We start from the raw sequence: 144,179 nt of genomic DNA on the forward strand, positions 1-144,179 counted from the left end.
AGTGGGTCGCACACTGTCCAGACCTCTATTTAAGATGATTTACCCCTTCACTTCAGAATTAATCCATGCTCCTACACAGCAGGGTCAGCCAAGATCACATAAACACTCAAGTCTATTCTTCCTTCCTGCCAAGACTGGCCGCAGACAGGAATCAGCTTTTTAGGAAGGGCATGTTGAAACATTCCCCTCTGATCCAGGAGCACTCGAGGGCACCGACAGACATTTCCCTGTTCTCTGACAACTAGTGTGGACTGGGGTGATAGAGCTGTTCTGTGAAAACACAGAGACTACTCTGGATAACCAGTATGATAACTCTTACTAGCAACGGTGACTGCCACGTGAGAAATGGGTACACCCGAGCAAGTCAACGTAAAGTCCCAAGAGGCTGAATGGGGGTGGCGGTCCTGACCCAGTGATGGGCTTCCTGCTGGGCTGCCAGCTGTGTGCTGAGCATGGTAAAATGCACTCTGAAATGGTTAGGCAAGGCAAAGGAGAGTCTTGAATCTGACCTGTGCCTTGGTTATGCTCAGGTGCTGGGAGGCAAGATTTATCGTAGGGCGTGTATTATAGGCAGGGCCAATAAGGCTAGGCTGATGTGTTAAAGCAGTGTTGAAAAGCAAGATTTTCCTCAATAATTTCTCCTCTTAAAGCTGTCCAATAGTATTTTCTTATTTTTCACTTCTAGGCCTTGTATAGTCAAAGCCAAAGAGATCTATTAAATCTTCAGTGCAGATATCCTTATTCAAAATGCAAAAACTAAGCTGTTTACAAACACAGCACTTCCTCTGATCTAGCCAAACAATGGCATATCACAAACCACACTCCTAGCTGGAGCCCCTCATACCTCCACCCATCTAGTCTAGGATGCAATCTTTTGTAAAGTGAAGGGATTGGCCACTTCCAGCTCTGTGAGTCTCCTTCCTTTCACTCAGTATCAGCCGCATAACAGTCTTTGTTTTTTCCTCTTCCAAAGCATTTCTCCTCCTCCACCCCACCCCAAACACTCTTGTTTCTAAGCTCCCAACTTCTCAAGCACCCCTGGAGCTATTCATCTTTAATCCCTTCCCCTGTTGCCCTGGGGTCTGACCTCATTCTCCAGCACATCCAACCTCACTCTCCTAATAGATGCTCGGATTGCAGAGTTAACTGTTGAAATTTAGGGCCTGGAGCAAACATTGCAGAATCATTCTTCCCCTCTATGCATTAATTACCAAATTCATCACTCTTCAGAGAGGGCTTCCTTTCCTCTGTTGCTCTTCCTGTGGGCCCCCAGAGCACAGCTCTAGAATGACGTCTTTTCTTGCTGAATAGATGGCAATTGATCAAAGTCTAGCTGGCTGCTCTTTAGCATCCAGAGAGCACTTCAATGGCATCTCTGTATTTTTCTGCACTTGTTCCAACATGCCTTTATTTATTTTTGTCAGATTAAGCTTCCTGGTTTCCATGTGCTTATCCATTCCACATTGCCACAAACTCACTGATCCAGGGCCTATGTCTTTACTTAAGCATATTCACATTGTTGGACAACCAACACCAATGTCTCTAGAACGTTCTCATCTTCCCAAATAGAAATCCTGTACCCATGAAGCAGCAACTCCTCACTACTCCCTCACATAGTTCTCAGCAATCATCCTTTATTTGGTCCATATGAATTGGACTACTGTTATCTCTTGTAAATGGAATGAAACTGTATTTGTCCTACGGTGACTGGCTTATTTCACATTGCAGAAGATCTTAAAGTTCAGCCATGCGGTAGCATGTTTCAGCATGCTGTTCCTCTTGACGACTGAGTAACCTTCCATTGTATGTGTACCCACCTGCTGATGGATATTTGGGTTGTATCTGCCTTTGGGAACTACCGATATAGCTGTACAAATATCTCTTTGAAGATTCTGATTTCTTTTGGATTCTGCTTTCTTTTGGAACTCATACGGTAAGTGTATGTTCAATTTTTTGAAGGAATCATGCTGTTCCATAACAGCTGTCCAATTCATACTCCCACTAACAGTGTACCAGGATTCTAATTCGTTCACATCCTAGATGACATGTGCCCCCACTACATCCTTGTTCAGTTACAATAAAATGCATCACAAGTCAAAATCAGCAGGAAATGGGCCATCTATGATAAAACAGTAGATAAGTTCACAGGTCTCTTGAAGAACCAAGGTTTATTCCAGCTGGGTAAGTCAATTTTTCAAGCAAAAATTTTGAAAATGTTCATATGTATATTGGCAAATCTATTTATAAACAAAATATGCATTTATAAACACAAATTTGATATCCATATCCATGATCGTCCTTATAGGGTTGAACAAACTTCAAGTACCTAACCTGTTTCATAGGACAAATGAAGGCAGACTTTATTACAGGATCTATACTTATATGACTACATTATTGGATAATATTTAGGTTTTAAATTTTTAAAAATTATTTATTTGAAACATAGAAAACAAGATGTCCTATCTGCTAGTTCTCTCCCCAAATGCTCACATATTCAGACAGGACCAGACTGAATCTAGCCGTCTGAAAGATAATGTGAGGTGCCATTTTGCATGGCTAAGACCCAATTATTTGAGCCATCAGCTGCTGTCTCGTGAGGTGTGCATTAACAAGCAGCTGGATCAGAAGAAGAGCTGGGATTTGATCCCAAACAGTGTCTTTACTGCTGTATCAAACCATCGCCCCTAATAGATATTTAATAGTAACAGCTGCACTTGGAAACCAGGGTCCCCTGCAAGAATAACCCTTAACCAAGGAGACCATGAACAATTAGGGTGGCCAAGTTGAGTTCAGTTTCATCTTTTAGCACAAGACACTGAAGAAGCTCCTGCAAGGGATCTGTTAAATTAGGAAACAATCTTGGTTTCAGAAATCACCTGAGCAACAGAATTAATTTAAACCACATGGCTTGTTATCTGCCAGTTCCATGAATTGGGTCACTATCAGAATTCTAACCATCTCTACTTCCTCACAAACGATCAGAAATGAAATTGTTCTCAGATAATGGAGCTTGAACAGCAGCTCTCTGAGAGTTCAAGATTGATGATGCCAAAAAAGCAGGTAGGAGCTGAGGGGTTAAACAGGCTGGCTTCAGTTCCCAGTCAGAGGAAAGTGCATTTCCTCTCAAGAGCATGGTTATTTGCGCTTTTAAGTGCCACTTTTAAAAGGATATAGAATGTCCATTCTTGGAATTTTATATTCATGGAAGTGGGGGTTGTGGGCTGCAGCCTGCTGTTTGGCAAGTCCTCAGACCAGATGGGGTTCCACAAGGTGTTTAATCAGATCCTAGAGGAGCACACGACTGCCATGTTTAATTATTCCAATTTAATGGAGCATTCAGCTAGATCCGCTTGGTTTGCCATCCATGATTATGGTTGTGGGAAGAGGGGCACAGACCCAGACACCCAGGCAATAGAGCAGACTTTGCCAGGGTCTGAAATCTCCATCTGCAGATATGTATTTATAGACAGTACCGATTTGGTCCAGGCAATTTGCTGAAATGCTGTGACACTGAGCCTGCTCTTACACACTTGGATCTCTCAGGATCACTGGAGGCTGGGAAAGCCGCTGATGTTGAAACAACAGAACTTCTAGTACCAGTGCCTAGCAGCCTGGTTGATGGCAATGGCTGGCCAGGACATTGGAAATCTGACCCTTTTGTACTTTAATAACACTCATAGTTTAACAGCCAAAGGATATTTGCATGTCACGGGAGTTGTTTTTCATTTGCTTCTTTGGAAAACCAGGTTGCCTGGGAAATTTTCAGCAAGTCTGTGGTATTAGGGGTGGGAAAGGGAGATAGCAGATTTTCAGACTGTGCAGGTGCCAACATTTGAACTTCAACTTAACATTTGAAGAATTTCAGAGGGCAGGAAACTTTCTGGTATTAGAACTGGAGGAAGTTTGCCTAATAATTTGAAAAATGAATGAAAAGAAAACAAACTTACGACTCTCTGAATCTTTTATGCATAGTGTAAAATTTGGGGATAATGCTCTTTTAAAATTTTATGAAACATATAAGGAGATGATATCATGCTTAATTTTCTAATTTCCATTGATGAATCACGTGAGGAAACTTGGCCTCTGGCTTACTCTGAGGGTCAGGAATTGGAAATCAAATGTATTTTCTGGGCTTGGGCACTTCTTTTATCATTTTCCCTTTTGTAGATCATACACGTTTACATCCTACCTGCCTCTGAGCAAGTAGTGAATCAAATTCATTCAACTCTACTATTCTTTCTGTGAGTAGCATACCTGAACTGATTACACTGGAATCAGTGGAATTATTTGACAGGCAGTCAGTGACAATGAGTGTTCCGACCAGTTGGCTTACTCCCCAAATGACCAGAATGGCCAGGATTGGGCCACCACTGAATCTTGGAGGCAGCAATACAATCCAGGTCCCCCACATGGGAGATAGGGATCCAAGGACTTGAGTCACCCCTACAGCCTCCTACAGTTTGCATAGGCAGAAAGTCAGGAGCTGGAGCTGGGAATTGAACTCATATTCTTTGAGCAAGCTGGAGCTTGCTCTCAGGGAAACAGTTTCAAGTTTTAATCACATAATCCTCAGGCATATTTTATTAACCAGTAATTTAAAGGAGTGAAGTGTCTAATAATCTTTCATCACCCTTCCATACCCAAGTCTCCCAACTTGGAAATTCTTGAGAACAAACATAGGCTTTTCTGAGACTACTGGACGGCCTTCAGAGGTGGGTCCACACAGACTTCTTTGCTGACTGTTCAGCAACGTGACTGTTCTAACAGGGCTGCTCTGCCACTGAGGGTGGCTTGTCTCTGGGGACAGCAGACCTTCCTTCTAGTTGACTCACCTGGAACAGCCACAGCTTTTCCAAAACCAGGTATCTATGGATCAGTCTCAAAGTTATGCCCATTCTCCCTCTAAACCAGCGTTTCAGGTTTCTTGCATGAGGAGCAAATAATTTTCTGATTCACGTAGTCTGCTATTACAGTTATAGGTCTTTATTAATACTATTTTTCCTAGCTCTCTGTTTAATCTTTGGTCCTGTAGGTAAGAAGCTATGGGTTACGACTTCAGGAGTTTGATGAAAACTCCAAGTTAACGATGTTGTTTAATTCCGGACTGTAATGGGCTTGAAGGACAACAGATCCTGGCATTTTAGAAGATAATTGTGAGTAGCAAACGCAGGCCTGGGCTGTTATCTCTTTCAACTATAACATATTTTAATGATAAGCCTTCTCCCAGCCGCAGAGAATGGAAAGATAAAAGCCACTAATATGCTAATTAACTTTCAATTGCCACATATTAGAATGACCTTACTACATAATAGTTTTCTCTGTATGATTAGGAAAAAGCACCTGCTTAATTACCCTAAAATAAAAATGATTGTTTTTAGTGGTTATACTCCAATGTTTAGTCTGTATGTATTAATGCATTCCTGCAAGTTAATGTGTTTGGCTACGAGGCACATTTTACAATGTTCACCAGGCTGCCAACCCTCAGAACTGTATCTATGATGGGAGCACACAGATTTTTTGGGTGCAGGGATTGTGGATGGGAGACATCCATCTGAAATCACTTTGGCCATCTTTGGTGGTGTGGCACTTTGCAGATAGCCTTGAAAGGTAATTCGTCTTTTTTTTTTTTTGATGACCACAGGTATATGCATTAAGAAGCTGAGATGGCATTTTGGTCAGATTCCTTTTTCTCTAAACAATGTCCACCCTTCTATCAACACATGCATCCAGTCTTGATCGATGAGGTGGAAGGCTGTATTTTAGGTTTCGGTCAGGAACGTGACTACTGTTAAGCTTTCAATATAGTTAATGCATATCTATGGACAACTGTGTAAAGAACATGCAGTTCACCAGTTCCTTTGAAGTTGAGCTTATATCCTTGAACCAAACTTTCTCCTTCTGCCTTCAACTCACAGGCAATTCTGTGCATCCATCTCCAAGTCCACTTCTACTTGTGGCCCCATTGACTTCTCTCTGTCTCAATGCCTTAGTAACCAGCAGCAGAACAAGCATATCAGTTACTTAGATTTGTCTTCCTCTTCTATTCCTTGCTTTGTACTTAGGGTTGGTTAGTGAACCATGCTGATGGGTGACTTTGTAAGTTAAGCATGGCTCTTACCATCTTTGAAATCTGGTAAATAGAAATTAAAAAAAAAAAAAGCAACAGTGTGTGATTCTTAAAGCTTCAGATATTTACTAGAGGCCTTACAGAGAAAATGTTAGAGGAACACAGGATCCATTCTCCTTTAGAAGCTGTGAGAACCCACTGGCAACACTGACCACCCTGGGCTGCTTTGCTGCTGTAACAGCATCCATTCAACCTAGGAGAACATCCAAACTCTACCATGGCCTCCAGCTCCATAACAATGTGAGTTTTGTCAATCTTTAAACCCATCCCCTATTATTTTGTCAATACACTACGTATTCTCAGTACAATTTGGCTTTTGGTAGATTCCTTGAACACAGTCAGCCTGGAAGGGTTAGAAATCCTTGTTCCTTCCTCCTGGGCCAGCTTATCAAGCAATGATAAAAGGGAGCCTTACAGTATCTTCTTCATTGGGCTGACACATAGACAAGAAAGACACACTACAGCATCTGGGAACTATCTGGACAATTCAGTGCTTACTAATGATTCTTATTGCCAAGTACTCTTTCGATTAATTTATTTCACTTTGAGAGGTGAGGGGTGAGGAAGGGGAGAGGGAGAGGGAAATGGAGAGGAAGAAGGAGAGGGAGGGAGGGGGGAGAGAAGGGGAGAGAGAAGGGGAGAGAGAGAGAGAAAAAGAGAGAGAGAGAGAGAGAGTTAGTTAGTTAGTTAGTTAGTTAGTTCACTCCCTCAAACAGCCCCCAGCTAGGCCGGGCCAAAGTCAGAAGCCTGGAATTCAATACCGATCTTCTACATGGGTGGCAGGGACCCAACTACTTGAGTCCTCACCTGCCACCTGTAAGGGTCTACATTAAAAGCAAGCAGAATTGGGAGTGGAGACAGATTTTGAACTCAGGCTCTCCAATTTGGGATGAGGGCATCCCATCTGGTGTCTCAACCACTAGACCAAAAAGGTGTCCTTTGGATACTCTCTTAATTTCTTACTTTTCAGAATTTGCAGCCATTGTAGGTCTATCTCCCCATGTCACAGAACACATACCCTGTGAAGACTGAGGTCTTGGTGCCTATTAAGCCCTATTTAGCCACTTGCACAGTGCTTGGATATAGAGGTAGGATAAAGAAAAGGAGGGAGGACGGTCTCTACTTGACCCATGATGTCCTGATTCCCTGAAAACTACTCCCTGGATGAATGCTGGGGGAACATGCCACTCATTCATAAAGGGTGGCTGCAAGAAACAGCCTGTGAAGCCTACCGGCACAGCTGGGACAGGAACAGTAGGACATTGTTCAGTGCATGCCTCATGATCTCAGGTGAAAATTGTTTTCAGTGCAAATTCCAAGAATGGCTCTGCTTCCTTTAAATGGTTGATGTTTTTGTTCTCTGGGGAGTGAGAGCTATGCACCTTCCACAGGTTCCCTTTCCAGCTGAGTCCATGTTCTGTATCTTCCACTCTGAATGTTTTGCAAATTCCAACTATTTTATTGTGTGCATTTTCTTATAAGCAATACCAAACTCACTCTTGAATGAGAAACTAATTTAAAAAAAAAAGCACCAACAACCTTGAGTACATTACTAAACTTGAATCACAATTTCCTTGGTTGTAAATGAGAATCCCTCTTCTTATCTACTAGAGATAGAGTGGATTCAATGATATGGTTAACAAGAAAACTGTCCAGCACCCAACAGCTACTAAGAAATAACAGTAACTCCTTAGGTCAGATTGGGATTCTCTACGAAGGCAACTAAATAGTATTTACTACAGCTTAAGATCCCAAACGACCCACAATAAATTCACAGACAACTAGATTGTTCACATATTTGATCGTTTAAAAAAGAAATCTACATTCACCTGATGACACCATTACATATTTGGACTTCTTTTGAACATTTATTAAAAAAGCAAAATGTATGTTCATCTGAAATAGAACAGTTAAAAATGGTAAAGCAATACAAACAACTTGTTACTAGCAGCATCCAGTCATTAGACTCTCCCCGCCCTGCTCGCCCTGCTCGTCAGTCTGTTCCTGGCAGGCTCAGCCTTTGTGGAGCCTGCCCCGCCCCCTCCCTCCTCATAGTACAGGTACAACCCCATTTTATAAAATTAACAATTTAAGGTTAAATAAGCTTAAATAAGGGTGTTAAATACAAGACACTTCATCAAAGCTTCTGTACAAAGATAAACAAATCTGGCACTATACAAGTGATGCCGCTGCTTTCCAGCACACAGGGGCTCTCTAACAAGTCAGCAGTTTTACTCTTGTTTTTCTTTTTCTTTTCCAGCAGAGCAACTATACAAAAGTGAACTAAGAGCTGAAGTGACTACTGACAACTCGGTGAGCCATTGACAAGGCATATGTATCTTTTTCATTTAAAAAAATCAGAACACTGTTAATATTCAGGCACCGTTTTTTTTCCTGCAAATAAATAAGTCTCCAAAGTAACTGCATTTGGACTACTGTTAAACATATCAGTGCTTTTTTAAAATTTACCCCGACAAAAGCTTTTCCAACTATTTACTATGTCTCCTTTCTTATTGCTATGATAATGTTGGCTGTGGAAATAAAACTACTGTACATCCAAAAAAATAGAGCACCTTTAACATTAAAGTATATGTCTGATTATTTGTTTTCATGTTTATTTTACAATACTGAAGCTCAAACTATGGTAAATTGCTTTAACATCTCTACCAGGTCACCTGATACATAGGAAATCCAACCCACATCTCTTTCCTCCAGGGGTAAGCCCATGCCACAGCATCATTCAGTAGAGTCTGAAAGACAAAGGTCCCAACTGACACCAGGGTTTACATTCATCTTCACACTGGGAGTTACATTCAATTTTCACATTAGTGCTGCTCTCTGCTATGGCTACCAAGAAAAGAGACGAAGTCCTCTATCCTGCTGGGGTGAATGGTGCTACATTGAATGGAAGAGCAAAAACATCTACAGTTGGTTAACAGCACACTGAAGACACACGTTTGCAACTTGGAAGGGACATCAGGCACCCCCGACGGTCCCTCAAAGCGGTGTACACTGGTTAAGGTTTCTTGTCAATGGTGTTGAAAAACCACTCTGTGAATTTCCGCAGCTGAGCCGTGGCAGTCTGGGACTCCTCCTGCAGCCGCATGTTGTCTTGTCGCAGGTGCTGGACTTCAGCTTGCAGTACAGCCTTGTCCTGTTTTTCCTGGACGAGCAGAAGTAAATCAAGTCATTGGTACTGACTGGCACACTCATTCTGAAGTTGGTGCCCAAGAATCCCTTACTTTCATTTTAATGTAGAAGGGAAAAAGGGTTTGCTTTCTTCAGTGAAGTAACTTGCCTGCCCCAGATTTCTGCCAGCAACAAAGGCATAGGAGCAATCCACTCTCTATATTCTCTCTGTTCGTTCCATTTTGCTTCCAAGGGATGTCAAGATGTTGTTACACAGGAAGCTTAGTAGCCACGCTTTATTATATCCACTATCCCCAAATGGGAAGCTACAGTAAAGGGTGTAGCAAATGAACAGAGCTTAACAAGTGAACTTACTACACAATATTGGTTATCACTGTCCTTGTTAGGTTTGTTTCTAATAAAACGAGCAGCTGGCCTTTTACTTCATCTTACGCTTCTCCATTCTACAGTATTTCCATAGTTGATTCTTAAAAACTACAAAAAAATTATCAACATTTTCAGAAGAATCACACCTGGCGTCTCCCATACAAGGGAATGGAAAATATGTAACACACAAGGTTTGGTCTCCTGATACTGAAGAGGGGATGCCTTGTCCTCAAATCAGGTGGGTGGGGTGGGGATCACTATTACAGTGTGTAAGTGAGCATTTTATTTACTTTTTAGTGATATCTAACTTGGTAGCTGACTGCCACCTGACCGCTAAGCCAGGCACTGAGTGGGGTCAGATGGTGATTATGGCGTCTTCAACAGACATCCCACTCCCTTAAGATTTCCTCTTTTATCCCTATTCCTTTCCTGGCCTTTCCTGATATTACTTGCCTCGCCACTGGAACTGACAGTCTCTGCCCCAAGAAGAGGCTATTACTGACTTCCTTGTGAGGACCAATCTCATCCCATGCCACACTGCCCTCTTTATGCTCATTCTGCCTCCCAGGATCTCTCATGCCTAGCTTGATTCAGAACTTTACCTCTGCAACTGTTCACAATCAAATCTTTCATCAGCCTGTAGAACCCGGATTCTGCTATGAAGCCCATCTGCCCTTGCAATCTCATCTCTCAAATTCCCTTTATCTTCATGCTCTAATTAAGCCTGGCAGTCACAGAACACTGTCCCTGGCAGCTTGTTACAGGGCTGGGTGGAAAATCTCCTTACTTTTCTCAGTATAGGCCCCTTGCTCCTTCCTAAAATTCCACCTCCATTTGGAAAGCATACCAGTATATTATTCGCATTAGCCCTCTTCAGGGAACTCTCTACTATACCCTGACCATCCATGGCAGATTCTAGATTCACACTTCTCTTCTCCAACTCTCACTCTCTCTGCTGATGGTTTGAAGTCCAGTTAGAAGCTCTATAAAATATTGTGCCTATCAGTCTCTCCACCACTTTCTCTCAATGATTCTAAAATCCAGCACTCTCACACCCACAACCATTTACTACACCTTGTGCTTGCTAACTTTATTTCTTCCTAAAGCAATTTTAAGCTTCCACCTCCTAACTACAATTCCCTGTCTTCCAAAAATAACTTCTTTGGAGGCCAGCACTGTGACACAGTGGGTTAAGCTGTCAGCTGTGATGGTGGGCATCCATGTTGGAGAGCCAGATGGAGCTTGCCCTACTTCTGATCTAGCCTCCTGCTATCGTGCCTGGAAAGTTAGCAGAAGATAATCCAAGTCCAGCAGGGTGGCACAGCAAGCTAATCTTCTGTGGTGCTAGCATCCCATATGGGTGCTGATTTGAGTCCTGACTATTCCGCTGCTAATGGCCTGGGAAAGCAGCAGGGAGGCTCAAGATCTTGATCCTCTGTATCTACATGGGAGCCCCAAAAGAAGCTCCTGGATACCAGCTTCAGACCAGTCCAGCTCTGGCTGCTGTAACCACCCGGGGAGTATGTCAATGGATCTCTCTCCTTTCTCTGTAACTCTTTCAAGTAAAAATAAATCTTAAAAAAAAAATGGCCCAAGTAATTGAGCCTCTGACACCTGCTCTAAGCTTCAGCCTGACCCAACCCTGTATTTTTTTTTTGTGTGTGTGTGTGGGGGGTAAGCCAGCAGATAGAAGAGTTCTGTCTTGTTTCAATTCTTAGTCACATTGGCTTGCAAATAAATAAACACTTCATTTGTCCTCAGTATCTTCTCCTCTAGCAACATCTAAGCCACAACTACTATTCTTTTTCGTTTCCATCAATCTCCTTGTGTCCCACACTGACACTGCTCTTCCTCACAAAACAGCTTAGATTCTGCATCTCACAATGTATTCACATCTTATACATATCCCATGGTCTTTGTCTTTCTCTCTCCTTAGCGTGGCTTCCTGTCTAAAAAATGGTACTGATGAAATCCAATTTTCCAGCTAATTTAGATCCTTAGCTAGCGAGAAGGTGACCAGCATGCCAGTTTGCCTGGGATTTGGCTAAGTTCATCACTCAAAGCATCATGTCCTGGAAAACCTCTGACCTGTAGGCAAACTGGGATAGTCTCTCCCCCAAGAAAATCTGTTCCCTGCAAAAAACCACAACTCTGCTAACACAATCATTTTAATTTATGTATAAATTTAAATGTGCCTTTAGACTTGCTTGGCAATTCTACCAAACATATCTGGTCAACTCCTTTTATACTCCTTCTTTATATTCAAGCTTTTCATATAGATTGAGAATCTTTTACCTAACATGCTTTGACTATAAATGTTTTGGATTTTGTAGTAGCTATATATGCAAAATGAGACAGCTTAGGTACAGAACTCAAGTCTAAACATGCAATTCATTTGTTTCATATACAACTTTTATATAATGCTTGATGAAAATTTGATGCAGTATTTTCAGTGTGCTTGTGTTCTGACTGTGAATCACAAGAGATCAGGTGTGAAATTTTGCATTTGCAGTGTCATGTCAGTGTTAAGAAAGTGTTGAATTTCGCAATATTTTAGATTTTGAATTTTTTGATCAGGGATGCTCAAACTATACTCTTTACCACCACATTTTTAGCTTGAGACTGGCAAAAAAAAAAAAAAAAAGAAACAACCAAAAGAGAACTGGGTCAACTTGTTCAAACTAGGTGTGTGTGAATGTGTGCGTGCATGCATGTGTGTACACATATGTGCACCCATTACATATTCATGAACGCGAAGACATGCTCTGCTCTGTGTGCTGTTCCAACTCGCTGAGGCAGCTTCCTGCTTGGGCACTCAGGCAGGCTTCCACTCACTGGCTCTCCACCCTTATCATGATTTCCTTCTCAACTTGATCTTTTCTATTAGCGTTCACACCAACTGTAACTTCTCCCTTCTTCAAAAGTCAAACCAAACCACCATGATAAAGGCCTTCCTGCAACACCCTCCAGCTGCAGCACTGCTTTCCACTACCGTGCACAGCCAAAGGCACCCAGCAGGGCTGATGGTGTGATAGGAGCACCTGTGGGTGAAGGACCGAGATTCTTCTGAGTACTGCCCACCCAGGCTGGTGGCAAAAGCCACATTCTCAGGGTAGGGAGGATGACCCAGCAAGAGGACAGTGCTCTTAGGGCTCCTGAGCAGTAGCAAACTCTTCTTGGGTCACCTCATTTACAGTGGGTTCCAACTGGCTGACTCATGAACTGAGACAGGGTGGCCTGAAGTTCTCCTTCCTGACGCTAGTGATTGGCCATACACAAGGCTCATCCTCACCCAGTCACTTCCATTGTAGGGCAGGAAATGATTTAGACCACAGAAGTCTTCCTTTCTCATGTTTACTGGGTCTTGTCTAGGGCAGACAGTTGACTTTCCCGAGTCTTTTCATTTTTGTGACAGTTAAAAGGGGTGGCTTTGACAGAGAGAAACAGTTCTGGTTGCACTCTTGTGAGGTTACTTTACCTTCCGAAGGTCAGTTTGGAGTTGGCGAAGAATTAATTCCAGCTGATTAACTTTGCCAGTCAGTGTTGATGGAGAATGCTCCCTAGCAAATAAAGATATAATTAGAAAGACTCAAGAGAGGTAAAGTTATGATATTTCAATCAGTTGTTTCTGTTGGCAAAGTTTTCACACAGAGTTAAATATTCCCTGTGCTTAGAACCCAGAAAGGAAACAATGCTGGGTTAGATTGGGAAAGTGCCGATATTGCTGCTGCTTTGGGGGGAAATCCTCCTGGGACTGTATATATTTATTTCTTTATTTATTTTTAAATTATTGATTCATTTATTGTAAAGTCAGATTTACATAGAGGAGAGACCCAGAGAAAGATCCGTTTGCTGATTCACTCCCCAAATGGCCGCAATAGCTGGAGCCAGCAGCCAGGAGCCTCTTCCAGGTCTCCCATGTGGGTGCAGGATCCCAAGGCTTTAGGCCATCCTTGACTGCTTTCCCAGGGCACAAGCAGGGAGCTGGATGGGAAGTGGAGCAACTGGGACATGAACTGGCACCCATATAGGATCTCAGAGCATAAAAGGTGAGGACTTTAGCCTCTAGGCTACTGCGCTGGGCTGTGGTATCATACATATTTAAAAAGAGGTTCATAACCTGCACAGATATATAGGTTGCGAAGAAGACAAAAGACAATTATTTAAATGAGTTTTGCCAACTGGAATAGAGTTGGTCAGAATGAAGACCTAGGAACTAAATACAGGTTCAGTTTTTCCAGCTGGCCTTTCCCTGTCATGAAATTCATTATGTGTAGCTCTGCGCTAAGATGAATAGGTAAGTGGATGGTAACAAACTTCATAATAAAGTGTAATTAGGAAGGATAAACACATCATGAAGCTGGGGGAATGAGCTGGTGTCTTCCCGACACACTTTAGTAGAAGGTTTGGGACCTGGTTAAGGATCACTGTGGGAGAAACCACCCTTAACAGGCGATCATGCATGGCCCAAAAAAGGAACGCTGCTTATTGAGGCACTCCTGCCTTGTGCTATCACAGTAATTAGGCAGTAGATGCCTAGCCTGAGGCCTCATCTGCCCTCTCTCTGCCAGTGAGTCTGGCTACAGTGGGTGCTGGGCTTCACATGGTGGCAGTCAGTATCCGCCCACAGAGCAGAATGGTTATGCAGCCAACTTCCCAGCAGGGAGGAAGCCAAGTCAGTAACACTTAGTCCTTTCTCTGGATTCTTCAGGACTATGGGGAAGGCATGGTGGAACACTGGCTCCTGTCTGGGCTAAAGTTAGCTGAATCCTTGTTCATCACTGGCTTGGGACAGCAGGAGGAAGAAGGGTCCATAGAGGCTCACATACCCAGTTGCGTCCATGAACTCTTTGTCACTGCTTGGATCTACACACAAGGGCAGCTCCTGGTCCCTTTCTAGTTCCTGCTCATGTTGCATGTCTGTCATGGTGCAGAAGGATGCCATCCGCTGGTCTGAGGGAAGGGAGAAACACACACACGCATATACACAGAGAATTAGTGTTGGCCACAAGTCAACGTTTTCTTATGGAGATGAATTTAGTGGCTGAATGAAACAACTTCCCCATTACTGCCCTATTTTAAATAAAAAGAAAGGAAAAAAATATGAAGTCAGGCAAGCTTCTAGCAATGAGAAAGCATGAAGATTGGCTGTCCTATTGGGCTGGATGGCATTTGCACATTACAGTCACAGGGACAATTAGCAGATACTGGATTTGCTAGAGCCAATTTGCTTTCTTCTTTCCACATCCCAAGAAATGCCAAAGCTGTTGGCTGTGCATGAAGTAACAGAGTTGGATGATAACTTAGCTGGCTCACAAAACCAAGGAAATAGACCCTCTGTTGAAGTTCTCCCCAGTCCCAGAACACTGTCCAGATAGGATAGCCAGGGCACATGTCCCCCTGTGCAGCCCCAACCCTCAGAGCAGAAATCACCATGCAGACGTGCAGACACATGAAATGTAGAAAAGAGGTTACAGAATATCAACAGCCAGTGACCAGCTCCAAACAATCACCTAGATAGGACGTGTGGTGACAAAGCAGCCCAAGTTCTTCATCTGAGTCAAAACCTGAAATAAGATTTAGAATTTTCCTGTGAACAGGAATATTTGTGTACTTAAGAATTTCTGGGGCCCACATAAGGCTGAAGTAATGGGACCATGTAAAGTATAGCCTGTGTGTGTGTGTGTGTGTGTGTGTGTGTGTGTGAGAGAAACAAAGAAAGAGAAGCAGATACACAGAAGGGTGGGGGACAAAGACAGAAGAGAGAGAGAGAGAGAGAGAGAGAGAAAGCAGCCCACCTGGAGCCAACATTATGCAATGTAAAACAATGTGTGGAGATTACACATTTCATGTTTACTTCTTGGAAGTAGGGCTGTATTGTGGTACGCCACACACACAGGTCTAACCATAAGTATACACACTTCTGGTTTTCACTTCCATGACTTACCCCACGAATATAAAAAAGGTGACAGTGAGAGAGATTAGCTAAGACATCTGACTAGTAAGGTTTAGAAGAAAATTGGAGGATTAATAGTTCTAATGATCAGTATGACATACACAGGGTCATTTTTGTTCTTGACACAAGGAAGTTTGTATTCCATTGTGAACAACTAGACAGCAAAGGGATCAGCACAGCACAGTTTTCAGGATGAGTACCAGATTGAGCCAGCTCTCAGGGCTGGACACTGGCCCAGAGCACTAGTTCAGAAATGTTGAATGTTGTGTAGAAAGTCTCATTTTTCAACCTTATGAAAGGGAGAAGCAGGAATCTCCAATGATTCCTCCCCACCCCCACCACTTATTTCCTGGTATCTCTTCCCTTGGTTTCTATGCATGTGTGCAAATCTATGGTTGCCATCTAAAGAATACAGCAGGAGTGTTACTGCTGCCACAGTCTTTTTCATACAATTTGATTAATGGTAGAGAAATTGCACTTGGGTCCGTGTCAGGCTGGCTCTGTTCTTAATTTATCCCGTTCGGTTTCCCTCTGGCTGCTGGTGGAGCCTCCTAATGAGGCTACCTGCTTGTTTGGTTTATGGAGGGTCAGGCACTTCCAGTTAATTAAAAAGGATGGAGATGCTGAAGCTGCCAGGCACTCACAAAGGTAAGCCGGGGCTGTGGGCAGAGTGCCGAGAGCATACTCTGCGCTCCAACAGAGGCTGGGCCCTCCTGGAAGTCAGGCTGAGCTCACCCAGTGACTGATTGCTCAGGGAGTTCTACAGCCACGTGCTCCCTTTCCTGACACCTGTCACAGACACACAGATATCCCTCAATCATGCTTTTTGTAATCATGCTCCACACCTCAGACTTTCCACAACATGATACACATTCTATTACCATCCATTCCTGAGACAGTCATGCTATCAATTTGCTACTAAACAGTAGCGTTTTTGCATACAATAATCTTTAAGATTACCAGAATGATTTGGGCATTATCTACCTACCTCGCCACATGATCTAATATGCACAGCAGATGTGGGAAACAAGGGGAATACTGATGAGGGGTGGGAGGCTATAAGAGGCCTCAAGCAGGGAAAGATATCACATTTAAAACAAATCAATACATCATGAACTTCACTACTGAAAAAAAAGAATGACCAAGAAAATGGATAAAGCATTTGCATCATTCTTTACATATCTGTGTCTGATGGACAAATCCAAGTACCTAAATGAAAATGTCTTGCTTTACTTCCCGTATTTTTGTCTTAATTCACAAAATACATGCGTATTTGACTGCAACAGAACTTTTTCTGGCAGTCATTCAGATATTCCTTGGGGAGAAACAAGGTTCTACAGTTCAGGTGGAAAGAAGCCAAAAATAGTTGTGCCAGCAATGTGATTCTACAAAGAGGATTTCACTTGGGATCAGAAAGGCTTGGGAGGTGAAATGCAAATAGAATAGTACCTGGTCAAGCACAGACACTAAACTACCTTATCAAGTAGTGATTCTTAGCCATGGTTTCCAGTCGAAGCTTCATGCCCCCACAATGTATTTTACTGACAACAAATATCCGGTCAGCAAGTGATTGCTCAGATTGGCACTTATCAGCCCAAGCAAAACTATAAAAGGGACAGGCACCAGAGTGTCAACTTTAAGAACACAGCACAGAGCCACCCCAAAGCCTTTCTGCTCTTTTCTGTGTAGTCAGATTCCTGGGAATGTTCGATCTTGGGAGTGGCTTATATGCAAAACATTCCATCTCTTTAAATAATCTTAAAAGATGATTTCCATGTTGGTTAATTCTTTTGGGGCACTTAGCACTAAACCAGATGAAGAACAGGTAGCAGGCAGGTATGTATCCATCTACAGCTAAGATGGCAGAAACTGAAAATAACTCCACAAATCCATCTAGGCTGTCCATGGCACCCAAAGGTAAGGCCACGTCTGGCTCAGAGGCAGAGCGGTCTAATGGACCAGTGATGGCTGCCAAGGGTGAGGCGTAAGGATACCTGTGCCTGTACTAGGCATTTGCTGCGTGAGATAAATCAGTACGAGGCTAGTATAAACTAAACCTTCCTCCACAAACAACGCTGTTCCAACACATCTGTCAGAACCATGAACTCAAGACAAGCTGGGTTTGTGGCTACACGTAAGAAGTGAAAGAGATGCCTTCTGAAACTTGTGTTTATTGGCTTGTTGGAGCTGACTTCACTGATGACCAAGAAAGAAGAAACAAAAGTGACACTTTACTTTCAACTAAAAAAATACTTAAGTCCTCAGGCAGCCCACTGATGAGCAAAGATAATAGCCTTGGATCTACCTCTGGGTAAGTGAAGAAGGCAAAAAGCCTTCAAAGTGGCCTTGAAAATGGCCAAGTTCTTGGGCGCCTGAACCCATGCAGGGGGCCCATAAGCAGCTCCTGGCTTCAGGCTGGCCCAGTTGCCAGTTCCACCTGTTAGGGCCATTTGTGTAGTGAACCAGCAGATGGAGGATCTCTCTGGCTCTCCCCTTTGTGCAAATCTGCCTTCCAAGTCAAAATACGTAAACCTTCTTTTTTAAAGGTAGCTCTTAGGATACAATTACCATGTCAGACTGAAATGATTTAAATTTACTTTTGAGATCATTTAGGTTGGTTTGCTGTATTACTTTTGACTTTGACTTACACAGCATTCATTTTTCTCTAATTATATTAGTACTGGGAGTTTCTGAGTATGTAATACATTGTTTATATTTATACACACGCGGGCACAAACACACATACACACACAGAGTGGTCAAACATCAGTAAGTGTAACAATTTCAGGCTGAAAGTTCAGAACTGAAAAGCTCCAGTCAGAATAATTTATGCTTATTATGTTGAGGGATTAGCGCACATTGAAGGTATGCACATTAAAATAGCTTGTGTGGAACATTTCACAACTACAGTGATGTCTGGTATGTATGAGCCATTCACTGTTCATGTCTTACATACAGATATTCATGCACAAGCACACACACACACACACACACACACACACACACACATACACATCCACCCTTGCCCACAACTGGCTATGGGCAAGCAGTGGTCACCAAGAATGCAGGAACATGGAGACATGGAGGAAGACAGGCTTAGGAATAGGGCAAGGACACATAATTCATCTCTGATTGTGTGCTTGCATTTTACCCGTTAAGTGTGTTTACTATGAAACAGTACCTGCTAACAAACGCTTGAGAATGCACGAATTCACCTTTCTGGAGAATACAGATAGAGGAGAGCTGTTATCAATTCCAGGTCTCTTAAGGAGATTCTACTTCTCTGCTTCACTAAGAGGCAGGCTGGTTTTTTTGTTTATTTGTTTTGTTTTTTAGATTCATTCTGTTCCAATGACTAATTTCTTTTTGGTGGGCGGATGGCCCTCCAATTAGGTTTTGGATAGAGAGAAAATACTGACAGTACCCTGAACACACGTGCCACAGCCTCACGGCACACCAAAACTGGAGGGTATCAGCCCACAGGGAACTGCAGCTGCCTGACACTGCCCAGCATCACAAGGGTATTGTGTTCAGATCCCTGGCCTGGGACAAGCATAAAACTCAAAATCTGAACAGCATTTTCTGCATCAGTAAAGTTAAGTTGAAAAGAAAACACACACACACACACACACACACACACACACGCACACACACATGCGCAAGCACAAACCCTGTGTCGAATTCAAGTCTAGGAGGGCTGCGTACATGCCTTATGTAGAAAGAGAGGACATGCTAAGTCCTGCACAGGTGGCTGAATGACCGTCTCAGGGATGTTGCTCAGGACTTCTAATGAGCAGAGGGTACATCTCCTCCCACCCACCGACAAAGCAGTGCTTAACTTAAGTATGAGATGGGGCTCAGACAGCTTTTAGAAGTTGAGAATCACAGCACAGGCAGTTAGTCAGGTGTGTTGGGTTGATGATTTGGGCAGACAGTATTCAAATTAGCATCTGTCTTCCAGTCCTATGAAGAGATATCTCCATTTAAAAAAAATTAAAAATTTAGTTTGGGGGGTAGAATCTGGTTATCTATACATTTACCACATTTTGATAATGCTGAACAGTATTCCTCTATTGGAAGCTTTCTTTTTTGGGTAATTTCCTATTGGCACAGTCTCAGGTATTAGATTTCTGGTCAAAGGTGTGTGTGTGGGGGGGTTCCTTTTCTTGGCTTTAGATACCTATTGTCACACTGCCGGAGTGCAAAGATGGATCACTTTGTAATCTTTATAATGAAACCAGCTGTGAGTAGTCTTCATTTCTTCCCAGAGCTATTGCATCATTTTTCAGATTCAAAAGGTGTGAGCTGGTAGCTCATTAGTGTTTAAATTTACATGTGTACTGAAGAGCTTCCACATATTTCTTTTGGACTTCTGCTTTTGTGAACTGCTTCTATATGCATTTTGTTTATTATTGATTTGCTGGTTTTCTGCCAGTAAATCCCTTTATCTACTTCAGGTACCATGGTCTCACTTGCCACATTTATTATAAATCTTTTCCTATATAGTCCAGTTATTTCTTATTTTAATGTTCTCTTTTAGGTGCATAAAAATAATTTTATCTGGACCTTTTATATTTTGCATATTCTCATCTTACTCAATAACCAAAGCATTACCTTGCTCCTAAATTAGTTATCTTTTATTTTTTCTAAAATTGACTTTCCTAATTTCCAAATCCAGAGTACATAAATTGAGCTTTTAAATATATTCATATTTCTGAGTTTTTAATTTTTCTTCTGAGGGATTCATTTCTATTTTTGAATGCTTACATTACTGATCTATCACGCTTTTGTGGAATATTCTTTTATGTATTTTCCAAATGGTTCAATTAAATTCCTTAACATATACTTTAAATAACTGAATAGAAACTGCACTAATACACAAGTTAATTCTGAAAGGATTGTCTCTGCTACTACAAAGCTTTCTATCCATTCCACTCCTTGCTAACATTAAGATTTTTCAGTATTTGAAATGTTTCTTGGGTTTCTCACATTATAGTTATTTTTAAAAAAGATTTAGTTTTCTTGCAAAGTCAGATATACAAAGAGGAGGAGAGACAGAGAGAAAGAGCTTCTGTCCGATGAGTCACTCCCCAAGTGACCACAACCGCTGATCTGTGCCAATCCGAAGCCAGGAGCCAGGAACCTCCTCCAGGTCTCCCATGCAGGTGCAGGGTCCCAAGTTTTTGGGCCATCCTCAACTGCTTTCCCAGGCCACAAGCAGGGAGTCAGATAGGAAGTGGAGCTGCCGGGATTAGAACCGGCACCCATATGGGATCTCGGCGTGTTTAAGGTGAGGACTTTAGCCACTAGGCCACTGTGCTGGGTCCCTCTCACATTATAATTCTAACAGTGGCTTAATTTCTACCAAATATGAGTTCTATCTTGTTGCTATGTCTAAGATGCCCTTCATGCATGTCAGAGGAGACTGACAGACAGCTGCTAAAAATTCCTTCCGTACTGTGTATACCAGCCACCCCACCCATGAGGTGGCACACTCTATCTCCCTTCCTCTGGAATCTGACTGGTTTGGGGACCTGTTTTCACCAACAGGACAGGGTAGATACAATGTTCTAAGACTTCTAAGACTTAACCTGAGGAGAAGGCAGAGTTCTTGGCTTTGCTGTCTTGATTCTCTAAACCCTGCAAATTCTCACCAAATTTCCTCATAGCTGCAAATTCTGCACTGATTTTCACTACCCTACAGAGTGGCATCAAAGCTCACATTTTAACCACAACATTGATTCTATATTATCTTTTCAATAAACATTAAGGATTGTATAACCAAAGTCTAATCTGGCAGATATATGTTCATATTATTTCTGCATAACTTGTGTATTAATGTACCTGGCAGCATTGGGTGATTCAACTTTTCTTGTTATTTTTTTCTCCTTTTGTGTGAGTGGGCCAACTAAAATATGTATTCTGACTTTAGGACTGAGATGTTCTCTTATGAACAGAACCATCAACTAGATATTTAGGACTATAAGAAGCCTCACAAGCTCTTTGGGAAAAGTTTATCATTACACAGAAGATTAAAGATCAAAGCAATGAAGCAGAGGCCACAGGGAATTGTTACTGAATATTCACTGTCTTAATACCTGTGAAGTACGTACTTAACAATGAGGGTGACGAGTGACCACATGACGACAGTTAGATGGCCTGTCCAGGGCTCATAGCCCAGCCTCAGAGCTGCGTCAGTCGCTGGACTGGTGATTCAGTCCCTCACTGTGACCACTGCGGCACTTTGCTTTCTCTACCTTTCTGGAAAGATCCATTTCACAGCCATGATTTTAGTCTGAAGGATAATGTGAAGGAGGGATCGGGTGGTGGGGATCCAAGCAAAGCCACACATGACAGAGAATACAAGGAGAAGGTGACAAATATTGCTTCAGCTCTCAAAAACTGAGCACAAAACACATAAGGATGTCAGGAGTGAAAACCATGCCGAGCTGGGACAGTTCAGTGTGTGAACATTTAACAACCACCTGCTTCTCCCTACCAGCTCTTCACATTTGATAAGCCTGCTATGTGTTTGATAAGTAAATCTAACACAAATAAAACAAGCAACTTTCCCTTGAGAAACTCACCATTTAATAAGAAGAGACAGAGTGAATAAAGCAGAACTCATTGTGGCAACTACTACATAGATATTTACGCAGTGAGGAAACACAGAGGACAAAATAGCTGTTCATATACATTAGCTCCCTCTTGACTATGACTTCACTTGGTGCCACTGTAGTTTTTATATACTGGAAAATCCAAGAAACAAACGATTCATAAGTTTTAGATTGCATGCCATGCGGAGTAGTGAAATCTTGTGCCACCTTGCTGTCTGACTCTGTACAGGGTCATCCATTTGGTGTGCCCACACTGTATATGCTAGCGTCACTTAGTGGCCTCCTGGTTATTAAAACGACACAATGCTTATAGTTAAGCCACTCTTATTCTATTTAATAATAGTCCCAAAGCACATGTGTAGTAACGCTGGCAATTTCATTACAGTATGTTGTCATATTATATATTTTTTTAAAGATTTATTTATTTCATTATAAAGTCAGATATACAGAGAGCAGGAGAGACAGAGAGGAAGATCTTCCGTCTGATGATTCACTCCCCAAGTGAGCCGCAACAGGCCGGTGCGCGCCGATCCGATGCCGGGAACCTGGAACCTCCCCCGGTCTCCCACGCGGGTGCAGGGTCCCAATGCATTGGGCCGTCCTCGACTGCTTTCCCAGGCCACAAGCAGGGAGCTGGATGGGAAGTGGAGCCGCCGGGATTAGAACCGGTGCCCATATGGGATCCCGGGGCGTTCAAGGCGAGGACTTTAGCCGCTAGGCTACGCCGCCGGGCCCGTCACATTATATTTTATTAGCTATTGCTGTTAATCTGCTACTGTGTCTACATTATAAAAGTTATAAAAGTTAAACCCTGAAAAAGAAAGTTAAACCCTATCATAGGTATGTTTATATAGGAGAAAACATTCAGGATAGGGGTTGGTACCAGCTGTGGTTTCAGGTATCCACGGGAACTTTTAGAATACACTGCCTGCAGATAAGGGAGCACTGGTATGTTCCCCCAGGGGGTGGTAAGATTTAGTCAGAGCAAGGAACATGCCAGAAAAAACACTGTTACCTGCCTTCTGTTTTGCTTTCAACAGAGGTAAACATGGGTGCCACCTGTATTGCTTTCAACAGAGGCAAATACAGTGTTCTTGTGCTTCTGCTGCAGGCATGGGGAGCCCAGGAAATGACTGCACCATGCACTCAGGCCTTCATAGTCACTTCAGAACAAGGGTCTCACTACAAAGCAGATGGAACTTTCTGAAGCTTCCATTGGGAGTGAGTGGTTTATAAAGCAGGAAACGTCAAAAGTCCCAATATTGTCAAGGGAGCAGTGAGGACACATTCATGCTTCCTCTTACTTTCTTAGTATCTGAATCAATATTGACAGTGGATTTGAAGGGCACACCCTTGGGTGCTCAGGACCTCATGCTCCCACGCCATAGACAGAGTCACTGGCAAGGCCTCTCTAAGTGGTCAGACACCAGGAGCTCTCTCACCACAGCAAATCTCAACCTTCTGCAGCCTGCCTTCCATGGCACAGAATCTAATTTCAGTTCCTGAGACTGGGTGCCATTGGTAAAGGGGCAGAGCTACCCAACTGAAAAGCGGTAGAGGGGAGTAGGAGGCAGAGGCAGACTCCTCCCAGCCCGAGAGGCTGCAGAGCAGGCTGCTGGGGCTCAGGGGTGCTAGGAGAGGTGCACCAGGGGAGGAGGGCAGAACTGTCCCTACTTAAAGACCTCTGTCTGTTCTAGCTGTCTGCAACTCTAGGAGCAGCATTTGTCATGGTGAAACACATGGAATACAGCAGCATCTGGCCAACACTGACAGCAGTCATGAGCACAGGGGTCTCTGGTTTACACCGCATCACACATAAGGCCCTCACAATGCAAGCAGAGCAAGCATCTTGTGTTTCCTGTGTAGCTTTATCTGTGTGCTGGACAAAGGGTGTTCCTCAGTGTTTTCAACCCCCTAACATTCAGAGCAAAACTGATTAAAAACAACAACAAAACAAACAGCATGGCAGCTCCTTGGAGACCAGCTGGCCACCCACACTTACTAATCCATGTTTCAGAGGAGGAAGCCATGGCTCAGACAGGTAGACACAAGCATGGGTTGGTCAGGTCCCCGCAGCCCTTGCTCTGCCAACACCAGCAGCCTCACCCTCCTGAAAGGCCTCCCCTCCCAACCACCTCACTACACGTGAGCAAAACACTACAGGCATCCTTTGTAATCACCTGTCCTTTCTCTGACAGAGGACAAAGAAGAAACAATGGGGCTCTGGGATTGGCTGCCTGGTGTTCACTTTAAAAAAACGGCATTGCCTTCCTTAGGGAATGTACTTAGCTGCAGTTTAGCCTTCCCTGCTTGTTTTCACCCTTACATATGGGCAAAGCACCCCAAAACTTGAAAATGGATGGCAGGGACACAGACGTGTTCCAAGAAGTTGCTGCGAAAGTCCATAGGTTACATGACCTCTGTGAGAGGTGGCAAGGCCCAGTAGTAATCATATCTTTACCTTCAAATGCCCGCGCAGCATCCACAAGGTGGGACCAATCTAACCCCGTGGCTGTGTCCGGGAGAGGCATCAGACTGGGATCTGTGCACTTGGACTTATCTGACAAGGACCCATCGGAGAACCAGAACTCATCTAAACACAAACAACAAAACCAGAACATTAGTCATAGCACAGGCACCCATGGCCCTTGCACTGCTATGCCCCTCTCCCAGTTTCTCACATCTTAGAAACCCCTATCCCTACGCAATCAGGCACAGCATGTTTATACCCAGCTCCTTCCCTGCTCCAGTCAATCAGAGCACAGGCTTCCTCAGCCTCACCCAGTGTCAGTCCATCACAGCACATGCATGGCCAACCCCATCCCACATTCAACCCTCAGCATGGCCTAAACAAGTAAGACATCTCCTGCTCCCAATGAATCAAGGCCACACTAAGCGACAATAACCCCAGAGGCAAAGTATGGGGAAAATGGAGGATTGTCCCAAACAGTCATCCTGAGAGTGATTCAGGGCAACAAGGCCTGCGGATGGGGTGGCAGGAGTCAGACTGGGGCCTTAAGAGAGTACCAACACTACACAGCTTTCCTCCAGTACATCCTGAGGACCACCCATATGCGGAATGCCTGCTTCCCCCACACGTGACTTTCCCCATCTTTAAAGTGTTGAAAGCTTTTCACTACTGAAAAAAAAAAAAAAAGAGTGTGCAGTAATCTCTTCCCTGATGAATTCAAAGCTTATGGGAGAACAAAGCTATCTAAACTGAGTATGGCAACTTTCAGATGTCCTGAATATCATTTTTTTATAAAGATGCACTGAGGTTCATTTCATTTTTATTAAGAGACAAAAAAATAACATTATCTCACAGACTGTGCATAAAAATGATATTTGGACTGTTCTTTTGCCTTCACCTTCAGACAGTTGTATCACCCACTAGCTGTCTACAAACACGTCACCCACATGGACTCAAGGCCTGAGAGTTTTCCTTTGTACAAACAAGCCCTTTTCATTGGTTTTTCCTCTTTAAACCTTCATCGTGGTACTTTCAGTGTTTACATCATTAATAATACTAGTTGTTAAGAACTCGACATGTGTTGCAAAGGCTTCCGCTGGACTCTTTTTAATATGCCCTTTCTGAACTTGCTCAGAACCTTGCAAGCAGCTGCTTGCAAATGCATCTGACTAATTAGACCAATCAAGTTAATGACCACCTGGCTGGCTGAGCCTGCAATGGAGTTAAGTAAGGGACATAATTAACCAAATGTACCTGTAATTTTTGTTCCCTTATCCTTTTGGGGAGCTGTGAAATTCTGGCATCTGGACTAACAGAGATGCATTGATATACTTGGCCTTCAGGACACCAAGCTTTCACACGTCTGACAAACACCGCTCTCAGGACACCTCTAACAGCTGCAACTCAGCCAATCAAATCATGTAATTTTCAATGCTATAATGTTGAACTGTGGTAATATTCAACTGATTTGATCCCAGCCTGCACTTAGGATCATTCCCCTCCCCCCAAGTCCCTCACACCATCTTCCATGTACTCTTCTCTCAAATAACAACAGGCCTTATTCCCTCTGCTTTGAAGTTCTTGGTCCCTGCTAAGTGGTGAGCCAGGAGGAGCAGGGATGCAGCAATGCAGGAGTGGGAGGGAAATACTCGAGGCTCAGTGCTGTCCTCTTCCCAAAGGTCTTCCTGAAAAGGAAGGCATGGAAACAGTCTCCATCCAGAGGACGGTTGGCTGAATCTGCTCTCCAACTCCAGTTTTGAACTTCGGGTCTGGCTGATGCAGAAAGATAAGGAAGCCCAGGATCTTCAACCACTTGCATATCTTTTTTTAAAAAAAAATTTCTGAAACACTCCAGCCCTTTATTCAATATGGGCTTTATGTATGGAGTGTAAGGCAATTCTATTAATCAGGTAGCTAGTACTTGAACCACTGATTCCATGAGGCCAAGCTCCCAGGAAAAAAGGAATGTGCGTGTCCCAACTGTGTGATACAGGTAGCAGTTGGGCTGACTGGAGGTGGCTCCCAGGAGCCCTCCACTCTCCCTTCTTCACCAGCATGGAACAGTTCTCCAGGAAGTACATTCTTGCCATCATGTTTCACTAAGAAATGTCACCTCATAGGAGATAATCCTTCACTCCAACTTTGGGTACTCTTAAAGGCTACACTCAAACCTAACATCTATGCCGAGCACTCTACTTTCTTCCCTAACCCTACTGGACCACAATGTCTATACTGGCACTAGTAAGAGCCAGGTAGAGATAAATCCTAAGAGAACAAAAGAGGCAAAATACAATGAAAATGGAGGGGATGGAGGACAGTGCTGATTCCCACGTCCCTCATGCAGCACTGCTCCCAAATACTCAGTGGAGCAGTCTCTTCTGAATTTTAGACTAAAAATATTCAAGCTTTGACTATTCCTAAGCACTTCTGAAGTACCATGATATATGGCCACTTGCAATCATGCCAAGGTGTAAGTTTGAATCTTGGAACTAAAAGCTGATGCAGAGTGCATGTATGAGTGGGTCCAGCTGTCTACACAGCCAGCTTCTGGATACAGCAAGTTGCACACATGCAGACTACAGGCCAAGCAGCACTGCAGACTCTGGAACCTGACAAGACTTCAGGGTACATACATCACCACCAAAAATAAGCCCAGAGCTCCTCTCTTTCCTCCTCCAATTTTTATACAGGATCAGAAAGCAAAAGAAGTGAACAGAGTTTGTGATCAAATAAAATAGGATCCCTGTTCTTCCAACTGTGAATAACACTGTTGCCTATTCTATACCGTAGAACTGAAAAGATGACTTGTAGATAGAAATTTCTTTTTCCTAGAGTGTATTCAGCGCACAGTTTATTCATGATGTATTAATTATTCTCAAAATTTATTTAAGAGGCAGAGAGAATTCCAAAATCCAGTGGGTTATTTACCAAATGCTTGCAACAGCTGGGACTGAGCCAGGCAGAAGAGGGGAGTCAGGAGCTCTAAACCAAATCTCCCATGTGGGTGGCAGGAATCCAGTTACTGAGCTCTCACGGCTGCCTCCCAGGGTCTGCATCAGCACGAAGACTGAGTCTACAGCTACAGCTAGGTGTCAAAGCCAAGGTCTCTGATCCTGGAAATAGGCACTATAAGCAGTGTTCTATCTTTCAGGCTAAACACATGTCCTCATGATGTATTTGATAAGTGACTTTCATATGTAGGGTACAATATGGATAAAACAGGGCTCATCTCTCAGGGGCAATGCATTAAATGTAAGAAAGAAAGAAATTAAGAGTAGTAGTAGTAAGTCTTTTGCAGAAAATAATATGGGATAATGTGACTGCAAAGCATGGTGGCATGTTCGGGAAAAGCCAGAAAGTGACACTCAGGGTAGACTCAAGTGACCAGAAGGAGACTCTTGATGAAGAAGATATTTCTCTTTTATTTATTTATTTTATTGGAAAGGTAGATTTACCGAGCTAAAGAGAGAAAGATCTTCCATTCACTGATCCACTCCCCAAGTGGACACAATGGCTGGGGCCAAGCTGATCTGAAGCCAGGATCCAGGAGCCTCTTCCAGGTCTCCCACACAGGTACAGAGTCTCAAGGCTCTGGGCCATCCTCCATGCTTTCCCAGGCCACAAGTACAGAGCTGGATGTGAAGCAGACCCACCGGGACACAAACCAGTGTCCATATGTAATCCTGGCACAAGTAAGGCGAGGACTTCAGCTGCTAGGCTACTGTGCTGGGCCCAAGAGGGTATTTCTTAACCTAAATCCATCACCTTTCAGAAAGCAGAGAGCTTAGTGTCAAAGGCTACCTACATTCTTCCCTGAATAGTCAAAGGGAGAAGCACTTAAGCTTTCTTTTCTATTAGTTGGTAAGTCATATCTTGGGAAAAAATGACCATCATTTTTGCATGTTTGCATTGTTTGGGACTCCAGACCTGAAAAAATTCTTTCTAGTACTTTCAACTGCTGTGAGATATCACAACTAGTACCACTTGGATGGTATTTACTAAGCATCCACCCTATTCTTACAGTCACACCTTCTGCCTCCCAAGAGCCTAGTCAAGCAGTACATGAGTACCAGTGGTGAGGGTCTGGGAGGGGCTGGGATCTGGCAAGTGCAATGCAAACCTGACAAGACATTCATGATCAGCTGCCTGTGCTTTGTGACACACATGCAGCCTGCCCAACTGCAAGCCTGAATCCATGCTGCATTTGCTGTCACACATCTACATCAAATATAATGGGACACTCAGTGTGTACAAGACATAACTACTAACTGACTTCATCTTGCATCAGTATTATTTTCAGAGGGAGTGAGTATAGCGAAAAAGGTGGCAAGTGAGGATGTTATTGAAAAGCATTTCTCTGGTACAAAGTGGACACATGGGAGGTCTTTGAAAAGTCCATGGAAACTGCACATTAGGAAAAAGCTTTCCATGAATTTCAGAAGGTTTTTGTACCAAACTAAACTTGGGTTTTAACTCTATTTTTTATTAGTTTTTTGAAATTCCTCATCTAGTTATCCTTCATCCTCAGGAGAAGGGTATCATTTTCTGCTAAACAACCCATATTGCCTATGTGGCACATAAAACTACTTGAGGCCTCTTGGACTTGCAGATGCAGGGAGGTGGCTGACGTTCAGCCACAGCCACCGGAGTGGTCTGAGGATTGATTGTGTGGCTTCCTGTGTGTTTCCCCCTGACCTGAAATCACAGTAGCAATCTGTTATGAGTCTGAGTTTGTAACTGTGCTTGTAAATGCTAAGGATTTTCCTAACAGCATTTCCTGGTGTTTAGGTATCTGAGGTCTCTCCAGGAACCAATAGGTGTTGACTGCAGCAGAGACTGGGACATCCGAAGAAGGGGGAAAAAAAGCACTCTGCTCAACAGTCACAACTCTGCAGCCAAAGCTTAGGGATGCCCTCTTTCATGCCAACCTAGGCAAGGACTGTTTTGTTGGTTGCTGGCTGGCCCTATGTCACCCGGGACACAAAATGTCCAAGTCGATGCCTGTGGGCTGCAGTAACTTGTGTGAGTAATAAATCGTGAGGTACAACACTAGCTCTTTTGATTAATCGTCAAGCTTTTTGGCTTCAAAGATCAAGGGGCATACTTTGTCAGTGCCTAGGTCAGAACTTCTAAGATTTGGAAACACAAATGATGACTGTTTTTATTTCTGAAATTTCTCATGATCCATCCTCACAAAAAGATTCCAGAATTCTTTTGAAAATTCTGGTCTCAACAAAAACAAACCAGGAATCCTCTTTAAATTTATTTTGCATCTGCCAATGGTGGAGACTGCATAGCATAAATACAGGTGTCCCATCTGTCAGCGAGCAAAAGTTCATCAAGACTTTTTTTTTTCAGTGCTGCTAGTTACCTGGCCTGTGAACTCTGTGCTTAAATAACCACTCCCAGTTTTTCCCCCCTACTTGGGCCAATGAAGACATTTGCTGGCACAATTTGCCAGTAAGGAAAACCAAAGCAATGCAGAAACATTGCAAAAGTGCTGTCAGCTGCTGGATTAGATGCTATTTGCACACTTCCAATGGAAGACATAAAGACAGAATACACTGCAGTGACTTCACAGGAAACAAGCATGAATCATGACATGAATCATATTCTCAACAAGTTTGTTAAGTATCTTTCTCACAGGGTTGGATTAAGATCTTGGTCTCAAGAGAAGATTTTGAGACAGGTTCAAATCTGGGACTTCTCAAAGTTCAAAATCTCTGAGAGAAAAGCCTGAGACTGTAAGGGTGACATGAAGAAAAGGTGCAGAACTCAGTTTCTGGGGTGCACAGGGAAGGGACCCAGGCTGCCTGGCTTCAAATCATGAACAAGACCCACACGAACCTCCAGTGCTCCCTGGAATGTGCTGGTTTTCAATCCTAAAAGAATATGTGTGTCTTCTGAGTTTCTGCCCTTACTCCATCTATGCAATTATCTCAAATCATACAGTGCTAGATAATTCCACAGAACTAGCTCCCCTGCAAGATTTAATAATGTGAAGCCAACTTCATTTCTGCCAAACTAAGAGAATCTACAGGAAGACCTCAAAGGGTCCTGCTTTCTCTAAGGCATCAACTAGACATTAGCATTTACATTTCATTTTTGGGTTGCTCCAGTTTGAATGCTGTTAAGCTACTTTCAAAGACTGCTGCCTTCTCAGGAATGGTCTATGGAATGATCAGAAAGCATAGCAAGTGAAGAGTGACTGAAAGCTGCCAAAAATAGAAAAGCAGGGGGCCCAGGAACCAGTGTTCTCCAAACAATAAAGTACTTACAATATTAAAATTCTCTGTAGGCAAGTGGCAGGCAATTAAAATTTTTTGGGAAGAACAGAAATTAATAAAAGTTACTTTCAGTTTGCTTCTTTACATTTGGCCAATTTAGTCATCAAATACAGAGAATTTTCCCCTCAGGAGTTTTAAGGATAGAAATTAGAGGAGACACAGGGCCAAATATGAAAGGTTCACTACAGAATAACAAACAGCAAGGTTCATTAAAAAAAATAGTACATCTTGCTTATTTTCTAATTGTGCCTTTATTCTTCGGACACATTAAATATGGATGCAGTTGTTCAATACAGGCACGTGTAGATAAACTGCAGTAACTTTAAGACCAGGGCTAGGACAGGCATTGTGGTGTAGTGAGTAAAGGTGCCACCTGCACTGCTGGCATCCAACACGGGCCCCAGTTCCAGCCCGAGCTGCTCCACTTCTGATGCAGCTGCCTGCTAACAGCCTGGTGGAGCACAAAGGATCTGCACAGTGACAAAGCTACGTGCACGATCCAGTGCTGTTGGAAACTCACAAGGTATCCACAAGCAGTAATAATATTTACTGGTGTGGGTTGAGTTTACAAATGGATCTCTGGTTCAGGAAGTACACAGTCATTGTGTATGTATGTGTGTGTGTGTTGTGGGGGAGCAGAGGGAGTGTGAAAAATTGCCTAGTTTTCCGTTCAGTTTTGTTGGAGTGGGTGTTATGACAGAGCAAGTGTTGTAGACATCCCAACAGAGTGGCAGTTTTAGCCCTAGTTACTCTGTTTCAGATTCAGCTTCTTGCTAATGCACTCTGGAAAGCTGCAGCTGATGAGCCAAATGCTTGGGCATCTGCCATCCACATGTTTCTGGTTTCAGCCTTAGTCAAGCCCAGGCCATCTCAGCTTTTGTGGGGAGTAAACCAATGGATGGAAGAGCTTTCTCTGACACTCCCTTTTTCTCTTTTTCTGTTTTCAATTAGATGGGGATACATAACCATTACAAAAGTCACGGCTACTTTCAAAAATGTGAAGCTATCGTTAAAAACAAAAGACATACATCTTTCATGTGGAAGCACAGATGTAGGTAGAAAGAAAGACATGCAATGATACCCACATGACAACGCTTGCAATTACACTTTAAGGACTTGAAAAGAAATAACATTTGTAAGAAAACAGTCTCGGTTTTACATGCTTTTAAAAGGACTTCACACCTATTTCTAAAAATGGGAACCCATTTAGAGAAATGCTAGGGAATCAGAATATATGTATTTAACTTTTCAGATGGCTGTCAGGGTAGAGCATATAGCTTTCTTTAATTTACCTGAATGATCATTTCAGGCTGGGTATCATGTTAAGGAAATAGATTCATTTCCAGTCATGCTAAACATTAGAACATTATTAGAAATTTCATTTCATTTAGCTTGAAAGTTTCATGGAAATTCTCAAGTTCAAATTATTTCTGAAGACAATACTTTCTACAATGAAGTTAAACATAAACTTTGACAATGCATATATTTAGAATTAAGTCCCAATTATTTCATAACAGACTGAATGAAAAACATATTAATAGTGGCCTTACCCTAGGACTTGAAGGAATGCCACCTGGTTGCCCTGTGATCCACAAGCTGGAGGAAGCTGCGATGCGGGACAGTGCAAGTGACATGTATCTGACCACACAGTCCCCTTTTGCTGTCCATGAGCCAGCTACTCTCCCTGTTTCTAACTGGGTTAGAAACCCAAACCTTCTTCCTGTCCACTGCTCACCAGAAAAGCTGTTCTCCACATCACTTTAGCATTTTCAATAGCTAGGGAATGAGACAGAAGTCACTATTTTACTTGCAAAAACACCTGATATGGGTTTTTAAATTTCCTTCTAAATAAGCAGTGTTGCCTACATTTTTAAAGAATAATCTACTCTGGGGATTTTATATTTGAAAATGACTGAAAGTATACCCACAACCTGATACCTACTTAAGAAAGAAAGCCACCTCCCAAACCTGCCCCGGAGACACCCAATCTCAAGAGCTAAATGAAGCAAGGAGCTGTCTAACTGGCCCAGCCCCAGTGCTCGGACAGGAAGCGGCTGAGCCTCCTACTTACTTCTCAGGCTCCCCATGCTGGGTGCAGGGTGGGTCCTTGGAGGCAGTGTGCTGTGGTAGGGTGGGGTAGTGCTGAAGAGGATGTCATTGGGCAGGGCTTGGTCAAGGATGGAGCTTCGAGAACTGCCAAAGGATGAACCCCTCCGGTTACTGCATATGCTCTCGTCAGAGACAGTGCGGTACAGCGACCTCCGCGGAGACAGGTTGCCATAGAACGAAAACTAGAATTTAAAACAAGAGGTGGAGGCACATTATAAAGCTGAAGGCATAGATTTTATCTAAACCCATTTGGTTCATAGGTTACGGGGACAGATTCTTTAAGTTTTCCGTTAGCTCAGGAATTCTTAGGCAGGCATACAGGTCATCCCAGTAAGTGTGTCAGGCTTCAGCACAGTTATTGAATTGTAACATTTTCCTCCTTTGACATTCTGAGAAATATTATCACAAATTAGACATGCACAGCTTTATTAATTCTGAAATGTTAAACGGAACCTCCACAACCTTATGTCAGTGAGAGCTCCTAGAAATATGTAAGGTTGCCATTTCAGGCAATTGCTACTCAAATCCACATGTAGGGCTGGCTTGATTTTAATTTGAAATGACCACATGTCTATATTGGGCACTTTCTAAACCAATAAACTACATGTAAGATTTGACTGGATCTAAAAAATAAAACTAATTTTGAACATCGACTCTTTCCAGGCCCACAAAGAAGCCCAGTGAAAACAGCAGCAGTGTAGTCACAATCGCACTGCCCACTTAAAGGTATCACTGCAAAAATCTGTACAACTGTGCTGTACACTGAGTTATAGTAATGAATCATAACCAGATTTAACAAACTCTCAAACACTACCATGTGCCAAAACTCAAGTGGGGAAAAGAAAATTCTTTCTATCCAAGAGAAGTTGAATCAGTTCTGAATTTCCAACTACTTGCTTTGCATACTGGACCACATTCCTTTCACATAAACAATAGTACAAGTCAGAATGTTCATATCAAACAAATATAGAAATGGCTATTTACATTTGTGAATGCAGAAAGAAGGCTAAAACTGTTTCTATTGTATGTGTTCCTTCCATTCTGTCAAGTCTTTCAAGCTGATGAATGGTAACAGGAATGTGTGTGAACTACAAAGTTAAATTTATACTATGAAAAGAAGGTGACTTGTCTTAGAAGAAAAAAAGTCCTCATCAAGTTCATTTCTGCTTAAAAAAGCCATCTGCACTTTTTATTTAATAGTCTATCTTTGCACCCAAGCTTATATAGTACCAGCTACATGATTTGATACAAGTTTAAAAAAAAAAAGAGACAGAAAACCTTGTTATGACTGACTTCTTACGGGATTTTCTCTTCTCACATAACTATCAAGCTCTTCGGGGTCTTACTAGAGATATAGTAGATTAAAGAGTCTTCGAGGTAGTGTCTAATTAAAATGTTGCTCTAAGAACATGGTTAGGTTAATTGCAGCATTGTTTCACTGTAGGAAGGAGCAGCACAAAGACTTGCTGCCCCGCCTGACTGCAGTCAACACACATAGTGGTGTCTGGTTTCTGTTCTCCTTCCCATTTGAACAGGGGGAGTGCTGGATAAGAAGCGACAGATAAAGATTCCCTTTCCAACCCTTCTACCAAATTTGCAGTGTACTTCATATTTCATTTTTTGGAAACTCAGTTACTTGCAGAAAGTGGTGGTTGAACTAAGTCATCTGCATACCCCTTAGAATTCTTTACGTTGCTTTAGAAAGCATTTTAAGAGTTTGTAATAATAATTAAACAAAAGTTAACATCAATCATTTATCTAAGATCATCAAGGAACCACCAGACTGACTGACGAAGGTGTCTGTTCTACTGAGCGTGAACCTGGCATGCAGAATTGAGCCGTGGTCTCTCCCAGTAATCTCTGCATGTCTTTATGTGGCAGAGGGCAAGCTCCAATCCTACTTATGATGCACAACAAGCAGAGTCATCGCTAACACCTGTCCTTTTCCAGAAGATGATTACATTTGAGGAAGTTCAGCTTGCCACCCAGGCTGGAATTTCAGAACAAAGACAGATGGTGAGAATGTTAACTGCAACCATTCCTGATCACCAGTTACATTCAGGCACCATACTAGGCCTCTCATGTGGTCCTGTCCTTGCTCTGACTTTGCAATTCAGTTATTCTAATCTCCTTTGATCAGAAAAAGACTTTCAGGCCAAGTTGTGTACAGCTATTCTTCACAGGCGTGAGGCTTTGGGGCTAGGTCCTCCTGCTTTTTTGGCTATATCTTAAGTAGAGGTTGCCCTTGGAAATCCCTCTGAGGTACACTCTGCTTATGGACAGCATAAAAGCCAGCAATAGCCAGCCATGCACAGAGTTGCTGGTATGGTCATGAAAGATGACATTTGTGGTAGTACTGTGAAAACTCTCCAATTTCTTTCTAGGAATTCAGAGACTCACAGAAAAAACTAACCTTTCTCCTCCCCTCCTCTACCAAAGGGCTATCAGGAAGCATCAATTTCAGGAAGTCTTCTTTTGATAGAATGTGTTGAGTTTCTGAAACAGCATCTCCTACCACAGTCTGATGCTGAGTTGCTGCAGCCATGACATCCATCTCACTGTACATCCTGTTGAAACAAAGCCGAACAGAAGTAAGAAGAATGGTGACCCACTGTAAAGTCTCTGCAGTGGCAAGGATTACAATCTAGTGGCCACTACCACATAGGCACACATAGAATTTTCAAGTCAGTTTACTTTCACTGTGTTTGCTCCAAATTCCCCATGCTATCTGACATCTGTACAACGAGCTCAACTGCAAATTTAGATTTCTGAATAATTCAAACAAATGAGATCCCCAAAGCCCGGCATGAGAAAAAAATATAGCCAACTTTTCAAATAAAGCTGGGTTCTCCCTTTCCTAATCCATGTTAGAAAATGAAGTTTCAATAATTCATCAGAGATTATCACATGACTTTTTGAAGCAATGCTTATGCTTTCCAGATACACGAGAGAATCTTTCTCTTGAAGTCGGACAACCAGAGTCACCAGCTACCACCACACCCAGGCAAGCAGAGGGAAAGGCATCTGACACAGCCTGGAGCTGCAGAATAATCAATTCATGTGTGTGCTAAGCATGCTTTATTATCAGTCATTTCACAAGGCTGTTTGGATAAGTAAAGCAGCTGTCTTCCTTAATTATCAGCATATAAAAATGTATTTATGGACAACAAAAGACTGCCAAGTGGAATTACTGTTTTCTGCTCTTTTCCAAAGAGAAAACTGGGGAGCCATTTTCAAGAGGTTGACCCTGACCATGCTTTCTGAGCAACCGAATATTCCTGAAGACACAGGGAGGAACTGGCACCTGCCTTGTCAGCAGAGGCCAATGGGCTTGGCTATATGACCTGAAATTCAGCATTCCAGGAATTCATGGTCCTTGGGGGTGAGCTGCACATGGCGACCTGGATTTGTACCCTCTGAGAAGTCTCTATCTCAAAGGCAAGACTATCTTGTCGCAGCATGAAAGCTCCCCAGGAACACAGTCATGTTCAAGATTAAGAGTGATTTATTTGAATATCTCTGTGGCCTTTTTTTTTTTTTTTCCTGAGGGAGGCCAGCTTTTCCCTCAGTGCTTGAAGGGTCTTAGCACTGACAATGCAAATAAACACAATCTTGCAAAAAGTTTTAAGATCTGGTGGGTTTGTGAGATGAGGAAACTGGACAACGGGATCTACAAGTGACTCAGAAGGACCACAACAATGTCGGTTTCAGAAAGATACCAATTTTTCATCCCGAGACTTGGTGGGAGTTGGTGGGAGATCACATTCTCCAGTCCCTTTTTGCTTTGGGAGAGATACAGGCAAGAAACCCCAGGTCCCATCAATAACTGCATGGATAATTATGATGACAAAGTGCTGTTCTAAGTCCTACACATATTTGAATAAAATAACTAATCTTTTTAGCTAGTTAGCCATTAAAAAAGACCTGTTCCATAATAGTCCATATATACTGAGATCATATACTGAGATTAGCAGAACATGGACCCCTTGCAGGACCCCCAGCCAGCATGCACATGTGAACATGCTGTGGGTGTGCACACGCACACACACGTGTGTGTATGGTAAGCTAGGGTGGCCAAGTAAATGGGACATCTATCTGAAAGTGCTCAGGGTTCCGGCTGGCTCAGGAACTGCGATGAGCATTTAGGCAGGTGGGACACCATGGAGGAGACACAGTGACCAGGCAAAACTGTCCATGTGCTTTACACATTTTAAAACTTAAGACCGTATTATAAAAAAAAATGTAGTGATAGGCCTATACTTTGATTATAGACACAACTGGCAATTTTAGAGCCATGGGGGAGTCTGGGAGGGGTCTGGGTCTTGGGGTTGGGGGCGGCTTGCAGCTCCCTGAAGTGTGGCGGCTGTGGGGGGGTGCCCCTACCGGGCTGGATCCAAGGCTGGGGACTCAGGCCAAAGCCACTGCTGAAAGGCAGTGACTAAGTCCTTGCCTTTGGGCGGCCAGTGCATCAAATGGTGCCAGGCTCTGCCTGCTGGCCGCCCAGCAGCAAGCTCTGGGGTTTTTAGGATATGAAATTGCTGCTTAGGGACACCCATTAATAAGGCCAGCTTTAGTGAAGGTGACAGATGAATTCTGGGTGTTTCCTAGTAACAGGGTCATGAAACTTTTGGGCAAACGTGGGAACTGAGGCCTGATGGTTCGGAGGGGAGTATCCATAAGATTTATTTGGGCCAGACTGATTCACCAGCCAAATTAGGAATCTGAGATGGGCTGTTAGCATAGAGCATCACTGACTGCCACACACCAGTCCATACCGAAGCTATGGATGGGGGCTTGTCTGGCAGGGCTAGGTACCATTACTTGACTGGGTGGTAGAATAGCAGACTGCTCACATTTGGCAGGGTCAAGACGCTAACCAGCATGCGAGAGAACTTGGTCCGGGGTTAAACTCTGTGGGAGAAGTGTGGGCCCAACCCTGTGGAAATACAAGTCCCACAGGTTAGCTCGCAAGCTCGGGTGGCGATGGGCTAAGCTAGGAGTGACCATGGCACCTGCCATCACTTATGGGTAAAGGAACCGATGGCAATCTGGGCAGGTCAAGGCAGCACCACCGGAAGGTGCATTCTAAATTAAGATGTGTGTGGGCCGAGCTGCAACTGGAAGGGGGCGGACCTGGCAGGGTCAAGCAAACTTCAACTCACAAAAAAGAATAGAAATCAGGATGGAGACATGTCATTCCAACTCAGGCTCTTACAACTGGTCTACAGGAGGCAGGGTACTATGCCACAGCATCGAAGGGAAAGGCTGAGACAGGTGAGGGGCTAAGCCAGCTGGGTAAGAGCACCCACTGGTACGCGCACAATCTAGGGCTGGGAATAGACTAGGTTGGGGAGCTGTGAGAGTATACCCTTGCTGTGTTGGGATTCCCACAGGAGGGTGCGGTGGCTGGAGTGGGTGCTGTGTTCTGGTCTGGATATGGCTGCAATCTCCCTAAGCACAACTGTGGACTGGGGCTGGGCGCACCAAGCTGTGCTAGACACCTTCACCATCTGGGGCTCTGGAGAACCTGGGTAGATGTAGGACAGACTAGGCTGGGTCTCTGCCCCTACTGAATCATATGTGAGCAATGTCTGGGTATGGGACAAGCCTTGGCTAGGGTGAAACATCCACAACCAATAACTGGAATGGATTGAAGGCCAGCAATGAGGGCTGGCCCATGGAACCACCAGTACATGCAAGACCTGGCATAGGGAGAGGTTCTGATGGAGGAGCTTGGAAAACTCCTCTGTCAGAACACAGCCCCTACAGGTGAGCGCAAGAACCATGACATGGAGCAACCCAGACCAGGCCAGAGGAAGATACCCACCACCATACAGATGGCATAGGTGGGGGGCAGACCAGGCTGAACCCGTTCACATCAACTGCTGGCGAATCTGAGCACCAGCATCGAGTGTGGGTCAGGACAGTTCCGGTTGCAACACATACCAGTGCACATTAAGGAATGCTAAGGTGAGGTGAGCAGTACCAGATCTGGTTGCAGTGCCCAAACAGCACACGTGAGAACTGGGGGTGTGGGGTGTGGGGTGTGGGTGTAGTTTTAACATTTTAATTAATTTAAAAAAAAAGAGCCATGGGAAATTTCTCTTGGAGAGCATAGCTGATTCTCTAATTTTGTGCACCATGAGGCATGGATATTTCCCAATTCTTGGTGGCATACACATGCTGGACTTGGTCCACCATTTTTCAAGCATATCTTTCAGTGGTCCCATAGAAGAGTAGTCTGACCAAACTTCAAATAGAGTTAGTGCAATCCTATATGACTGCCCCACTGCAGAGGCCTTTGCCTTGTTGGGTGAGGCTTGTATGGTGCCACCTTTGACACAAGGACACACTGGAGGGAGCACTGGCCTCCAATACCAGGCTGAACTCTGCAGGAGGAGGGGGACAGAACAGTCCAGAACTCCAACTGTCCCCATAAACTTAGGGGCAGGACTGAATAATGGCCAGGGTCATGAGATGAGGGTCAGCAGCAGTCTCTGTGGGTGGGCAGACTGCTATCCAGACAAAGCCTCTGCTCACAGCACTCCTGGCCTTGCCTATCCTTCACCGTGTGTTACTGTCATGAAACTGGGACAAGGAAATGCACCAACCCTGGGCTCCATAGCAAACCACAAGGGTCCCTTTCACATCTGCCTGACTCTCCCAGTGAGCCTTGGCCTCAACACCATGCTTGGGGCAACATAGAAAATGCTTCTGCAAGCAGTTCTTCAAGTTTAAGAAAGGCTTGGTGTGAATTTCTGTGAAGCCATCAGAAGACTTCCATGGGATGGAAACACAAATGCATCATTCTAACATTTGCACTTATAACGAAAAGCTGTACCTAATCACCAGACAATTCCTTTCTAAGTGATTCATTTGCAATGATTGACAGGATTTTTTTAAACAAAAGAGTCTGTTCAATGTTAGTGCTAGAGTGAATTTTAATCCTGAAGTTAGTATTTTGAGAGCCACATTTAAGACGGGGGATCATTTTTAAGGAGAAATAAAGAAATATCGGTTCCCTGACTAAGCCTACAATCTCGAGAGCCTCTACGAAGAGCTGTCACAGCCCTCCTGCAGGACGTATGTGATCATATGCACCTGCCACACCCCTTAGGTGACTGGGCCACGCAGGCACACAAAGCACAAAGACCTGGTGACTTAGAATATGTGCTTCTACAAACAAACAACTAACGACAACAAAATCAGCTCCCCCTCCCCAACCCTCAATATATAAAAAGCTCTGTTGTAGGACATACATGTCTCTTTACAGATTTAGCAGCAGTTCCCACCAGTATGAAAAACTGAGGCACAGCCATTCTTTCTTCTTTCTTTTTTTTCCAAATGCAAAACCCTCCTCTCCCGCTAGCCCCCACAAACCCAACAACTAGAAGGGCAATCAGAAACCAGACTCACATTAGGTACTAATGCATTTCCTTTTACAATATCTTTTACACAGCAACCTTAAGGAGGCCCCGAACTCTGCAGGACTTCAGCCTGCCCTTGACCCTGCATAGTCACAGACTCCACACTCACAACACTAACATCACGTCACCTATTGCAGGCAGATTTTTTTTTAATACAAGAACAAAGAACTCAGATACCATTCCATTTTGTGTGCGTGTGTGTGTGTATGTAAAAACCCAGTGAATCCTTTTAAAGAACAATACAAACACCAACATAAAGAGTTTTTAAAAGGACATCTGCAGCATATTCTCTCAGAGAGAAAGTATTTCCCTTGGGGTTCAGGGAGTGGGGGGCTGGTAGTGGAGATGTTTGCTTAGTCAGGTCCCAAAGGCACAATACTGCCCAGGGAACTGCTGGCTGTCTTTCTTACCCAGGACATTCTGGCACTTCAGGCTCCTCGGGTGGCGGGCTGCCGTCTGATTTCTTCCAGCCGATGACATATTTGTTCACTGCTCCTTGCCTGTGGTAGGGCTTGGATGTGGACCCGGGGACTTGTTGTCCGCTACTGTGCGACACGATGTAGACTTTGGATGTGTCCAGAGACCCACTACTTTTGGAACAGTGAACTGAAGGACTTCCTGAATGGTGAGAACCACTGAGGAGAAAAACAGACAAATGCTGCTACACAACCAGAGTACAGCACATCTGGCACGTGGCCACATTCATACCCAGGAGGCTTTTCTTGCCGGGTGCTTCCTGGTGAGCCGAGCTGCGGACAGCACAGCTTGTCAGAGAGCCTTGTTTGACACAGCAAAGTTATTTGGGGTGGCCCCATATGTCTGTCCAGGAAGAAAACTAAATGGGCTATACACTATGCCAATGCCTCAAAAGAGAGGACATTCAAATAATAATTAAACCAAGAGAACGTGCCCCACTTCAGCTGCAGCACTAGCCTACTGTCACTGCATACTCCCCAGTTAAGAGAGGTGGGGATACCTCACAATACTGGGTGACCCAGGGACCCAGCATTAGCCACAACATGAAACTGTGGGTATGCTTCTACTGTTGGTGGCAGCAGAAAGCATATGACAGACATAACTCGGACATCATCTATCAAAGTGTGCACCTGCATGGTGTCAATTTCTCTTAAGTGTACATACCTGCCACACCTCTGTACAAGCAGAAATGGAAAACATGGAACACTGTCAACAGGAACACTGACCCAAGGTGTCCAATTTGTCAACAATGGAAGGTTATTCCATGAGTACGTAAGGAATACAACCAAATGCTCTGAACAAATAAACCAAGCATGCTGACAACTTGTGTAATCCCACAAACTCAAGGTCAAACAGGGCAGCAAAGAATAGGATGTTTTATTCCACATCCTAACTAAGTTAATCATAGGCAAAACTAAAGCTCTTCACTTTCCAGGAAGCTACAAGAAAATGAGAGGATGATGACCACAAAAGCATGTAAGTGGCTACCTCCAGGGAGGCCAGGAGGGGGCAGAGAGAGCTTCCAACCACAGCAGTGTCCCAGCATGTAAGCCCAGTGGTAATTACAGGGATTTTTTTTTTTGATGTATGATAAGTGTGACCCAGAACTGAAGCATACAAAATACTCAGCAGTTAAAGTTGTAAGGGTTTGTCAGAGGGACTCCCCAGTGGCTGTCTGAGAAATTAAACATGATCATAATCAGGAATATGAGAAGATTGAAAACAACGTTTTTATGAAAAATGAGTAAAACAGAGATTACGAATTGCTTCATAAATGTGAATATTTTCCTAGGGCCGGCAGTTTTAAGGTCAGAGTTCAGAAGTAGATGGACTGCACTTTCGGAAAACTTGACAAACAAGCGTCACTTAGAAGTGTGAGGCATTAGGGATTTCTTAACCTCAGTTTTCTCATCTGTAATTTGGGTTAATAACAGTGTCTACCCCAGAGCAGTGCTTTGGACATTATCTGAGTCAGCATTAGTAAAGCGCATGCCTGGTATAAGGTATGTTTTTTATAAACATTTTATGAAACCTGATATGTGAATCGGTTATTGACAGATACCAGTTCTTGCCCTTTAGAGGGTTTACTAGTGGGTTCCTCCACTGGAATGGGGAAATATCATCTTCTTTGTAAACCTCTAATAAGCACATACCTTTTCTAGAAAAAAAAAAGCAGAAAGTGACGTATCATAAAAGACAAAAAAATTTAAGAAGAATATTAAAATGGAGTTTTAATATAAATTCAAGAGGAAATAAGGAAACACATCGACCCATCTTTGGGCTTCTGCATGTTGGAAAAACAACGTGGTATTCAGCAAACACCTTAATGGTGTTTTGTTTCAAGTCGGTAAACACACTGAAATATCTGCAATACACTTTTCATGAAACCTTTCCATCTAAAGTTCTTATTTTTTTTAACTATCCTGCCAACTTCCAATCATTTGCACTAACGGAAATGATATGATATGGTGTCATGAATAATTAGAACAGCTAATCAGATGAATCATTTTCAGGATGATTCACACTGCAGATTTCTTTCCTGTTTTTTCTTCCAGTTTATTTTATCTATTTCTTCCAAACCTTGGTTTGGATAGATGGACAGAAATACTGCCTTGCATTCTTTTCGGAGCACTCTTGCAGGAAGCAAACACTGTTTGCTGTATTAAAAGCATGTGAGCGAGGCACTGGGGTGTTGTTCTAATGAGAGACTTCTGATCACTTCTTCATTTATATATTGCTCAAGTCTAACTTATTTTTAGAATCTTAGGCCCCCCATCAGCATGTCCAGGTGCACATGGAGGATATGGCAATACATTGGAGCCTGCACAGGACACCTGGTACCGGAACAGAGGACAGAACAAATTGATCAACTACCCCAGGCATATGTTGGCAGTGAAAGTCTGGGCAAGTGGAGGCACTAAGGTTGACTATTTTAGCTAGTGATTCTGAAGAGATTTCATCATGCTTGCAATGGTGAGACTGGCAGCAATTCAGAACTATTGTTGAACTATCAAAACCACTTGAGCAGTGCCCTGGGAGCATGCCCTGGGAGGGTGGGCACGGCTTCTCACTTTGTCTCTCCCCTTCCCCCAGATATAGGAAGGAAAAAACAGACTGTGAAAACAATGGTCTTTCCCACTTTCCTGCAGGTTTTGATCCTTTGAGCCCTAATCAATTATGTAAAGATCATGAAAAAAAAATCCTAGGACCCCTTTTGCACAGTCTTAGAATTGGTCCAGACACAACTCCTTTCTCACTCTTGGACAGCTGTAAGGAAGTGGCCACCAGTTACTGCCCTGCATTCTGACACCAGGGACTCGGAATGCTTCATCCCAATGCTACTTTTCTCTAGGTAACCCATATGATGGTTTGTCAGCTTGACTTGAAAATATGTGTCAAGCACTTTCATTAGTTTCTTCTTTCATTCAACAAATACTTAGATGTTGGCCACATGCAAGTGTGTCAAGTATACTATGTGTAGTGGACAGAAGTGGGGAAGACAGGCCATGGCCCAAGGGAAGTATAACAGGCTACGTGCCTAGGGGAGCAGGGGGAGGAGCGGAGGATAAACACAAAGATGCTCTCGCCCAGGGGTGGGTACTTTGAAGGAAGAGAAACCAGGACAAACATACAGAATGCTTGCAGGCACAGCAGAGTGACTTTGCCAAGATACTCAGCAATGTCAGCCCCAAAAGAATCTATTTCTGTTCTTCTACTATTGGCACTACTCCCTGGCACATCTCCACTCTGGCAGTGAGTCTCAGTATCAAAGTGACTACACACCCGCCTGAAATGGGACCAAAGAGGAAGGAAGGCATGGAGGGAGACTCCCAGGAGGGGCCAGCATTCCAGAGGGTGCAGAGGCTCACTGTGACTTAGGAGGTTTGGTCCCTTGTGCTCTGAAAGGGCCAAGTGCCTTTCACCACAACACATGAAAAACAAAGCAGGCACTTTATCACCTGCCTGCCTCTGCAAAGGTTAAAAGACAGACAAAGAAAATTGCACTGAATGACTGAACTCCACACTGAGCCAAAGCCTACAAAGACAAGTTGAGATACGCCTTCCAAGTCACCCTCAAATAAGATTCTCAAGCAAAAGGCAAGGAGGTGGTCAAAGAATCCACTCACATGAGTGCACTATGGCCATGCATGCGTGCACATGTTTTAAAGTGGGGGGAAGAAAGCAGAACCAATCAAAAATTTAGTCTAGTGCTTTTACGTACTTTTAAAGTAAGCTAACTCATTAAATTAGTGAATGGTGAAGGTATTCTAGAAAATCCACTCCAAGTTTCTAGCTCCATTTTGTCACAGTGATCTAAAAGTGATTTTTATGGACATTTCACTTAGTAACACAAAACTCTGTGTTATCAATTACATTTGCCTAACAGTGTATATCATGCAAACACTGTTGAACAAATCTAAAGTGAAATAACATGTGAGGCTTTTGTAGTATGGCCAATTTTGAACTGTTCCTGAAACTGAAAGACAGGATTAATTCAGGCAGCCAAATTCACCAATACTCCTTAAATATTACTTTGTTGATTTATTACTGGATTTATGGTACATCAAATTATTAAACACAATAGGTAAAAATGAATACCAAGGCCTATTTTGAAAATGATCTCCATACCCTAAGCTGCCCTGTTCCAAGACACAGAAGGAAGTATGTGGTGGAGCTTCACTATTGGTATACGCATAACCTTATCCTGGCCTTTCTCTGGGAGGATGGCTGTGTTCTCCATGGCCAGCTGCACAGCTTGGTGGGACTGGATCCCAGTCCCCAGAGTCCTGAATTTCATGGTCAATGCCACATTGCAACTACTGGGCTTAAAGCCAAGGAGGCATTAGGAGAGGGTTATGGCCTTGGAGAGGGGAGGGCCCTGTGTCTTTGGCAGACCAAGAGAAGAGCCACCTTCCTCCTGGGCAAATAAGGCAGGACATGGGCAACCTGTAGGTGGCAGAGTCATCTTCAGCCATGTGGGAAGTGCCCCAGATTTGGGGGATTGCCAGATATTCCCTGAAATGGAGAGGACACAATCTTAACCAGACTTCATTAAGAAATCAAAGTGGTCCTTTAGTTAAGCAAACCGGTTAGTGCAATTTTCTTAATTTGTAGCATACATGCTACTCTGTTTTTGCTAGTATCTAGATGAGGAAAGGATGTGGATAGGAGGGAGGGCTCAAAACTGGAGAACTAGGGGCACTAAGAGGCTGTTGCTGTGAACTCTACAACCTTCTCTGATATGACAAATATGACAAATGCTCCATCACGGCCACGTCAGAATCAATGTATTCCTCTACCTTAGCTTTGAAAGTGAAGGAAAAAACCATAAATAAGTGAATTTTTATAGATATATGTCAAATTGGAATTTGTAACTGTCCACAATAACACCTACACTCAGAATGATGCCTTTATATTTCACTACAGTTCATTCTAAAATCCTAACCGCCACATTGAGGACACTTGTTTGGCTGTAGGATCTGGGGGCAGGAAGGAATGTAGCTGTACTCTCCCGGTGGGGAAACACAAGCTCAGTGAAGTTCCTACTCACAGGATTCCGTGTGCACTTTGAAGATTATCTAATATGCTGCTCTTCTCCAAAAAATGTAAGGACAGCAGGTTGAACTAGAGACATTTAAACAACCTGGCTGCAGCAATTAATATCTCTGTCACCTTTCCATTGAATTTAGCATAAGAAAATAAATCACCAAAACACATGCATGTGTTCACCATTAGATTTTAGAAACAAGCACTTCCTCTGAACCCAGACAGCTGGCAAAACCATGGCAACTATTGTCATGTACTTCCCCAACACCAACAGGGAAAGCCCAGTTGGCACCAGCAGGTGTTGCTTGGCAAGGTGGTGGAGGCTCACCTGGAATGGGATGATATCTCGCTGAGGTCACCCATGCTGCCCTCGGCAGCACCGCTGGCAGAGATGGTGGCTGTGTAGCCATGCACGGTGTACATCTTGGCTGGATCATCCTCAGGCCCTGAGCCATCAGCTGCATCAGCCCACTGCTCAGCTCGACTGTGGATCAGGGACCTGCTGCCCGTCAGGTGCATGGGGCCAAGGATGGCAGTGGGCATGCATGGGGCTGTGTCGATGCCACTATCCGTGGAGGCCCCTTTGATGTAGGTTAACCCCAGCAGATCGGGGTCCATCAGATCCCCTGACCCAAAATGCTTGTCATCGCTGTTGCTGGAGGTGTTACTGGAGAGCGTGTTGCTGCTGGAGTGACTGGAGCAACTTTTATCTCCAATCTTGGGAAGAAAGAACAACAGAGAAGCTTCAAGCAAATCCCAGACTTTGTAACTTCTCATGTGGACCTGCAGAGGGGACAAGCCTGAACCCTCACTACCATTTCTTGTCTGCGGGCAGAAAAAAAAAACTGCTTTTCTCAATAACAGCCCAGATTTATTCAGAAGTCCCTGATTTACAACTCCTCTAATTTATCTGAAGTTTAACAGGTATCTTTAAATCTTCACCCAGTCATTTGTGCATGAAGCATAAAATGATGGCTACAGTTTTCTCCACTAAGAAAATAACTGAACATGGTTATACAAATTAAGAGGGACTGCGGAAAACTAGTAAGAGGAGGAGAGCAGCTATTTATCAAGATAGTGCTTATCAGACAAATTCAGGCAGAAGATCCTGGGGAGAGCCACCACAGCAGACCAAATGAGCTAACACACAGTGAGCACTTTGGAGCTGGATGTCCCAAGGTAAACAAAGAGCCCAAGTGAAATTTTGGCCCAAGAGCCAGAGATGAAACTCTCTCTAGACTAAACAGGTCTGCAAGACAGGCAAGAATTTGGGGTCCCAGAAAACAAAAAGCAAATAGAACTGAATAAATATCCCTGTCTATGCAATGTGCACAGACAGACACAGCCCCTCTTCAGAGCCTGGGAACACTAACAAGCCCTGAAGCATCAGCAAAGGGCTTGGGAATGTGATGAGAATCAGCCATGCCCTGGCTGATTTTCAAGTGGTTTGGCCTTTGTATGTTTCATTCCATCCTATTAGATCCTTAAGCAAATCCCCTTGATCTTTTCACTGCACACTGATACTCTGCGACCCACACTCTCCTCCTTCTCCCTCTGCTAAAACTGCCTAGAAAACTCAAGAGGTGGATTTAAATGGATGTGGCTACGTATGACTGAACACAAGATCATAGCCACAGCTAAGGGAAGAAATGTCACATGTCACTGGCAGACAATTGGGAAACTTGACTGATGACAAAAGAAGGAAAAGGAAAGGCACAACTTAATTCAGGAGCAGATTTTCTAAAGAGGCAAACGAAAAATTTGTTGGTTTTATTTGGCAACAATCAGCAAACATTTGCTGCCTCCACACTGAACTGTCAGTTGTTTGGCTGAACCGCAGGCTCCTGAGACCCACCTCTTTCTTCTGGGGAGAGCAACAAGGCAAGGTCACAAATGACCAAGGATGGCCAAGTGGGCACCAGTCTACCACCCCCTGCGTGTTGGCCAGTCATGCTGGGATTACCCTGGATCACCTGTGACTACATTACACCACTACCTGTGTGAAGTTTCCCTAGCCACACACAACACTTGTTTTATGTTTCTGTATTATGTCATTAAGTGGAGAGTGGCTGAGAGACTAAGAATGGATATTATTCAGTAACCTTAACACTGGAATCTGAGGACTGAAAGGTAGAGGATAAAATATGGTTAGTCCTGTGATCTTTCTTTGAGGTCTTTTATACTTCAGGGAGAGAAAAAGAGAATCTTTCTTCCTCTGTGAGTCTGGGAGGTAAAGCAAGTGCCCGAGAGCCCCTGGTGAGCAACAGCCAGGAGCAGTTCCTGGCTAAGGGAGTGACTGCTGACTCAACAAGGACTCACGTGAGAAAGCTTGTTTGGGGAATCCTTGCAGCTCCCATCCTTCTGCAGTGCTCGGTCTTTATAGGAACTCAGGACTTTGGAAGGTGGCCCGTGCCATTTGGTTTCTGTTGCATCAAGAGAGAATAGTTAATTTCTAGATTCCATGGTAGTAAGAGAATAAAAACAAACAAAAAGCCTTGAAAACAACAATAATAAAAACATAGGAATAGCAAGAATGGTTTGGTCAAAACAAAACAGTGCCGTGGCTCTAGAACTTCCACAAGAGTAGACAGAACAACCACTACAAAATAAATGTCCTACTTCCACAGGTACCACAGCCATAATCATGCCACCCCTCGTGTACTGGGGGCCCCAGCTGGTCACCTCAGCTCAGTGCACATAGAGTGAAGGGAAAGGAGAATGGAGCAGGGGGAGATGGGGGAGCAGAGGTGGTGGATTTCTGCCCAGGACCTCCTGTCAGTTACCTGGATGTCTGCTTCCTTCCATGGCATCCTCCCGCTCCCGGGCTCCATCACATTCCAAAGGGCTTGAGCTCTGGTGCTCGAGCAACAGAGGAGACTGGCACCTGTAAAGAACCCACTATTGGGCCTGTCCTTCCTCACCAGGGCTCCTGCCAGACGGTCCAGGTGCTCTGGCTTCTGCCAGGGCCAGGAAGGGGAACCTTCTTGTCAGAAGCTGTGTTCTGACAAAGGGAAATGCAGGATCCATGGGCCCAACGCTGCCAGAGCAGCTAGACGTCTCCTTTCAGCACAGGGTCAACAAAGGTGCTCAAAGGCCAGCCATTCACCGGTAAGGAAGGGCTGCAGATGTCGACAAGTTAAGGAACCCCCCAAGAGTGGATGATATGCCAGCAAGCTAGGAAAGGCCTTGCTGGTTTTCTCCTTGGGAACTACATGCACAGCACTGCTAATCTTTATAATACATTTTTTAAAGAAAATAAAATATGGTTAGCTCTAAGCTATATCCAAGTGGGTTTTGTTTTATAAATACCTCACATAGAAAGTAAATCATTGTATGAAAGTAAAAACAGAACACATTTATGTTACAAGGAGGTCCATTTTCATGCAGTAATGATTATAGATCCTTCTTTGCAGCAAAAGACTAAAAGCTTCTTCCATTTGTGGGGTGGAGTGGCTATGAGGAAAAATCCATCCTCTATTTTCCTCAACTTTCAGAATATAATTTAATTTTTAAAAATTAGAATAAAAAAAATTTCACTGACACCTTTAATGGATTTCATCTATTCTAAGGTAGGGAATACATTACACTCTGATTCCACACGTTTGCTTCTAAGTACAACTGAGAAGAGATCACTTGGGGAGAGGAGACACTTTCCCCTGCACTCAGGGAGATGGTGATATGACCTTGTGTTCACCGATGAGTCTCCCCACTGCCCATGCCCTCTGATCTGAACCAGCATGACCATCTCCTGACCACCACAATGGCACAGCTCCATCTCACAGGGGCATCCATACCACACTTGCTCTTGTTGTTGGGGCTTTAGGGATCAGTCAATGCAGGTCTCTATTCCCAGGAGTCCCTTATCTCCCTGATCTGGGCACCACATTCCCTCTGCAATGCATGCCATGCAGCTGAGCGGCTGACGCATCCTTTGCTGCTTCTCAACTAGTGAGCAAATGACCAGAAAGATGTGTCAACTGCTAAGCCTGCTTCTCTGATTCTCCAAGGAGTTTCCTATTTCAGTGAGTGGGAATTCCCAGTACTATGGTTTACAGAATCACTAAATCCTTCATTTTCTTGTTCAAAAAGTCTTTATAAAAATGAAAAACCAGAGTCTGAACAGTGAAGTGAGCACTGTCCACACTGAAGTGATGAGCTCTCCAACCCAAGTTGGTCAGCTCTTCAAAGCACACCTGGCATTTCTATAACCCTCCAAAGCCCCCAGGTTCTCTGGGATAGCAGCAAGGTGAAAGGGAGCTGTACCCATCATAGCCCACTTGTGGTCGCCAGGGTCCACTCCCACCAGGTCCCGGGTCACTGGATGATGACTGGTTGCTGGGAGAACTTCTGAAAAAAAAATGACTAGAATCATTAACAATGTAATGTGACAATCATTAGCAATCTGCCAAGCACTTTGACCTGGCTTATTTTGTTTCATATATAATCTGCTTTGATAATGACAAAGAAGTAGAAGCAAACCACATTACAAAGTGAAACAGATGAAAATCACGCAGAAACCAAAGTGGTCCTGAGCTACCAGGTGGCTTCTGGTTGGCAACTTGTCATGTGGCTAGAAGCCTGCACTGTGTAAAGACTCAAAGCAGTACCACTGATTACTCTACTTGTGAAACATGAAGAACAGTAATACCATCCCAGAAAATACAGAATTATAAAACACTGCTAATTCTTGTTGGAAGAAACTGAACACGAGTCATATTTTAGTTCTATATTTAAAAACCTATGCACAGAGAAGATCTAAATTTGGCAAGCCATTTATTTTCACACATCTATTGAGTGCAATCCTATTTTTCTTTCTTCAGACAGGCAGAAATGAGTAATACTTATGAAAACTCCCTCGATGAAGATGTGCTTGCCAAGATTTCCTTTAGCTCCTAGAAACCGCCTGCATTTCCCCCTACAATGTACCATAGTCTATTTAATAAGTAGATTTATCCTTCCTTACAGGATCCTGTTTGTTGTTGACTGTTCCTTCCATTAGCACTATCCAAGTGTATCTTTTTTGGCTACATGAGTTTATAAACTCATCAGACATTTGAGTAAGTGGTCTAAGGTCAAGAAGATGTAAGGTCAAAGTGAAGTGACACATTCTATTCCTATATATAGACTGGAAAGCAGAAAATGGAGAAAACAGAGAGCAACCAGGTACTTTAATCCTGTTTGCATGTACTCAGTTATACCTAGCTTGGGCCTAAGCATTCTTTTTGCCTGCAATGAATCATGTCATCCTCAGGACGTCCTGATCAGATCTACAACATCACCATCATCAAATGAAGAATTAGAGGCTTGGAGACAATAAGTGCCAGGCCCATGATATCATCTATTAAGACAGACCTGTGATTCCAGCCTGGGAAACCTAGTTCCCAGGCCATGCAGACCACAGCTTACGAGACCAGAGCCTGCCAAGTCACTCTAAGGAAACTCATGCGTCTCTTGTCTCCAACACCTACAACTTTCATGAACACCAAGATAAAATAAAAGGAGCAAGAATTCACAGCAGTAACAAAACCCTGTTTTGCACACTTAAAATGATACATGCAAATTAGGCATCCAAAAATTCTCAAGAGCCTGATGTGATGGGATTTAACATTTAAACAACTGCACTCATTCATTGAAAATTAGTTTTAACTCTGTATGAAAGGAGGAAAAAACCAAGGACGTGCTTATGATCAGGGGATCTCTTGAAAGTATGGCTCACGTTATGATGGTGGGATTTCATCATTCATGTTTCAGTCTTGTTTTATTTCTACCTGAACCTGTTCATGCTTCTCTAGAGGCCCGTGCAGAAGAGTTCCTGGGGTATGTTTCCCAAGGTGGCTTAGGGAGCCTGCTGGATATGATAAGAGGATGCCGCACAATGGGGAAAACTGTGGGCTTGATGGGCAGGACCTGCATTTATCAGCATTGTTGCTGGACTGGGAGAGGACCACGTTCCAGGCATTGCTGTGGCTAGGGCCTGTGCTGTTCACTCTGTGTGCCAATATGTTCAGATTCAGCTGATGTACAGCCAAGTAAAAGAGACTCTGCTTATGATTCAAGTTCCCAACCCCAGTTTCAGAAAGGGCTGTGTTGAGAACACAGCACCAACATTACCTTGTGCCATCGGGAAGCTTCCGGTCAAAGGAGGTGCTGCGAGGAATGGCAGCCTGGGTCTGCTGCAGCAGCTGCTGGCACTGAAGACGATCAGGCGTGCCAGGGACAGGGGAGGCCCTGGAGATGGGCTGCAGGGCAGGGGTGGGCACTCGGTGCCACGTGGTGTTCCTCCTGAAGGGGGTCTTGTACTCGCAGGGGGTCCCCTCGCTGTCCAGTTTGTATTCCACCATGGGGATCCGGCAGAGCTCTGAACAGCCTCTGTTGGGCCAAGAAGATAGGGTGAGAAGCATGACCCAGAGTCAAGTCTTCTGCATGGCTACCTCCTGGCAGCACTCACCAGCACACAAGACACTGTGTGCTTCTCAGGGACCCCAGTCAGTGACGGACAGGGATTCACTCTAAGGAGCATGTCAGTTATAAAATGATGTTCCCCAACCATTCCCTTTCTTCTGCCTGCAATTACTGAATTCACAAAAAGATTGCCTGTGGTTTTTACCTGGTGCCAAAGCAGGCACACATTACCGTCCATGCTTGCTAAGAGGCAGGATACCTGCTGATCTGACTGTATGGGTATTAAGATGGTCAACAGAAATCAGCACTTGGTACAAATTCTAACCTGCTGCTCAGGATATCCACATCCCAGTTCCAAGTCCCAGCTCCACTTCTATTTGTAGCTTCCTTTTAATGCATATCCCGTAAGGTGACAGGTAATGGCTCAAGTGGTTGAATCTCTGCCACCCACATGAGAGATCTGGGCTGAGTTCCTGGCTCCCAGTTTTGGCCCAGCCCACTCTGGTGTGGGCATATGACAAGTGAACCAGGGGATGAAAAACCCGTTTCAGCCTTTCTAAAACAATAAATTTTTCAAAAAGCTAAACTACCAGTAGGTAAGGAGTTATTTCCCCAGATTCCATAATAAGCAACTAGAAAGATTAATATCTGCAATAATAAAAGACTTCTAGGACTCTACAGGTTGCTAAATATTTTAATGCACTTCTGGAGATAACAAACATTATCTACTCTAATTAGAAATCAAAAACCCAGACACATGAGACACCTTGTTCAAAGATATCAGAAGGACCAACACTGGGCACACCATCTCCATCCACATTCCTGTCTCCAGACCCCAGTACTAAGATACTTCAAACCAATGTTATTTTAGGGATGATGGAAATGTCTAAATGTGTGTATGATTAATGCATACATGTGCCCAAATTCATCAAACCCAGTGCTTTGTATGCATGCAAATGATTATATGCCAGTTATTCTTCAGTTTGTAAGAAAAAATCCTAACAATTAGGAAGAGAAGAGCTTCCTCTTGTCCATGGGCTTGATGCTTCCCAAAGCTGTTGGGTATATGCAATACATCTGTGACCCAGGCTACTCAGCACCCAGGAGAACTGGTCCAAAGTCTGCAGCTTGCTAGATGGATGTTAACCACAGCATGTCACATGCTGGGGCTGGCAAATTGGATTCTATCTACCCTCTTTGTCCTCCTTTGCCATAGTTCCTCTCCCAGTATTACAAATACTATAGGAGATTTATCTTGAGAATTTTTCAATGTCTCCTTATTGACTTCCAGTGACACTTCCTGTCCCACTGACTTTCCCATGGTCCCTGCAGAGCCATGGCACCAACACAGTAGCCACCAACTCCATGTGTTCGCTAAGAACTGTCTGGAACAGACTATACTGTTGATGAATAGTATGATTTTTCATTAATTCAAACTTAAAAGCTGATATTCAGGTTCTTTTTTTTAAAATGTATACTTGGAGTAACTTGACTTTAACAATCTTTTTGCAGTAACTAAATTTTATGAAATCTACAACAAGTATTTAGGAGAAAAAATTCAACATCTGAATTGAGACACTCCATTAGAATACAAATATAGAGAAAAAACTATTTTACTAATAACTGTGATCTATTTATTGAATGTTAAAATAATAATATTTTGGAGACATCGAAATACATACGATCATTTCACATATTTATACTTCTGGAAACTAGAAAACTCAAAATGCAATATTTCTATTACACAATCCCAGCATAAAAAGGGACCTGTTGGTCAATAACTGGGCCCAGCCATAACTCAATGTATATTTGGTCTAACCCAAACTGCTTATCTATCTCATCCCTTCTCCTTAACCTGGGGCCACTGCACTTCCCAGTTTGGTCCAAGTCTTATCCTGAATCCCACCTCCTCCACAAGATCTGCAACTGCTGAACAGCACAAAGAGCCAACGAATCATGATGTAAATTTAAAAAAAACTATGCACTCTGTACAAGTGGCCTGAGTGGGCACAGAACCACAGGCAGAGGACAGAGGCTGTACTTCAGGGTCAGTGGCCCTTAAGAGCAGGTACCTTTCTGACATAAGCCACACAACTGCAGATACTGGTCACAGACATGGCTTGTGGTGGCCATGTGTACTGATGATCCAGGAAGAAATGATTAAAATTCAGTTTCAGGTTTTTCCAACTCTGGCTAATTGACAGAGATGAGTTGTTAGGCAGTATATATATGTGTGTGTGTGTGTGTGTGTGTGCGTGTGTGTGTATGTATGCAAATATTTTGTCTCTCCAGGTAGTTTAGAAACTTCCAGGGCAGATCAACACACCTCTTAACCAATAATATTGAATACATGTTAAAGTGTTTTACCTATATAATCTGGACAGACATTTTAAAATATCGTTCAATAACCAGGAATCAGGGTCACATGTCATATCCTCTATTGGCCTGAGAAAAGTGAGAAACAGTGGAAGCAGACACTGTTTATGGAAAACATGAGTGTTCACCATAGCAAAGTCAGCTGTGGTTTTCAGCTAAATAGTCACACTCATGAATGCCCATCAGAGCTTCTCCACAGGTGACCTCCTGGCAGGTACGTAAAAGCTGTTAACCTGATAAGTTTATGACTTGTCAGACATCCCTTAATTTCCCACCAAACTACAATGAGCAAATTGTATTGTCTGTTCACTTGACCAAAGTCAGCCTGGAAAGCCAAATGGTGCAGCTGTGCAAGGACACAGTCACCAAGAAAACCCTAAGTGTGTAAGTCAGGGTAACTCTTTCTAATTTACCATCACAAAAGCAAAATTCATTTCTCCTTTCTAGTTTACATTTCTCTGGGTTTAGTGACTTTCATGGTTAATTAGTGGTTAAACTCAGTGGAAGTCCAGATTTACTGAGATTACAGCATACCTTATACCTAGGCTTTCCTTAAGAGTTTTCACTCATGGGACTCCATGGCTTCCAATGTTTTTCTACATCCCTTTGGAATGCTGATTCACCCATAGGGTCAATAATCTAACGAAATGCTGTCAAAGTGAGATACTACAGTGGCATGACAGCAAAACATCAACAAAACCTGATCCTTACTATTGTCTTCCACTCTAAGCAAGTCACTGCATGTTCAAGCGAGCTGCTTCAGCTTTTGGTTTCAAAGGACATCTCGGTCTGAACAGCTAAAGCCAAGGAAGCTAGAATTGATTCCCATCCAAGTGAAAGGTTCTGAGGTTATATTTTGAGTGAAAGGAATGTGAACTTTGAATTCTGTGGACCAAAAGACAACTTGCATTTCCAGTGCTTGTTTGGGCTTCAAGTTCATTTGGTGTGGACTTGATGTGTACGGAGGAAAGAGAAAATGGATGGCTGAGTAGTGTGGTCTACTAACTCATTTTCATACATTTTGGTCTTTAATAGGATACTATAACTTTAACTTGAATTTTTAAGATAAATGCTATATCCATGCATAATAATGGCTAGTACTGGAGAGTGTTAAAGGTTTGTGCAATGCACTGGGCTGAGGAGCAACAAGTGGAATTATTTCATTTTCAATCTCTTGCAGGTGGTCTTGTGTATGAGTTTTTTTAAAATACCAAAATAGCCATTATTTTGCCCTAATAAAAACAATTCTCAAAAGAATGGCTTTTCGTAATATCAAAATTAACTTTGTCATATGATACTTGCATAGCAACCTCTCTTATAATACTAGATTTTGCTTTAATTCCATAACTAAGAAACCAAGTACCACCGAATATCACCAATTTAATACCAAATCTAGTCAAACTTAGCTATAATCCGTATGTATGAGAAATTCCAAGAAGGATACATATAGAAAAATCCAAGTCCTTTTTAGGGAAGTGGGAAGAGATGTATAACAGAATCAGAAATTGACTGCAGAGGTGGTTTATGTTGTGCTTATCAGAGGTAGATCTGCTTCTGTCCTTGCCCTCCGTCTCTTTCCTTCTTGGGTAGCAAGGTGCCCCAGCTCATCTGGAGTGTCCAACCTGGGGCTGCAGTGCAGGGACACAAGACAAGTTTTTCCAACCACTAAGGGAAAGTCAGCTGAAATACAACCAATACTAAACGCAAAAAGACCCATCACAGAAAGACATTACTAAAAAAGCAAGCCGTTCTACTGGTGTGTAAATCAAACTTTTTCTTTTTTTTTCAGGAAAAGATTTCAGCTTTTTGCTTTCCTATAATAGCATAAAAATTCAGAGCTCATTGAAAGATACGTTTGGCTTCCTTTTGACGTACTGAATCAAATCAAGGAATGGCAATTGCATTTATAGCTTCTGGCACATTTTGCAGTTTGCTTGCCAATAGGAGACACTCCAAAATGTTAGATCAGTCTGCGGGATCAGTTGCATGTAAGCATATTGATTTCCTCTTGGCTCCATAACAAATGTACACAACATCGAATTACACTTCTAATTACCATGTTAGGTAGGGATCAATAAAATCTCTGCTTCAGGGTTAGACAGGGAAATAATTTTTAATGTTTCTTATCTAGCCAGTAACTTTTTCAAGCCTAATCTCTCTCTGGAAGGCAAACCATTTTATAGTCTAAGTTTACTGAAAATGCACTGGTTAATAATCTTGATTAATAAACTCTAAGAATGACAAGCAGTCACATTGACTGTAATCCTCAGAGGATCTACATTTTATCACTATATTCTGAAAAACAACACTGCTTGTATTTCTGAATTCACCTTTGTGGATCTCCCAGGATGGCTCAGCCCTGAACAAGGGATGTTAATTGATTTATTCATACCCACATTCATGGGCTTTCTACCTGCTTCCTGTTAACATACAGTTTCTCACCATAAGATGTCTTGGTATAAAGCTGCCATCACTGCTTGGCTTCTAGGCATGTCCAGCAAGATGTGGTGTCTACTCTGGCTCCCAGTTAAGATAGCCATACTCACTGTCAACCACTCACTGCAGTACATGGAACCCCTAACTTCAGAGACACCCATGAAGAGCTCCAAAGTAGCACTGACTCACAAGGTACATCTCTTTCCAATGATACCTCTAGCTTCTTAGAAGAGACCTCAATTTACCATCATTAATTCAGACACTTGAAATAGACTTTCTGTTGACCAGGTTTTGGAACTAAAGCATCATCACTTTGACCTCTGCAGCCTGCCCATTGGGACCTTCACTGTTGGAGCCCAGACAAGCAATCCAGTATCCTTCACTTGCTCCCAATAGGAACTCTGACACCAATCCAATTCTTTTCTGTTAAAGAGCAAGTCTTTATAGACTTATAGTCTAGACTTATAGTTCTTACAGTCTTGTAGACTTATAGTCTAGAAATGTGACAGTCTCATTAGACCCTCTTCCTAAAACACAATAGGAATAGCAGAGGGTGTATCTAGATTTACATATCAATTTTGTAAAGACATAAATTCATAGGAATGAAATGTGTTACTATTTGTAATTACTTTTTCTGCATTACTTTTTGCTTCTACAAAAGAGGAAACACTTAATAACTGAAAAAGGCACATAAACGTTCATGGAAGTTCAAGATAACAGATATTCATACAAGACTAGAATTTTAACATTGAAAATTATAAAAATTTTAGAACTATAAAATCCCCTTTATATTCACCTATGAAACAATGCATTGTTACTCTCTTATTTTATTCTTCTCATCTTGCATGAAAGTAGGACACATGAATGTTGCATTATGCTACTTCAAAACTGAGAAATGAGGAGAATCCTAGGGGAATGATGAATAGAAAAACAAAACTGAAAACCCAGAGAAACCTGAGAAAGTTCAAAGAAAAAACATATATTCTCTACCTCTCCCCCACTAACCCTCTCCCAAAGGCTGTTGAACAAATTGTCTGGACTGGGAAGATCACAACTTAATTACATGACTGTAACTTGCCCTTACTCTGAAGCTGCCTAATGGTTTTACTTTACTTGGCTGAGACATATCCAAGCACCTTTAAACAAGCTCAGTAATCAAACTCAAAGGGAAAGGAGGGAGACGGGATAAGAGAGACAGAGAAGAGATAAAGAGATCTCCTCCATCTGCAGGTCTCCTCTCTAAATGCCCACAACAAGTAGGGTTTGGCCAGGCTGAAGCCAAGAGCCTGAAATTCTTTTTTTTTTTTTTTAAGATTTATTCATTTTATTACAGCCAGATATACACAGAGAGGAGGAGAGACAGAGAGGAAGATCTTCCGTCCGATGATTCACTCCCCAAGTGAGCCACAACGGGCCGGTGCGTGCCAATCTGAAGCCAGGAACCTGGAACCTCTTCCAGGTCTCCCACGCGGGTGCAGGGTCCCAATGCATTGGGCCGTCCTCATCTGCTTTCCCAGGCCACAAGCAGGGAGCTGGATGGGAAGTGGAGCTGCGGGGACTAGAACCGGTGCCCATATGGGATCCCGGGGCTTTCAAGGCGAGGACTTTAGCCGCTAGGCCATGCCGCCGGGCCCAAGAGCCTGAAATTCAAACCAGGTCTCCCATGTGGGCAGCCATGGTGCAAACACAGGGCATCCCCTGCTGCCTCTCAAGGGGCACAAGAACAGACAGCTGGATCATGAAGAGGCTGGTACAACTCTATCCTTTACTTCTAGCTCACCACCTTGAGTTGCTTAGCACCTCATTTTCCACATTCTACCCTGGAAACCTCTAGGTTTTTTTTTTTTTTTTCCCCAGAAGAATCAGAGAGGTTGGAACATTATGAGAGCTAATGAGGGACAGGACCCACAGTGGACCTCAGGTCCTTTTGACTCCCAGTTCAGCACTCTTCTCAGAACAGATGGCTGTTCGTTTTTTGTTTGCTTGTTCATTTGTTTTTGTTTCACTTTGCCTTCTTTCTTTCTTTTTTTTTATTCATTAATTACATTGTATTATGTGACACAGTTTCATAGGTACTGGGATTCTCCCCACCCCTCCCCAAACCCTCCCACCATGGTGGATTCCTCCACCTTGTCGCATAACCATAGTTCAATACTTTGCTTTGTTTCTAAAAAAAAAAAAAATCAAAGAACATTCATTCAGCCCACAATACATCCTATATTCCAGGAGATGGCTGAAAGTCTTTAGAAACAAAAGCAGAATCCCTCAAATGAAATACCTGTTTCTTTTATGTTATGTACTTTGTAAAAGAATCCTTTCATAGCCCTGGGAATTAAAATAATTACTGATATTTTAATCAATTAATGGCTGTTATGCTAATAACCTGCTAATAGTTAAGACTTTTTCCAAATTATCCAACAAGGTGACAGGGGAAATTGATGTTCATTCACTTGAATCACAAACTCTTTCTGGCACATAAAAAAAAAATCAAAAGCTTCCAATAGCATGATAACCACGTGGCAGAGCTTACTGTAAAGGCTAGGGCAGTGTCATACATGAAATTGGCACCAAATTAAACATAAATTCACTTTTCAACAAACCTCCTTAATTTACATACAGAAATAGATGCTTAGACTGTGGATAGAAAAAGAGACGTCCAGGCCATATACCACTTGACCAAGCCCTCTGAAAGAAAGTCTGGAGCTGAAAAGCTATCTGCCACATGAAACAGGAAACAAGGTTATCTGGCACTGAATAATTCATCAGTTCCCTTCCCCTGCCTTCCTCATTAGTGACAGAGGCAGACCATCTCTTTGTATCCCTGTACACAGGACAGCACTGGACAGAGGTTCAGACAGCTGTTGCTGAAATGAATCACTTCTCTCTACTTTGTTGCTGTTAAAAGTTTGAGAAATGGAATTACTTTTATTTTATTGTTTTTCTTTAAAGTCTCACCATAGAGATTTTCACTGGCTATCTGATGCTTGAGTTTTGGTGAGTGTATTTCTATTGGGAGGTTATTCAATAGCTATCCATTCTTAGCCATGGTGTAACTTGTCAAGCATGACATGGTTACTTGCTCAGGAGAAAATATTCTTGCTGTATTATCATCCCTTGTAACATGCAAAAACAGTGTGGGCGCCAATTGTGGATTATTAATTGGAGAAGGTGACACATATTCTGCACTATTTGGAGAACCTCATTAGAAGATACCAAGTTGTTTGAGAAAATAATTTTTAAGTAGCCAAAAAACAAATAGGAAATACTGGATTTTAGAATGTCTGATCCTAAGTGCCAGATGAAAAGGAGTTCAGGAAAGTAAAGAGTACATCTTTCCTGTGCATTTTAGTACCTGTAGCTTCCAGTATAATCTCTGAGAGATCAGCTAAAGAGTGGCTAAACAAGTGGAAGCAAGGCAACACACCCTCAGTTCTGTAATCTCCTGTTCTTACTGTAGAGTAACAAGAAAATGATCTGAACACTGTGTGTGGCAGAACTGGACAGAGAACTCAGACTAAGGTGGGCATTGAAGGTGACTTTTAGACTTCAAGCACTGACTTATTTTCACACTTCACAGTAGAAATTTATTACTGGATGGTCCATAATATAGTGTCCAACATTTATTTTCACATAAACAAATTGGAACTCTAATAAAAAAAACCTCACATGTACCCAAATTCCAACTCAGCATCTATTTTATATACATAGCTAAACTAAAAAATTGAGTCTTCTTTCCTGGTTCTTTTTTCACATTCTCTTCGCCACATATTTCAGGCAGTGAATAGTCAGGGAAGAAGCAATAATATAGAAGTCAAACACATAAAGTTTTAATTAAAAAAAAACAATCCCACTGATTTACATTATATAGAAAAATATGTCTTGGAAAACATGTCAACAAAGTACAAAAAATCATGCAAAGCAGATGCAACACAGCAAGAAGTTCCATTTCCATTTTTATTGGACATATTTACTAAATTTACTCACACTGTATAACAACTCATGCATAATTCTGATGAGCTGTTACTTCCTTTAATTCTGCTCCCTTTTAAGTTGACATGCTTTCCTTAAAAGGACATTGATAGAATGTGAGTCACCTTGGAGGACTGGAGGCTGGGGCCATCCTAGAGGCTACAAACCACCCCTTTGAGAACAACAAGGATCTTAATTAAGCATCCCAAGCAATGGCAACCCTTCTTCATCTTCATCCCAGAGACTACCTGGAAAACATCCACACTCCTTTAAAAAGCCCTCATTTCCATTTGAAGACCGTTATCCTCAAGCTGCTCCTAGCCACTCATTCCCAATGTATATGAATTCGGTCCAGGCTCTAGTCCCAGCACGAGAGCAGTTAATAAGCATTCCCAAAGGTAGATCCTTCCTACTTGTATCCCCTGACGCTCCACAACGAAAATGAAAAATGTTTCTGCCATGCTTTAAAGCCGAGGGACAGCTGGCTTGTCATCTTCCCCTGTGCTGCATAAGGGGCCTTCACAGGGCAGGTAGTATTTGAGTCAACCTAGAAATTCTCCCTGCTAAAAACTTAATTCAATCCAGCAGCTTCTGAATTACAACTTAACAATTTCCAACCAGAGGTCAAGCACAGCTAGGCTATAGGACAAGTCTCTCCTGCCCCTCACAAGAGCAGTGTGCCTTCCACCGACAGCATGTAGGATAGATATTAACTGGGATAAGTGGCAAAAATGAACAGCAGCATTGTGCACAATGTTTATGAACACTAAAATCTTTAGTAATACATTCAGGTAGCCACTTTGGTAGTTCTTATGGCAGATATGTAATGATACAAATATTACACACACACGTATACACAAGTATATTCAAATTTATGCTACTTAAAATAATTTTTCCCCTCCCTGACAAGCACTAAAAGCCAATCTGTGAAAGAAACTAGAGGTAATTTCACATGCCACAAATCAAACATGCAATTTCAGCTTGCGGTAAATCCTTGTGTATTTTACTATGGGGATAATGACACTAAGGGCTGCATAGTTTAAAAGGCTTGTATTTTAATTTTTAAATGAGTCAAATGCTAACCATTTTCCCATTTAGTCCCTCCTCTACAGTGTCTTAAAAAAGTCTAATAATGCACAAACACACCAGGAGCAAGGATGAAACTGAACATGGCATCGCGCGCACAGTAGTGCCAAGCAAAGGGCTGGGGTGTTGACAGAACAGCTGGTTATGGGAGCCTGTCAGACAGAAGCAACCTTTTTATCAAGGTACCCAGACAGTTATAGACAGAAAACTCCCAAACTAACAGAAACACGTATTTAAAAATCTGCAAATTCAGATCCACAGAAAATTGGAAAACTGAGTTGAAAGAGGTTTGAATGTTATATGCTGGGCTTAAAGCCTCCATGACTTGCAGAAAAGTAGGTGATGGGCATGGCAATTTTGGAGTGTTGCCACCAGGCAAATGGCTAATTTTAACATTCTGGCCAGAGTACAGAGACAGTTATTTCCCATGTACAAGGTGGACAAAAATCTATATATTCAGAGCATGATACTGATGAGACTTTTTGGAAACAAAGACAAGAATTTGGTTACTTTCAGTATAAGAATTTATAATTTTTTACAAGTCATTATGTGTAGACCAAGGTTGACAACTGACTCTCTTTTAATCCAACATGTCCTTGGAGAAAAAGATAATAGCCCAAACTTTCAAATTGTGGTTTCTAAGTTTGTTTTAACTGATAGATATTTCACTATTTCTCAGAAAATTCTATTATTTAAAATCACATGGTCTCAATATCAGACATAATCTTGCATCTTTATTAACCCGATCTCTTGAAAACTTAAAAAGTACCAGGAAGCATCTTAGAGATGTCAGATGGAACTATTACTCTAAAGATGAACTTGAGTTCATTATAACCTTTGTTTTAAACACACTGGGCTAACATGGAAAACAAGGTCAAAGAAAGACTGGGAATAAATAGCAAGAAAACTAGAAGAAAGAAACTTATACAGAATTTTCCATACTAATCATAGGGGAACATGCAATAAGACGGGTTTGTTTTCTAAAAGATCCTGGTTTAGACCTGACCTATTCAATGTGGCAACTGGTAGTGTAAGTGGCTAATCAAATGTTCATGAATTAAAACGTAAAATTCATTCCCACAATTGCACCAGTCACATTCACATGTGTGACTGATGGCCATAAATGGATCTGGGTCACTGCTTGGGACAAGCACACTGTAACATACAATACTGGACAGCGCTGGTTTAAAGTATGAGGAAAGAGGATGGAGAGGAAAGAGAGATGACTTCATTTAACACATCCAGAAAGTGGCAACAATAATCTCATTATATTTGCATGATAAGAATTTCTATTTTATTATGAAAGAAACGAAAGTGAAGTTTTATTATTAGCTAAGATGTGTAGGCCACACAGTTCCATGTACTTTACTTAATTTATTTTAATTTATTTTATTTACTTTATTTAATTTTCAAAAAACTGTATGAGGTCGGCAGCATTACAATCCCTATTCAACAACATGGTGAGGTGCGGAGAGAGCATCTGTTATCTTCCAAGATCATTGAAAATCTGGATTCCAACCATATTTTCTCTGTCAAAAACCAGAGCCCTTTTTGCTTTCCTGTTTGTAGGAACTGCATTTGAGATGGAGATGACGACACTGTGCTCTAGAAGTTATCATCAGACACCCTGCACTGTCTGTGCTGGGCTACCAACTGAATGGAAGCTTGCCCTACTTTAATACTCTGTGTCTTTGGGTTTAACATTTTCTTGTTGTAGAACACGATTACACTCTATTAACAATGGAATACTACTGCTCTCTAATTCTAGTCTTGTCCCTACGCTCCAGCCATTCATATCAGAGACTTTCCAATCTAGCCATTTCTTATCACCTTTCTTACGACAAGTTAGGACAATGTCCTGAACCATCTCAACAGCTCTCAAGTTTTGATTGGCAAAATGGAGTAGCCACCACACAGGATATATTTGTGATCACAACATATAGGTATCGGACTCTTAAATACCTTGTTGACACTTCACAATACAGCAAGAAATCCTACCTGTGTAAAGAATCCAATTTGTTAAAGTCTGAGTTATGATAAGGAATGTCTCCCCTTAGCCATAAACCTCAGTTTGTAAGTTACGATTAAGAATGTTTCTTCTAAGCCATAAGTCTCACTGGTTCAGATAAACCAAGCAGAAATTCTTCCCTTGAGTTTAACAGTCCAGCTTTGGTGTCCTCAGTGCCCCACTCACTAAATTGCTTGCAAAATTACAATCTATCATCTATTGCACATTGATTATTTTGCAATTGCTCTCCTGGCTAGCATCCCATCAACACTGTGGAAGCTGCACATGACACACGTCCTAAGGCCCCTACTGGAGCCGTGAGGCAGTCTGATCCTAATGAGGCTAGTGAGGGGCCAGCATCTCTTGGGTCTTTGGGCCTTACAGCCTTACCTCCGGGGTGAACCATCATCGTGGGGCTGGATGATGACCACCTTCACAGTCACAGAAGTCCGGAGCAGGTCGATCATCTGCTCATGAGTCAGTGTGGCCACAGCCACTTTGCAGATTTCCACGAGGCGGCTACCTTGGCGAAGACCAGCCTTCCAGGCAAAGCCAAAAGGTTCCACATCTGCAACGATGCCTTCAAAATTCACATGGAATCCGAGCTGACCCAGCCCATTCCTCCTCAGCGTCATTTCCACAGTCTCGCAGCCTCTGGTCACTATCTAAGGGATAAAGCAGATGATTAGAGATGCCCCTTTTTTCCTGCCTGGACCTCTGCAGGGTTCCAGCAAAGATGAACATCAGGTCTTCCCACCAACACCCTCCTTGATTCTCACAAATTAGGGAGTTCCCTTGCCTTATCCCAGTGGCCCCCAAGGACAACATAAGGACATTTTTAATTTCAGAATTAACCACAATTAACTCCAGCATCTAACACAAATAGGAGTACAACCTCGTTTCACCCTTCAGAGACATATCTATTCTCAATACAGATGTCCTGCGGTTTCTTAGAGGACACTGATCTGTAGCTCAGGTGCGTAAGATGGGCTGTGGTAACCCCTTCCACTCTTGCTGTATCAGTTGGTTGGCTCATAAGCACATAAACTGCACTGCTCTGGATAGATTGTAGCAATGGGAAAAAATATAAACACTTTGAAAATCACCGTAGGTTTCAACGAAACCTATTAGACAATATTCAATTTTTTTAAAAAAAAAAAGCCCAAAGCATATTCAAGGTAGTACTCAGGGTCTAGTTCTGAATTCAGGAAGCACAAGAACAAGAAATCAATGTCGAGAAAATTCTTGATGCTTCTATACTATGGATGCACTATGTATGTCCTGTTTTGTCCCTTCAGGCTCCTCTTCTGCAGAGTGGTGGCCTAGGCTTGCCTGGGTAGAGAACCTTTCATATCAACCATGGGGCATGCCCAGATTAATTCCTTGGCCATCTGTAAACAAGGAGTCATGCCGGTTGGTGCTCTTGCTGCAGCAGAGACCCTTTGTGCCTTTGGGCTCCTTCTCCCCCATTTGGCCTGTCCCTTTGGGAGTTAAGGGCAACCCAAGCAATGAAAGCTTCAGTGGCTGTCACTTCTCCAAGGGTAGAAGTCTACAGCAGTACTGCAAAAAGCAACATGAAAGAGGAAAGGCAGCTTGCATCCCACTCAGTGTATTGAAGCACCAGTAATTAGTTAATGCAATCCACAAAAGCGCTTAGAGTGCAGTTTACAATGCAATGAAAGAAAAACACAGGCTCATTAAATACCATTTGATGACTATGACATCACTTATTTGTGGGGAATTTTCAAGTTGGGAGGTATCACAACCCCTATTCCCAAAAGCCTACAGGCAACGTATGAAGTTTCAGTTTAATAAATGCTCCATTTCTATGAAACCTGCTCTGAATACACAGATACCTATTTAATATGACTTGTGATTACAAGTACAGCCAGGGGACTAACGCAGATTCCATGTATCACCATTGTGTCTGCGGTTTCTATGGTTACCACCAGCACATATTGCCAATCAGCCTCTCCCAGACAAGCATGACAGTTCACGACTCAGCAAGATGGAGAAAGGAATTGCTGGTGTAAGACAGTGATGAAATTTTGAAAGATGGAAGTTTCCAAAGATATGAACAGAACTAATTTAGAACTGTTGAAAAAGTGTGTTTGTAATATTCACAATCAAATAAATTTGTCTTTCACTTCCTTTCCACCTTTGTTCCAAGCAACCCTACCAAAAGACTACTCATAAAATGTGCCCTGACTTCCTTCAAATATTAATGCAATGGTGGGCTGAAATCTAATAGCTACATATTAGATTGAAAAATGACTGGCTGGGCTTTTCCAGTCATACAGATTCTGTTTCTCTTACTTTTTTCCCTCTACTTACTTGCTGCTCTCTTAACGTGGGCTTTTTGCTATTTTTTTGGCCTTCCCATTCCTTGTTTCTTAACATCCCCAGAGCCCAAAGAGTCATGTTTTCCCTTTATTTGAAGCGACTCATATATTTGTATGAACACAGTTATCAGGTGAAAAGAGTAGCCTCCTATTCATGTGCCCAGGACTAGCTACATAATTGGTGGGGTCTGTTAGTCAAAAATTATGTAGACTTTCAAGATGAGAAAAGCAGAATATCTAACTCTCATATGAGCAAGTCCCTGTGTGGAAGCAGACCCATGAAGCCGGCTTCATCCATCCCTCTAGGCATAGCTCTCACTTCTTCTCTATCTTTATCTGTGTAAGACACCTTTGGCTCCACCATCACTGTAGAGTGGATACTGAGATTACCAGCTGCCAAGCAAGCACTCAGTCCCAACACCTCTACTGTGATTGTGTCCTCCTCCATCCTTGACCTCATGTATCTTTATTCATATGAACAACAAAGTTACTTTTCTAAGAAAATGCTGGTCAGGGGGCATCCATTGAACAGGGAATATGTAAGAACCCATGTGTAAATATTTATGGGAAGTACAATTAGGTGGTTGATGAAGCAGTATTTGTTTTTGCTAGGTTTTCAGGAGCATATATTATTATGACTCAGTGGATACACTAAAAAGAAGTGTTTGCAATTACCAACAGCAAAATTTATCCTGAGACTCAGAAGTATAACTCAAGAGTCAACTCTCTAGGTGCCCATACTAATCATGCACTTAACCTTCCCTAAATTTCTATCTGGGTTTTCACACACATATTTCATAATACTGTTGAACCAACTGGCATCCTTTCTTGTAAACAGTGTCTGTAGAATATGAGATTGCTTTTTCAAGGCCAGTTAAACACTGACCCAGTTTTATTCTCTCTTACAAAGAATTTTTAAGTGTGTGTGAGACAGAAATATTTGGTGTCAGGAAAGAGGTCAAGAAATGGATATAATTCCTCCTTTTTTCATGATGTGTAGCTGATTTAAATTTTTTAATTAAGAAAAAAACACACTTTCTTTACGGTAGAGTTATTATGAGAAATTCTATTGCCTAAACACATCTCTATCTTAATTTATCAAAAACAATTAAAATTAGAAGTAGTTTCATTCCTAAACTATTCTTACACATACTCAAACTGAAATCTGAACTTTATTTTGTTAAATTGAAAACAGAAATAATATTGCAAAATAGCATAACTTACTACTAAAAAAACTCACATTTTGAAAATTATCAATTTAAAGATTAATTTTATTTCTGATCGACCTTCCTTCCTTCCTTCGCCCCTTCCTTTCTTTCTCTTTTTTGAAGATTTATTTATTGATCTGAAAGGCAGAATTATAGAGAAGAGAGTGCACTTCTATTGGCCCACTTCCCAAATAATTGCAATGACCAGGTCTAGGCCAGGCTGAAGCCAAGAGCCAGAACTTCATAAAGTCTCCCATGTACACAAAAATTGGCCTTCAGACAGATGTCAGGTTTAGAGGTTTAACCCACTGCGCCACAATGCCAACCACTATTTTCAGTCTTCTTAACTCAGTGATCAACTCAACAAAACCTTAAAAATGATAGGCATTGTGACAGAGTGAGTTAAACCATTGCATGGGATCATCTGCATCCCTGTTAATGTGTCCTGGGAGACAGCAGATGATGGATGGCTCAAGTGCATGTACCCCTCTCATACGTGTAGGAGAACAGTTCTACACACTGCGTGTATTTGGGAAGTGAAACAGTATATGAGAAATATCTCTTTCCCTCTTCCCTGTGCCATTCAAATAAAATAAATAAATAAATAAAAAGTATGGCTAGGAGATTAATATTTAATCTGTTCAATGTACTTACACAGAAATATCTGCTATATAAACACAGGTAGAGCTGAAGATGAAAACAGGCCTCAGGCACTCACATAATCAATAGCAAGTTTCTTTGTATTAATAACCTATTGATGAAATATGCCATTTCAATCTCCATAAACACAAAATATCTAGATAATACACCTTCAGGCATTATCAAAATATACCCCAAAATTCTCTTTTGAAAGCTGGTTTAACTTCTGCTTTCTATTTGATCTGTGATGAGTGCTTTGCCACTGCTGTGTAGTCAGCAACTGCTCCAAAGGATCAAGCACTAAGCATTAAACTGAATCATTAAAAAAGTGTAATTCATTTCCAAGGCACTGGGATTGTGATAGAATTTCCCTGGTAAACACAAGTGGAAATATGGAAGTGAAATGTAAGGATAATGGGAAACATAAAATATGTACTTACTACCAATCGCTGAACAATTTCCCTTATATCTTCAGCACAGTTATCCAGTGACGACAGAAGGATACATTCTCCTCTTTCATAAAAAACTTTGATACTCATTAATCCAGACGTCCACCCAATAACATCTCTGCAGGAACAGTTAAATACCACATTCTTGGAATCTTTTTCAATCAACATTATAAATTCATTGGAAATCCCAAGAAGACACTCAATGTCAGCAGCCTGGCCAAAGTCTCGTGCAATTACGTGCCACATGATTGCGCCGATACTGAACAAATGGGCGTCCTTCCTTGGCTTTACTTTCTCTTTCTTCTTTGCTCCCAGTGTGATGAAGCTGAATTTCACAGAGGTATCCACGGTGGCGGTCGTGACAAAGTTTTCTGCCAGATCTTTCAAGTACTCCTGCCTTGTTCGAGTGGCCATTGCCCGGAATTTTTCAGATTTGTGGGCTGCATTTTCTGCATTGATTACTTTGGCTAAAAGGAAGTCCCGAAATACTGCAGATTTTGGAAAAGTTACACCTTTCGGGATTGGTGGGCCAAATGGTGGCACATCTTTTGATCTGGAAACGCCAACACTGAGGAAGAAGAAAGACAAGATGAACTATGACACTGTAACATTTACCTTCAGGAATTACAGCCTCACACTTTCAGTTTAACCTATCTATGCCACCAGTTTTTGTTCTTCTAATCCCTATATACCAAGTTTTCTTGTTTATTTAAGTAGAATGCTTTCTTACATTTAGTTAAAGGGGGGTGTTATGGTCTGAACTGTATTTTACTCAAAATTCTAAAGCTGAATTCCTAACCCCCAAGTGCTAGGGATGTGAATACATCTGAAAATAGGAATTTTAAGAGGTGATGGAGTAAAAATTGACAGCCTTATTTTGGGCCCTAACTCAAATGAGTGGGGTCCTTCTACGCAGAAATTTGTGCATGCATGCACAGATGTGAAGATAGTTGGGAAATGTTCATATTGATCAGTTTTGACATCTAAATGAAAGTTTTATAGAAGCTTTAAGAGAATCCAAGAAACATATAACAGCAGTCACAACTGGAATGAAAGCAAACACATTCTGTCAGATGCAAACGTCTTTTCTGCAAAGTGAGTGGCTAAAGTGTAAAGACTCCAATATTCTCTCACGCTTCAGTAGAAGTTAGTCACCTGTAGCAGCAGGCTAGATGACTGGCCAAACAGGGCCTTGCTGTTTACACTGTACTTCATGCACTAAGCCCAAGGGTGGGGTAGGGGAACTTGATCCACATTTCTGACATGAAAGGAAGGTCTTTATGCCAAGAGGTTGATTCTGCTGGGTTCTACATCACACAAGGTTCATCTTCCCTCAGTGCCATCCATAGCATGGACATTCTAGATTAATGAATTTGGCCTCTATATAGTAACTTCAGGAGAGTGGTCCCAAAGCTACCTGCTTGGACTCAATGATCACTGTAACCACACCATGGGGCTTCTCTTCTTGATATCACCAATGAGCTCAAATGGCTCACAACACTGGAATCTACCCTCTCTATACGTGGGGCACAATAAGCTCAAGCTTCCCAACTCCCATTTGGCCCTCTCTTTCAGTAAAGAGAACAGATTTCTGGCAGTGTTCTAGCAAGAGAATGCTGGGTTACAGTATTGATTTGATTGCAATTTCCATGAAATTATGGCTGATTCTCTGACAAATACTAGTAAAGTTTTTAAGCATGATCAGTGAAGCTGACAAGAGACTTCCAAATATCTGAGGTACTCTTTTAACTGGATAATGAATCTCATTGGCAAATGTTAATTTAATGATAATGATGAAGTTTCTTTAAAGAAGCAACGATTTCAATGGATGATACACTTAGGCTATATTCTGCCTGAAAAACATTGAAGCCTAAAGATAAAACATAATTAAAAATACTTGATTGATTGGGTCTGAGTTTATTTTAGATTATTCTTCATAATTACTGGTTGAGATTTAGAAGAGAGGGCCAGCTCACCACATGTGCACCAACTTAACCTATTTCAGCATTTTATTTATAGAAAATAGATACTGTACTATTTCAAATGGCATTTTTCTAAAGTAGTCCTGAGCATGCAAGCCAAGGAATCACAATGAGGGAAAAACAGGCAGCTGTTTGGGTAAATTCCAGATCGATTGCACCAAACACTGCATTGTACAAGCCAGACTCTCAATGATGAACAGGCCAGCCAGGAAGAACACAGGTCAAGAACTGGAAACTTCAGACTCTAGTATTTTAACACAGGTGAGATATCAGGTGGACCAATTAGCAACATTTTCTATTGAGTAGCTTCCTTTTTCCCTTTAGGGAGCATCTCTCCAGTCTTTGCCTCCCCAAGATTCTCTTAACAATATATATGCATGGGGACCGGCGGCGTGGCCTAGCGGCTAAAGTCCTCGCCTTGAACGCCCTGGGATCCCATATGGGCGCCGGTTCTAATCCCGGCAGCTCCACTTCCCATCCAGCTCCCTGCTTGTGGCCTGGGAAAGCAGCTGAGGACGGCCCAATGCATTGGGACCCTTCACCCACGTGGGAGACCTGGAAGAGGTTCCAGGTTCCTGGCTTCAGATTGGCACGCACTGGCCTGTTGCGGCTCACTTGGGGAGTGAATCATCGATGGAAGATCTTCCTCTCTGTCTCTCCTCCTTTCTGTATATCTGACTTTGTAATAAAATAAATAAATCTTAAAAAAAAAACAACAACAATGAATATGCATGTCCCCAACCTAGGCTCAGTAGGCAGCTGTACTGGTAATTCCTGTTTTAAGATTATAAAGGAAAATAACCTTGGATGAATGCCAAAAACCTTCATGGCATTTTGCATAATTTAAGCTACTCTGAAGTGGGTACTGTTATCTTCAATTTTAAGACAAGGAATCAAAAAGCTAAGAAAAATAAAATAACTCAAACAAGCTGGGTTCAAACTCGAGTCAAAGGCCCACTCTCTTGGCAATACCCCACACTGTATGATCTTTGAGTGGCAGAATCTGTGTGCAGAAGTGAAGCCTGAAAGTAGATCCCCTCAGCAACAGTGTTGGGATTCTAAGGCACATTCACTGTCTTTTGAAGTCACCCTAACCAATTTCAGCTCATCACTTCAACAGACCTGTGGCAGTGAGCATATCTAAGACCTCTGATGAAATGAAGTCTCTCTCTCTCTTTGTTTTTGTTTGCCATAACACTTCATTCGAAAGAGGAATTTTAACAGGCATACAATCTGACCCAGAGCTTGGTATCATCTAAGCTACTAATTCCGGCTAGATGCGGTGTTTAAGCAGGAAAAGTGTGTGTTACACCACCACCACCACTTTGTTGGTTTTTTTTTTACATAATATTGATATTTATTGCTTTATATGAACAATGTATTGAAAGCCCAAGCATTCAGTTTACACACAGAAATTGTACAATGATATACCACTTCACAAAGGCAGTGAACACAGGACAATCTACAAAATCTACTTCACAGAAATTTAAACATTCTAAATATCAAAAAGTGCAGCTGAAGAAACAGGTATAAGTTTGGCAACCAGTAATTTTGACAGGGAAGTTGCAGCTCGCATGACTTTTTAAATGTGTGAATTTTAAAATGCTGAGTTTAGAGTAATCATTGTGCTTTGTGTTGATTTGAAAAATATAACACTGGCTGTCAAAGAAGTATGTTCAAAAATATTTAATTCACTTCAAAATGTCATCCAAATTATGGTGGTTTCTATGCACTCCCAACACCCTACTTAGCTCAGGGACATTACTAAAGCAATATATTAATTCTTCCAGTAGAGACCACTATGATTTTGAACTGCATAGGTCTTTCACTTCTCCGAAGGGGCAAAACAGGAGGAAGGTGACTCTTAGAGAATAGCTTACCAATAGAGGACAACATGATGAGAGAATTGTGAGGCTGGAGAAAACAACCAAAAAACCCTTGGGAAAAACTGCTCTGTTGACCGTCTTTGGGAGGATGTATCAAGGACTACGGACTCACCTATAACACACATTCTCAGTACATGGATTGTGCACTTTGACAATGACAAAAACATGCTGAAAGTGAGACCGGATGCTTTTTGGAGTAAATGGAAGTGCCCCAGGTTCCTGGAAGACGATGGTGACGATATCATTTCCTATGTGCCTTTTTCTCAGAAGCTGTGGTCAAGAAAGTGAACACACACACAATTAAAAACAAGCAAGTAAATATACACAATCCCCTCCGCTTCCACTTCATGTGATTTATTTAGAAAAGTTGAGTCATTCTTTAACAGTGCTTCTAAGCAAGAAAATCAAAATGAGCTGTGTCCAAAAGACCCAGGGAAAGAGAAATCTTAATATTTCTTCTACTTTAAAATTCAACTTGTGTACGTGAGGGTCAAACATGTTGGGCAGAGCTGGGCTGGGTGGTAGCACTCACTGGTTTGCTGAGGACGGATGGCAGAACAAATTGATCAACTACCCCAGTGAAGCTTGACAGCAAATTTCAGGGCCAAGGGAGACTCAGAGGTAGATTATGACAGCCAATCGACCTTGGAAAGATTTCCTCATCCTTGGAACAGCGATATCAGCACCATCTCCACATTTTCAAAACCACATGAGCAGAACCCTCAGAAAATGCTCCACAATGGGGACCCTGTGGTGACATCAAGTGACAGTTCCCCATCCCCTGGGTAGTGTAGTAGTTGGGAGGCTGCACAGGGTTCTTCCTCTTGTATCCTACTTTCCCCCATATACAAGAAGAAAAGGAAAATGTGTAAACAATGGTCTCACCCACTATCTCCTGATCCTTGATCCTTCCCACCCTGATCATCAAATAAAACTAAATTTAAAAATCTTAAAAATTCAGCATGTATTCTTCCTTTTAATCTTATCCAGATCCTTCTCATTTTATCCCTAAAGTAACAGCATGTTACAGCTCAAAGCACTTGGAGAAATTTTTTGGTATAGGCTCATGCATCAGACATGAGAGGGTATGGATTTGCTCCAAAATCCTACACTGTGAAAATGGAGGACCTTGCCTTGTATCATGGGCAAAGAAAACCCCCAAACGGAAGACTGTTGCTTGGGTGGGTAATATATTCAAAATAATTCGCTGAAAACTGGTCTTGAAAATATACTTCATAAACTCAGAATCTGGGCAGATTGAAAGTATAAAAGCCAACATTGTATAATCTCAGTGCAGAGCTGGCAAGAAAGAAAGACCCTCAAAGCCATAACATTTTAACAATGCCTTGATCTTTGGGGTTCCTTCTGCCAAGAATACCCTCTTCACCCCAAGCTTTTTGTAAGCAAAGCAAGGACTAGAGAGTCCTCCCCTCACCTGTAAGAATCACCCTAGTCAAGACTCCCCACCCTAGTGCTCCATCCACACACTCCAACCTCAACTATTGCTCTCACACATGAGTCCCTTTTTGCTGCTTGGTTCACTTGGTCATAACTTTCTGGAGGGCAGGGATTTGAATTCAAAGCTTTATTTCCAAGTTTCTAAGGGAGTGGTGCCCAGTGCAAAGGCAGCACCAAATAATCACTAGCTAATGAGCCAAATGATAAAAATACAATATTAATGTCGTGTGCTGTCAAATTGCTTTTTCCCTATGAATGCATGCCAATAAATCCACATACAAGAGACCCAGTAAATTTATGCAAGTAATCTGTGATTCTAAAGTTTGTGACCTTCAGTGTTAAGACACAGAAGAACCTTACATGAGTAGGTGATGTCACTGGAATGACAGGACAATCTCAGATAATGAATCTCTCTTCACTAGCAGTAACAAAGACAAAAACTTTGCCATTAAATTTATTTGGCACCTATGGTGCATATTCCACTGTAAAGGGCATTAAGTTCAACTTTTAAAACCTTTTAAACTAGATAGAGAAAGGATTTCATTGTCAGGTCTCTGACTTGTGATTTAGCATGATAAAAAGCCTGGAAAAGGGGAATGAAATGTTCATTTTTTCAGAGTTCTCTATGGGCCAGTTAAATTGCTGATTCATGAGCTGGAAAATTTCTATTTAAACCCCATGGTTGGGCCCGGCGGCGTGGCCTAGCGGCTAAAGTCCTCACCTTGAACGCCCCGGGATCCCATATGGTTCTAATCCCGGCAGCTCCACTTCCCATCCAGCTCCCTGATTGAGGCCTAGGAAAGCAGTCGAGGACGGCCCAATGCATTGGGACCCTGCACCCACGTGGGAGACCCGGAAGAGGTTCCTGGTTCCCGGCATCGGATAGGCGCGCACCGGCCTGTTGTGGCTCACTTGGGGAGTGAATCATCGGATGGAAGATCTTCCTCTCTGTCTCTCCTCCTCTCTGTATATCTGGCTTTCCAATAATAATAAAATCTTTAAAAAAATAAATAAATAAACCCCATGGTTAAAGTTACAAAAACGCAAGAATGATCTTGCTGTCTAAGTGACGTTTGGAAACATATTAATATATACAAAACAAGATTCAATGAGTCACTACATTTAAATTTTTGGTTTGGAAAACCCTTAGATACTTAAACAAAATAAGGACTTCAGATGTGTATAAAAATAAATGAAAACTCTATTAGTCAAAGGTATTTTCCTCTTTTTTCCTCCAATAACAAAAATACACGATTCATTGGTACTTTGGTAAGACAAGGGAAAATCAACAACAGATCGGATGTTAAAATATGCCTAACACTGTATTCAATGGATTTGCAAATACAAAACGCAGTAGCTTTTGCTGATATTTACTATCCTTGAAACACAGAACTTCTAAGATTGATACATGTAAGATGATGTTCATAATAGCTATGGCCAGGTAGTGAGTTCTGAGTGACAACAGTGTGCTACCTCACATAGGCTGGCCTTCTTAGCCAGTACACTGCAGAGGGACAAACTCATTAGTGCTTCCTGGCTTTTGTTATTTTAACAGAAAATTTGGTAGCTTTTCTACCCAATTTCTCTTCCTCCTGAAGGAAGATGTTGGATCTAATTCTACAATGCACCATGGGAATATTTAAAGAAAACTTTAAGCGTGGTTACCTTGACAACATGCCAAGCAACTTTTGTCCTTTTCTAAGCATATTCTTTAGCTTTGGAAAATGTGCCAAAAAAATGTTTTTGGAAGGCTAGTAAATTCACCCAAGGTCACATATGTACTTGGTGGAAAAACATTCGAAGTGCATCTGGTGTGTGTGTGGGGGGGGGCGGTAAAACAAAGATTCATGAACAAAAATAAAATCAGGGCTGCCATTGTGGCATGGTTGGTAAAGCTATTGCCTCTGACACCAGCATCTCATATGGGCACTGGCTCTTGTCCTTGCCACTGCACTTCCAATGCAGCTCCGTGCTACCCTTTTGGGAGACATGGATAAAGTTCCTGGCTCCTGGCTTCAGCCTGGCACAGCCCTGGCTACTGTGGTCATCTGGGGAGTAAACCAGCAGATAGATGGAACACATCTTTGCGTGTTTCTCTCCTGTCTTGCACTCTTTTAAATAAATAAACAAATGTTTAAAAACATAACAAAGGATAAAACCCAAAGAGGATAAATTAAGACAAATAGATCCTGTCCGTAAATAGGATGCCTGACTTTGTTTATTATTCATTTTTATAAAGTATGGTAAATATACAATTACTTAAGCAATTTGTTGGCCTTCTCTAAGGTAAATGTTTTCTTTAGAATTTCATTTGTGCTTATTTCAAACCAGCCATTGAAATTCTATATAATCAAATGGAAGGGAATAAAGAGGACAAACCACAGACCAGTGCATACCCGCAGAACAGGAAGACAGTGTTTGTTTTAGGAGTAAAAGGAATGGCATCTTCTGGGGTTAGCTTCTTTCTAGACAAAAGAAAAAGCCACTAATGCTTTTTCAGCGCTGCCAAGAGAACCGACTTAATGTCTCCACTCAACAGTGAAGTGATAAATATTGTACAAGTATTTGAAAGATTTACATAGTCAATTCTACTAAATTTCTAACACTTGATTCAAGCTGTGAAACAGAAATAAGCTCGTGTTGTGACAAGCAAAATGAAAATGTGAGTCTGCCAAACTCCATAGTAAAAGCATACAGTTCGACCTAATGGCAATCTTGGGGTTTAGTCTTAATTCCTTAAACATACTTCAGGGTTTGACAAACAAGTTTTACCTTGGAGCAATGATGAAAAGTAAGTGAAAGCAAACCCTTGTCTGGCAGCCACAGTGGGAGCCAAAGTGGCATCAAGTTGAACTAGGTTAGATCTTCAACCTGGCTGCTCCCCACCTCTCCACTCCTTTGGACATCACCTTGTCCCTCCAAAAGGCTCACCTGTCCCTGTCCAAAGCACTTTGTCTTTGCTAACCCCCTCCTTGGAAACTTCTCCCCTTCCCAGGAAGGGCTGGCTTTTCCTCCTGTGGAGCCATGGATCCAGTTTTGTGCCACACACACACTTTATTCTCAGGAGTTTACACCAGCAGTAATGATTTAATTCTAATGTTTCCAGGATTTACTACTGACAAACCATTTCATATAATTATTGGACATTAACAATTGCAAGAGTGACTGTACAAAACAATTCATCAAAGCTAAAAATTTTAAGAATGGAGAAGCCGAAATACTTGAAGAATGTAGTGGTTTTTGTTTGTTTTGCTTTTTTTAAAATGATTTCATAGCAAGCTGAAGATGCAAACAGGGTCATAGAACCTAAGTAGTTTCTTTATACCAATTCTTTTTTTATTTTTTATTTAAAAATTTGAATTTTACTATACAATTCTGTATAGTCTGGGCTTCCCTTCCCCCTAATTCCTACCCCCAACTGACTTCCCCCATATTGTCACAACAGTACATCCTTATACCAACTCTAATTCTAAGCAGCAACCCTTATTATTTTGTTTCATTTGTACTCAGGGTCTGGGAACAAAACTAATCATGGAAAGATGAGTAAGCATTTTATCCTTCCCAAATCCTTCACAGTAGTATTCATAGCTGAAGCCAAGTGAAGACAGGAGTTGTTCGAACGGGACACGTGAGGCAGACTGCTCCGGTATTTAAATAGCTCCCTGACAGTATCAACGCGGACACAAGGAAGTGTACAAACCCAATACGGCAGGGTTAGGGTGGACCAGTATCCTTCATTTTCAATCTCAGAAACTTAGGTTGGTCTGGAGAACTTGATGCATGTTCTTAGGGAAAGATCTCTCTGTGTTGGTGACGAGCTGCTTCTACCTGCTTCACACAGCTGGTGGCAAAATCAGTGTCTATGCCAAAGTGAAGCCTAAAGCTAACAGGCCAAATCCTTTCCATTGATGGCACTGTGGGATGTCTTAATCATGGTTTCTTCAGGGAAGCACACAGGAAAAGCGAACCTGGGGAAGCACAGATACGCTGCCCCACATGCCCAGAAGCAGCTGCAGGACATTGCTTGGAGAGTAAACACTCTAAGGGCGGAGATTCTTACAATTCCCTCAGTCTGGCTACATTTTCTTGTAGAGAAGAAACACTCCAAAGATTAAACTCTTGTATAACTTTGGTGACCTCTCTAACGACTTAATACATCTTAGAACCAGCCTTCAACTTGATTTACTACAAGAAGGAACACAAGAAATTTCATCTAATGTGGATGAGTCTGGACCAGTTAAATAGCCACAAACATTTTGGTGCTAATGAGTTCAAGGCACAATCCATGAACAGGCTGCTAACTCCAAAAGAGTTCTGCTGCTGCCTCACACGGCACTTGTGAGCCTGGCTGGTAATTTCACACATTTCTGCCCTTGATATGAGCAGAAACTATGGGCGGGGTGGTGAGAGATAAAAGAGAAATCAACCACAACAAATCTGGGAAGCACTGTTTAATAGCAAAGAGAACATTCTGACAACTCACAACCAGCAAAAAATAGTTCCCTAAATTTCAAAGCAAAATTCTGAAATTTTTGATAAATTTGATCTCTTACTTTCTTAACCATTCAGGTCTTAGCTTTTTCAGAAGAGATCATCCACAAACTAGAGCATCATATGCAATGAATTATAAACCTGTAAACACAGTAAGTACACTGTGTACCTGATGCCACTTTAGGTACTTTACATGGTGTAAGTCACCTAATCTTCATATACCATTACCTAAAACAGGTTAATTTATTGTTTCACTCTTGATTCTATATTTGTTGACTGACTGCTTGTCAGGTTCTGGATATTGCTCTAGGTGGCATGGAGACCCCTCAGTTAGGAAAACAGATATAATCAGATATAAACAGATAACAAACAGATACAAGCCCATTCACCTGGAGACAAAAACGACTGTAAATCACAGAAAAACATCTCCTTAAGCATGTGGTTCCTCTAGCTTAGTACCATGAATTTTCACTCTGGTTAGCAACAAATGAAAAAGAACTATACAGGCCTTTAAGCTATAGAGTTTGTAATCTGCTGCCTCATATTTCAGGGGTTTTCCTTTTTCGCTCCAGTTAAAAGTATAAAACAGAATCATCTCTGCTTACTTTCCACTCCCATCTACACTCTGGCTTCCTGTTCTCCAGAATTTGTAAGGACAGCTTCAGTGAAATCAAGTTAAGGGCAGAGAATCCCAAAGCCCACAGACTTCAAGTATATACAATGAAAGAGGACAGCGAGGCTAGCTGTGAGCTATACTCTGTTGAGTGCCACCTGGGAAGCACTGGGGGCCAATGCACCTTGGAGTCCAATGACTCAAGTAATTAGGGCATTGGAAGAGCTTTGTGGTTGGAATACTAGATGACTTGGGTCAGTCGGCACTGGCTCTAGCTCTGCTAAAGCACAGACAGATTTTCTTGGCCTGAGTAAGCCCTGTCAGTTTTCGGAGCAACAACTCCCACAGAATTTAATTACTGAATGATTCACAGGGATCTGCTGGACAACTGTACTGGGCTAAATTAAGCTTCTTAATACCCAATGAATCAGTCTGACATTATTCCAAATGCATTTTTTAAGAGCTAAAAATTCTTTAGGTTAAAACATGCATAAATAGGTATCTGTGATGGAGTGATTGTAACTTGAGCTCATGAAAACATACGGATGCATAATCTAGAGATAGACTTTTCTGAAGGCAATGGTAAGAATGGTGATTAGCTAGAAAATGTTATGAAAATTTGGGAGAAAGAAAGAGATTAGGTTAATAGAAAATGATGAGAAAGTCCAGCTGGCCATTGCCATGAGGAAAGAACTGTTGTCCCTAATGTGAGATGCCTTGGGAATCAGGCCCTGCTTTGACACTCTGATGCTTATGATAGCTAGTGATGGACAAAGAGAGATAAGGCACTGGTTTTTTCTTTGGCAAACAAAATGTAAAGCTTCATGAAATTCATAAGATTTTACTTTTTTAAAAAATAAAAAATAATCTTTAAGTTTAAAACCAAGTTTCATTCCTTGGGCCAATACCTATTGAGTAATTCCTATGTAGTCCTTGATGTTTTGATATATTGAGAGCAAAGTCATAGTTCAGCAACATCAGAACCAATTTTTCTAGGATGTAGATTTAACTCACTCAGGCCCCTAGAGTTATATCATGTTATGATCTGTCTGGAGACTGTCCTAAGTGACTGATCCTCTGTAAAGGAATCTTCAGAAGCCCCAGCAGTCCATGTTCTTAGAGCTTTTAGCTCATACACAAGACATTTCAAATATTTCCAGCACAAGGGAAAAAAAGCTATAATTTCTATAACAATCACTTCAAAAACATTTATTGCATTTTAGTTATACCAAAAAGTGTAAAACCACTTTGATGTTTCATTCCTCAAATTTTAATTCTTATTAGTTGCACTCAAAGCATGATATTTCTCCCCCCAAAATGATCAATAGATTTTTGCCAATAAATCCCAGTAAAGTAATGAGAACTAGATAAGGAAGAAAAGCTGAAAATAGCCCTAGAAGCAAGGTTAAACAGTTATTTTCTAAAACTAAATTATTTACTTCCTACATGTAGGAACCTATCAGGTCAACATAATTGCTTTTTTGTAATTAACAGGGTTGACAAAGTTTTCTCTGAATATTTTGTCTAGTCATTAACAAAGGTAAATGTAGAGAATAGCCAAGTTCTATAAGAAAAAAAAAGTGCAATAATACTCCATTTAAAGTTCAAATACTTTCAAATCCTAGAATACTCAAAGATTACTAAGACTAATCAAGACAAAACTGTTGATACTTTGCAAAAATTATCTGCACCAAATATCCACAGAATTCTGCCCTTACTATGAAAGGGAGAGGCCAGCTGACTTACCTGCTGTCTGTTGTTGGGCATGTAGGGAAGCAAAGTGGACACGTGGAACATGAGCTCATAGTCTTTGTATGTGGTGTACAGGGAATGAGTTCCTGTGGAATCAGCTGAAAATATTCATCACACACACAAAAAGTTAGGCAACCATACACAGATAATCAAATTCTAACACTTAAAAAGGCTATGCCCACAAATATCAAAGCAAGTGAGGGAGAAAAACTCAGAAAACCCATACGCAGGAGTGAACAAGTTCCTTGACATCCCCTCTGCTCTCACCACCCCAGCTCTCCACAGGGCCTGGACACCTCATTTTCCCTTGTTTGCTTTCCCCCACCTGATTTTTATGGAATGCAGTATTTGTGCTCTCTTTTCTTCTTTGTTCTCACCCCCATGGTACAGATTTAGATGACCCACTGAGGGCAAGGTGCTCTTGCCATGAGAACACAGCAGAGGACAGAGCTGGGGCAGATCTGCATTCAATTACCCAAAGGGTATGACTAATTGGCAAGCTTGCTGGCTACCTTGTTTTATATATATAAGCTTATAGTTAATTTTTACTTATTCTTGGGTACTTGTTCTTCCCAAACTCGGAAAAATGAAACAGGGTTAATTGAATATGGAAATGAGAAAAAAACTGCTCTTCTAAAAATTTCTTTTTACCAGAAAATGAAGTAGTGATGTTATGTAAATTAAAGAGAATGAATGTGACCCGAGAGTTTTATACACGGACACATATGGTAACAAAAATTGGACTGTGAACCTTTGTTAATCATCAAGTTATTTTTCTTTTGATAAGCAGAATGATTCTTTGCAAACTTAAAATCAACCTGTATTATCAGTGAGATGACCTGAGCTTGAATGTTTCAAACACTAGCCCAACTCAGTAACTACAAAAAACCTAAATAGCAATTCTGGGATAAAGTTGTGAACTACTTTGCATATGGACAAATGTAGACAAAAATCTATGTAGAAAGTAAGACATAAACGGAATGCATGATTGTATTCTCTGTTCTTGAGCTCTATAGTTTTTTTTCACTTTTAAACAACAAGAAACTGTGCTAGTTAATATAATCTATTTGACTGCATTTATTAAGAAACTTTTAAATTATCACCTTGTGCCAATCTTTTTAATCCAAAGGCAAATATTTTCATTTTAAATACACTAAAAAATATTTAGATAGTAAGTTTCAGACTCAGGAAATTGCAAAGAAAGAACAAACAATATATTTGGGGAAGGTTAATCACTTTCAGAAACGTGCATCATAATCTATTTAATCCAATCAGTGCCGAAAATTGAATTTTTAGAATTAAATATTCTCTAAGTTTTTAGTTTAAATACCAGCAGAGTAGTGGAGAAGGTAAGCGGACAAGACTCGCTCAGGTTTCTGCTCTAAATATTTGTATTCCAAGAGAGCTTGGAGCCATGGGTTTTATCGTTCTGTGCATTTAAACCAACAATGGTACCCAGGCTGGAGAGCCATATTCTGCTCTGGTGAGCACAGTAGGTTAGCAACTCAAGAGAGAAATCATCCAACTTACAACTGGAAGTGACATCCCAAATAGTCTAATCTAATGACCCTGGGCTTTTTCTTTGGAGGAACCTGAGGTCCAGGTTTGACCAATGTCCTATGGGTAGGAAGAGTCTAAACATAGAACCCAATTCTTTTGAATATGAAAAGGAAGATTTTATTTGTCCCTTTTATTAAAAGATACATTTTGAATATGATCAGTCCAGCACACTTCATTCATAATATCTCCTCTCTGCTAAAGGAATGTCTGGCTTCTCAGCATTGTACAGAATGCCTTGCTCATACAATTAAAGATTTGTTGACTACTAGAGTAAATATATTAAAATCTAGTCTTATTTTCTTGTCCCTGTAAGCTAAGGCGCTTAGTACTTTATCTGTAATATATTAAGGACATCTCCTGAGTCATAAAAATTCAAAGTTGATGCCAATTTTATACATAGGGAAATACTTGGATCATCTATGCTGTGGTTTCACAGACTGTACACATCAGACATTTTGCAAATGTTTTCTTAATCCAACTCACTGAAGGACCTCCTTCCTTAGGACCTGGAAGGAGGTCCCTAAGAGCAGCACAAAGGCATCACTACCAGGTGGACAGGGTTTGCAGGAAAGGAGGCTTGAAAAAAAAAACTGAAATAAACCAGAAAAAGGTCTTCCTGGCCTTCCTGAAATTCATATTGTGGGTCCCATGAATACTATCCTTATGTTTACATACCCAAGGCATAAGCAATACACAACGTGGAAGTCAAACTCCAGCTCTGGCATGTGTGATTGAAGGGCTCATGCATGAATTAACCTCATGATCAAGTCTTAAGATCTATCCCACATCTTTCAAAAGGAGATAGAAAATAACGTTGACCACAAGCATCTCCTTCATTGAGATTCAGTAGCAGTGATGGGTCCAAGAGCAGCAGATGGTAAGGCCAGGACCTGCAGACTCATAGGGCATCCAGGCACCTGATTTCAATACAAGCTCCGCCATACCCCGATGTTCCCACAGAGAGAACTTCCACTGCTCCCAGGAGTAGGCCTGATGATATCTCAGGTTCTCTAAGTTTACAATCATTAGTTCAATACTTTTCATTAAAACGGTATTCAATTAACCATTGATAATAAGCAGAAATCTCAGGTCCAGCATGGCAGCCTAGTAACCGAAGTTCTCTTCTTGCAAGTACTGGGACTCCATATAGGCACCAGTTCTAATACCTGCTTGCCATTCAGCTTTCTGCTTATGACCTGGGAAAGCAGTAGAAGACAGCCCAAAGCCTTGGGACCGTGTACTCGATGTGGGAGACCCAGAGAAAGCTCCTGGTCCCTGGCTTCAGACCAGCTTAGCTTTGGCTGTTGTAACTACTTAGCAAGTGACTCAGTGGATGGAGGATCTTCCTGTTTCTCCTCCTTTCTGTATAACTGACTTTCCAATAAAAATTAGCAGAAATCTCCAAAATACATAAAATGCTGCCTGGCATTTTAAGTCCCAAAAATAACTACACAGCAGCATAAATGCAAAGATAAAATACATGCAACTAATGAAGACTCAGAATATGATTGTACAAAGAAAATGTGGAAAAGTACATATCATAGGAGCCCATGCTTTAAATTGTTCAATCTAGCACACCAGAGCTAAGATGCCATATTCAAAGGGAAGCAGCAGAGGTTTCTAAAAAACAGGATGAACACATTTTAAAATCATTGTTCCAACTCCCCAAGTGCCTTCTAAACATGAACAAAATAAGCCCCAAAACATGGAATGAATAATAGTGTTAACATTTTGTCTCTTCAAAAGGAATGCAGTGCTTGTCCTTGGTATTACTGCACCAAGGGTGTCATAGAAAAGGTGACGCTAAGAGAAAGAAGAAAATATTCAAAGATTCTCCATGAAACACTGGGGAGTCTCTGGCAATGTAACAAAGGAAAAAGAAGTGACCTTTGGAGCTTCTGATGTGAAGCACACACCTCTTGAGAAATGTGCTTCCTTTGCTCATCTGAGAAAATCTAAATTCGATCCCAAATAAGCTGGCTAGGCTATTTCTGGGGTCAAGAACAGGAGGGCAAATGCTCACTCACTTAGATTTATGCATTCTGCCTACCTTGGGGGAATTAAACTGGTGCACACACAAACATGAAGCTTACTTTTATTGTCTAGCTGAGCTCGGTATTTACTGAATCCTTTCAGCCGTACACGCTGGCCCAGAAGATCAAGGAATTCTTCAAAAGCTGGTCCCGCTGTTTCATTGTTATACATCTCTTCCTCTGTGCTCTGGCCTGCTTTGCAATAAAGGATCCCAATTTTGTGCTGAAAACTCAGCTGAAATTGCAGGAGAAATGTAATTACTTGGCAAAGTGTATCAGACAAGCCAACTTCTGGTAAAATTACAATTATACAACCTTCAAGTTCTGTTCTCAGGAAAGCACATAACAATTCCCATAAGCAAATAAGCAAAATACACATCTATCCTTGTACATAGTGCTACAAACATACCCTAAACCAACAGCCCAAGATAAAATTGGAGAAATATCAGGGAGCCTAAGAAACAAAAGGATGGCCGTTGACACATGGGATTTGGGCGATATCCAAGAGGAATAGACTGTTACTTTGAAGTATCTGCTTGAAAACACAAGTGCAAATACGGTTCGTACATACTCACAGAGTAATCAATCCTATCTACTAAGCTGGAAAGGAGAAAAGGGCATGAAATTTTAAGTTTTTTCTCTCTGGTTTCTAATAACCTTTCCTTCTTTATTTGAATATTTATGGAAATATGCAACACTGTAAGAAGAAAAAAATCAAATCAAGACCTGGGTTTAAGGAAATAATCCCAACAAAAGTTGTGATATAAGTGGATACAGAGAAAAATGCTTCTCCCCAAAGAAACTTCACTTACACAAGTACAATTATTTCTTAGATTTCGACAACTGTGAAAAGGAATACATCTGTTAATTATACGATATACCACAAAGAATTGTAATAGCAACTTAAGATTTCTTTTCTCTCAGTCAATGTCATGAGGGAAGCCACACAACTTCCCAGGGCCAGGGGGAAGCAGGATCCATTTTTATAGCTCACTTATTTCTCCAAAGAGGAACTACTTCACACTCATGCAATCAGAGTTGTGAATCTTCCCCCCAGCAATCTGAGCCTCACAGACAGACCCATTCTCGGACATCACTGATTCCCTACAGACATCAACCCACAGCACTGTTCACTGTTGGCAGTGAGCTGTAAAATATAGCCTTTAATCAAAATTCATAGCTGACTACAGCAGCAAAATAAGGCAAAATGATACTTATTTCCCCTGAGCAGAAAAGTGATGAAAGCAGTCTCATCTGTATCATTACCTAATGACAACAAACAACTCAAGAAAAGCAGGAGACGCCTACAGGGTGATCTCAGCAGATTGCAGGAAACACCCATTTGGCTAGGTGCTATGGGAGAATATAAAAGAAAGTATCACCTGTTTGTAATCAGCTACCTGAAGGAGAATTGTTAAATGTCAAGGCACTGCCCAAAGGACCTGGGCTTCAATCCCCATCAAAACCTTGGGCTCCTCAATCACACAGGATAAGATGATGAGTCCCACCTTAAGTGTGGAAACACGATAAGGTGTGTCCAAGAGACTTTATTTTGATGCTATGAATTTTCTTCTGTAAATAAAAAAAGCTTCCATTCATCCTGAGACAAGGAATAAATGTTTCTGACCACTTCAATTATCCAAATCAATGAGGTAACACATTTACTGTAAACTAACTATCATCGTAAAAAATAAAGACTGTAACATTATTTCACTATAAATATTATTCACTTCTGAGTGACTCAGGGCACATTTCAAGATCTTAGCATCAGGGGAATACTTACTGTTACCCATTATTACACAGATGTTGGTGATGTTTGTAACTGTTGGAATCTGTATCATGTCTATGCTATGGTCTCAGAATGAATTCTTTCCATTTTGATATTGTATAATATTTCATATTCTCAGTTAATTTTCCTTTTGCTATTAGAACAGATTTCAACTCCCAGTTTTACAGACCTTGCTTTAATGAGAATCCCCCATAGATACTGGCAAATCTTAGGGCTAATACACAGAATCAATGTCTTTACTTTTCGGAGCTCACTGTTTCCTCTGCACGGACAAAGAATACTATTTACGACCTTCATTCTGGAAGTCACTCTGTCTCCGTGGCTGCTTTCCCTTGTTGGCCCATTCTCTCTTTGTTACCTGGTGCCTGACTCAGAGAAGTGTCAATGCCACCTCATCTGAGTACCACTGCTGCAACCAATCAACCCTTTCCTGCCCCAGTCTGTTCCAGTATCTCCTCTGGAAACCACCTCCTCTTCCTGCAACCAGTTCCTTGGGGGAATAGGCCTGGAGCAGTGCTGTCCAGAGACACAGGATTTGGATATGGTATGTTTTCATGCGGCTTCAATAAAGCCCTCACTGAAGTGGGCGAATTTTTCTAATTTTGTGGATGAACTCTTTCTCAGGCCAAAAAAAAAAAAAAAAAATTTCAAGTAGCTGAGGATTAAAAGCCCAATGAGACCCCTTTGTTGACTCATGGTCTATGAATTTCCTATCTGTCTCCTTCCAGTCTGAGAAAAGGCAGCCTGTGTATAGATCCCAACTGTGAACAGGACTTGTGTTTCCATCCAAAAAGTCCCTAGACCCATGGGAATCAGGATGTGGGCTAAAGCCAACTCTAAAATCCCCAGGTGTCCCATGAGACCTGCCAGACTCTGGTTCCTATGAAACAACCTGCTATGGACATGGCATGACAGAAGTTTACTGCCCGTGGGTACTTGCCAGTCATGTCTCTGCAATCAGTCTGCCCACAAGAATAGAAGGTATGAGAGAGAACAGTCCAGTGACTTAGAATAAACAGAACTGTAGCTTATTCATTACCAAGGACTGTGATTTCACTAAAAAATATATATAACACATATAAAAATGTATATATAGAAATATATAAAATATCTACATAAATATATAAAATATATTTAAATCTAATTCATAAACATATTATATATTTATAAGAAAAATACATTCAAATATAAACATAAAATGTATTTATATATAAAATATTTTAATAAACATATACAAATGAATACATATCTGTAATAATAAATAATAGATGTATAACTATATATATTTATAAATATAAATAAAATATAATGCACCAATTATGGAATTTTTTAGAGTAGCCTCAGGGGAACAAACATCTCACCCAGCACCTGATGTGCAGTGAGTAACGCATTTTAAAGGGGCAACCAGCAACTCAGAAACACAAGCGGACAAAGAGATGCTACAGTGAGTGGGAAGTTCTTTGCACCCACTGCTCTACAAAATACAAACGATTGCTATTCTCATCAAGCCTGTTTGAATCCTGGATTACGTAGATCAGTCCCGACACCTTCTTCTCCATTCCTCCTCCAAGTTCTTTTCCAGTGCTTCATATATCCCGCACGCTTTACCAATCAAAATCAGGGTCCGCTTATCCTGTGGGCCACTCAATTTTAGAAATAGACCACTTCTTACAGTTTTGGTTCAGAAACTGTTATTAACATACTAGTTTCCATTCTTGAGACAGAGAGACACCGCAAATGTTCACTCTGAATGTCACAATGTTCCTCAGAACTCTCCTTTCTCTCTTGGAACTCTACTCCGCTCTAAGGGCCCGGTGGAAATGGTACCTCCTCCCAGGGATTCACTTGGCCAGACATCATTCCTACTGTGACCACAGCACTCACTGCAGAGCCAACTCTTCATGACCTCTTCCCATCCTTCCTTGCAGAGGATGTTGTGCCTTTGGTCTCTCAGCTCCCACAGCTGCAGACTAGGTCTTAACTTTTATACCCATTTGTCAGTCTGACACCTGTCATACAGGGGAAAGTAAAAACACTGACTGGTTCAGGAAAAGGGTCAATGTAAGATGATCAAACCTCAAAAGAAAACATTATTAGCTTCTATGAATCGCAGCATGATGTGTGCCCTTGTTGGTGAGCACTTAAAGGAAACCTATGCAACAAAAACATGTGTCAGAATTCAGCAAGAGATGTACTAATCTCTGAGGGAATCATGATTCTCAACTATTAGAAAGGTGCATCTGGAGCTAAAAAAAAAAACTAAAGAATATGCTGTAATTGGAGGATTAAAAGAGAAATGGACAAACAAAATTCAAAATGTTTGGAAACATAAAACAAATTGACACTGGAACATAAAATACTACATGTGATACCTACCCCTTGTTCATCGAGCTTGAGCAGTTGCTCTGGAACCTTGGGTGAATTGGAAGCCTGTCGCAGGCACTGAATGCTCAGCTCTGGAATGACATATTCCAGAACTTCTTTGAGAGGTAGTCCTCGTGCCGTCCCATGCCTAGCAGTAGAAGGTACAGCATCTTCTAAAATTGCTCCTCTCAGGGTGGTAAGCTGCAGGGGCAAAACATTAACGCTGTAATTAACACTAACTCATGGTGAGTTGGAGTTTGTTTAGTTGTCTTTAAAAAAGAAAGAATAGAAGCAAGAAATGTAAAGATACTGAAGTATTCCATGTGAAGAAGCAAAATCAACATTCATATCATCTTTAATCACTAATCAGTATACAGGCATTAGGGAAAAGTCAGGCAGGATTGAAACCATAAGAAACGGCCCTAAGAGGCATAGTAACACTAAGAAAATGCAAACATTCCTATGATATTCTGCACCCGATGAGAAGGATATCAAGGAGAAACCACACCTGAACTCATTTCTTCATCAGTTTTTTTTTTCTTTTTCCTACATCATCTTTCTTTCATCCCTTTCCCTACTGTCTTCTATTTAATTTTTCATGCTGACCATTGCTGAGGTGACATTAGATATCCAGAGGCTGGCATAGCAGGATGATTTATCCAATTCTGCCTCAAAATTTGGTATATATCCTCAATCTGCCAAAGGAGTGGAGGGCTGCTACACTGAGCCCAGTCAGCCCTCCCAGTGCACTAGATGAGATAAAAAACACCAGGCACTGCAAATTCTGAGAACCAGCTCTATCCCCATTGTGGGGATGAAGTTGTTATAGCACTAACAACAGGAGCTGTAGTGATGGTAATCACAGGATGCCTAACATTTGCCTAATGACCCACAGCGCTCTCTGAGGAAACTGTCTGCCATGATGAGAAGTTCTTCTAACCGCACTAACAAGGTAGCTGACAACCACATCAAGGACAGAGCTTGTGAAAAAGGACTGGTGTGACTGAGGAGATGAATGTCTACTTGTATTTAATTATTTTAATAATTGGACAGCATAAATCTATAACTTAAGATATCCCACTTCACTTGGAAAAGTCTTCATCTCTCACACATCTCCTATAGTTCTTTGACCAATGGAATGCCTGTGTACTAGCTAAAACACACAGGGGTATATTTCCTTGTGAAGCTGCAGGAAGCTAGCAAAGGATTGTCTTATCTGGCTGGACTAGAAGTACCCAAGCAGAATATACATACTGGAGTATTTGCCAAACATACAACTCTGTAATTAAAATGGGTTAAGGGGGAAAAAACCTGAGTACAAGACAGGTATAACTTTGCATAGACAAGCCTCTCTACTTATGTAGCTATGCTTACTGCTAAATATGCAATAATCTTACTTTCAAGCAAGCAAAACCATTAAGGAGCAAATTTCAGTTCTCACATAATGAAGTGTGGGTATATATCACTACTGTCTTGTAAAAGCAGCAACTGACATCCACTCCATTGTGGGCTACCTGTTTTCTCCACTAGGTGTTAATCAGTCTTAAACCTCACATGGACTGTGTGCTTCATTCTGCCCTCTGCATTGGTTCCCCCCTCAAACTCTCCATGTTTGTCATGTCATCCTTTTCATTAGGTAGTGGTATAATCACTGCCATTTAACAACCACCGCGAGTCTCTAAAGTATTCATTTGAAATAAAATACTGCACCACTGCTTTCAGTAGTGTTAAATGTTGTGATTATTAAAATGATAAAAATACACCTGAGATCCTGTGTGAGACAAGCAGAAATGACAGTATCAAGAGTGGCTTCGACACTCAGACAGGGTAAGAACCTCAAGCAGCCCGTTACCTCACTGGTCCTGAAAGCCACCCTGTAGTTGAACTGGGACCCTTCCTTCTCCTTAGCGTCTTCCACCTTCTCTCTTCGGATGCTCACTGCCACTGGGCCCAGGTTTTCGTCAATTCCAAAGTAGTTTTGGTGCTCTATGACAGAAAAGAGTGGTGGCATCAAAAGAAAGGAAGAGCAGGACAGTTATCTTGGAGTTAGTGCTGCGTGAACATCTCAAGGAAGAACACACAGCTCATAAACAATTCTGTATGTGCTAGGTCACACTTTCTGGTTTTCAGTAAAATGTACTTTTCACATCTCATCTCATGTCATCTTTTCTCTTCTCTCTGACATTTCCTGCTTTTTACTGGCCTTGAGGAGCTCCTCATTCTTTTTTTTTTTTTTTTAAAGATTTATTCATTTTATTACAGCCAGATACACAGAGAGCAGGAGAGACAGAGAGGAAGATCTTCTGTCCAATGATTCACTCCCCAAGTGAGCCGCAGCGGGCCGATGCATGCCGATCCGAAGCCGGGAACCTGGAACCTCTTCCGGGTCTCCCACATGGGTGCAGGGTCCCAATGCACTGGGCCGTCCTCGACTGCTTTTCCAGGCCACAAGCAAGGAGCTGGATGGGAAGTGGAGCTTCCGGGATTAGAACCGGCGCCCATATGGGATCCCGGGGCTTTCAAGGTGAGGACTTTAGCCGCTAGGCCACGCCGCCGGGCCCGAGGAGCTCCTCATTCTTTTTTTTTTTATCAAAATACCTTTTACTAAGTTATGGATGTTAGTAGTGCTAATTGGGAAGCACTTTATTTTTTTATTATTATTTTTTTTAATTCATTAATTACATTGTATTATGTAACACAGTTTCATAGGTACTTGGGTTCTCCCCACCCCTCCCCAAACCCTCCCACCATGGTGGATTCCTCCACCTTGTTGCATAACCACAGTTCAAGTTCAGCTGAGATTCCCCCATTGCAAGCGTATACCAAACATAGAGTCCATCATCTTATTGTCCAGTCAAGTTCAACAGCTTCTTAGGTATACCCTCTCTGGTCGAGCTCCTCATTCTTTTTTTTTTTTTTTTTAAAGATTTATTCATTTTATTACAGCCAGATATACACAGAGGAGGAGAGACAGAGAGGAAGATCTTCCGTCCGATGATTCACTCCCCAAGTGAGCCGCAACGGGCCGATGTGCGCCGATCCGAAGCCGGGAACCTGGAACCTCTTCCGGGTCTCCCACGCGGGTGCAGTGTCCCAATGCATTGGGCCGTCCTCAACTGCTTTCCCAGGCCACAAGCAGGGAGCTGGATGGGAAGCGGAGCTGCCGGGATCAGAACCGGCGCCCATATGGGATCCCGGGGCCTTCAAGGCGAGGACCTAAGCCGCCAGGCCACGCCGCTGGGCCCGAGCTCCTCATTCTTAATGCTGTGACTTAGCTGTTACATGAGACTAGCAACATTACAAAGGGTGACCTGCCATTCTTGGCAATTCTCATAAGAGGAAAAGGGCTAATTGTCAGATCCCTGTTGAAAAGATTCCTACTCTCAGGGGAAGTGACCTTCTTTGAATTAACAAGAGCACAGGGGTTAACCAGAGCAGCCACAGTTAAATTAATTTCGGTCATTGGTGGAATGGCCAAGATTACCCTTTCATTATATCATGAAAACACCTGGAGTTTCGTGAAATTTATCAACATGAAATACATAAAAGTTCATTAGCTTGTTCAGGTCAAATTCTATCTATAATTCCAACAATTCAGTTTTACTACATTATCAGCTAGTAATTTTTTTTTCACATAAATCACTGATGGTAGAGCTGAATCATCCTCCCCTCCCCGCAAAAAAATTCACCATCTGGGCTGGACATTTTGCCTATCTGTTGAAGATGTCTGTGTCCCACATTTGAGTGCCAGCTCCTGCCATCAGCTCCCTGCTAATGTAGACCATGGGAGGCAGTGCTGGTGGGTTTCCTGACATCTGTGTAGAAACCCTGCATTGAGTTCCCAGCTCTTGGTTTCAGCTCCAGCTATTCTGAGTATTTGGGGAATAAACCAGCAGTTGAGTGAACTAGTGGGCACCCTCTGTCTCTCAAATAAGTCAAGGAAAATGTTGAAAATCACAATCTCCTAGTAAGAGTCATTTCAACATAGAAACCCACCAGGATACTCTTTCTAAGAGATGGCAATGAGTTGACTCTGCCAGTCATTGTTGCAGCAGTGGAGAAAAAGAACCTTCCAGAAAATAGCCCTACTTATGAAGTAGATACTTTCACTTGAACCCCTCCAGTAATGGAAATTTTACTATTTTATGAGCAATTCCCTCTGGACTGATAAGGCTTCTTTTCAGAAGTTGCCTTCATCATGGCAACCTCCAAACATTTTAAGTGTTTATCTGAAATTACCCAAATTTAATACCAGATATGTTCCAATCCATACAAAATTAGAGGAAATACTCAAATGTTTTAATGCAGCCTAAAATTTTATCTATTTTAGCAGCCCCATTGTACCTGTAAGTTATGCAGAGCAGATGATATATGCAAACAAGTATTGTTTAATTATTTGTTAATGCACCTTTTTTTAGTCCACTTTAAATGCATGACACCACATTCATCCCTTCTGAATGCCACCTTACTGCTTTTTGCCAAGCTTCTCTCTCAGATTAGAAGAATCACAACATAAAGAACATTTATAAGCTTGAAAAGCACTCATGGGTGCACAAAAGGCTTTTGGATATGCTGAAATGTTCTGTCAACAATGGTTGGAATAAGAAGCAGTATAGAAAAAGTTAAGAGGAAGTCAAGAAAGGAAAACAGAGTTTGGATCACTCAGAACGAACATAAGCCAAACCACTAATGAATACTGGCCAGGTCCTGAAAAGGCCAATCATTCACTGCTTTGTAGCTTGCAAATCAAATGAAATTAATTCTGACAATACTTCCCCCCCAGAGCCAGTCAGGGCTAGAAGCAGCAAGTAAACTATTTCAGGAGCTGAAAGGTGAAGTATTGATTTTGTATCATCTCAGACTTACATAAAAGGAAAAGGAAACATGCCTTTTTATTTTAATGAGAGAAACATTCCTTAGGGATACTGTGTACTGATGACCAAATATCTTACAAATACAAACAACTCTTGTGAAATTAAACATTTTTTAAAATTCCCTGGCTTGAAGAGAGCTGACCAGAAGCACTTGGTTTTGATGTGGTTACTGTTTTTTAGAAAATTCAGTGAGAACCAGAGATTAAAAGTTAATTGTTTACTTAAGGCTACTAGGTATATCGTGATTTCATTACTTCCTTACTGTCGCACAGCTCGAGAGAGCTGAAGTCCTAAGTCAGATCCAATCGACAAACACCCAGGTCCTTGGGACGCTTCAGAGGAAAATCCAACCGCTTTCCTTTCCCAGTTTCTGGACACACACTCCCTGCATTCCTTTCTCATCTTCAAGGCCAGCAAGGATCACTTCTCTCCCCTCTTACCAGGCCTCTATGACTGCTGCTCATTACTGCCCCACCTGTATCATCCAGAATAACATCTCCATCCCAACACCCTTAACTACACCTGCAAGTCTTTAGTCCCATCCAGGGAGGACTGAGACACCTATAGAGACCAGTATTTAACCTATACTACACATATTTAGTTCATTTCAAGTAATTAATTCTGACAGTAGGCAGGGGACATGTTTCAATGGTGTGCCAGAAACTACTGAATTCCCAGGAAACAATATTGAATATGACACAGAACCTGCTTCAAAAAAACCGGAGTGCAGTATAGGAGGTGATATTAGAAAAGAATCATACACTCTAGATTCTGCGAGTGGAGCAAACATCAGCACAGCGTCATCCATGCAGTCCAAGACCATGTCACCAAGGCCATCTACTTGATTTTAAACCCAGAAATATATGTACCTAATTTTTAAAAAGCCAAAAACTGCTCTTCCTTGGCTTCAAGAAAACAAGCTATTATTTCCTCTTTAATGATTAATTCTATTATCAGAAAACAACTCTTTTGAATTCTTTTACATTTTCAATAGTCTCAGTCATGCCACAATATGCCCCTTACAATGGTTCTTGATAATGCTCTGTAGCTCTCTGTAGAAGTCATCCACATTTCTTTAGATTTGGTCTTAGCATGTTAGTATTTTATAACCATATAATCACATATACAGGCTATTAAGATTATAAGCTTGATCATTTTGAAGCAACTGACTTAGATAGTCCTTAATTGTGTGATATATCTTCAATGGTCCATCACATTTTAAAGTCCATTTACTATTTTGTTTTCATTTACTATTCAATGGATCAGGAAGAGGCCAGTGGCCAAGATAGGTAAACTTTTCTTGTAAGTCGGTGTCCCTGGGAAGGCTCTTCCAGTCTGCTATCCAGAGGTATTCAGCTTCAAGCAGGGAAGGCTCTGGGCACTGCACTGTGTAGATGTTCACTTCATCCCAGCTTTCATGAAGTGTCCTAGTCCTCCTACTACACAGCATACCAACACCAGGGGCGGCAGAATGGCAGCTTTCTTCCACTTGCCGACTGCTCTTGCTCTTCCACCTGTTCTGGCTGTCGCTGCTTCTGTGAATTCTCCAGCTCTTCTTTTTCTTTTGTGGAGCTATACCCGATTTTATTGCTTCACTTTCACTTTTAGTGACATTTTGGAAGGGGGAGATTACACGTGTTCAAGTCACTCTATGTAAGTAGCAGTCACAAATCCATGTTGTCTGTAAAACAGTCATTCCAAGAACCTTGATGACTGGTTTCTGAATTGGGGCTTTGCTACTTATCACTTCCTTTGCCTTGGGTTAGTTACATGAGCTTAGCATTCTGCCTCTCCTTCAGTAACCACTATGCTATGATTAAGTGACCCCAACCGCCCATGTGCAGGAAGTCTCATCCTCAACATGGCAGCATTGGCAGGTCAATTGGAAGGTGAGATTTTGAGAGGGGGCATGCACTAGGAGGTCCTTAGGCCTTAGGAGTCCTGCCCTTGAATGAAATAAAGGCATTCCCGTGTAACTCATTGGCAGTGTTCATGAGAATGAGTTACTGCCAAAAAAAAAATTAAACCTGAACCCTAAGTCTCTAGTTTCCTGTTTGAGATGTGATCACTTGCTTCTCACACTTCTGCCATGGTCACATATGAAGAGGCGATGCAGCCAAGAGGGCCCTTACCAGGACAAAACAGATGCCAGTGCCATGCTCTTGACCTCCCAAACTGTGAAAACAAAGCAAAATAATCCTCTTTTCTGTATAAGTAACTTGTGTCAGGTTTGTTCTTACAAAATGATAACTAATGCTATATGCTTATGTGTGTAACACACACATATTTATAAATTATTGTCATCAATGACCCAGAAAAACATTACAGTTGAAGAAAAGCATGATTTTACTGACAGAAAACTAAGCCAAATAAAAAAAAAAGAGTACATATAAAGTAAACAGCATTCTAAAACATTTTACTTTTAGTTTGAGTCATCACTAAAGGAGACTATGGTCATCTAAAAAGACTAAACTGCATCCATGGTAAATTTTCGAAAAAAAACAATGGCTATATAGTGTGTTACTAAATATGTGTACCAGAAATTATACTTTAAAAACCTCTCATTTGTGTATCATCTTTTCATCAAAGATGGCAGTCAAGGTAATGAAACAAGTTTTACTTTATTATTTCTGCACTAATCCCTGTATTATGTCCATTTTTCAATTTTCACTTTTGTATCACTAACTCTATGATTTAAAAGAAAAAGTTTTATTTTTTTATCTGAGAAGTAGAGAAACAGACATATAAGACAGGGGGACAGCTTTCACTCACTAGCACTCTTTGTAAATATCTACGATGGCCAGGTGCAAACCCAGGAGCCTGGAACTTACACCAGGTCTCCCAGAATCCCAACTACCTGACCCATCACCTGCTTTCTTCCAGGGTCTGCGTGGACAGGAAGTTAGAGTGGGAAACTGATCACAGGTACTCTGTTAGGCTACATGCCTGATCCCCAGAGACCTACTTCTCAAAGGCAAGTACACAGGAGGTTCCAACTGTTTACCAGCATCACACAATTGGACTTTCATATCTCAGAGCCACTTTCTAAGGGAACTGAGTTTTGGATTCACAGAGGAAGGAAGATAGCAGGTTGCCTGGATGTGTTCCTCAGGAAATAAAACTCTGCCACTGCGCAATATAGCACAGTGTCCAGCTTTGATAAAGGATATCGCTTCAACCCAGGATGATAAGAACACAGACAGTGTTTTTTCCAGGGCTCTAGAAGAGAAAATGAGTTCTTTCAGGTATCACCCTGCATTCTTTTCAGAGAGATGCGCTTGGTAACACCCAGCCAGAGAAGCCCCACCCATTGTGGGCAGAGGCAAGCAAGCAAGCCTAGCTCAGCACCATGTGCGTGCAGACCCACAGAGGCTGTCCTCATTTCCAAGCAAATGATTTCCATAAAATTGCTTCAAGGGGGAATCACATGAAATTGTTGTTTGGCAAAAGAGGAAGCTGTGAAAAGACTGTTGAGAGGCTGAATGAAAAGCCACACATTATGCAAATACAACAGGACAAGACAGAAAAAAACTGCTTGACAAGACTGTAGTACAGGAAATGAGAGCCAGCGCATCCCTCTGGTACATTCTGGCTGTTCAATAAATAGGAGGGGGAAAAGAGCCTATCTCAGAAAAGTAAAAACGGGGGAGAGTCACACGAGGTCCTCACCCCAAAAGCTGTTTCTAAACACCAGGATACCTTGGGAGGTTTCTTTGGTAAATCATTAATGAACTGAACAGATAAGGTTCATAACTCCAAACAGCCGCCCGAGGCTGGAAATGTAACAGTGAATCACTCACAGCTCTCTGCCTGGCATGATTTATCAAAGCTGCTAGGACCCAGGGGCCACAGCACTGTATGTAAGTACGCTAATGTCCAGAAATGGTAAGTACACAAAGGCCACGAGCAACTGTGGAGCTATGCCCTCAAGTCCTTTACTTTCCTAATATGCACAGCAGAAGCATATTTACTATTTCCCCCTAAATATAGTTTAAAAGATCTTTGTTCTTTCAACAGCAAGTTGATCATTTAACTGCAGGCAGCTCTCTGCAGACCTCGGTTAAGACCCAGGCTGCAGCTGGCTGATCTCTGAATTCCCACATAGCAGACACTGCCTGTGTCCTTTCCCTACAAACAACATTATGCCTACTGCTTCGATCACACTCCCTGTTCTGCACATGTTAAAAAGAAAACGCAGGGAGCTGGCATTATGGCATTGGCAAGTAAAGTCGCTGCCTGCAGTGGCATATGGGTACTTCAAACTCCATATGGGTACTGGTTTGTATCCTGGCTTCTGTACTTCTGATTCAGTTCCCTGTTACTGACCTAGCAAAAATAGTGGAGGATGGCCTAAATGCTTGGGTCCCTGCTACCCATGTGTAGGAACCAGATGAAGTACCTGGTTTCAGCCTGGTCTCATTGTGGCGTGGAACAGCTGACTGAAATCTCTGCGTCTCTCCTCCTGTCTCTGTAACTGTGACTCTCAAATAAATAAATAAATAAATAAATAAATAAATAAATAAATAAATAAATAAATCTTTTAAAAAACAAGAGAAGTGAAAAGAGGTCCAATAACTGGATAAAGCAGAGTGATGTGTTGCTGAAAGACAGGAACACGTTCTGAGAAATGTACCATCAGGCAATTTCATTTTTGTGTGAACATCACAGAAGGCATTTAGACAAATGAAACCAGCTATGACATTACTGAGCATAGCATCTTATGGGACCACTATGATATAGACAGTCTGTCATTTACCTAAACATCATTAGGTCATACATGACTGTAACAGTACCACTTAGCGCAGGTAGAAGCTTTAAGTATCATCCAACAACTTTAACAAACTTCAACTGCTCTGCACATGTTTCATGGACACAATCAATGAATTTACCATCATGAGAAAATAGATGGATTTTTGTCGTGTAAATTTTTGCTCCACTGACTCAGATTCAGCCCAAGTATCAGTTAAGCTTGAAAAACTGGCAGCATCATAGGCATCACTATCCTCCCTATTTTACAGGAGACATGTCAGTTGAGTCCCTGGACAATGGACTCACTCAGGCTCACAGTCTGGCCTTAACAGAAGTCAAACCTAAGTGGCCTGGCTCAACTAGTCTCTCATGGAGAACAACTCAAGGATGGCAAAATTCACACAATGGTTTAAAAATCAATCATTACAAATAACGTCACACGATTTAGGACGATGGAGCAAATCCATCCTGAATAGAAGGATGTTGACTCAAAAGACATCATTTTAAACAAAACAGTGAAACACTGACACAGCAAGGCAGCCATCAAAGGATTCCTTTAATACACTGCAATTTTCAGTATCTTCTCAAAACAGGAAGAAAACACTAGATAAAAGAACTTGTTGCACAAAAGGTGAGAAGTGCAATGACTGACAAGGAAACAGCTACCCAGCTGTTACTTTTTTTTTTTTCTTGGGTGGCTTAAACAGTGACATAAATTTAGATCTGAACAAGGAAGGTTTTACTAAGCATCCAGGTTCTCTTTATCTTCCAAAGAGCTCACTTCCAGGGAAATAACTAGTATAGCAGTTAGGCTGGCACATGGGACACACATTACTACCTTCTAGAGTGCCTGGGGGGGGGTGAGTCCCAACTTTTCTTCCAATCCACTCACATAATGTGCATCCTGGAAGGCAGCAGACAACGGCTCATGTACCTGGGCCTCTGTCACCCACATGGGAGACCCAGACTCAATTCAAGTCTCCTGGCTTTGGTCTGCCAAGTCTCAGGTTTCACAGGCACTTGAGGAATGCCTGTGAATGCCTCTTTCCTTTGCCTTTTAAATAAATATATATACAAATCATTTTTTTTAAAGATCTTCGCTTCCAACTTACTGTATCAGCAAAATGCCAGCAAGTGCTCATACATACCTGGCAGATAAATCAAACAGCATAGAAATTAAGAATACTCATTCTTCTGCCCAAGAAACTAAACAACACAGTAGTTCATGGTCTTCAATGGCTGACTTAAAGTCTCTGGGGCCAAAAGATCGATAAATTTTAATTAGCAGCCAGTTCTTTGCAAGTGCCTGCAATGTTGCAATGGATGGGCATGGAGAGGCACTGCTGCTGCCCCATCAGGGTGCCCCTGGTGGAGAGAAAGCCCGCAAGTTCTCAGCCACGTGTTGCTGCTTGCAGAAAGTGACCCACAGAGCTCAATTCCACAAGCAGCTGGGCAGTTCCTCCCTTCTGGGAGCCCCTTGGGACTCAATGGGACCTCTGTCTGTGATCCAGTACTGGGCAGGGAGGGAAGTTAAGAACTGAGTTGATTATGTCCACGGAGGGAGGAATTCGTGTCAGAGAATGGCACTATTGTTAGACAGCGCTCTGTTCACCCATATGAATTTAATAGTGCCCAACTCCCTATTAATTTTCATCAATGACTATGTAAAACCAGAAGATAAAAAAAGCTACCAGGCATGAAATTCAAAGCAAATGTAGCCATGCCTCAGTGGGCAGGGAGGTCTACTTGATATGCAAAGGTATGCTCTGGAGACAACTGTCACATTAGTGACACTCACATGCATGTGTTTGGAATTGAGGGTGGGGGGCTTTCCTGGATACCGTTCCCGGGGGCCTTCTCTGCCATATGGCACTCTACCCCTGTCTCTCTTCCTCTTCAACCCAGTGAAGTATTACCTTTTAAATACAGTTGTATGTGTGATCATTCCTTTTCTTTCCTAAGAAGCCTCTGGGTAAGGAGCAGCCTTTGGGACATGCTCCATTGTAAGCCATCCTGACAGGTACATATGCACTATCCCATTTAGCAGGTGATTAACTGAGCAGCAAGGCTGATCAAGGTCCTTCTCCTTAGGTGGGGTGTGAAGTCACCAGTGCACCTCATCTAAGGGATGGCACCTTACCTGCCATCCACAGGCCTCTGCTGACCTCCAGCTATACTCCAAATATATGGACATTTTCACCAAATAGTTAAAAAAAGAGATGATTCTTCAGCAACAGACAACAAGCTGGAGTCAAGGGGGGTAAGAGAGCTTCTCCATAAATTCTAGAAGCTTTGGTTTACTTGTTTAGTTAACAGACTTTCTAGGAGTTGTTATCCTTCAAGCCCAGCCCTAGAGGCAAGGAGAGTGTACACAGGCTGGTTAAGGGAGCCAGCACTCCAGCTGGGGAGCATGAAGTGGTACAGAACTAAGAGCTGCAGGAAAGACCTGTGCGCCACCGTAGCTGCTCCAGGGCCTTCACTCTCAGGGACTCAAACAGCACAGCAACGGACGAGGCAGCGACAAAACTCAAGGCCTAGCATCACAGGGCAGAAACAGACTGAACCAAGCTAGCCCTGTCCCCTGAATGGTGCCGGATACCTGCTCTGCTTGGAAGCAGCTCAAAATGCCTTTCCTGGAAAGTTTCTGCAAGAAGAATTCCATTCTGTCTTCACTCAGGAAAGTCTTGGAAAGCTAATACAACAAAGAGGAATTACAGAAGCGTTCTCTGGCCTATTCATTTGATACAAAATAGAGAAGAAAGAAAATCACAGAAGCATAACAGATTCGTAAACCCTGGGATCCTCAAAGCACCCGGCCAGTGGAGAGACAAAGGGTCACCCTGAGCTTCTTCTCAAACATACCACAGAACCTTCCCCATATAACCACCAAGCTCCCCACGTCCTGGGAAAGCATTCCTACAAGATAACGTATTTTTTTTGTTGGATTTATTACAGAAAATCCAAAAAATGAGTTGGGAATAAAGGCTTTATTGAGAAAGATTTGGTGGACTGGACACTAAGGGCATCCTGGATCACATTTCACGGCCACTTGATCTTAGTGTACAGATTTCAAGCCCTCCTGCATTTCAATAAACCAGAAGAAAACGTAAATTATAAAACCTGACAATCGCTTGCCCCTTTGGATAAGCTGGAGAACAATATTCTGGAGATCACATAACTGACAGTTTTACGTGATTGAAACACAGCATGGAGGTGTCTGTTGACAGGAATCCCACTGCAGTTCACAAAAAAGAAACACATGCATGTCAGTTATTTCCAAAAACTGCAGATAAGTTCTTGTTTCTTCCTGCTTTAAACAAATAGATTTCCATTTAAAATGTTCCATGAGCATTTATGCCTTGGATTTTATTTCAAAATTGTTTGAAACTTCCATAGAAGTTAACAAAAGCAGCAGTTTCTTCAGCTTCCAAGTGGATAACATCTTACATTTCTTTGGAACAACTGTTACAGCCAGTTAACAAATACTAATATACTATTACTGCTAGTGACTGTGCACATCATTCGATTTCTTTTCCTTTTCTCTGATGTCCTTCTCCACCCCCAGATTCCTTCTAGGATGCCACATTGCATCTAGCTGTTACGGCTCCAGAGGCTCCTCTAGGTTGTAACAGTTTCTTAGAATTTCCCTGCTTTTGAAAACTAGGATGGTTTTGAGTACTGGTTAAGGATTTTGCAGAAACTTCATCTGGGATGTGCCCAATGTCTTTCCCTGAACACACTGGGGTTATGGCTTAAGCAGCTGTGGAAGGGCCATTCTCCCTAACACCACAGGCACAGACTGTCAACAGGACTCATTACTGTGAAGGCCAACCTTGACCACCTATCTGGGGTGGTTTTTCTTCACCAGACCCCTCCATTGGAAAGCAACTTGCCTCCCTCTCTGTAGCCACCCAAGTTGCTCAGCAGCATTTACATTAAGGTGGGGAGGTGAGATTATGACTTGGGCTTCCATTATGAAAAACTACTTGGTCAAGTTTAAGATTCCTTTGTTGAAATAAACTTTTATTCATATACCTGATAAGTGATTTTGTAGGAGCTTCTAAAAGGGGGGGAATATATCCCACTTACAGTGCTTCTACAAAGCTGATAAGGTTTTTCTCTGAAGGAAAGCAAGCACAGTTATTAACTTATTTGTCTAGAGCCCAGTGCAGTAGCCTAGAGTGGCTAAAGTCCTTGCCTTGAACGCACCAGGATCCCATATGGGCGCCAGCTCTAACCCCAGCAATCCTGCTTCCCATCTAGCTCCCTGAATGTGGCCTGGGAAAGCAGTCAATGACAGCCCAAAGCCTTGGGACCCTGCACCCGCATGGGAGACCCAGAAGAGACTCCTGGCTCCTGGCTTCGGATTGGCTCAACTCTAAATCTTCCTCTCTGTCTCTCCTCCTCTCTGTATATCTGACTTTTCAATAAAAATAAATAAATCTTTTTTAAAAAAATTTATTTGCCCAGATCCTGGCTGGCAAATATCTAGCATCATCTCACGCAGCCAGAGCAGATAAGGATAACTGATAATGGCTCTTAAAATGCTGATGCAGCACTGCACAAAATGATATGGAAGGATGATCATCAAAAGAAAGTTCCACAGCAATGGCAAGAATAGGACCCATTTACATAAATATATTTGCATTAGAAAAAAGCCTGTGGGCTTGGCAGTGTGGCCTAATGGCTGAAGTCCTCACCTTGGACGCTCTGGGATCCTATATGGGCGCCAGTTCTGCTCCCAGCAGCTCCGCTTTGCATCCAGCTCGCTGCTTGTGGCCTGGGAAGGCAGTCGAGGATGGCCCAAAGCCTTGGGACTCTGCACCCATGTGGGAGACCTGGAAGAAGTTCCTGGATCCTAGCTTTGGATTGGTATAGTACCGGCTGTTGCGCTCACTTGGGGAGTGAATCATTGGATGGAAGATTTTTCTGTCTCTCCTCCTATCTGTAGGTCTGACTTTCCAATTAAAAGAAAATAAATCTTTAAAAAAAAAGACTGCAAGGATAAAGGTAAAAATTGTTCATGGTAACAACTGTTGATAAATTGGGGGTTACTTTATTTCTTTTTCTTTCTCTACATTTTCCCATTTCCTTATCATCATCACCATATGATACCCATCATTTATACAAGCTAGAAGAAACAAAGGGGATAAATTGTCGGTCTTCCTCAGTGTCCCCACTGCCTTCCCCCAACACTCCAAGCTCTGGTGAACGCAGATTCCCCACGACTAAGCCTCCAAAGAGGACCAGCCATATCCTGCCCTCTGGCTTTACCAGCTTTTAGTCAGCATTACTAACTGGCTCCCTAGGGACAGTTTTGTCTGCATGATATGGAATAGGGCACAGAGCAGGTTTAGAGCTCCTTAGTGACTCAGCAGGCACATAGTTAATCTAGAGGACCCACAAGTGACCAGTGTAGTTTCAACTCTAGCAGTGTTGGACATAGCACCTGTTGTCTAGGTATTTCCAGTGGAGGCTGAGACTGCTGTTGTGCTACCCGGGCAACTGACCTCACTGATACTCACAGGACCCACTGTGGTCAAGTTCAGCCCTCTTGCTAGCTCATTCATTAAGGCGGGGAAGCTCAGGAGAGAAGCCGGCCATCACTAAGAGCTCCCGCAGAGGCAACACAGCTCTTCCTGGCCCAGCTGTGCAGGCAGAAGGAAGGTACAGCACGGTGCATTCTCTGTGCTGGTAGTAACCCCATTCTCCTGACAGAAGTGGCTGTGTTGAAGGCACACGCTGACGTGCCTGGACAAGTGAGCCGCTCCCCTGTATAAAGACTGCGGAGTTCTGAAAACACCTGTCAGCGACTGTGTCGTGGGCATTTACCTCAGTATAAAGAGCAGCCCCTTGCACGTTAACTGCCCCATAAAAAGTAAACCAGAAGAGCAAAATTCTATACTTAAACCCAGGGATAGGGAGTCAGGGAACTCTCTTGAAAATGAAGTTGCAAACAGAACACTGAACTGTAGAACAAAACAAAAAACACTCGGAAGAGTAGCAAAAGATTCCTGAGCGCCTGTTTCCCAGAGAAAACCTCTGAGAGGAGGGAAAACAAGAAAATGGAAACAGGAAGAAAAAAAAGCTGTCTGAGAAACCACCATGTCTTGTGCCAGCGTGTCTGCTGTTAAACACGAGGATGCAACCACAACATGCGGTGTGTTTCCAGCTCACAGGGCTCTGCTGGTGAAGCCAGGGTGCCACACTGCTGGCCTGTCTCCTCTCCCACATCGCAGCTGCCCCTTCTTCGCCCGAGGCAAGCCCTGGGTCGCAGCACCCAGTGGCTGTCTCTGCCCTAGTCATTAACAATTCTACACAGAGACCAGGAAGAGCAGCAAATGCTATTGCACGCAATTTCTCTTTCAAGTCACACAGGGCTACCAGAGAAAAGCTAAATATAGGAGAACACAGGGCCTGCTCTACAGTTGCACTGGCGAGCCTAAGTGAGCATGGGGCTCAGCCTTTTCCTCTCTCTGAGTGGCTACTCATTCCCCCAGCTCCCGCAGCACAGCACAAAGTCACAGCGCTGGGAAGAAAAAGCAGCCCTGGGGAATGTTGACCCGCTTGCCACTTTGCAGGCTTTTCAAAGCAGTCCTGGAGCCCAGGTGTCTGGCTAGTTCACAGACACTTAGCCCAGTCTGGAGCCACGGAAGCCAGCAACCCTGAGCTGCATCACTCACAGCACAGACTAGCTCCCAATCTTCTTCGAGGCTTGTTTTTATTTTATATTGGAAACTAACAAATTGCTTTTATTTCTGATGCCCTCCAAAACAGTGGAGGAAGTAAAACACTCACAGAGGAGTTTTCGAAATAAGGCAGTGATGGTGGAGAATTTGAAAAACAACAAATAGCAGTCAGGAAGACTAATAGGGTCTAGGGCGCAGAAGTCATCCCATGTACCAGACAGAGCCTGGTGAGATGAATCAAGTGGTGGTGACCACTGGTCCTGGGAACAGTAGGCTTTCCTTCCACATGTACTCAAGAGGTGCAAGAAAGTATAAATGAGATGCTGGCACTAAGTCCTGGCATAAATATGAAGAAGCATATGAATTTTATGTTTTGATATTTTGAAGGATGAATCACAACCTATTTAGACAACTCAGCTAGCCAGCATGATGAATTTCCTGAGGATTTTAGGGCATAATAAATCCAAGAGACTGTGTTTATTGCTAGTATCATTATTGTTAGCCATGGCTTCATTAGTGAAAAAACAACTTTAATTAGAAAGCCCAATTTTCCACTGCCGCTTATTTCAGAAAAACTTGGTTTCATCCAGAGGTTATCCATGAGCAAAGCTTTATGCTGGCAGGCCCCTGGATGAACAGTTGTAAGGTCATGGGTTATTTTCTCAGCACAGACTAACAGGCAGAAAAAAGATGCTGTGATTTTGCTGGTCAGTTGCAGCGGTAATACTGATGCCCGCTCAGGACTGAGATTAGGAGCTAAGGCCCAGAGGGAACAGGAAGCGCAAAGAAGAAACAGCACCTGTTGGCAAAGTTACTCCAGTCCCACTAAGCACAGATAGCTCACCTCTGTTTATTTAGCTTTCTTGCATGTCTAACATCATAACTATTTCTCTGATTTCTATGACTTCATATTACAACTACAGATGACTGGCTAAATCTGAACTGAGGCAAAAAAACAAGGGAAAGGAAGTTCTAAATTTAATCAAGAACATTCCTCCATCACACAGATTCTTTCAAGTTCATGGCTGGTAAGACAAAGTAACAAAAAGGCTTTACCCTGGTTTTTGTTACAAGTGACTTGAATGGACAGAATGACCTCCCTGTGACTCATTCCACAGAGAGAGACAGCTAGCCTCCCAAATGACTTGTCAATACTCTGGAGACAGAATGGCATCGCTGTGACTCATTAGGGACAAAAGAATGAGTGCATCTGGGCCCACCCTTGCTCCTCAGCTATTCCAGGAGCTTACACCTGGGATGGGGGAGAAGGGTAAAAGACGACACTGAAGGCAAAAAACACAGCTTTGGAAAGCAACCCCCATAGGGAACGGGCAGGGGGTCCAGCTGTACCCTATCGGAAGGCAGCAAGAAGGTTCTACCAGCACACGTGCGGAGTGCGCTTCTCTAACAGTGTGCATTCTGTGGTTTCTGGGGAAAATGAAAGACACTCGAAGACTGAGGTTTGAACTATACAACCTCCAAGCAACACATCCTTCAAGTCTAAAGACAGATGTAAAACTCCTGGATCTTGCATCACATTACAGATTCTGTAACTAATGATACCAGAGAATTATTGACATCTTAACATTTAAGCCCATTTACAGAAAGGTAAAGGAACTCGGCTATCATGGTAATCCATGCCTTCTCCCCACGGGAATTCACTTAATATATCCAACACATACAGTAATGCGGCAGGAAAAAAGAAACAGAAAAGGCCTAAAGGGATATAAAAATCTACCAAGGTTAGCCACAAGTTCAAGCCCAGTGGACCTGTAGGGAAGGCCGTGTCATGAAGCAAACATTGCACCCAGCTCCGCCAAAACAATCACAGAGACCCAAGTGCAGACCTGCAGAGCACTTCCTTACCTTTCCCATAGAAGAACTTGCGGTAATAGTAGGCTCCCAAGTCAATGTGCTCTATGATGTATCGCTTGACCTTCTCCCTGTGAATGGCCTGGTTTTCTCGTGGCACTTCCAGGACTGAGACGCCTGCGTTGGTGCAGTGAGAGCTGAGAGACGATTCAAAGGAACAGTTTTCCCCAGAGCTGAAAGAGGATGAGTTGGCCCGGGAGAGTGCGATACGCCTGTCACCTTCTCCACCAGTCTCGTTTCTAAAGTAAGGGCAGCTAAGGACAAGGTCATTACTTTTCCCATCCCCTTCGTCAGCATCCAGGTTCTCTTTCGAGTTGAGATCCTCCTTGCTCCCCAGGGGGGACTCACAGTTGCCTGTCTGGCCCGTGGGCATCTGGGTCTGGGATGCTGCAGAAGCCCCAGTTGTTATGTTTTTTCTTTTCCCCACATTTGCCCTTGTAGCCATGGCTTCATTGATATTAAACAAAATGCTCTGGACATCGTAATGTGCAAAACATCGCTGACAATGCCAAGGGCGCACGCCCCTCTCCAGGCGGCCCTCCTCCAGCTCTGATGCGAACTTGAAAGTCTCGTGCTCACTTTTAACAGTCCGTAGCTTTCGGAACAGGGACGTTTCCACTGACTCTGATTTTAACCTCCGTTTGAAAGGTTTGTCCCTGTCTCTGCCCATCAAGAGGGCACTGTCCATGTAGTCCAACCCTGAGATGCGGACGAATTCTCCCCTGGAGATCTGTGCTGCTGCATGTAGGCTGGGGGATATTGCAGGGTCACAGGGGAAAAACTCGGGGAACCCAAAAGGGATCATAGCCTTGTGGTCATAGCTTTCTACTCGGTACCCTCGGAGCATAGCAAAGAAGTTTTCACCAGATAAGCCTTGCCTGTCAATGGACGATGTGCTTCCGTACTCCCGGTGCAGGGCGGCCCCAGTGTTTGGGTTGACTGCGTTTTGGTCTAAGACATCCTCAGCATCGATGTCACTGATGGTGACATCACTGTTGCTTCTCTGCCTGATAGGGTGAAGCCCCCTCTGAGGAGAATGAACAAAGATATCTCCAATGGTGTACTTGGCTTCCATGAAGTCCACATCAAGCTGATCCTCTGGCTGCCCATCACGCTGGTCACTCTGCCCGTTGTGCATGAGGGAGACACTTTCATAGCTGGTTTGAGACTGGCTTTCCCACAGCGTCTTGCAAGTCAGCTCCTTGGAACAGTCCTTTTTAGGAGGCCACTCAGACACTCTTGCCCTCACACCCATTTTGGGCACAGCTGGGGTACCATTGGCTGGACCACCACCCTCACTGGAATTTGAGGCATTTAAAGAAGTAGCAGGTCCCAGGTTGCCGTTAATGGCTTTAAACTTTCGAGCAAAATAATCATCCGACTGCATGATTCTGGGAGAATCTTTAAACTTTGAAGAGGCTCTGTTGAGTTTGTGCTTGTCTTCTTGTGACTGCCTGGAGTCACTCATGTCTAGCAAGGCCAGAAGCTCCCAGACCCCACAGAAGGATGTACATAAATCTAATTACATTGTTCTTTGTAACGCAATAATAAATGCAGATACAAAGGCTTTGTCTATTTTTTTAACCAAAAGCAAACAACATCTTCAGAACGCAGTTTCACCAAAACCAACTTGCTTCACAGTCATTGCAATATAACTTTGTATGTGTCTGTTCTTTTGAAAAGCATCTCTTAAGACACCTGATCGTGGATTTTTCCTTCACCTGCAATAAAACACAGCTATTAGTAATTCACAAAGTTAAATCTCAATACATTTTTAGTACAATTTATTATCAGTCTTTCTGTCCCATTTCTATCCACATCCAGTTCCCCCAAGCTGTCATGAAACTGCACAACTCCTAAGTACAGTCACACTGTTCTTTCTTTCAGATACATCTTATCTTCCTTCCCTACATGGCTGTCTCCTGCCCATGTCCGTATCCTATGTCTGAGCAAAACTCCCTTCTGTTACCCCACACACATGCACAGGTCTACCTCCAACAGAGCTGTTGACTAGTCAATCTCTCACTAACTGATCCCAAGTTCCTCTAAGCCATGAACTATGCCTTTCCGTGTCATCTCACATGAACTATTCATGTAGTCTGACTTAAATCACATAATCTTACCACCTTTCACTAAATTAGCTCTGAGCGTAATAAAGCCATCCTGCAAATAATGTGTTTGAACATTAGTATGACTGTACTTTCTTTCACAATGCTTAAACTCATAATGTCTCATGGCACAATGATCAATACAGGCATTAGCATGGAAGTCTGCGCAATGACTGTTTATAATCCAAGTACAACCTACAGAGACCCCCCCTTAAAGTAGGAAGGATTCTTGAAGGATCTGGTGTCAGAAAGAGTTCAACTTCCTAGCTCACTATGCCACAGGCAAATGCGTGGGATACAATACAGCACCCATAAACATATAAACAGTGCAACAGGGCTGTGTGTTGGTAGAAATTCAATCTAATAAATTCTTTGACTACAAATATCTTTCTTCTGTTTTATCTTTAATTAGACTAAAACATTGTTAGGGATTATGTATTTTCCCAAGTCATGACAGAATGAGTATCTCACTTGTCAGTATAAGACTGAAAGAACAACTCTATTTCTTCTGAAAATTATGATGGTAATAAAGGTAATAAAATCGATCTACTTCACCCTTCACCAAAGCCTGGAAAATAACTACAATTCAGTTGGAAAATGTTAAAATCCCAACCAGCTACACAGCATAAGAACTCGCCAATGAGCTCTTTGGGACAGAATGAGGCATGTGGTAGTCTGTGATGTGACTTATATTTTCTGATGATGGCAGTTATCTATGCATGACAACATGCTATCTATGGCCAGGAACTGTTCTTAATTGAGGAAACATTTTAGGATGAGACAAACAAAAGGAGAATGAACAGTCAGATGCAGACACACTAGAAGAGGACACACACAATCTCAGTTCTCAGGTAAGAAACATGAGTGTATCTGACTTTTGTACTTAGATATTATGCTGAAAAAGATCAAGTATAACTCTGAATTATAGGTATTTCCTGTACAATTCAGGTTTTTACCAAACCTGTTCTTAGAAACCTAAAGAGTGACAACTAGAGTACAAAACATTTTACCTAACCTTTCTCCACTGAAATGTTTTGGTTCATTTGTACTATGCTTATACATAACCAGTAAATTCTGTTGATATTTATGTTGCGAATAGCACAGAACAAAGTGTGTTGTCAGTGACTGCCAAAGAACTACATGAATTCATAATAGTCACTAATTCAAAACTTGTTTTCAGTTACCCATCTGTACATTTTCAGTGCCTACCCTACCCAGCACCCAGTACCAACCCACAGCTTCAGGGAATTTCATCAGGAATGCAGAACTCACCATCTTAAGAAATTTTAATGAGAGGACCCAGCAAAATAGCCTAGTAGCTAAATCCTCCCCTTGCATGTGCCATGATCCAATATGGACTGGCTGCCCATTTGATGTCCTGGCTGCTCCACTTCCCTTCCAGCTCCCTGCTTGTGACCTGGGAAAGCAGTGGAGAATGGCTCAAAGTCTTGGGACCCTACACTGATGCAGGAGACCTGGAGGAAGCTTCTGGCTGCTGGCTTCAGACTGCCTCAGCACCAGCCCTTGCAGCCACTTAGGGGAGTGAACCAGTGGAGAAAAGATCTTTCTCTCTGTCTTTCCTCTCTGTATATCTGGTTTCAAAAAAAAAAAAAAATCAAATAAATCTTGAAAAATAAACAAAGCAATAAAATGTACATCTGGAGAACAGGTAAAAAGCTGAATTTACAGGGAGGGGGGAAAAAAGAACAACAAACAAAAGTAAATCCTAGTTTTGAAATAGTAAGGAAATAGGGAGATGGGTATACATCTTCTCAAGCTTGAGAAAGTCAGATTAATGCACAATTATTCAAACAGGAAGACATAGGCACATATTTAAGAAATGTGAAAACAAATGAAGCACAAAATAATTATATAACAAGCTACTCTATAACAACAAATCTAAAAACTCAGAGGAAGCAATTTCCTAAGAAAAGAAATTCCCAAAAAGCGACTCAAGAATGGGAAAATATGAAAAGTCTGATAGTCATTATAAGAAGATACAAAAAAAAAAAAATCAGCCCCAACTGAAAGTGGTATCACAAATAATGCATGAAGTGCAAAAAACAAACCAAACCAAATCCCAGCTTAACCACTGCTTTGAAATTCCTATTTATAAAATAATACGTCAGTTAAAAAGGATATGGGATCAGTGCTACAGTGTCAATATGTCATATGGGTGCTGACTGGAGTGTTGGCTGCCCCACTTCTGATCCGTCTCCCTACTAATGTATCTGGGAAAGCAGCAGGGATACTGCACCCACTTGGGAAACCTAGAGGAAGCTACTTGTTCCTGGCTTAGAATTGGTCCAACTCTGGTTTTTGTGGCCATTTGGGAGAGTGAATCAGTAGACAAAAAAATCAGTAGATAGAAAAACTTTCTGTCTCCCCATTTCTCTCTGTAACTCTGCCTTTTAAGTAAATAAGTAAATTTTAAAAGCCAAACAAACAAAAACAACTTAGGACATACTCTACTTTTCTCCCTTTTCCATGATGTTAGCACACATGTAGCAGTATTTGTATGACATAGGGGAGTGGGAGCAAGAAAACATCCAAGACCAGAAGCACAGTTTATACACTGCCAGCTTTGCCAGCCTGGCCCTCACCAGTTACAGGAGCCAGCATCTTCTCACACCGGTAACCCTTTTGTCACATCCTGCAGGGAAGCTCTTGAACTTAAGCCACCAATTAAGACATGCAGAAAATAGAGAAACCATAAAATATTAAAACCAGGATTAGAAAAGGTAAGATACACACTAAGTAATTAGTCTGGGCAAAACTAATTGTAAGTATGAAGCTGTAAAAATTTACTGGGTTCAGATGCCTTGTGGAAAAAATCTGTCTTCTGTACATTCACATCCCTATACAGTTCAAACTTCCTCACTGTTTAACAGACAATATTAAAACCAGAAAATGTTTATTCAATGGATCTCTTGAAGAAGTAGAAGACAGAGTCAACAAATAACAAATGAAATTACCAATTGGTGAATTTGTACTTCGTTTATTATTAGGTTTGTCACGAAGGTTAAAAAGCTAAACCCCAAGCACAGCAAAGCCTCTGTGAACTGCCCACTAATTCCATCACACTGTCCACTAAGACCATCACACTGGTCTTCCCCATCCCAGGATACCTGCGTGACATGCTCTACTTCCCATCACCCCTTTGCTATGACTTCCTGCTTCTATCTGTGAGGACCTCTCCTAGCAGGAAATTGTGTGGAGTGGTATTTGGTTTGGTGGTTGCTTGGGAAGCCCACATGTCATATGCAGTGCCTAGGTCAACACCCAGCTTCACTTTCAGATGCAGTTTCCTGCTGATGTGCACAGCAGGCCGCATCAGATAATAAACAGTTCAAGAATTTGGGACCCTCCCATCTACGTGGGAGACCTAGCTGGAGCTTCTGGCTTGGGTCTGGCCCAGCCCCCACAGTGTGTGAACCAGCACTGTCTGACCTTCGATATAACTTAACAAATTCTGTAGTCCAGAACTAAGTTTGTTTGGCTCACCAATTTCACCAGCAATATGCACCAATTTCTAGTATGTGGTAGATGTTCAACAGATATTAGTAAATCAATTGCTAAATGACTAAACAGATACTTTAGACAATAACTCTGTATAATATAATATTTAAATGTTAAATATTTGCATTTACAGAATATACTGTAATCAAAAAAGAAATTCACCTTTCAGAAACATGGTCATTACAGGTGGCTGCCAACATTCTGCAAGATACTATCTGACTATCTGCTTTAAGACCTTGTCTCCAATCCTCACAGCTGGTTACCAGGAGCACAAATTCAACTACTATATCACTCTGAAGAGAGTGTTTCCTACCCCGACATCCCACGGCAGACCAATGTGGTGACTACAGACATGTCTGGTAATTGTACAGATGGCAAAGAATGTCATACTTCACCGTCAAAACATTTCAGCAGCTTCCTCTCTGAGGCTAAAGACAATTCCCAAACATGGTAAGCAACTAGGATACTTAAACAGCGAGTTGTGCCACCAGTCCATGTGCCCTTCTGAGCTGAGCAGAACAGCTGTCTGCAGAGCTCCTTGCACTGAGAGCCACTCACCAGGAGCTCTGGACGCCTGCCTGTGAACCTCCCAACCAAATGTCACACAGAAACCACCCAGTCAAAGAGCCTGGTCAACAAGGCACTCTGCCCTACATCCACAGTGGAGATGAACCTGCAGGGAGTGCAGTTACACCCCGCCCCTGCCCACCTTGTTCTTTTTCATGAACACTGGGAGTCTACTTCCGATCTTCTTCTCTGGGACCTTACTACCATCTCAACCTTCAAAGAGATTGTGAAATTGGCTTAGGGTAGTTTTACAGTGGCAAACACACAGTGGCCCACCAAAAAAGCCATAGTATTCTTCCTCAGAAAGCAGAAGTGCTATGGTTTCCAATAATGATTATATTTTATCAGATTCTATCACTTTCAAAAATCAATAATTGTCACCAGCCCTCCGAGAGCACTTTAAGAAACAATGAAACTTGTGTGACCTGGCAGGTAGAGGGTGACACCAAGTGAGGAAGAAGATAGGGAATACAACAACCAACAACTGTAAGATACATGAAAGGGGTTCAGAGTCTGAAAGAATAATCTATTTTTATCTGATTGGTTCTGTTAATAATTTTCCAGGGTTTTAAAAAATGCAGAACATCATATGTTAAGCATAATTGTCTTTAAATAGGATGCTTTCCAATGTTTTTCATTAGACATCAGTGAATGTTTAAGACCAATATTATAACTCAGACACTTATCAGGACCAAAGCTAAGGTAAATGGACTGAAAAACTACCAAATGCACAAATGATGAGCCCCATTCAAGGAAAAAAAAAGATGAAAATTACATAGCAGGTTTATATGCAAATGTAACTACAGTAAAAACACTTATTTTCTCTACTAGTATTCCATCAGCTTGAATACTAACCTATGTAATTAGGCAAGAAATAAGAGGAACAAACTGACCCCACTTTTAGCAACTCATCTGTGGACAAATAAGACGACAGAAGAGCCTGAGGTATGACCACCAGAGACACATGTACAAGAGGACCAAGGTGACTGCAGACACTCAGCCTGATATTAAGTGACGTTATGACTAAATTGCTGTGAAACAATTCGTGAACTCACCTTGATATCAAACAGACTACCCCAATCAAGGATATGAATTGTCTTCAAAAATGTGTCTGCTATTAAATTATAATGGTTATAAAGTAATACGAAATTTCAATAATAACATTTTTGACTGTTAAGTTTTGTTAGAGTTGGATATGGAAATCAGTTGTTGGACATTTCATTCTGAGTAAGTGGGGTAATACCCATGATAGTTTTGGACATAAAAATGAGAACATAAAAATGACCAGAACTCTCTTTTTTTCTGGTTTCATTCTGAAGGGGTAAACTATGATTTAGGGTGGGGAACAAAACCTTTTCTTGATGGGAAGTTCACACTGGTAGAAGATCAATTAACTTTTCAAGTCAATTCACTTTTTCTATTTGGAGGAATGCATCAAGTAATGTCCTCTGGGTATAGTTAAGGATTTTTTTCCTCATGGGAGTATAGCAGGACATTTGGAAAAAGCAAAAAAGCGGCTGAAGGATTTAGTTTCAAGGAAAATCTCATATTATTAATTTACATTGCAGTGACTTGTCCCTCAGGGTGAGTAAGACAGCCAAATCAAAGGTGTGTTGGAGTGTTAGGCGGGGTTCTTAGATGGCTCTACTCATACATAGTAGCAAGCCCTATTTTAGAGGAGTCCTGGCCTGTCATATTTTCCACTTAGTCATGCTTGACACTTAGTTGTCATTCACTTTTATATATGCACATTTATGTAAACTGCAGTGACTACACACCGAAGCACTCCATAGTTTTGTGTCCACATATATCCTAACTCCATGTTTAGATTCCCCATTCCCTCCATTTGGGCTCCTGGCTGTTCCCTCTTGTTCTGGCCTTTCTGAAGTGTTCCCATTCTTTTTTTTTTTTTAAATATTTAAATATTTATTTTTATTGAAAAGTCAGATATACAGAGAGGAGGAGAGACAGAGAGGACTATCCCCCCGTCCGATGATTAACTCCCTAAGTGACCACAATGGCCGGTGCTGTGCTTATCCTAAGCCAGGAGCAAGGAACCTCCTCCAGGTCTCCCACACAGGTGCAGGGTCCCAAAGCTTTGGACCGTCCTCAACTGCTTTCCCAGGCCACAAGCAGGGAGCTGGATGGGAAGTGGAGCTGCCGGGATTAGAACCGGCACCCACTGGGATCCTGGCATTTTTAAGGCGAGGACTCCAGCCACTAGGCCACCGCGCCACAGCCTCCCCCTTTTTTAAAAGATTTAGTGTTGCCATTCTTTAGAGCTTACACTAAATTGCCTTGTCATCTAACCCTACACATTTCCTTGTGCAATGTTTCTAGTTTCATACGCCATCTCTATGCTGATGACTCACCAATCTTTATTCACAAGCCCAAACATGTCTCAGTGTTCAGTATTTCCAGGTTGCAATTTGGACAGCTTATATGTTGCCCACCCACTGAACTGTATCCTGCTGCCTAAGCCAAACAGGTAGTGCTTATACTATCTTCCCCTTACAGCCCACACCCTAGCCAAGACCTGCCTATTTGACTATGTGTTCCTCATAGCCATACCCCTCTCAACCAACTGCCATCAACACAGTTAGAACCACTAACCACAGGTTTTTCCACAGATTATCAAAAAAAACCTTCCAATACTTTCAAATACCCCTCAGAAAATATCCTAGCATCTTAGGGCAGCCCAAATCCTGATTTGGTCCCTGAGTATCTGCTCTGCCACTAATCCAGCTGCTCTATCTCTGAACACTATGTTTGTCTTTAGTAAGCTTCATTTTTCTGTCCCAGGGGCTCTCGCCATCCTCACTAAATATTCTCCCAGACTTCTTTCTCCACCTATCAATAACAGTTGCTAATGATCAGCCTTCAGCTCACACATCATATTCTCCAGAAGCCTTCCCAAGTTACAGGTGAGTTCTTAGTGGTCTTATTTTAGGCCCAACACCATCTTGCATCTTGTTTGTCAGCATAAATTACACCTAGTTGTTTTATGCCAACTTACTTATTCTTCTGCGATCTTCCTTTAAACTCTAAGCTCTGGGATGGGATAGACATGTATGGGCATTTGGGCAACTCAGCAAATATCCCACTCTAGCACATGTTAGCTGAAAGCACAATAGCATTATTTATCTTCTCTGAGCCTCCTATCTGTAAAATGCAAATAATGCTGCTTTATTAATTATCCCATATGCAATGCTAGGAAAAAATAATATGAGTAAATATTTACTGATAAACAAAATGAAACCGAGCATATAAAATAAGTATAAAACATAGCGATTCCAAAACAGCAAGGGAAATGAAAAAGTCATGTTTATGAAATACAGGCGAGGGTAGTGTTGTGGCCCAGTGGGTTAAGCGGTCACCGGGATTGTCCGTATGAATGCTGGTTCGAGCTCTGGATGCTCCACATCTGATCCTACTCCTCACTAATGCCTCTGGGAAAGCAGTGAGAGAGGGTCAAATGATTGGACCTTTGCATGTGGGAAACCTTGGCTTCTAGCTTCAACCTGGCCCAGCCCCGGCCATTGTGGCTATTAAGAGAAATTTTGAATGTCAACTACAGTTAAGCATGTGCCGTTTGTTTTTCTTACTCAGGTTTTATAATTTGATGGAATGTTTTTATCACAATTTAATAAATGTTTGTTTTATTTAATAAAAACAAAAAAGAGAAAGAACCTACAGATGGAAGATCTCTGCCTCTGTAACTGTGCCTTTCAAATAAATAAGTCAGTCTTTTAGAATTATATAGGATGACTGTGGCATGAAGGCTCAATTGGCTAATCCTCCCCTTGCAAATGCCGGGATCCCATTTAGACACCAGTTCGTGTACTGGCTACAGCAATTCACATCCAGCTCCCTGCTTGTGGCCTGGGAAAGCAGCAGAGAATGGCTCAAAGTTTTGGGACCCTGCACTCATGTAGGAAATGTGGAAGAAGCTCCTGGTTCCTGGCCACAGATTAGCTCAGCTCAGAAGGTTGTTGCAGCCAGTTGGGGAGTAAAACAGTGGATGGAATATCTTTCTCTCAGTTTCTCCTTTTCTCTATAAATTTGCCTCTCTCTCTCTCTCTCTCTCTCTCTCTCACACACACACACACACACACACACACACACACCCCCCACATAGGATGACTGTTAATTGATTCACATGCAACAAATAACACAAAGCAGTATCTGATTTACGGTGTTTAGGATGTTTCAGGAAAAGACAAACAGAAACTTTTAGAAGGCAACAAAATCACCCAAAGGTGTTAATCTTCCCAGCTGTAGTTTCTTCCTCTTCCCCCTTGCTTTGCTTTGTTTCTTTCTTTCGTCTTCCTTAAGTCACTCTAAGGCAATGAGCAAGCAATCTGGGATTACTTCGATCCACATAATTCAATCACAATGAGACATCCACATTTTTTTAAAAAAGTATTTTTTTCTTTTATTTGAAAGGCAGAGAGAGCTTCCATCCACTGGTTCACTATCCAAATGTCCACAATCAGTCCAGGCTGATCCAGACCAGAAGCTCAATGTAGGTCTCCCCCCCAGTTAGCAGGAATTCAAGGGCTGCTTTTCCCAGGAAGCCGGACTCAGAAATGGAGTGGGACTCAACCCAGGCACTCCAGTATGGGATGTGAACTGTTATACCCTACTACAACTTCTAGTTAAGATTACGGAAGGGATCAAATTTGTGGTAGCACAAGCAAAGCCACCATCTAAGAAATCAGTATTTTGAATGGATGTTGGGTTTGTACCAGCTGCAGCTCTTCCAATCCAGCTGTCTATTTTTTTTTTCCTGAAAGAAGAGGAACAACTGTGGGTATTGACTATTTCATGTAAAATGGTTTTTTTTTAAAAGATTTATTCATTTTATTACAGCCAGATATACACAGAGGAGGAGAGACAGAGAGGAAGATCTTCCATCCGATGTTTCACTCCCCAAGTGAGCCGCAACAGGCCGGTGCGCACCGATCCGAAGCCGGGAACCAGGAACCTCTTCCGGGTCTCCCACGCGAGTGCAGTGTCCCAATGCATTGGGCCGTCCTCAACTGCTTTCCCAGGCCACAAGCAGGGAGCTGGATGGGAAGTGGAGCTGCCGGGATTAGAACCGGCACCCATATGGGATCCCGGGGCTTTCAGACCGAGGACTTTAGCCCCTAGGCCACGCCGCCGGGCCCATGTAAAATGTTTTAATTGTGGAAGAAGTAAAAAGAGATAGCCCTCAATTCCTTCCCTCAGGAGGTTATCCGTTAATACATCTTTTCAATAACTCAGCCCCTGAATTACAGACAACCCAGTAGGAAGTCAGCTGTTCCAATAAATAATTGAAGTTGAAGCACTCATGTCAAAAGAAAACATGGGCAAAGAAGAAACGAATTTTGACTTAAGACTAGGGAGCAAAAAGATAATCTGTTCTATTCTTTGAACGAAAGTTTTCTGACAATGCATAGTAAAGAAAAGAATATGGACATTTTACAATAAAAGATGGACAGACTAAGACCTTAAAAATATGATGAAGGCTCCTTCCTGTTGTTTGCCCTGAGGAGAAGCAATTCCCTAACTCTCTTTTCACTAATGTTATTATCTATTAGATCAGGAGTGAAGACTCTCCTAGCGCAAAGGATTTGTCACTCTGTTCAACAAAACTACAATCAATCAACATGACTGAAAAGAGAACTAAGCAGCACAAACAGCCAGCTTCACTGTGTTCTTTGTTGAAATGCAACAAGTAAACCACAAAGTCATCACAACTGAAGATGCTTCCTTTCAACTTAGCATAAAGCACATGAAAAGAAAATAGTGCCAATCCATACAATAGTCTGGTATTTGATGTTTTAAAAATAGTCATCTTAACAGAGAGTAAACAACAAACTCCATTCACTACTCACACACACTGAAAGCCATCTCTGCACTGCTACCATGCGTATCTCAAACAGCCTTATGAGGTTTATTATTTTCACAAAAAAAACCATCTTGGTGCTGAGTAAATAAACTTATTCAGTTCCATTAGGAACTGTATTAGATGCCGGGGAGTTGAGAAAGCATAAAAGATGAATTAGAGTATTCTGAGCCTCAGGAAGCTTAGCTGGGAAACACACACGCACACACACACAATAAGTCACAGAAAATAAGGATAGAACAGGGTGACACCACTCAGGCCAAGCAAATGACAAAAGTGTATATGTGTGTCACATGTACACACACACACACACCACACACACACTGCATGCCAGGGAGGGTCTATGGGATGGGTCCCCCAAGAACTTGTAAACTAACACCACACTTTGAGCACTGATAATGTACTACATATTAAGTGCCACTGAAATGATTAAATCATTTCAATAGGCAGTCTATTCCTGAAAAGTTAACCCAAAAAATTAAGAGAAAACTTGTATATAAAGGTACTGCTCCCAGGATCACAAGAATGAGGCATGTTAACACATCACACCCACTCAATACTATTCAGCCCATCACTTTTTCTTTGAATACACATGGCATTGGGAATTCATAACACAATATGTGAACACCATATACAAAACCTTATATAAACCACAAAATAAATTATGTTAAAAATGTAAATATTTAAGCCTTATACATGCTTTCCACTTTCTTCTTTGGCTTTTTTCTATACATATGCATAATTACATATGTATGTTACATTTTTCCTTGAATAGAATAAATAGAAAAATATTTTAAAAAATAATTCTGCAGGGTCAGGCAGCATAGCAGGTGTTGTGCTGTGTCCCACTTGGGATACCAGATCCTGTATCAGAATGCCTGAGATGAAGCCCTGCCTTGGCCTTGACTCAGCTACCAGTTGAGTCCTGGCTCCCGGCTTCAGCCAGGCACTTCCTTGGATGAGTGAGCCAGTATATGGAAGATCTTTCTTTCTTTCTTTCTTTCTTTCTTTCTTTCTTTCTTCCTTTCTTTTCTTTTCTTTTCTTTTCTTTTCTTTTCTTTTCTTTTCTTTTCTTTTCTTTCTTTCTTTCTTTCTTTCTTTCTTTCTTTCTTTCTTTCTTTCTTTCTTTCTTTCTTTCTTTCTTTTTCTTTCTTCCTTCCTTCCTTTCTTTTTCCTCTTCTTCTGTCATCCTGCCTTTGAAATAAACAAATGGCAGCCTGAATGAAAAATATTTATGTTCCATTTACATAAAATGTATGTATTCTTCATTTCATAATGGTAGACCAGCTCCAACTGTTGTATTCATTTGGGGAGTGAACCAGCAGATGGAAGATCTTTTTCTCTCTGTGCCTCCTTATCTGTAAATCTATGTTCCCAATAAAAATAAATAACTTTTAAAACAGATGGAAATTAATATTAACATTAGATTACTGTTGGTTTACATGTTTTAGTGGTGATTACTGAAAACAATATTGGCAGTTATTCCTATATCCTGGAAATTGCTTTGGCTAGAATATTAATGTATTACACTTCAATATGTTTTCTAACACTGTACATCTCAGGTGATCTCCGTTCCACCGCAAGGCCGGCAGAGTGGTGGAAAGCATTAAGGGACTGAAAATTAAGAGCTTGTGTCATATCTTTCAGAGATTCCACTGTTAATTGTGACACTTTCATACTCTCCTTACTTCACTTTCACCTACACATGGGAATAACACCTGTCCAGCACACTCACGTAGGCAGTAGCACTCACAAGTGTTTAACACCACACAAATGCAAGCTATGTGCCTTACTGTTATTTGGTAACAGAGCACATGGAAGCCTTGGTGGTGGAGGTACTGTGAACTGTTCCTGGGACTCTTCAACCCTTGGCTAATGCTATTCTCTCCTCATCCAGAAATAACTCTTTTGTCCACTTAAACTCTGGTTAATGAGAAGGTCAGAGAGCAAGGTGAATCAGAAAGATCATGTTGTTGGGGAAACTGTAACTGGAAATACGAATACCAATATAAAGTTCTGGACTCATCTGCTTCCTGATATCCTTGAGGAGTATCCAAGACTCGTCTACTCTCTGTACCAGCAATACCAAGAGACAATGAAAGTAGACTGTATTACAGGAAAAAGCAGACCTAGCCTCCCCATGCTTGTATTGCTATCCCCGCATGCTAACCCAGGACCTTGGAATCCAAAAATGTCCAAGTCTAACTCTTCAACAGTTAAGACCAGTGGCGTGCACACTTGTTAATGTGCTTTCCTGATGTGCCTCCATAACTGCTGCTTGAAAGTCTTTCTAATTTCAGAATCTGAGTACAAGTACCTGACACACATCCTGCCTGGACAAGCTAATCCTACTATTCGACTGATTTTTCAGAAGGAGGGGTGGACAAGGAGTCACATCAGACATGGCATTCCCTCCACACCTATGTCTGGGAGAGAGGCTATGACTATGGATCACAGAAGAGGATCTCTCAAGGCCTGCTTTACCTGTGACGCCAGTGTGTTTGGTCACCACTCACAGGTAGGGTAGTCATGAGGCTATGAAAGAGCTCAGGCAAGCAGAGGAGTTCCTTTCTCTTTCTTCCCAGCTCTCCTTTTAGCCCTCTGTAAAACTCACAGAGGAACAATCTGGCCATGGGCCTTCAGAGAGCAAGCAGCCTCTGCAGCCACACATCAGCAGGGAGACCTAGGCCCAGATCTGGCTCACAATCAAGTAGCACTGTGTTCCCAGTTGGTTCTTGCTAATTACCAAATATCCTAAGGGAATCTCAGGCATGTCATTGGCAGAATTGACTGGATATGATCCCAGCAATAACACCACCAGGTAACAACAGTGAAATGTCCACAAACCGCTAACAATAACATTTAATTGATCCCTTTGGTTCTGCCTGAAAGAAACATTCTTCCCCATGCAGAGAGCACTGTCTAGTCTGGGTGTTACTCACTGCTTAACTCACAATCATAACATCAGAGCCCAAGGGAGATCTCACACCCTCACTTTAGGAACCCATAATTTAAGTAAGATCAAATTACTAGTTAGGAAGAAAATGGATTTCCTACTGGAGTCCCCAGATATTAATAGCCTCTGTTCTTTTTTACTATTTACTTCAACATGGGATTACTGAAAATGATTAATTTGGAAAAAAAGTCTAATAAGCCTTCCCCAACTGTACCCTTGCCCTCTAAACTTCTGTTACTAGAACTCCTTCTTCTTCCATTAGTAGTAACAAACTAAATGAGTCAAAGTCATCATGCATAACTCTTAAACCTCCAACTTGGGTTCACACTGAAAACCGAACTTGGAAGATTTCACTGTTGCTTTATTTTACCATAGTCTATATTTTCACTCATTAGCATATACTTTTCAACCTGTAAAGCTACTATATGCTGGCTGGGACAGAAGTGTAAATGACGTGTCTCTTGGATATAAAGAAACATGTGAGTATGGCTTAGGGTGCCAGCACGCAGCTCACGGAAAGGAACATACCACTTGGGACTAGTATGGTGGCACCAAGGGTTAAGCTGCTGCTTGTGACACGGTTGCCAAGTTCCAACTGCTCTACTTCAGAAACAGCTTCCTGCTAATATGTCTGGGGAAGTGGGAAAGCAGAAGATAACCCAAGTGGGAGTTAACCTGGCCCAGCCTGAGTTGGTTGCAGCCATTTGGGGAGTGAACCACAGATGAAAGTTTTTTCTCTGTGCCTTCCTACTACCACCACCCTGTTGCTCGGTCTCTCAAACAAATATTTTTTTAAGGGGTCGGGGAGGGAAGGGAGGATGGAAAGAACACTTCTCTCAAGCTTTTCTACAGCTATCCTTGGCTCCTAACAGCTAAAACAATGCATCTTGGCTCCTACTAGCTAAAATGATGTGCAGAACATCATTTCCATCCAAATTCAAGTTACTAAGATTAAAAATTCACACATTTGCAAGACTAGGCAGTGGCAAGGGCCAACACTACAAAATGACATGAAAAGACAGTTTCCATTGCTCTGTCCTTATCTAGGAGTAAAAATTTTACTTTTTGTCTTGGGGGTGTGGTGGGTAGGAATAAACAGATATTTCACCTTGGGTCAGATCAGGCTGGCCAGGTAACTACTTCCCTTTCTATGCAGTGTGTCCTCAGTGACCTAAAGCCCCACTTCTCCACTGAGCCAAGGCCTTAGAGGATGGAAACGGCTGTCAGACTTCAGAATGAGCATCACCACTGATGACAGCAGAACTCTTCCGACCTGTCATTCACTCAAGGTAAACGGACCCATTTCCACAGTACTCCTTCCTAGATAACCAGAACTCATGTGTTCTCTGGGAGAAGAAACTTTGACCACTCACTCTACTTGTTTGTACTGTCCCTTTTTTATTTTAGCCATAGAATTTCTCCTGTAAACACAGACCTATGTCCCTCCATAGAAATAAAAGTACAGAAAAACTGGTGAGCTTTATAAAGATGTTAGAACAAATTTTGTAACAAAAAGGTAAATATTCCTTAACCCTAAGAAAATTGAATAAATCTGGGGGTGGTTGTGACCAGTAGATTTAAAACCTGCTATGCACATCCTACGTTACTGAAGAGATTTTTCTGCCTTAAATCCTGGCTTCACTCCCCAAGATTCTATTCAGAGGGCCTGGAGGAGCCCAGGACTCACGGCTCTGAGAGTTTATTCTCTGGCATAGCTATGACCGAAACAGACTAGTTAAAACGTAATTCTAAAAGATAAAAAATAAGGGTGGATGCTTGACTCTAATGCATTCCTTTTTTTCCCTCTCTGAATTATCTTCTACTCAGATTTTTAAGTAGTGTGGAAGAAAAGTCCTGAAATGCAAAATAGAGAATACTTTAGACAGTCCAGGAATATAAAACTCTAAAAGTTTCTACTCTGCAGACAGCAGCGAGGGTTTGCCATACTGTCACAAGACAGACCTTAAACTGCAGTTATTGAGCACTTTCCAAGTGTCAAGCATTTTCTAAGTGCTCTTCAGATACTGGAATTCCAATAACAGGAATTACTACCATGCCAAATTTAAAGCAAAAGTTCTTAAGCACCCCCCTTAACACCATTTAAAGGTCCTGCTAAAACTTAGTGCATTTTACCTTCCTACCTTAGCAACAAGGCCACTAAGAATGCCTTTAAGATTTATTTATTTATTTGCAAGGAAGAGCTATCGCGAGAAAGGAGGAGTGAGAAGTGGAGAGAGAAAGAGAGAGATCTTCCACACAGTGGTTTATTTCCAAAATGGTCACAATAAGCAGAGCTGGGCCTGGTCCAAGCAAGAAGCTTCTCCTGGTTCTCCAATGTCACTGGTAGGGACACAAGAACTCAGGTCATCTCCCACTGCTTTCTCAGACCATCTCCCACTGTATCAGCATGTAACTGGATTGGAAATGGAGCTGTTGGGATTTGAACAGGTGCCCACATGGCAGCTTAACCCACAGCACCATAGCACTGGATCCTGAGACTGTTTTTATAGTCACCTCCTGTCTCCCAAAGATACTGGGCTACTTGCACATTCATGACTTTCTATCTGTAGCTGTTCCCCTTACCTCTGGAATGTCCTTTATATTTCTCAATCACAGCTCCTCTGTGAAATCAGAATATAGGCAATAGGGTGAGTGTCTGATTTAGTGACTGAGGCACCTGCACCCCACACTGGAGTGCCTGGGTTTGATTCTCAGCTCTGGATCCCAATTCTGACTTGTGACCAAGTCAGATCTTCAGAGATAGCAGGGGATGGCTTAAGAACTTGGGTCTACCTCCTACCCACATGGGAGACCAGGACTGAGTTCCCAACTTTCTGGTTTAACCAGACCAAGCCTTGACCCTGTAAGTATTTTTGGAATGAATCAGCAGAAAGGAGCCTTTAGTTTCCCTCTATCTCTCTCTTCCCAGACACTGACATTAGACCTACGTTCAATTTTTGGCTTAGTCATTTACTCACTGTTTCCCTGGGCAAATTTCCTAACCTCCCAGAATCTTGGTTTCATCATCTCATTAAATTGTCTTCATTTGTGTTTTCAACAAATATTTATGTATGTCTGCTCCATTTAAGGCACTATGCTAGAGCTGAAGACACAGTAATGAAAAAAAAGCTATGAAACACTGCTGCCACAAAATGTGTGTTCTGGCAGAAGAGGTCATATAATAAAGGAAAACAAATCATGTACAACCTGTCAAGGGCTAGTACTAAACAAGGACAGGGCGAAAGGCTTGGAGTGTTCTTATGTGGAAACAGATGTCTAAGGGGAATAAGGGGGAAGAGGAAGGAGCAGCTCCAATCAGGGAGGACAGAAGACTGGATCTGGGAGCAAACCTGGCTCACCCAAAGAACAGCAGGGACATCAGGTTCATAACATGGTGGGACCACAAAAGATGTTCAGGCTTTGCCTTTAATTCTGGAAGGTTCTAAGGGGTGGTGATGAACCTAACCAAGGTTCCAAAAGTCAGTCTGTCTGCTATGATAAGAAAAGGCTGCAGCAGGTGAAGGGGGAAAAAGGATAGATGCAAAGCCACCAAGTTAATCAATGACAGGGAGAAGAGAAGCTGAGATGGTACTGAGAGGCTTCAGAGTGGCAGAATCTGGACTCAGAAAAGGAGATCAAAATGGCAGTATTGGCTGAAGGGATGGACTGAGCAAGAGATAGGGAAAAATCAAAGGCAACTCCAGGACTTTGCCCACAGTAACAGGGAGGAGGAAGCTGACCCTTACTAAGATGGAGACCAGCATAAGAAAATCAGGGCTTGGGGTTAAAGATAATTACATCTGCATGAGGCTTACCAGCACCATGCCTGGAAGAGTCAGAACCTGATCAATACCAACAGTAGTTGTCACTTCAGCTCACACCTTGACTCCTCCAGGTCACAAGGCCAACTCCTCACACATAATTCATACTGAATTACCTTGTATTTATACATAGTTTCAATGAATGAAAAGAGTAAGCAATGTAAATTTAGCTTCCAACTGCTTTATTTGCGTCTTGAGAGCAGTAAATCACACCTCACAGTACATGTTAAAATGAACTGAACTTTCTGGAAAGGTGATGAGATTGTGGTTAAAAACAAAAACAAAGAAAAAGATTCCCTACCAGAGTATAATTATTTTTTTCTGTCCAGATTTTAAAATCCTATAAGATTTTGAATACAGGAATTTTAAACTGTCAGGGAGCAAGGGGAGGGGAATTCGCCAAAGTCTGTCTATTGACCAGGGCCAAACAGTTGCCAGAAAACTAGCTGAGCCTAGCTGAAGCACAAACTCCTTAGCCACTTTCCTAGAGATTTTGACTCATTGGACTGGTGTTATACCCTCCAGACTGCTTTCAACAAGTTCTTCAGGTGTTTCTGGAACTGATTCATCTTTTAGAATCATGAGATAGAAAAACAATTTGGAAAATACAATATCATAAGCATATAGTATAATTAAGCTATTAATTTAAAAGCACTGCTGGTTGTTGGGTTACCCTTAAAACTGCCTTTGAAGCCCCTCCCTTCCCTATTGCCTACTGACTTTGTCCACTGAAGGCTGCAGTTCTCCTTTGAGTGCTAGATCCTAGGCAGCACTGGCACTCAGACTAAAGTGCCTGGCAGGGCAACGATCCTACTGACAGCTGGAGTGAAATTACCATCTGCCTGTAAGTGGAGTCTGAGACTGAGAAGATGGAGATAGGGCTGCAAGTCAGAGCAGGTTTCCTGAGGTCAGTGTTGTGTGAAAAGACATGAGCCAGCAGGCAAAGTGCTGGTTAAATCACAGAGGACAAAGCTGGTACAGTACACACAAGATGCTCAAGGGAAACAGAAGTTAACAGAAAAGATGTCACACAGATGCTGCTAGGCGTTGATATACAATATATTATGTTCATCTAACTCCCACGTTTAAAGACAAGTAAGAGTCTAGTCTAAAGCATAGCAGTGTGTTAGGTGGCAGAACAAGACTCCGACAGAGAAATCTGTCTGGCTCCATCCAAATGTATACTCTTGCTGACACAGAGAGTATATAAAAAATGCTAGAGGTGAAGAAATTACAAAGACCCTGTGCCCACAGATTAGACTAATAGTGTGAACTGTACCCAAAACAATCCACAGATGTAGAGCAATCCCCATCAACCCATATAACATGTAAGAGTATGTGTGTGTGTGTGTGTGTGTGTAGCCTAAATTTCCTGTTTAACTTCAAGGATCTCCAAAAAGCCAAAATCTTGAGAAAGAGGAATCAAACTGGAAATCTCATATGTTTTAATTTCATTACAAATGTAAAATAGTCAAAACAGTGTGGTACCAGCATGAAGATAGACATTTAGACCAACAAAATAGGATCTAGAGCAAAGTAATAAACTCTCACAAATAGTATCAAAACTTTCAACAAAGGAGCCAGGGACACTCAGCACAGAAAAGACAATCTTTTCAACAAGCGATATTAAGAAAACTGGATGACCCGAAGCAAAACAACAGGGCTGAACCATCACCTAACACCATATGCAAAAATGTAGCTTGAAGCTATTCACAGAGATCCAAACATTAATAATAAAACTATAAAATCCATGAAAGAAAACACAGTAAGAAAGCTTTGTGACATGGGATTTGCACAGGGTTTGCATATGCCATCAAAACTTCAGGCAACAATAGAAAATAACTAATAAGCTAGACTTCATCAAAATCAGTGTTCCTGTACATCAAGGAACACTATCAGCAGAATGAAGTAAAAAGGAACACAGAATAGAAGAAAGTATTTAGTCACTGCATACCTGAAGAGCAAGACCTTCAGCAGCAGACATACCCTGCTGAGCCCAGACACTCTCAGCAGACGGGATAGCACCCCAGGGTTGTCTGGTCTTCTCACCCTGTCACTCAGTGAACCATCCGGCTACCACCAGTGCCCTCCACCACCACTGCCACTGGCACCACACATTCCCGTTCCTCACAACCTCAAGTACTTCCCCATCTTTCTGAATTCATATGAAAATAAATCAGTTCTATGACCAATGCAGTTAATTAGTTGTATCTGGTACCTTTCTGCTCGGAATGTAAAATGGCCTTTTATCCTTCTGAATGTAACAGATATGACAGGGCAGAACTACTTGTCCTGATAATTTCATATGAGACACAGCTCCCAATCTCCACTCTCCAATTGTCCATTTTGGGTCCAGCAGTCCATAGAATGATAAAATAGTTTAATAAATGACTGCCACATTAAGGAGCTGGGCTTCAGTAAAGGTACACTAAACCCAGGGAAGCATCCACCTTAAATTGTTTTTCTAAAGCTGTCACAATTTAAGGTCTCTCTAAACATTTACTGTTTAGTATAATTTTCCCTCAAGAAAGTCTGGCTTCAGCTCAAATTGAATCAACATTTCCATTATAAATCTCTATTTTCACATTTTTCTGATTTGACTGTAAGCCATCTTCAGACTAAAATGTAATATAAGCAGAAGCCTGAATTTTAATGTTCTTCATTGGCAAAATGGTTTTAATACAAAATCAAAATCATATTTTTCTGCAAGCCAAATGCTTCAAATGTGTCTGACCAAAACAAAAACTGAAAATCTATAGCAGACTCCTGCACTACAAAATTTATCTCAACTTCTAAAAATAAACTAGTGCTTGCTTTTGCTTAATATAAATTACTATCTGAGGCACAACATCCAACTTTGCATTGTGAACACAAATACACACTGTAACGCTGTGTCTGAATGCTATTCTATACCAATCATTTAGTTCTCGTCAAGTGTATTATATTTCATAGTAACGGACTATGTAACACATGGTTAGATTCCTTTTAACAAGTAACTCTACGGTGTATGCATTATCAATGTTGAAAAGCACCAAAAGCTGCTATTAGTTATTTTCATCAGAACAACTGATTTTTCTTTTTTTTAAGATTTATTTTTATTGCAAAGTCAGATATACAGAGAGGAGGAGAGACAGAGAGGAAGATCCTCCATCCGATGTTTCACTCCCCAAGTGAGCACAATGGCTGGTGCTGCGCCGAGCCAAAGTCGGGAACCAGGAGCCTCTTCCAGGTCTCCTACCTGGGTGCAGGATCCCAAAGCATTGGGCCGTCCTCGACTGCTTTTTCCCAGGCCACAAGCAGGCAGCTGGATGGGAAGTGGAGCTTCCGGGATTAGAACCGGCGCCCGTATGGGATCCTGGCGTGTTCAAGGCGAGGACTTTAGCTGCTATGCCATTGTGCCGGGCCCAGAACAACTGATTTTATTCTTATCACAAAAGAAACACCTGTGGGACACATTCGACATAAAAGAGAACTAATGTTCTATCAAAGATATAAACGTTGGATACTCAGGGACTTTCTTGGTTCCATATCTAACTCAAGAGAGCATCTCTGAAACTTAGATACTGGCAATGGGCAGAAGCAAAGCGCATAGGCTGGATGGCCTGAGCTAATGCACTAGGTCAGAGTCAAGGAGACCACAGAATTGGTGACAGGCCAGAGATTAGAAAAATCAGTAGCCAGGAGCAGGGCTAGAGGGACAAGTCAGCCTTACCAGAAAACCAGGTTTCACCATTCTAGCTTGAGTTGTGAAAATTCCCACCTCTACCCCATATTCTTCTCTCTATGAGCAGCACAGCTTTGCATCAGTAACCAGGTTTGGGGGCAGAACACCATTTGTAGGGTTTTGTATATACAGATCATGTTAACACGACACACGATCTTTTTTTTTTTTTAATTATTAAATTTGACATACGATCTTTAACACAAATGAGAAGGAATCAAATTTGATGCTCATAAGTTTACGGATGACCATGGCCACATTCCTCCTTTAGTAGACCAAACAGCCACTCTCCAGGTCTCTTGGGTCATTCCTTTAAGGAATCACTTGTCCTGACAAGTAGGCAACTAGGGCTTCTAATACAAGCAGCAAAACCTAGAGACTAAGAGAAATCAGGCTTTAAAACATAAGCCTTTTAGCTAAATTACGATAGCTTACATTACTACAGACCTGGAAACAGAATGGGGAAAAGGAGTTCTGATAAACCAAACCAAGGATGTGATATGACATTACTAGGAATGCCTGTATTCCATATCAGAGTGCCTGGGTTCAAGGCCCCAACGTACTCGCCATTCTACCTTCTTGCTAATATGCACCCTGGGACCCAGCAAGTGATGATCCAAGTACTTAAATCCTTGCCAACCACTTACAAGGCCCAGATTAAGTTCTGAGCTCCTGGCTTAAACATGGTACAGCCTGAGGTTTCACAGGCACTTGGCAAGTGAACTAATGGATGGAAAATCAATGTATGACTCTCTCTGCCCTTCAAAAAACTAAATAAATTTTTAAAAATCAGAAGCTCTAAATCTATAAATTCATTTCTTCTCTTTTATGATTGCAAATTTTTTATGAATTATTTCATTTTCAAAAGCAATGGATAAAATGCCCTTTGCCTAAAAATATTTACAGTACTTATAAGCCCTTATATTCTTATAATGACTGACAGAAGAAACAGCTAAGGAGACACGGACTAAAACATCAAAGAACAGTTTCTCTTTTTCCTGAATATTTGGGAAGCCTAATGGCTTAAAATTCTTTAATTTAGAAATTTATGTTACTCTGCATTACATTCCCTATTTTAGCTATCATGTTTTAATTACATTATGTGGTAATTTAACAGTGCCAAGCTATTCCTAAGTATGGAATGTTCTTTTTTCCTGGAATGTCATATTCTAACCAGCAAAATTAAAAAATACTCATATGTATACAAGTATAGAACTAACAAAATAGGCAAAGTACACTGGAGTTTGTTAAGAACAACTGAATAAATCTTTATAGCTCCTTCACTAAATATACACTCGAATCCAAGAATTTAGACAGGAAGCAATAAAGGATGCTTCATAAAGGAAAAAAAATCCTTCAGTTAAAAATCCTTAAAACTTACAATTTTGTGTCTATCATCCTCATTTCGCAGGAGGGATGGCATGGAAATGGACAATGGCACAGGTGAATCAGATTCACTGAATGACCACCTGGGCAAGTAACCTGACCTTGAGGAGTCTCAGTTTTGCTTTCTGTAAAATGGAGACAATGGCAGGAAGGCTGTAGGGTTACCTGAGATAAAGTAGGTAAAGCTTGGAACAGCATCTCCCAATTACAACTGCAACTTGTAATCCTTAAATCTCTTACCATAGAACATTTCTCCCTCTAAGTTAAAAAGAAAAAATCAATTAAGTCCATGGTACTCACTGGTTACAGATATCCTGAATTTCCTAGGAGTAACCCTTGAGTATAAACGCCATTAAAATTGTCTCTCTCAATTCCCCAGGAAAGTTTTCTCCTCCTGGCAGTGATCAGAGTGCAAAACCCACTTAACATTTTTTAAATATAAGCTACAATGAAGTCTCAGTCATTTTAAAGGTAGCAGTGCCATAGTTAAGCCATACCCTCCCTTAACTATGGCCAGGTCAGGGGTCAGTCTAAGAGAAGTGTAAAGGAGATCTGCTCATGTGTGGCTCAGTGGGACACTGGCCTGCTGCAGGGTGAAGAGGAAAGACTCAGACATGAGGGGAAGGGCTGCTGGGCAGAGGACAAAGGCCCTTTCACCTGTGAACCCTCACTTCCCTTCTCCATTGTGGCAGACGACAATGACTGACCCTCAGGAAAAGGGTCCTGCTGGTGTCTCAGTTGTATTTGATTCTCTCAAAATATCTTCCTCTAGGAAGACACGCTGCAAGGCACCCACTCCCCAGTGAAACCATCTGAGTACTGGTACTTACAACTGAGACTTCACCCTTTCTGGTTCCCAGGAGGCTGAGAGCTTCAGGACAGACAATGCCATGCCGTCAGCCTTCAGAGCTTTTGTTGGCTAAGTCCTACTTCATTGAATCCTGAGATCCTCATGTGTTTTCCTACTGCTTTCTCTCTCTCTCTCTCTGCCTCTCTCTCTCTCTCTCTCTCTCACACACACACACACACAAACACAAACACACACACTCAGTAACTTAATTCCTATCAGAAAGTACAATCTGAGCGAACAACTCAAATTTTCTCAATGTAACAATCCACCAAGCATATGGGTGGGACTGGCTCACCAACAACACAAAAGGTAAAGCTTGATTGACCTCAGCATCTGTAAGAACATGAAGTGTTATATTCTTTCTTCCCTTTTTTTGTTGCCTACTCAGATCAACCAACAAACATCCTAGAGGTATGTTTCATCCACTTTATTTTCTACACAGCCTCACCTTCTTAAAGGTGAAGGAGGGACCAAATCACATGCTCTGTTTACGGCATCTCAGAACCGAAATTCTCTCTCCTCTGAACGTCCACATCAAGCAAACAGTAAGCACATTTCTCCTCTTCCTCTGCCATCTCCAGGCCTGTTAACATCACATGTAGCTACAGTGAGAGCAACTGAAACCTCTAGCCAATAACTGATTCCACAGCAGGATTTCTTGGCTGCTGGCTGACTCCTGCAAGGCCTGGCAGTTTTGATGGACCCAAGTCCTTCCCAGTACTTCCAACTACAAGAAATCTCAGCATCCACTCAAAGGTCAGGTCAACACGCTTCAAAGCACTTCCTTTGGTGCCTTCACTTAACCAACAAAAACAAAGCGGCTTCCTTATACAGCCTTGACAGTCATGAGACTTTCTCAGGGATGAGAAAGTATCTAAGAAGAGATTACCCTCCCAGGCCTACCACCTTCAAACTTTAGTGCACAATGCACCAGCAACCATCAAAATTAAGACTGAGAGGTAAGGGATCTTCTGTTGGCACGTGGATAGCAGAAAAGAGTGACAGAGTGGCTCCTCTCTCATCCCACGAAACCATTCCCAACTTGGCTTTCAAGAACCACTGTCTGACACAGACCAGGCTGTACCAGGTGCTGGAGGTCCATGTTCTTGCTTCAGGAGGCCCCCAGCGACCTGTCGACCCCAGACTGACCCCTTCAGTCTCAATGTTGTAAGTTCCTGTTATAATTTCTTACAGTCCGGGAAGCCAAAACAAAAATGAATGAAAGTCTGCAGCATCTATGATGTGCCTGGATAATAGTGCCCCATACCTGCATGGTACTGTCAGCAGCAACCAACTCAGCTGTCTCTGTAAGCTCAAGTTTCAAACAGAAAGTAGCAAAGCTGAAAGCCAGATGGCAAAGGAATGGCACCTGCAAGTAGAGGTCCAGTTCAATGAGCAGCCTGCGCTGTTAACAGGCTCCTGGCCACCTTTTTATGTCCTTGTTGTTTTCCACTCCACCCCACCCCCAGCTCCCTGCTGCTGCCTTCTACTTCCTGCATTCATTCAGGGGAAGCACTCAGAGAGAGGGCACTCAAGTGAGTCAGGGAAGATGACAAAGCCTAGCTGGGTGTCTCTAGAAGAGGAAATTAAGTAAAAGCACGAGGTAAGTAGACAAGAAATAGAACTGAAATCAGCGGAATGGCATAGGGTGAGAAAAACCTAAAATGTGATAAGAATTATTCCATCAATAACAATGATCAGTGAATCCATTGAGTACTTTTCCAGTAATGCCCAGAGAGCCCAATCTGTGCACTCCTTTACAGCTAATTTCTGGATTTACCATGTAATAATAATTTACCACTTTCAACAAGAGAATAGCTTTAGAGTCTACTGGACATGTTTAATAAAAACCCATATGAAAACCAGAAGCCTTTTGCCAGTAGGGTTCCACAGATTTCCTGCTTTCTACGGCTACAGTGGAAATAAGGTTTTCATCAACAGAGAAAGATTACTGATTTCTCTGCTAGCTCTAGTTTTGGTATCTGCATCTCAGAACTAAGACAGTAAATCAATATTTTGGTTCCTGTAAAACATAACTGTTCATCTAAACTTGGATCTCATCTCCCATCAACTAAACTTGCTCATGTGATGCCTTTTACTGCTATTTTATCTAAAAGAAAGAAATCATGAGAGAAAGGCACATCAACACTTGGTGAAATCCAGTGTAGTGCACTGCCACAAGCAAGTTATCCTCAAGGTCAGTGTTTATACAGGGACAGCCCATCTGTAGGATCTGGCGAGAACAGCTTGACCCACTGCAGAAACGTGGTCTGGTGCAGCAGCTGGACATAGGAAGAATGCTAAGTCTGAGGCTGGGTCTCAAATGTCTCTCTGTATTATTTTTAAACTGCCCACCTAGACCCCTAACAGTAGACATACAAATTTTCTTCTTTTTTTACACTGTTACATCTGATACATAAAAATATCCTCTGAATACTCAGCATTTATAGTTAATGATGTAATTACTTAAAGTGACAATAAACACCATTGGACTACCACTACCTAGTTATACAACCTCAGCAATGCTCTGTTATACTTTATCCACTATTTGAAAATAGGAAGATTTCATTTAATTTAGTTAGTCCTTTACTCAACAAAGTTTGGGAAAATACTTTGCTCACCATAAATGATGGGCCCATACTATAAGTGTGTGGGCTTCTTATCTCACAGGAATTGCCCAGCTTCTAGGAGGTCCCATCACAAATGCCTCACTGCATGGATAGGGCATCCTTAAGGCACAAGCACAGAGTGAACTATTCTATTTGCATCCAGTGCCACAGAATAAGATGCAAATCTCTCAGCCTAGCACCCAGCACAGTTTTACATCAATTCTATTTCCCACTTTGCAAGGGGACAGGGAACAAAGGCAACGAGTTGAGGCTAAAGCCCACAGGTTGATGGGTGACAGAAAACCCAAAATGCCCTTACCCCAGTCAGGTCTGCAGTGGTGAGGCACTGATGCTGGTTTTCTTACATTCTGGCAAGTTGGTTCTGTTCACTTCATCTTAAGGGACAAGCTGAGCCTCAGGAGGAATCCTGCATTTTGTACGGTCAGATCCCTACGTGTCTGCAAATACCCTTTCAACTAAGAATGGAACATGCCTTATTTATAGACACTGGAAGTCACATCTGACAAACATCAGGCTGTGCCACCTACTAATTCTGTCAAATTTGGAAAAACAAGTTTTCCAAGAAATATCAAGAGATTGTTTTGAGTAAATTTTATCAATGTGCACACCTCCATCAGCCTCAGAGTACACTACAAGAGGCTCCCACTCCACAGCATTTGTGTTTAACACAGTCAAATGGGCATGAGCTGACAATGCACAGCCTGGGATAACAATGCTCCACAAACAGAATCAAGAGGCATGGAGGAAGCCCTACTATCCTCAATGTCTTTAGACTCTCAGCCTAAATTAGCAGGAAAAGAAAAATGTCTCATATGTATATATGCATGTATGTATGTATATGTGTATATATGTATATATATATGTGTGCATATACATATATATGAGCTGAACTGACACAAATGAACTGTAATATGACTATTATAATTTCTAAAGCTTCTGTTAGTATTTTCACAAGAAATATTTTAAACATAGTCATGCACACATAGGTATAAATAAAAGCAGCTCTATAGATAAATAATCTCCCAACAAAACCTTCCTTCCTTTTCCTGATATAAAAATTAAATTTTGATCCTGATCCACAGAACTGACATTGAATTATTTTCACGTTCTTGGACATATCTGAGATACAAGGGATTCTTTATGAGATTTAGTAGTTTGAAGGACTTCTAGCATAAAAACGTTTGAATGTCAATACGAAACTTAACTTCCCTAAAGGCACCTACCCTACCATCTTTTTTTTTTTAAAAGATTTATTCATTTTATTACAGCCAGATATACACAGAGGAGGAGAGACAGAGAGGAAGATCTTCCGTCCGATGATTCACTCCCCAAGTGAGCCGCAACGGGACGATGCTGCGCCGATCCCAAGCCGGGAACCTGGAACCTCTTCCGGGTCTCCCACGCGGGTGCAGTGTCCCAATGCATTGGGCCGTCCTCAACTGCTTTCCCAGGCCACAAGCAGGGAGCTGGATGGGAAGTGGAGCTGCCGGGATTAGAACCAGCGCCCATATGGGATCCCGGGGCTTTCAAGGCGAGGACTTTGGCCGCTAGGCCACGCCGCTGGGCCCCCTACCTTACTATCTTTAACACAAGCTGATCCAGTGAAAGAAAATTATCTGGAAGTTACGTTCTCTTTGGCCCCTTGGGGTTTCAAACTTTGTCATTCCCGCCAAGGACAGCACGTTCAACCTGGCACCTGGGCACTTCGGATGTGCCCCCACCTGCACACAGCTGCTCTGGGGTCCTTCCACACTTGACTCCTTTCTCGGCTGTGCGGGCTGGGCAGGAAAAGAGAGAGAGCGCCAGGCTCAGCACTGCTCACCCTGCTGCGATTCCAGGTGGCGTGGTGTCTGCGCGCAGCAAGGGAGGGTCCAAGATGCCTGAGAACGGATCCTCCACCAACTGTTGCGAGCTGGGGGTGGGTAGGAGTGGGGGACAGCCCATGCACCCCAGCTGGTCTGGAGCTGGCGGCCCGGAACCCTCCGGGATCCCCAGACCTCCCTGGGTGGCACCTGGGCTATCCTCCGTGCTCATCATCACCACCACGGTGGACACCGGGGGCAACCTTTTGGTCATCCTGTCGGTACTCAGCAACCGCAAGCTCCGGAACGCAGATTGCCGACGCTGTTGGATCTCACACATATGCAAGCTGTTGCTCTCCATAGCACACCCAGCTGTTCTCTTCCAGATGGTACCCACATCTGGCCACAGAAATGTCAAGGTCTCAGAAACCTCTGTCCCATTCCCTCCCTTCTCTGTGGTTTCACACAGCAGGGGCTTAGAAAACACTGACTGGAAGAAGAGGGTCTTCCAGTGGGCACTGTGCCAGACAGTGCTTACATCCAGGGCGTCCGGAGCTTGACTTACAGGCGCACATGCAGAAATCTCACACTCTTTCATTTTTGTTTCACCACAGATAGGTCTGCCAGGACACAGAGAAGGATCTGAACTGGTGTAGATAGGTCACCTGAGCATGCTGACCGTTCCACACTGTTTTGAAGCTCAGTGACCAGTGATTAATTGTACAACGTCATTGTTAGTTCCTTGGGAGGAACTCAAATGTTAGGGTGAATTACAATGGAGAGACAGCAGCAAACCAATTTGTAATGCTTAAAAATGCTTTTTCTTCTAGGTAGCAAACCAACTGTAGTGCTTAAAAATGCTTTTTCTTCTAGGTAACTGGGCCATTCAAAAAGCTTACTTTTAGTAAATAGTTGTGAAAAAAGAAAAAAGAAAATTATCAAAGGTCTGCTTGGCATGTCTTACACTCTGGGTCCGTAAATAAAAGTTACCTAATGCCCACAAGCAAATAAAAGTTACCTAATGCCCAGGCAGCCAAGTCTCCTTATACAAACAAAACCATCAGAATGCCTAAAATTTTATCATTGTGTTCTCAACTCAATCAGAAAATACCCAAACAGATCCTCATCTCTCTAAGGCAGGGACTCCACTCAACTACACCCTGATCTGACACAGAACTTCTTTTCCAGGCAGTCCAAAACTGTCCGCATCTGTAAACAGGAGAGACCCAGCAACATTTTCATTCCTTTCCTTCCTTAGAGAAAGATCAGCCAAGTGAGTTGATGGTTACAGAAGCACCAAAGCAGTTAGCCCTACTTTAAAACAGCATATTTCTATTTGCAAGAAGATGATAAAAATTGCAAGAAATCTGGTGGCAGCTTTGACAGCTAATTATTTTTACCATGCCACTCAGCAATCCAGTAAGCACAAACCCATACGCCAAGTTTTTGTACAGTAATAACATGAAACGGACAAACTGCCTGCATTTTCACATGGACTTCAACTTGGCCCATAAACAATCTTCATTTAGTGACTGCTTAGTTTCGGACAATTTAATGTACACATTTCTTACTTTTTAACCATCTTACTCAAACCTTGGAGTTTAAAGTGCATGCCTCAAATATGTCACAGACAGTACGTGAGTATCCATGTGCCTAAAAGAAACAGTTGGCTTTGTTTGCTTTTAATTATGAAAACAATCTACTTATAAAAGTATGAGAAAAAATTACACATAAAACTCCCACTCTTACAGAAATTATTTTTGTCAAATTTTCCCCTAACGTCTATCCTTGGATTACTTTCCCTACTAGAAAATTAAAAATTGTAACTTTTATTCTGATAAAATAATAATTATTTTTTAAAAATTTAAACTGTTCAAAAGAAGGTAAAAGCTTTATTCTTAACTGTATTAGCAGTTTGATATACCATGTATTTATAGAACCTAGTTTTGAAATTGATGTATCAATGATTTCTTTCTCTGTTAATGAAAGACCTATGCCACTGTTTTAAATAAGGCATAGTCAGCTTCCTCTAAGAGATATACTAGATGCAGGACTGCTAAGCAACATCTTCGAACACAAATTATTTACAGACTGAGCAGTTTCTCCTTTTTCTCCTTATATTGACGATGTGTGCACAACCAACAACCCTGATGTCGCTAAGCGTGTGCTAAGAACTCAATGCACCCATCACCAAAAATGTCACTTTAATCTTCCAGCACACTGGAAATCCTGTCTAAACCATGAGACTAAAAGGAAGATAAAGCATGTCAGATTCATAAACTCTAACAGATCATTCTGAAGATCAGAAAAGTGTATTCTGTGTTTCCCAGGCTGTTAGAAGCCATCTGCATACTCAAATAATTGAACCTTTGCATATACAAGCAGCGCATTCACCTTAAAAAAAAAATCTCTATTCTTCATAGAGAACTTTTCCACTGACCTTGAGAAAAGAAGGGAAAGAAAACACGACAAAGCCACTATTGTTCTAAGACTTCCACCCTCACTGACTTATCACTTTTCATCTACTTTTACAAAAGGGTATTTATGGTCCACTTCTTTAATAAGAGTCAGTACATTTTATGAACTTCCCATTCTAACTCATAACAGGAAGAGCAGCCGAGCCAGGCAATCAATGACATTGAACGACAGCACTCAAGCACTAGACAACATGGTGCCCACTGGACTCCAAATAGTTGCTAAGTGTGCTCAGACATGGTCCAACACACTTTGCCTGAGAAACAGTCCCATACTAATGAAAAATTCATTCCAATCATTTGCTCAATGTCTTCACTGTTTGAGGAACTGCATGGGATAGTGACATTGTAGAACACAGAAGGTCAGTTCCTAGAAACAGGAGCCTAGAAAGAGAAGAGGCCATGTGACTAACTAAGCATGTATATGGATAATATGAAAGAGATAACTGCATAGCACAATGGAAACATTTAGAAGAAAATACTTGGGTGGATGTTGTGACTCAACAGGTTAAACTACCACGTGGGACACCAGCAACCCATACAGGCAGTATCCATTTCAAGTCCTACCTCTGATTCTTCTGATCCAACTTTCTACATATGTGCCTGGAAGGCAGATGCCACCCCGAACTAGGCTGAGTTCCTGGCTCCTGGCTTCAGTTTAGCCAATTCCAGCTGCTGCAGGCATTTAGGGAGTAAATCATCAGATAAAAGATATCTCCATGTCTTGGCCCGCCCCTCTCTATGTCACTCTTTTTTTTAGATAAATGAATAAATCAATTGTTAAAAGAAGACAATCAACTGTCAGAATAAGGCTGGTCAGAAAGGCTTCTCAGAAGAGGCTGAATCCCATGTTAGACCTTATGAGAAGGAAGCCTTTGGTGGAGAAAAGAGGCAAGCACACTGCAGACAAGGGAGCAGCGGACAAAACCAAAGCATGATAGAGGCTGGGTGTCTGGCATGGAAGTTAAGCTGCTGCTTGAAATGCCCACATCCCATATCAGAGTTTCTGAGTTCAAGTCCCACTTCAACCCTGGTTTTCAGCTTTCTGTCAATGAGCATCCTGGCTGGCAACAAGCATTAGATCAAGAACTTGGGTCCCTGCCACACACACAGGAAACCTGGGTTGAGTTCCTAGTTCCTGATTTTAACCAGGCATAGCTCTTACTAGGAGCTCAAATTCTGTCTCTCTGCATCTTCCACTCTCCATCTTTTTGCCTAGCAAAGACGTAAAAAATGTATTTTTAAAGCGTGATCGACATAGAAAATCAGAATTATTGAGGCTAAGAAACAAATAAAGATGAAAAGAAAGTTGGCTGGCAGATGGAGGTTCATGGAGGTTCTGTGAGCTTTCCAGGCACTGGGGAGCCAAAAGAAATTGTAGATCAGTAAGACTAGATCTCTTTTCAATGTCAAATCCAGGAGTGGGAAATAGAATCAGTGTTGTATAGTAACAGTGGTGATGGTGTATTTATAACTATATAGATATAGCTACAGGTTCTTATTTGTGTTTTCTAACTATCTACACATATGAGTGTGAGTATATATATATATATGTATGTATTTGGGTGTGTATGTATAGATAGATGATAACTGATTTACTGTAAGGATTGCTTAGCTTACATGATTGTGGAGAATAGAAAATTCAAATCTAACAAAGTACTTTGCAAATTCTTTTTTTTTTAATGATTTATTTATTGTCGTTGGGTGGCAGACTTGCAAAGAAAAGGAGAGACAGACAAAAATCTTCCACATGACAGTTCACTCTCCAAATGGCAGCATGGCCAGAGTTGAGCCGGTCTTAACCCAGGCAGAATACATTATGGATCTGAATCCCCAGTCAGTTACCCAATTCCTGTCTGCATGACCTTGCCTTCGGGAGCTAGGAACACAACCTTCGAGAGAGGAAAAGCCCTGTTCCAAGTGACTTGGACTCTTCTGTATGATAATTAGGTATTCCCTATGACTGAATCTGGTCTCATTCCACCCACATGAGTTTCCAAAACCCCAGCTTTCTTTTTCTTTTTTTTTGCTGGCTCTGTCTTCAGACCAGAGAGGGTATACCTAAGAAGCCGTTGAACTTGACTGGACAATAAGATGCTGGACTCTATGTTTGGTATATGCTTGCAATGGGGGAATCTCAACTGAGTTTGAACTGTGGTTATGCAACAAGGTGGAGGAATCCACCATGGTGGGAGGGTTTGGGGAGGGGTGGGGAGAATCCAAGTACCTATGAAACTGTGTCACATAATACAATGTAATTAATGAATAAGTCCCTAAATGGCTGCAATGGCTAAGGCTGGGCAAGGCAGAAGCCAAGAGTTTCTCCCACTTGAGTTCAGGAACTGAAACACCTGGTCCATCTTTCGCTGCTTTCCCAGGTGCAACACATGGGAGCTGGAGCAGAAATGGAGCACCTGTGACTTAAACCAGAACCCATACGGGATGCTGGTACTGTAGGTAGTAGCTTAATCTGTTATGCCACAGTGCCAACCCCGGCACAGTTTTCCAAATGTGTTCTGGGAATCATTTTGGTAGGGGGACAGAATCACAGTGATAGAAAATCAAAACCCTGAAAAACCACAAATCTAGGAAAGAACACAACACTCCATCATCCAAATCTCATGTTACTCAGCCTTCCTCTGAGGCCCCAAAATGTGTTCCTACAGATAAGTGATGATGAGCCAGATATCTGACTCAGTCCACATTTCTTTTCCAAATTCATGAATCTTTACATATAGTTTCTCCAGAATAATGAACATCTGGAAAAAAAAATCCCTGAGGTGAACTCCCAGGCTGCAGGAATGCCAGGAGAACAGCACAGTGACTGCTCACACTGGCTGCTTTAACATCTGCTTTGGGCAGAGGTGACCCCCAGATACACAACAGCGTAGACCAAGGCCTAACTCCCCATTGGCTGTCTCAAAATATGATTTCCATTCTTCTCAAACACTCATCCCAAGAGCAAGTCGAAAGCCAATTTTCTAAAGAAGTAATTACATAATCCACTTTTTACAGACAAGCTTTTCTACAGAGTAATTACTTGAGCAAAAGGAAAATAAATACTAGTATGACTATTACTACAGTAATCATGAATACACTGAAGGCAGAGCCCAAATCTTCACGGGTTCTAATGGAGTCTATAAACCACAGATTCAAGAACCATATGGTTTTCTTCTGTAGCTCTGTGGCTGCCTCATTAGTGAGGCTCACAAAATTGAGGCTTGGTATGATAAGCAAACACAGCTGAAGAGCCACCCCTCCTCCCCAGGGAACATGCCCGGACTACAAACACCCTCATTCACAGTCTCAATTTGCTTCCTACCTCCCCATACTTTTTTCTCAATTCATAAGGAGCATGGAAGCCAGGATAACTGTATTGCTTGGCATTTACCATCCCACAACATTAAGACTCACAGAAGAAAAAAACATTCATTTTATAACCCCAAACAATGGTAAGCTTAATAAATACACTTCGTTCATTTATTGTTTCAACAAAGCTGTACTAAGTCCCAACCTGAAGGCAGGTGACAAGCCTAGCACTGCAGGAGTACCTGAGCAGCAGCATGGCCAAACCTCCCAGGGTATGGAACTGGAAAAGATGTATGTCAAGCAGGTCCCTCAACTCCCTGAAAAGAATGGGCACATAGCAACTGCCAGGATAGGACAGAGCTGTCACAGGGGGCTGACAGTGATCCAGGCAGGGGGCGCAGCTCATGCCAAGGCACGGGTTGGAGAGAGCAGGCTCTGCACAGGTGCTGGGAAAGGAAAACTATCAGAAGGGGGAGGGGAGTGGCAGAGGGGGTGCACAAGGCTCTGGAGGGACCAAGGGTCTGTGCATAACAAAGGGGGCTCTTCAGGAGAAAACACTGATGCTGGGACTGTACTGCCAGCAGAGCCCCTCTTATATATGACCTGCCCCGGGCTCTTTTCTCTCCCAAGGCTCCACTGTGGCTATTTCTAGTCTTTCACAGCCATCCTCTTCCACCTGCTGTTCACTCTTCCCAGGGGATATTTCTCATGATCCCCCAAGGCAGAGATTTGAAGGCACATCCCAGCAGCTATAGAAAAACTACCCAGAAGTAACACTGACCATTCTAGAGGATATGCAATTGGAAGGAGGGATGGCAGCAAGCTACTGAAGAAGCCAGGTTGTTAGGGGAAAGTCTTAAGAATGTTTCAAATTATATGTTAAATTATTAAGCTACATTGTCTAAGGAATCTAAGTGGGACAATTTCCCTAATGATTACAGATTGAGGCACAGCTATTTGCTTAAAATCTGTAGGTGGAACTGAGGAAATGGAACTAAAAGACAAATAAAACCTAAGCGTTTTTTAAAACTGAAAAAGCTATTGACCCAACTTACATTTCCAGTTCCAATGTGCACAAATAATGATTAATATTTTCTTCTTGATCATTTTTTGCATGTTTCTAAAGTACTATATCATATCTACGAAAGGAGGATAACTCTAAATCATTTTGAGACCCAGCCACACACAAGCAGAAACTCCCAATACATACAGCTCGATGGTGACTGTGACAGATTTCTCTTCCATTCCTGAGCAGAAATGGAAAATAGCTAATCAAACGCCGCAAAAAGGATTATACGCTTAACTATCTACAACTTAGAATTCAGAATTTGTGTGCATTGCAAGTACCAACTCTCACTTCGGATTTTTTTCTTCTTGCTCTTGCATGAAATATTTATTAATAATGCTACTTCAAAAGTTTACCAAATGGCATCTCGCTGTATTCAAAGGAGAGTATTCATTACTCAAAAGACCATCTGTCTAAGAGCTCAACAGAATGTTTAAATAACCATGATCTAGAGAAGGATGTATGGTTGCAATATATCAAGTCAAATATTTACATTCCTCAGTATTGTAAATATGAATGTTCTTATCCAGTCACCCACCACAAGTAAGGCTTAATTACGATGCCTTTTTCTTTTTTGCTTCTATCTGCTGTATTTTCAAGCCAATATAAGAATTTCAATACACGGATAGCTTAACTTCAGCAAACACAATTGCCAATCTTGAGAGTCCATGCAGCCACCTTCACGACACAAACAATAATCCTGACAGCAGCAACACTTCCAATCAGAAAAGCGGTTAAACAGCATTAGTCAAATCAGGGGGAAAAATTCTGCTGACTCTGCCTTTCTGAGCACTAATAATTGAGGCTCTTGTGGCTGCGATCAACATTAGTAGCAACAAAAGCAGCTATGTCACTCATTTAGAGGCAGCCAGCAACACTAGTCTCCATCAGACCCAAGGCTGCAGGTTCTTCTCTCCTGGGGGAGGCAAGACACAGCAAGGCCTTCAACAGATAGAGGCGCTAAAAATGCCTTCCAAACCGTTAGCGAAAATATTCCAGACTATTTTAAATGGGAAAA

The 144,179-nt window shown here is 42.0% G+C and overlaps 1 protein-coding gene across 2 annotated transcripts; it reads right to left on the reverse strand.

The window, feature by feature from the left end:
• Window positions 1-8,482: 8,482 nt before the first annotated feature.
• Window positions 8,483-108,783, reverse strand: SIPA1L2 (signal induced proliferation associated 1 like 2). 2 transcript variants are annotated; one of them, XM_004578534.4, is made up of 21 exons: window positions 107,054-108,783; window positions 90,728-90,861; window positions 88,888-89,076; window positions 84,783-84,957; window positions 81,124-81,227; window positions 72,928-73,085; window positions 68,939-69,515; window positions 64,700-64,974; window positions 52,144-52,401; window positions 50,296-50,379; window positions 48,816-48,916; window positions 48,352-48,455; window positions 46,361-46,749; window positions 40,920-41,144; window positions 35,496-35,649; window positions 33,045-33,264; window positions 24,678-24,809; window positions 15,157-15,210; window positions 14,473-14,596; window positions 13,122-13,203; window positions 8,483-9,290 (listed from the first exon to the last, which is right to left on the reverse strand). In XM_004578534.4, exons 1-21 carry the CDS (start codon window positions 108,525-108,527, stop codon window positions 9,144-9,146), a joined length of 5,160 nt encoding a protein of 1,719 aa, XP_004578591.2. In that variant the 5' UTR covers window positions 108,528-108,783; the 3' UTR covers window positions 8,483-9,143. The 2 variants fall into 2 exon arrangements, with proteins under 2 accessions (XP_004578591.2, XP_036351045.2); XM_036495152.2 differs by lacking the exon at window positions 15,157-15,210.
• Between the last annotated feature and the right edge of the window lie 35,396 nt (window positions 108,784-144,179).

This window comes from Ochotona princeps, chromosome 10 (genome assembly GCF_030435755.1).
Source record: "Ochotona princeps isolate mOchPri1 chromosome 10, mOchPri1.hap1, whole genome shotgun sequence".
Taxonomy (NCBI): Eukaryota; Metazoa; Chordata; class Mammalia; order Lagomorpha; family Ochotonidae; genus Ochotona; species Ochotona princeps.

Excerpts from the sequence above, each read along its gene's own strand:
- SIPA1L2 (XM_004578534.4), bottom strand. The coding sequence starts at position 108,527 with ATGAGTGACTCCAGGCAGTCACAAGAAGACAAGCACAAACTCAACAGA. Across the intron at positions 15,211-24,677 it reads TGCTGCGCGGGCATTTGAAG|GTTTTGACTCAGATGAAGAA; the intron begins GTAAAGATATGA and ends ATCTTATTTCAG. Across the intron at positions 14,597-15,156 it reads TCACCACACGTCCTATCTAG|ACCAGCGGATGGCATCCTTC; the intron begins GTGATTGTTTGG and ends CCCTTCCCTCAG.